General features: G+C 53.2%; 2 protein-coding genes across 4 annotated transcripts; one reads left to right on the forward strand and one right to left on the reverse strand.

Moving 5' to 3' along the window:
- Window positions 1-14,927: 14,927 nt before the first annotated feature.
- TFF3 (trefoil factor 3) lies at window positions 14,928-17,999 on the forward strand. Its single transcript, XM_041734716.1, has 3 exons — window positions 14,928-15,085; window positions 16,423-16,569; window positions 17,823-17,999. Exons 1-3 carry the CDS (start codon window positions 14,938-14,940, stop codon window positions 17,834-17,836), a joined length of 309 nt encoding a protein of 102 aa, XP_041590650.1. The 5' UTR covers window positions 14,928-14,937; the 3' UTR covers window positions 17,837-17,999.
- Window positions 18,000-28,962: 10,963 nt separating this feature from the next.
- ABCG1 (ATP binding cassette subfamily G member 1) lies at window positions 28,963-104,402 on the reverse strand. 3 transcript variants are annotated; one of them, XM_041735230.1, is made up of 15 exons: window positions 104,384-104,402; window positions 83,253-83,496; window positions 54,905-55,022; window positions 53,791-53,923; window positions 50,723-50,773; window positions 46,087-46,232; window positions 45,689-45,812; window positions 44,569-44,683; window positions 41,765-41,949; window positions 41,524-41,625; window positions 40,438-40,606; window positions 39,551-39,651; window positions 39,296-39,454; window positions 38,046-38,164; window positions 28,963-36,882 (listed from the first exon to the last, which is right to left on the reverse strand). In XM_041735230.1, the coding sequence occupies exons 1-15, from the start codon at window positions 104,399-104,401 to the stop codon at window positions 36,654-36,656; spliced, it is 2,013 nt and encodes a 670-aa protein (XP_041591164.1). In that variant the 5' UTR covers window position 104,402; the 3' UTR covers window positions 28,963-36,653. The 3 variants fall into 3 exon arrangements, with proteins under 3 accessions (XP_041591164.1, XP_041591165.1, XP_041591162.1); XM_041735231.1 differs by lacking the exon at window positions 104,384-104,402 and adding an exon at window positions 90,807-90,973 and having other exon boundaries at window positions 41,801-41,949; XM_041735228.1 differs by lacking the exon at window positions 104,384-104,402 and adding an exon at window positions 90,807-90,973.
- Window positions 104,403-138,396: the final 33,994 nt, after the last annotated feature.

The raw sequence follows: 138,396 nt of genomic DNA on the forward strand, positions 1-138,396 counted from the left end.
GGACATGGCCAACATGCACATGAGAAAATGCTCTGCATCACTTGCCATCAGGGAAATACAAATCAAAACCACAATGAGATACCACCTCACACCAGTGAGAATGGGGAAAATTAACAAGGCAGGAAACCACAAATGTTGGAGAGGATGCGGAGAAAAGGGAACCCTCTTACACTGTTGGTGGGAATGTGAACTGGTGCAGCCACTCTGGAAAACTGTGTGGAGGTTCCTCAAAGAGTTAAAAATAGACCTGCCCTACGACCCAGCAATTGCACTGCTGGGGATTTACCCCAAAGATTCAGATGCAGTGAAACGCCGGGACACCTGCACCCCGATGTTTCTATCAGCAACGTCCACAATAGCCAAACTGTGGAAGGAGCCTCAGTGTCGATCGAAAGATGATGGATAAAGAAGCTGTGGTCTATGTATACAATGGAGTATTCCTCAGCCATTAGAAACGACAAATACCCACCATTTGCTTCAACGTGGATGGAACGGGAGGGTATTATGCTGAGTGAAGTAAGTCAATCGGAGAAGGACAAACATTATATGGTCTCATTCATTTGAGGAATATAAAAAATAGTAAAAGGGAATAAAGGGGAAAGGAGAAAAAATGTGTGGGAAATATCAGGGAGGGAGACAGAACATGAAGACTCCTAACTCTGGGAAACGAACTAGGGGTGATGGAAGGGGAGGCGGGCGGGGGGTGATGGGCACTGAGGGGGGCACTTGATGGGATGAGCACTGGGTGTTATTCTCTGTGTTGGCAAATTGAACACCAATAAAAAATAAATTTATATTAAAAAAAAAAAGAATTTCCCTATGAGGCCTCTGGGCATGAAGAATTTCACAGGTTTCCTAGTCTCCTGAGGTGTATTTGAGCTCCCCGTCTCTACCGGAACAACTGTGGTGAGCTGTGCTTTTTCCTAGGGACTTATCCATCTCATCTGGATTTTTAACTTGCACAGAGTCGCATAAAGTTGTGTAGAGCAGCTTCATGTAATTTTAAGTTATATGTTTTAATAGGTTGTTTCCCCTTTGTCAATCCTTATTTTGGACATTGGGAGGTTTCTCTCATTTCCCTCCGTGATTAGGTTAGCTGCTGGTTTGAACTTTTAGGTTTGTTTTGTTTTTTAGAACAGAGATTTTGATTTGCTTAATTATAAGATTTTTCTCTTCACCCCTTCATCAATTGTTTTATTTGGGCTCTCGCTATTACTTACTGGAAATTTAATCCACTTATCCTTGGTATGTATTTAAAGCTATACATTTTACTGCAATCAATATTTTAAACATCCTTCATAAATGCAGAAATATGGTATTTTTATTATCATGATTTTTTAAATTCTGTAATTCTGGTTTGTAGTTTATCTTTTAGCCAAGAGTGTTTACTTTATATTTATTTAAATATCCATGCGCAAAAACCTTTAAAAAATTTCCTGAGTCTCTAGTTCTGTTGCCTTTGATCACAGACTGATGTTGAGGCTTCTACTCTGTGCAACGTCCTCATGTTTTCTTTGTGAGCACGTGTATGATGAAGCTTTGCGGGTCTTTACAGTGGGCACTTAAGAAGTTGTGTTGTCAGGACTTAAAGCCTGAGGTACATGCGTCCCTAAGACCTACCTTACTGATTACATTCCTGGAGTCTCTATTTTCTTACTTATTTTTTGGCTCACGTGACTTGTCTTAGGCCTGGCATGGGGTCCCCAAAATGCATCAGTTCTGTTTTTTATCCATACCTGCCTGCACGACCCATTCTTGCCAGTTTGTAAGCAGAATGAATACCTTTGCCTCGCCTTTTGTTGGTACAAACATGTTTGTAACCGTCATATCCTCATGGTGGTTTGTGGCCTGTAAAGTGTCCTTCTTTGTCCCGTGTAGGTGCTTTGGCCTGAATTCTATTTTGTCTGATTATTAAGAGGGCATCTCCTCCTCACTCGCTGTCCTGCTAGATGAATCGCTTCTCACCATGAGTGTTTTGAGGTTCTACTTTCTTCGCATTATATTGATAAATTCCAACCATTATCATTTTCAAAGATTTTTTTATTTTATTTGAGACAGAGAACACGAGCGGAGGGCAGAGGGAGAGGGAGAAGCAGACTCTCTGCTGAGCGGGGAGCCCGATATTGGGCTGAATCCCAGGACCCAGGGATCATGACCTGAGCTACAGGCAGATGCTCAACTGACTGAGTCACCCAGGCGCCCCTGTAATTTATAATCATGATGGCTATTGGTTAAAAGCAGAGAGTATATGGAATCCCGGTCGAGAAGTACAGCAAGTGAATGAGAGAATAATACAAATAATTACAATGAAAATCCATCTTCGAAAAAAAAAAAAAGGAAAAAAAGAAAATCCATCTTCAGATCTTCAGATCTTCCCCAGATAAGTTATCCAGTCAGTGGACTGACCTCAAAATCTTGTCGTGAGAATCCACATTTCTCCAGAGTAAAAACAATGTTAAAAAGAAGGAAATTACCAGAATATAAACGATTACGTTCTTAATGAAACACTTTTCCGAAGTAAAATATTTGTATATCGGTTCACTTTACCGTATACCCTACAAAGTTACTGCTGATTATTTTTTGTAATTCCTACAAAAGGGTTTTCGGCCTTGCTTTCTCTGAGAACTGTCCACAGACGGAAGGGTTGGGAAGCATTGCTCAATGTCTGCTTTTACACCGCCTACCACTCTTGATCTTCACAATAACTCATGGATTATTTATTAGCTCTAGAATCTGAACTTTTCTGTTGTGTGGTTACATTGTCCTGCAAAACATAACTTGGCGCACCAAGTGTATTGAATTACACTGGAATCCCACGTAGGGTTCCTGTCGGCCTGCTCTCGGTTTGTTTTATCAAGGGTCCAGAAAACTGTGATGGTGAGCAAATGCTCAGCCTCTGCTTCCCATTCATGGAGTAACCACTGGGCACTTACCTGGAGCAATGCAATTTGCTAAAACTAACTTCTGGCCTCGGGGTGCAACATTTGTGTTACAGGGTCCCTCACCCTGAGCCTCAGGCCAGGGTCAACCTGTCTTATTCCCTTCTCTGATCCATCCTGCAGCCACAGATTCCCAAAAGCAGGGACTTCCATCCTCCCACAGGTGGGAGCTGAGCAACAAGCAGCTTCCATCTCAGAAGAGTGGGAAGGTCAGCTGAAGCCAGACATGTGCTCCAGGAACAGTCAGCAGCTCTGGGCATAAAACTCAGGAGTCTGGTTAGTGAGTTAGACCAAACCCCATGGAACTGAGTCATGAAGGACCAAGGATGGCCCCCCAGATCTTCCCAATAGTAACAAAGCAGTCACTGTATGGGTCTCTGTCACCAACTCCCGCTGCTGGCAAGCCAATGGCACGTTACCTGTTGCATTGTGCTGCCCATTGCTGCTTGACTCACACCGTCTTGGAAGGTGTCATGGTCATCCGTCAGGAAACCACAGTTCAGGTGTCCAGGGACACCAAAAAAGCTTGAATCCCAGTCTCTGTCTCTAGACCCATCAGGGCCATCCTCTCTCAGCCTTCCCACCTCACATCAAAGATGAAGATGAAGGACCCAGGCCATGACCACTGTGCTTGGTTCTTGCCATCTGGAAGCCAAGCACCAGGGACCCTTCTGCTCCCTGCGTACCCAACGTGTCTTCCACCACATATTCAAGTCTCAGGATGTGTCACTCTGCTCTGATGTCCTGGAAAGAGGTGCCTTCTTGCTGCATCTTCTTCATATTTGAACAACACATCCCCATTGACTCGATGACATCCCTCCTGCCTTTCACAGCCCAGTACAGAGTATCCTCTTCCTCTATCACCATCTCCATTAGAAGAGAGATGCGCTAAGGCTGATACCCAACGCCCACACATCTTCCCTCCTGCAGCCTGTGTGTGTGTTGGTGACCTCATTTTTGAAGTTAACATATTCATCCACTGGATCCTTCTCAGTGTGCTGAGCCACTGGAGGGCAGTCACTACAGTGGTGCGCAGGTGGCCAGGATCCCACAATGTGGTCTTTGACTTTATAATGCCCCCTCATGACAGCAGTTTTCTTATCAATGGTGACCACGTCATCCTCTTCCTTTATGACCTCCCACAGCACCTGGGCTGAAGCCCGGGCACACAAAGGATGTTTGGTAAATATTGACCGATAGTCCTTTGTTCAATAACTTATCCACTTATAGGAGCTCGACAAATATTAATGCTTTGGTAAAACCTCTCAAGACGTCCAAAACAAGATGTATGTGAACCACATACTAGTGAACCACAGTATTTAGCTTCTTGCCACTTGATATGCAAAACAGGGTCATCATGAGTCTTGAGACCAGGTGGGCACCTTTATAAGTAAGAACTACAGAGAGGCGTTGGCCACCGAGGCCGGCTCTTGCCTATGGGGTTTGCCTTTCTTTGTAGTCTCACACTTTTGCTTTCAATTCCCTGACGGATTTCAGACTTAACAGGGTGCATACATGAAGGCAGGGCCAAAGCATTCTTTGAAACATTGAGGTGATGGTGAGTACCGACAGGGTCACCGTGAGAGGGACACTGGCTTCAAATCCAACAAATGCCCATGTGGCACCTGTAACAAAAACCACCCAGAATCCCTGTGAGCAGCAGCCCTGGGGAAGCGGCTGGTTATGGGGAATCTCTCCCCCGCCCCGCGCAGAGAAACCTCCCACACCCCCATAGACAGGTGCAAGGAAGCATGTGGAAATTCTGGCCCAGGTCGTCTTGTGCATTCTCTTTGCATCTTTGATGCTATGTTTTTTGCTTTTGGCAAATAATGCATCGCTTAAGGATGGGATCTGCTTTCCATTTCTTTTGAGTTCCCTAAAAACTACTGTAGTTGAGCTAAAGTTTCTCTGTGATGTGGTGGGAAGAACCAGGTATGATAGAGGGTTGCATTTTATGAGATGTAAGATACTTTCAATTCTGATCATTCTTATTCTACCTTTTAGCGGAAAAATCTTTTTTTTGAATTTATTATTTTTATTTCTTTTTTTACATTTGTTTTTATTTAAGTTTGATTTACCAACATATAATATAATAATACCCAGTGCTCATCCCATTAGTGAAAAATCTGATAGACCACTTATCCTCCTCTGATGGATTAGTGCTCATTTCTAGAAAGTCAGAATCATGATCTGTTGTTTATTCTGACGGACTTTGAGGTGAAGGATGAGATGGTGCACAGCATGGGGACACTCCCATGGAGCATTTGCGCCGGAGATTAATAGTATGAACCCATGATCGCTTACCTGGCATTTTCCCACCGGGATACCAAGTGGACACTCATGCACGCTCTTCCTCCCCAACCCAGGACATAGGTCTTCATATCTAGCAGATTTGGTAAAGTGACTAATATGGATAAAAAGTTGAGATTGCGCTACAGGAGACCTAGGAATCAAAATCAGAAAATTTGAAATGACTGGAGACTGTATTTGCCATTAAGACAGCCCCTGGATGGAATTCCAGAGAGGTCCCTCCCTCATCCTGGACCAGATCCCGAGTCTGAGAGCTGGCTTCTCTCAGGTTTGGTCACTCTCAGCTTCACAAACCTCATTATGTTATCTGGATTTTTATTTTTATTTTTTTAAAGATTTATCTTTAATTTTTTTTTTACACTGGGTTCAGAGTAAGAGTTTAATAAGGTACTTGAGGGCAGTTAAGATTACATTTCACAGTGTTATGTAGAATTCCGCACCTATGTTAAATCTGATGTACTCAATTTCAGCCAAATTCACCAATAGACTACTGGTGGCTGAGAAAACCTCCATAAAATACTGGTTTATATTTAAAACTCCGGACAAATCCTTCATTGACATCACAGTAACGGGCACCATTCCGAAACAATTATTCTCCCCAGTAATCTTTTTCTTTCAATCATAACATAGAACTCTTACAGTCAATAAACCAACAATCTGAAAGTTTATAACAAGGAAACAAAACAGTATAAATGTCCAGAGCTGCTCATGAATATACAAATTAAAATTTACAAGGTAGGAATTTTAAATAGGAAAAACTCTTTGTCCTAAATGTAATCTAGTCCTTGAATAAAAGTATACATTTTGTAATTATTTTAATGGCAAAATTTTAATGTCATTTCTTTTGTAGTTTAAAATGTGTGACTAAGTAAAATGTGCCTTAACTATCTTTGAATGAAATATTTGAGAAGTTACATGATGGTAAGATCCTGTCCAGTAAACTTGATGGTTTGTACTAACATTTTCTAGCATAGAGCACCTTCGGTTTCACCTAGCACAACCAACCAAAGAAGCAGAGATATTCATGAGAGACTCAGAGAGAGAGAGAGGCAGAGACACAGGCAGAGGGAGAAGCAGGCTCCCTGCGGGGAGCACGATGCAGGGACTCGATCCCAGGACCCCAGGATCACGCCCTGAGCTGAAGGCAGATGCTCAACCACTAAGCCACCCAGGCGTCCCTACACACTACCCAGACTTATCCATGTTGGACTTTCTTTCTATTTGCCTTGATACCTCTCTTTTTATAAAAAGAAATAAAACAGTGAAAGTACCGCTTTTACCCATTCTTTTCCCTCCCTTCTGGAGATAACCGCCATTCTGAAGTCACTATACATTATTCCCATGCATATCCATCAACAGTATGTAATGGTTTTTTGTTGTTGTTTTTTTTTTTTAATAATAGAAGTGATATTATAATATACAGGCTTTGATCTTATATTTTACATTTAACTTCTGAAACGTATTCCTATTGACAAAAATAGGCCTGATTCATTCATTTTAATGTGGAATGCATTGCCCTATTGATAAGTAATTATGTATATTATTTCCAATTTCTTACTATCAAAACAATATGCACTCGTTCCATTTACTAGGTATTGTCCAAAGGCTTGTCCAAGTAGGTGCATTAATTACACTCGGTAACTTTGAGGAAGAGTTCCTCTTTCTCTGTACCCTTGTCAGTATTTTGTGAGGTGGGTACAATCCATGTGATCGAAGTGGTGTGTAAATGTTAGGTGATTGTATCGTTCCCCACTGTGAGTGATGTTGGGCCCCTTTCCATCCTTTACCATGAATTACCTGTATGTGTATTTTAAAAACCATGTTTGTCTTTTTCTCACTGGCTTGTAGAAATTCTTTGTGTCCTTCAAACATTATATGGTCTCATTCATTTGGGGAATATAAAAAATAGGGAAAGGGATTAAAGGGGAAAGGAGAAAAAATGAGTGGGAAATATCAGAAAGGGAGACAGAACATGAGAGACTCCTAACTCTGGGAAACGAACAAGGGGTGGTGGAAGGGGAGGTGGGCGGGGGGTCAGGGTGATTGGGTGACGGACACTGAGGGGGGCACTTGGTGGGATGAGCACTGAGTGTTATGCTATATGTTGGCAAATTGAACTCCAATTAAAAAAAAAAAAGAAATTCTTTGTGTCCTTGATAGTGATCCTTTGTCCATTACATAGGTTTCAAATATCTTTTCCTAGTTTGTGACTTGGCTTTTTTTTTTTTAAAGATTTTATTTATTTATTCGTGAGAGACACAGAGGGAGAGGCAGAGACACAGGCAGAGGAAGAAGCAGGCTCCCTGTGGGGAGCCTGATGGGGGACTCGATTCCAGGACCCCGGGGTCATGCTCTGAACTGAAGGCAGACGCTCAACCTCAGAGCCACCCAGGCATCCCTGTGGCTTGGCTTTTCTTTCTTTCTTTTTTTTTTTTTTAATATTTTATTAATTTATTCATGAGAGACACACAGAGAGAGAGAGAGAGAGAGAGAGAGGCAGGAACACAGACAGAGGGAGAAGCAGGCTCCATGCAAGAAGCCTGATGTGGGACTCGATCCCAGGTCTCCAGGATCACATCCTGGGCCAAAGGCAGGTGCCAAAGAGCTGAGCCCCCCAGGGATCCCCTGGCTTGGCTTTTTATTCATCTGTCATGTCTGGCTAAAGAGATCCCTTGGATTTTAATTGAGTCAGACCTATCGACTGTACCTTCACAATGTGTGCAATTTTAGAAAATCCGAAGAAATCTTCCAAACCACAAAAGTATAGGATACAAAGTCATATAAAAATGAATTGCGTTTTTACGTATTCACAGCAAGCCATTGGAAGTAAAATTATCATCTGTGAATAAGGGAAATTTTACTTCTTCCTCTGTGATCTTTATGCCCTTTTCCCCTCTTGCCTTACTACACCTATTAGAACCACCCTGACAACGATAAATAGAAATGAGGGCAAGCATCCTTGCCTTGTTCCCAGTCTTAAGGGAAGAATGCTCGTGTTTTACCACAAAGAATGGTGTTGGGGTGTTTTTTTTGGTAGATACTCTTTATCAGCTGCTGAAAGTTCCTCTCTATTCCTAATTGTTTGAAAGTCTTCATCATGTGTGAGTATGAACTTGGTTTAATGCTTTCAATGCATTTGTTGAAATGACCGTGGTTTTTTTTTTTTTCCACTTTTTCTGTTAATGTGATGAATTGCATTGATTGATTATCTGATGTTAAACCTTCCTTGTTTTTATTTTATTTTATTTTATTTTATTTTATTTTATTTATTTATTTGACACACAGAGAGAGAGGACAAGCAGAGTGAGCAGGAGGCAGAGGGAGAGGGAGAAGCAGGCTCCTTGCTGAGCAGGGAGCCTGATGCAGGACTCGCTCCCAGGACCCTGAGATCATGACCTGAGCCGAAGGCAGATGCTTCACCGACTGAGCCACCCAGGTGTCCCAAACCTACCTTTTTTTCATTAGACAAACCCTTCTCATCCATGATGTGTTAATGGTTTTGTATGTTCTTGGATTCAGCTTGCCAGTATTTTAAGTATTTCTGAATCTACATTCGTGGTGGTGTTTCATAATTCATAATGTATTTGCCAGGTTTTGGTATTAGATTTATGCTGGCCCCATAAAATGAGCTGGGGAGCAATCCTTCTTCGTTGTCCCCCCCCCCCTTTTTTTCCTTATAGTAGTTGGTGTGAGAGGGGAGCTCTTTGACAGAATTTCAGAAACCACCTGAATGTGAAATTTACTTTGCAGGAAGACTTTTGCTAGTAACTACAAAATTTTCCATAGAAATAGGGATATCTAGATTTTCTATTTCTTCTTCTGTCCATCTGGTAAATTGTATTTTTCAAGGGATTTCTCCATTTCATCTGAGTCATCAGATTTGTGGCTGTAAATATTGGTATTATTCTGCCTATCACCCGATTTTCCTTGCGAATGTCCGTAGGGCTACAACGGTAGCCCATCTTTCATTTCTGATATTGGTAATATGTGTGTTCTTTCACTGTTTTCTTGACGGGTCTAGTTAGAAACATATCGATTGTTTTTTCTTTTTCTCTTTTCAAAGATCCAGTATTGATAATCTTTTCCTTTTTTTTTTTTTCCACTTCTGTTAGTCCTTGTGATACTGTCTCACAGGTCCTAGAAACTTTGTTTTTCACCATTTTCACCATTTCTGTCCTTCCACCATGTGAGTGAGGCAAAGAAGAGAGCTCTTTGGTGGAGCTCTTCTTCTCTTTTGGAAGAGAGCTCTTCCACCTGTGAGCAAGAAGAGAGCTCTCCCCAGAAGGCGACCGCGCTGGCATCGTGATCCTGGCCTTCGAGCCTCCAGAGCTCTGAGAAATAACCGCTGCAGATGAGCCACCCCGTGCATGGTCTGCTGGGACAGCAGCCTGAGCACAGCAGGGGCCAGACACACACGCTCATATCCACTTGCAGGTTTTCCATCACTACACAACACGTATGTCAGAACATGACGGAGCATGACACACTCATGTGTGATCACATGGCTTGTGTTTCCAGAGCTTTGAACACTATCCGTGCCTGTGTTTCATCGGAGTCACACACAGACTGGGGGCCTGGAGGGAGGCCCGTTGGCTTAGGATGATCCCCGTTCACACTTCTGCTCCTGGTGTAATCATTACTAGTGCCCTGTATGCTCTGAGAAGTGTCCCAGTTTGGACAACTCAGGACACGGTCACCTCCCTAATGGGCCTCCCCTGGCCTGGGGGGTGGAGCCTGGCCCAGCTTTGACCAGGATACCGGAGTCTCACCATTCCCCAGAGGCCTATGTTGTCTCAGCCTCCCCTGAGACAAGGAAATTGGAACAAAGGACTCCCTGGGGATGATTTGGGTGACGTATGGGAGTGCAGGGAAGGGTTCTACAAACACTGGGGATTGATTTCACATGACCAGCGATTTGTAGAGACCAGCGATTGAAGGCGCACAGGGAGGGCAAATGTAGGCCTAGGGTGGGGATGGAAGCGTGGGCGTGTGGTTGGCACAGCGGACAGGGCTGGGGGGGCAGGGCCCCGAGCACCAGGCAGAGGCCATGGGAAGCCCGGTCAGGGTGGAAAAGGGGAAGGTCCCCGGGGCCCCAGCTCTCCGGGTCTCTCCCTGGGTGCTTCCCCCCCCCCACCTTTGCAAGAAAACCCAAGTGAAGGTAGCTCTTGGGCTAGATGCGCCTCGTGTGCGCTGGGGCTGCCGTAGCAAAGGCCATCGGACTAGGTGGCTCCCGCAGAGAGAGCTCCTCCCTCACAGTGCGGGGCCACAAAGTCTGAAATGAAGGTGCAAGCTGCGCCCCCCCACCAGGGCGCTGGAGAAGGTCCTTCCTGCCTCTTCCACCTCCCACAGCTGCAGGCAGTCCTGGGGGGCTCCTCGGCTCTTCGCTGCATCTCACCCACCGGGCCCTCCATCATCACATGCCGTCCCCCTGCGTGTCTGTGTTTCTGTCCTTCTGGGGACACCAATCATATTGGACTAAGGGCCACCCCACTCCTGTCTGACCTCATTTTAATTTAAGTACTTACACTTGCAACAACCCAGTTTCAAATAGGCCATGCCCGGTGGTTCCAGGGAGGATATGGATTTTGAGAGGACAGTCTCCACTCCAGCACACTGGGAAGTCACTTGGTGACAATGGCTTGATTCACAGGGAAGAAATCTGAAACCCGAGAGCACAGGGGCTGCCCAGCGCGGCTGGCAGAGGACCATCTTCCGCCTTCCCTGGCTGTCCTCCTGGGACACGGCTCAGCGCAGTGCCAAGGGCCAGCGTGCAACAGGTGCAGGTCGGGGGCATCTCCATGTCCCATGCCCCGTGCCAATGCACTGCCAGAGCCCGGGCTTCCTGTTGGAGCTGGTCCAGCTGCTCAAGAAAGGCCCATCCGGGTCTGCAAGGCGGGGCTGTCAATGAGGGGCCTGGCACCCCCAGGCACATCTGCTCCCTGGCTATTAGCTCTGTTTATTTCTAACTTATCGCTCTTCCTTTGGTGTCCTGGTCACCAGCTCACTCATTCCTGGGAAACTTTCCTGGTTGTCACAGCAGCTGGGGCTGATGCAGCAGCCCCCAAACCCAAAGGAGCTCTGGAGTCGGGCCAGCTATGGTGAAACCACCAGCAGTAGGCTTTGGTCTAGACATCGGCTCCTCCGAAACCCGAAACAGGGGCTGTCACATGCGCCTGTATATAGTAGGACAGGCACTGGCCCAGTGCTGGGGGCGGGAGGCACAAGGCCCGTGATGGGGGTCCTGGGGCTCAGGGCCTGTGTTCTGATTCACCAGGGCCCTCTGTCCTCTACCGTCCCCTCTTCCAGAGTTGGTGGGGGAGCCAACTGCACAGTGCCCCCCAGCTACCCCTCCATTTATCCACACCAAAGACAGGAGCCTCCAGGAAGTGTCTGAAAGCCCCTCTCCAGAAAGCAGGAGGAAGTTCTGTGCAAGAGCACAGAGGGAGGTGCCCACACCCAGGGCAGCTGCAGAACGGCGTGACAGCAGGTCAATAGGAGGTCCCCGGGGGGGTGTGTGATACCAGGGCTAACCTAGGTGTGCCGATTAACCGGGCTGTGTATCTTTTCCCTCCATCTGGCTCTCTGCTGCCTTAAATCACCAAGAGTGACAGTCTCAGGGAGCCGAGAGGCAGCACAGAATATGTGAGCTTGTGTAGGTCACGCCGACTCTTGCGTTTGAGTGTTAGCTGTTCCTGCCCGGAACACCCTCTGCCCCTCACCCACCTGGGAACTCCTCTTCACCCCTCAAGACCCACTTCAGACTGCACTCGCAAAGAGAAGCCTTACTACGCTGCCTCGCGATCCCCATGTCAAGCCTTAGTCTGCCTCACTGGCCTGTGGGCTCTGGGGTCGGGGGGCTCTGCTTGATCCTTAGGGTCCAACATTAGAAGGCTGAGCATTTGCCCTGCATCCACGCTCAGTCCCTCCTTGTGACACAGACATGCCATCGGCCGTGCGCTCTGCGGGTGGGAGGTTGTGCAGCCCCAGCGCTCAGGGCCAGACCACCCGCTGCTCGGAGCTTCCGGGAGAACCGCACCTTCCCTGGGACACCAGCACACACAGCTCAGGGCGGGAAGGATTCGGAGGGGCAGGGTCCCAGGACGGTCCAGACACGTGGCCAGGGAGACTGTGGCAAAGGGAAGGCTTGAGAGGAGGAGTTAGGGGCACACAGGCAGCCACTAGTCAGGGTGGGGCTGGCGACAGACCTTGGGCCTGCAGCTCTGGCCCTGGTTTTCATTCGTTCCTGGAAGATGAGCTCCCCAACCCCCCAGGATCAGCAGCGAGGCTGGAGAAGGCTACAGACCTGTGAGCTCTGGAAGGCACAGTGAGGCCTTGAGACCCCATCCTCTGCCCCTGGTTGGAGAGTTTGCTAGAACAGAGGAGACAAACACACAGGACCTTCCCCCCACAAACACTTCCCCAACGCTCTAGTCCCCACGGGCCAGCTCGGGCCCGCTGGCCGCCGAGAGGTCTGTGCTGTCCCCAGCTGGCAGCCCAGCTCAGGCCCTGCTGCCCCCGGTGCCTCGGCTGCCTGTCCATCAGACCCGAGGGTCCAGGTCACCCGGCAGGTGATGGACGGACGGATGTCCCCAGGTGTCCGGCTCACTCTGCGTGTCCCCCTCATGCAGCCCTGGGAGCGGGGTGTGTGTGACAGGACAGCAGACTGGGGCCCAGGTGGTAAAGTGACTTGGGACCAAACCTCTCAGCTTCCCATCGGAAGTCCCACAGGACCCTGTCTCCTCACGGGGGGCTCTCCAAGGGCAGGGGCTTATCACCTCAGCCCTCCAAGCCCCAGGCTCAGTTGACATCAACTGAGTTCACGGAAGCAAAAGGCCGGGTGGTTTTTCTCTGCGGTCGTGGCTGGGCGCTGGCTGCCGGGGAGGATTTGGGGAGGATTCGGGAAGATTCGGGGAGGATTCAAGGAAGATTCCAGGAGGATTCAGGGAGGATTCGGGGAGGGACAGTGCCCATACGGTTCCTTCTCCCCAGAGGATCTCAAGTGCGGTTGGGTGGAGACTGGGGCACTCCAGCGGCTTCAAACAGCTGTCCCTTCTGAGCCCGATTCTGGGGTGTTTGCACTTTCCTGGGACCTGGCTCAGCTCCATGACCCTGCCGGGCCTGAGGATGTTGTGGGGAGTGGGAAGGCAGAGGTCCATCCAGAAGAGGCTCCCGGGGATTTTCTCTACAATGATCTTTTAATAACGCAGCTCCTGTCTTCTGTGAGCTCGGTGCACGCTCTCCTGCGGGGCGCAAAGCCAGGCCTTAAGACAACACAGGCAGTGCTCTGCCGTCAGCCTGCACTTGTCTTGCAAGAGGGGTGCAAACCAGGTGGAGGGGGTTGGGTCCTCACGGGCTAGGCCTGGGCTGTCACAAGGTGGGACCCAACCCTGTTGCCAATGCGAGCACAGCCAGGCCCCTCAGTCACCGCGTGGAGGACAACTCTGTGGACAAACTGGGGTGCTTCAGGTCCCCCCCAACCCCGCAACCCCACCTGGACGCTGAGGTGACCAGCCAGGTGCACCTGCTTCCAGATCCTAGCTCCGTCTGGTCCATGAGAGGAAGCCCCAACGGGCACCTTATATTGTGAGCCTCAGTTCATTTCTCTGGACCATGAGCATAATTATTCCCATCTCGTCTTGATAGGTTGTGGTAAAATAATTTCCAGGATATGCCCTTCATTTAAAAAAAAAAAGGCGGATGAGCAAATGTGTCTTGTAAGTTCTCATTTGGGTTAAAAATGTGCTTGGAAAAGATAAAGAAAAAGAGAAAAAGAAAACGTGCTTGGATCTGGAGAAAACTTTTCTGGAAAAATACCTAAGAAAGTGTTAAACAGTAAACAGGGCCGCCTGGGTAGCCCAGTGGTTGAGCATCTGCCTTTGGCTCAAGTTGTGATCCCGGGGTCCTGGGATCGAGTCCCGCATCGGGCTCCCCACAGGGAGCCTGCTGCTCCCTCTGCCTGTGTCTCTGCCTCTCTGTGTGTGTCTCTGATGAATAAATAAATAAAATCTTAAAAAAGAAAGAAAGAAGTGTTAAACACAGGTATCTCTAGACGGGGGAGGGCTTTATTTGGTATTGTCTGATTTTTTTCAAAATCCACTGCAAGCATCATCTTGTTATCAAAATATTACAATTTATTAAATTGAATTTCATTAAAATATTGAGTAAGTTTACTGAAGACGTTTATGAAAGCGTACTTAATGATAAAAATAAATCTTGCTGTCAACAATAAAAACAGAAAGGATGGGATTTTTAAGAATTTCGAGGAGGAAACGAGATCCGGGTGCGTGGTGTGCCTGACTCGCCGACGTGCGAGACTTTTCAAGTCCCCAAGGCCGGTCTGGGACTCCGGGCGCTGTGCTCACTGAGGAGGGAGCCTCCTGGACTGCTCCTGCCTGGGCTGCTGGCCACTGTCCGGCCCTGAACTGAGACTTCATCCTCTCCCTGAGGCCGGCCGAGCCTGGACCCACAGCCCTGCTCCCCGGAGAGGAGTGGAACCCAGAGACTGGAGTCTGGCCCCCCCACTGCTTGCTACGGCCGTGGGGTCGGACTGCCTCTCGCCTTCAGGAAGACGAGCTGCTGGGGGCTGTAGGGCCCTGCGCCGGGAGAAGTAGGTGCGGCCAGAGCCAGAGGGAAGGGCCGTCCCCAGACAAACAGAAGCCAGAGGACCTGGGCAAACACAAGGGTATAAATGCGTCTTCTGGGCCGACGCGGCACGATCTCTGAGCGGTCGGGTCCCCAGAGCCCACCCGTGACCATGGAGGCCAGAGTGCTCTGGCTGCTGGTGGTGGTCCTGGTCTTGGGGTCCTCCAGCTTGGCAGTGGCTTACCAGGGCCTGGGTGAGTACTGCTCGGACTTCCTCTCCACTCCGTGGGAAGGAGGGGGCTGGTGGCAGAGTGGGGACAGAGGAGCATGGGCAAGGACAAAGGGCCCAGGCTCGGGGGCCTCGTGGGGGCTCTGGGCAAGGTGACCAAGCCGCCTCGTCCGTTAGTAACTTCCATTCACCGGAACCACACGGTCCCTCTCAGTAGCACCACAAACTGGATCTTGCTGTTTCCATTTTACAGACAAGCAAACTGAGGCTCAGAAAGCGAGTGACTGGTCGTGGGCAGCCCTCCCGGGCAGGGCTGGAACCGGGTCAGAACCCAGGTCTGCCCGGCCTGCTGGCAGCTGCTGCCAACCCTATTGCCCCATCGCCCTCTCGGCCGCAGATTTCTGAATTACCATAGAGGTCTTTATGCGCTGTGCTGGCACGTTTACGGAACAGAAAGACCGGTGGAAGCAGTTTCTTCCAGAACATTTTCGGTACACGCAGGCAGTTTTCACTCAGCGCTGGCACTGTGCCTGCAGGTGGGGGTGGGGGCGTGACTATCCCATCGACCCAAGTTTGAAGAAATTAGGGTGCGGCTCTTATCAGGTGCCAGAGGCAGTGGTTCCCAGCCGGGGTGCCCCCCCGGGTCACCTGGGGAGCCGTGCACCTGCTGTAGCCCGGGATGCCCCCACCACGCCACACCGTCTCGGGGGTCCCAGTGGGAGCGACGTTCGGAGCCACGGGAATGAGAATTTTCCGGGTAGCAGAGATAGGAGAGGATTTCGGGGATCTCCTGCGGTTTCTGTTTTCCTAAGAAAAATCCCGTCAGGCAACGAGGCAAACGTTGCAGAATTGGCGCCAACATAGGCTTGCTTGAGACACAAGAGTTGAGGATGGAAGGATGTGCCGGGAACTGAGTAAATGGGGGACAGGGGCACACAGAAAAGGGGCAAAAAATAGCTCGCATTGTGTCTTCTGTTTGGAGGGTGTATCGCCTATTATACTATTTTTTTAAGGGGGCAGTTTTTTGTTGATCAGTGAAGGGGAACTCTGTTTCTGGGTTCAGGGGCCCCCAGATTTCCAGGGGTTCCTGCCAGCTGGAGGGAACCGCGGCCCCGTGGGCTCCCCGACGGGGCCCTGGGGGCGCACGAGTGCAAGGGGCGCCCTGGCAGAGACCAGAGCCCCCCCGAGGGTGTGAAACCGTCCACGGGTGAGGGTTGTCCTCAAGCAGATGCCGGGGTGGGGCTGGGGTCCTGCGCCTCCACCCCAGATGCTGGGGGAGGCTGCGCGCTCGCAAGATGAAGTCAGCAGACCGACCCAGGCCGGCAAGGGCTCCGGGTGCTGACCGGGTGTCGTTTGGGACAGCGACGAACCTGTGCGAGGTGCCGCCCAAGGACAGGGTGGACTGCGGCTACCCCGAGATCACCTCCGAGCAGTGCGTCAATCGGGGCTGCTGCTTCGACTCCAGCATCCACGGGGTGCCCTGGTGCTTCAAGCCGTTGCAGGACACAGGTAAGCGGCCCCAGGGGGGAGCCCCCAGGTCCCCAGGAAGCCACGCACGCCCGGGCGGGACACCCAGCGCCGCAGCTTGTCCGGCGGTGGAGGCCTCGGTCAGAGGAGTCGTGCCCAGGGCAGTCGGCGGCCCGTGGCAGTCCCAGCTGTCCCTCTGCTGAGAGGTTTGTGCCCAATCTAATAGCAGCTGTTCCGAAAAGATGTTCAAAGTCAAGGCACAACGTCGAGGGAACCAGTTTAAAGACTGTCCTGGAGGGAAATGGAAAATGCCCAGGCCTGGGAGGCCGGGCCAATGCCTGCAGCCGCATTCAGCAAACACACCCCTGCCCTTGTGACGTGGTCCTGGCAGGGCCGACGGTGCAGTAGCGGGCACGGAGCCGGGTGCCCGTCCACACCCCGCCGTCTCCCCCCGCCCCGCCTCCACCGAGGGGCACAGGTGCCCGGTTCTTTTTTTTTTTTAAAGATTTAATTTATTCATGAGAGAGACAGCGAGAGAGAGGCAGAGACATACAGGCTCCCCGCAAGGAGCCTGATGCGGGACTTGATCCCAGACCCCAGTGCCTCAGTGGTGCAGCGGGGGCAGGACACCCCCTGTCCGCCGTGAGCAGGTGTCGGCGCATGCGGGTGGGTGCCGCCCTGGCTCCATCAGCACCCCCCACCCCAACATCTCGGGCGTGAGGCCTGCTATAAGCCACCTGGCAGTCCAAATGCCTTCTAAGGACACAGGCCCCTACTTGGAAGTAGGTCCCTTCCTGGAGTCAGTACCCGCCCTTTGTCCCAGGGTGATAAGGGAGTGGGGCCGCCTTGCAGCCTATGTGAGCCGCCCCCGAATCTACATCGATGATGCCCGCCCCCTGGCCCAGTGCCCGGGGCCTCCTGCCCCTTCCTGGCAAATCCAGGCAGAGGCCCAGATAAGGTTTTGGGACCAGGAAGGGGTTGTCCATTGCCTCTTTGCTGGCTCTCCTCATTGGGGCCCCTCCGTGTGGGGTGGGGGCTGAGGGTCCTACCCCTTCTCCTTCGGGGGCTGGCAGCCGCCCTGCTGAGGCCCATCTCTCCTATCACCTGCCCGAACCCCTAGGTTCCGGTGGGCTCTTCTTTGGAAGGTTGGACACTCAAAACACTTTCCCAGGGACTCGGGGTGAATGCAGCCCCAGGCCCTGACCTTGGAGCCTGTCTTGACCTTGAGAAGCCAGGCACCCGGTGGGTGGAGCCGAGGCAGGTCGTGGGGATGCAAGCCTGTGCTTTGTTTCCAGAATGCAGATTTTGAAGCAACGCCCTCGGCCCCGGACACCCTGGGAAGCGACCTCCCCCACTCCGGGACGCCCCGCCTTGTCCCCTGGCTCATCCCTGCTTCTCTCTCACCCTGCTCCTGGCCAAAGCTAGCTCCTGGGGCCTGATGTCTGAATGAATAAAGATCCCCATACTCAGCACGAGGGCAGTTCCTCCTTCCTGAGACTCGATGCTCTTGTGTTTTATTTCTCCCAAGCGGCTCTCCTTTCTCAGCCTCACCTCCTTTCTCAGCCTCTGCCACCTGGGGGTGGCTGGAGGGGGTAGGAGCACCTCCAGCCCAGGGCCTCCCTCCTGGGGGGACCTCAGAACTGCGAGGTGATCCCTAAATAGCTGCATCGTTTGCGTGAGGCTGTCAGAGGCCTCAGACCAAGCCCTGCGGAGGGAGGCAGGGAGGCCGAGCAGCCTCTTCAGTAGGCCAACCGCCCCCTGCGAATTCCGAAAAGACATTTCAAATGTAAGTCTCAAAAAAAAAAAAAAAAAAAAAAAGAGGATTCACGTCTTCCTTCCTGGAGAGAGCAAACCAATAAAGCCATGTTTCCAACTGGCACTTTTTCCGGATTTATTTGCAAATCAAGTTAAGCACCGGTGACCCCTTGGTGGCCTTCTTTTACTTTTTTTCCTCTGAAAACGGACGCGGCTTTGTGAAGAAATGAGCTAGTCTCACCGTGAGGATTCTGTCTCGGGTTCTCGCGGAGGCCTCACGACCCCCTAGATGCAGGCTGCTGCGCCCGTCGCTGACTTTCTGGGCCGCGTAGCTCCCCACGCACTGGCCTGCAGGGAGTCCCGAGAGCTGCCTGTGCTGCCCGCCTCTTGCGGCCGGAGATTCCCCGCGTGCCCCTCCGAGCCCGAACGAAGCGGGGCTTCTTGGTCGCAGGCCTCCTCCTACCGAAAGCAGGCACCAGCTCCCATCAGAACCACACGCTGCGTTTCTGGAGCCCCTGGGGCCGGGTTCCTGCAGCTGAGCATGTCCCTGGAAGTGAGACATTATTACCCCGACCTTACGGATGAGGAACCGTAAGGAGAAAGACTCGAAAAGGCCCGTGCAATGGGGTCTGCGGTGCGGGGGCCACGGCAGGACGCCCTGGCCTCTGAATCCAAAGCCCTGTGTGTTCCTTCTCATGCCCAGGCCCAGGCAGTGAACGTTTCTGGAAACATCTCAGACCGCTTGGTGCATGCAAAGCGCAGCCTCCTCCCTCCCCTGGGCACGCTACTACCCCGAGCAGCACTCACCTGGACGTGCCCCCCTCTTTCTGCCTCTGTGTCCCTTTCTCCTCACAGACCAAGCCCAGCCTTTGAGGCCAGGCCCGATCTTAGCTGAGGCCGGGAGACTGCGCTGTGCTGTCACCATCCCCCTTGATACCCACCCCGCGCCCTCCCTCCAGGACGGCGGGCTCTGTTGCCCTCCTGCACCTCGGCCTCATCAACGGTGACAGCCCCCCCCCGCCCCGCCACCCTGTACCTCCCAGAATTCCCCTGATCCAGACTCCTCCTTCCACCGTGCTCCCACCTGCCCCAGCAGGGCCACCGGAGGGACAGGGTCCCCCCAGAATCTTCAGCAGGAGGCCCACCTTCCTCCCCCGTCCCTTCCTCAGTTACAGCAATGCTTCCTGCATGCTCCAGATAGGTCACCTTGGCCCTCGCCGCCCTGTGTGAGCTGGGTCAGGTTTCTACCATCAGTGGAAAAGTATCAGGTGGGCAGATGTGTCGCTTGAGGCCCCGGTGGGACAGCATTTTCTCCCCCAGGGCAAGTCCTCATGCCTGGGCCTGGCTGGCACTGTCCCCCAGCTGCTGGTCACCATGCACCGGCCATACCACGTCCTCCCAGTGAGGGGTCCCCTCCCTTGTCTTTCCTCTCCAACAGTCCTGAGTCTGTGTCTGTGCTCCGTGGCTCCCCCGGACCCACTCCCCGTGTCCATAGACGACCGCAGGGCCACCTCCCTGCTTGCGGCTCTCAGCGCGTGTTCCCATGTCCCTGGGCACCCCTGAGTCCTGCCTTCATGGAGGATGACCCAGGCCCATGACCTACAGCTGAGGAACCAGTATCCCAAAGGCCGGGCATCCCAGGGAGCACTCTGGGTGACCAGGAGCTGCTGGGTCCGCTCGCCCTGCGGCTGGCAGGCCCTCAGAGGAGGCTCACCTTCTGGTGACCACGTGGGCCCCTGGAGCCCTGTGGTTGCCAGGCCTGGCCGCACACCTGCTGAGTGGGGGGCGGGGGGTGCCGAGGCCTGGCCAGTGACAGGGACAGCCGCTGACCCCGTGGAGGCCCGAGGGTCCCCAGGCCTCTGCACCCCACCCTTCTTGGATGCAGCCTGCCGCCCAGGAGAGCCACCGAGCCTCCGTCGCCCGTCAGACACCGCTGTCAGTGCCTCACTCGGTGGCCAGATCAGAGCCACCCTTCTCCGCCTGACTGCAGGCACCACCAGCGGGGGGGTGGCCCTGCCCACAACCCCCACCCCCAGGCGATGTCTTCTATCCCATTGTTGGGCGCTCGGGTCTTGAGAGCTCTTCCCAGCCAACTTGGGAAGACCCCAGGCCAGACTCGGAGGGGGAAACAACCTTCACCCCCCAACACAGGGGCCTCCTTCCCATGACCTCCCTGCTCAGGGGAATCGTCTGGGTTGGGGGTGATGCTTAATTGTCTCATCCTGGGACTCAAAGTTCTCTCCCCAGACCTCTCTCTCTGTGGTTCCTGCAGGGAGCACAGGGGGTCCTCCTGCAAGTCCATGCTCCGGGGGTCCCAAGCAGCGTGAATGCTTGCACTCCCCCACCCCAAGCTAGTAGCCTCAAAAATACCTCGAGGAATGAACGTGGATGTTACAGTCATCTGGGGAGCTTCCAAAAGCCTCAGACGCCCGGCAAACCTCAGCCCTCGGGTAGGTTCTGGCTCCGGCCCTGGCCCCGTCCAGCCAGGCAGAGGAGCCGGGCACCTCCACCTGTGCAGTGCAGACACCCAACAGCGGACACAAAGCGGGTGGTCGGGGAGGACGGGGTCTCCAAGTCCAAGAGGCAGATCCTGACCCCGACTTCAAGACTGTGACTCTTCTCCAGCCGGTGTCAAGAGCCAGAGGAGCAAGCAAAACCTGTGGCTCACTTGTCCCCATAAATACCATGGACGTCTGCGGACCCTGCAGGCCACTTAAAAAAAAATACTCCACGAAAACACTGTTTATCCTGATTGCTGAGATTCAGGGACCCCCTTCAATTTCAGGCCTCACCCTAGCCCTGTCCGGAGCCCAAGGTCGGGGGGCTGTGGTGTTCTTGCAAACAAGTCCTGGCCAGACCACTGGTCTTGAAGGAGGGAGACCCCCAGTCACTACCCCAGCCTGGATGACCTGACCCGAACCCAGGGCCCACCAGCCCCTTCTACTGGCTCCCGCCTGGCTTCGTCCCACCCCCTTCTAGATAAGATATATTAAGATACTCAATCTCTCAGCTACCTCTGCCTCCCACCAGCACCCATGTCCTTGAGCATCCCCCGAATCACATGACACACACCCAAGTCCTAGAGTCCGTCCTTTCTAACATCGTCTTACATAGATGCCCCGGGATGCACGGTGTCCCTTGGCTCACCAAGTTCCTGTGGTCTTTGGCAGGAGGGCATCGCCAAGACACAGGATGAAGGCTTGGTGGGCTGATGGGGGCCCAGCGACACATGGTCTTGACCAGTTGTCCTCAGTGGGGCCCTCACGCTGTCGGGGATGTTTGGAAATCTGTGGCATGTTTCCGGGTATCGGATGAGAGGGGGACACTATTGGCATCCAGTGGGCTGAGAGCCACACAGGCAGGGGGCTGCAGGGTGCCAGGGTGACCTATGGACTCCCTGCTGGATGCTCAGGGCAGCCACAGACCTATTTACAATGACTTTGACCCTAGAACCTTCTTCTGCTTCAATCCAAACACCAAGTTGTGGTTTGGGTTTTTGCGAAGTTTGGAGATACCAGGATCTCCCAGGATGCAGCATCATGCGACTCGAGGGAAGGCTTTGCAGAGTTTGGAGCTTCGGCCAAGAAGAATCATCTCAAACACGTCACCACCAGGGACGGGGCCCTCATGGCTTGTGCGTTGTCCGCCGGGGCGGGGGGGGGGGGGGCTGCCTGCCTTCCTAGGGGAGCACTCGCCGAGGGCGGCTCTGTGCGGGGCGAGCCACCCCCGCACCTCCTCCCGCGCCGTCCCAACACGTAGGGTCGCTCCCTCCACCATTACTCTCCCTTCACTTCTCCTAGTTTACAGGGCATGACGCATATTTATTTTTTCAAAACTTTGTGTTTATGCACGTTACGAAGTATTAAGTTACGAAGTATAACCTCCTTTCAGGAGATCCTTGAGTCCTTGATATGAAGAGGTGGCCTCTGCTGGGATGAGCCTCACCTCCCAGGCAGGCCCTTGCCTCCTCTTGCCCAGTCCCCAGCAGGGCAGCCCCAGGAGAACCCTGCCTCCCTGGCCTCTGTTTGTTCCCATCCTTTCTGTCTTAAACCTGGAGCACGGTTTTTGAACTCATAAAATCCCAAAGGCTGGCAAATGTGCTCTCTGGCTCCCCTTGCACAACCTCCCTAAAGCCCCCTCCTCCCCTCCCCAGTTCAGAGGAGGGAGGGTCCCAGGCTCACAGAAGCCGGGATAACATGACCTTGGCTGGCACCGGCCCCATCACTCTGCACCTGTGCTTCCCGCTCAGGGGCTCTGTTCCCTCTTCCCCCAAACAATCCATTTCTCCCCAGTATCCCCGCAGCTGCTGAGGCCCAGTGGGGAAAACCCTGGTGTCATGCGCCCCCGGCCCACCCTGGCGAGCCTGAGCCCACCCAAGCACCCTGCTGGAGGACCCAGAGGCAGGCACCTGGGAAGGTGGGGTCTGAAGCTGGGTCTGTGCCTCCACCCCAACCCCCACCCCACCCCGGCTCCCACCCCAGGGCTGGGATGGAGCCCGGGGAAAGCCCTAAAGCACCGTGGTCCCTCCCTCGTCCCCGTCCTCCTTCTCTCCCCACTAACACCACTACTGTACCTACCACAGGGCTCGTTCCAAGACCGGACCCGGGTGTCAAGGTGCGGGCCCCGAGGACCAGGATCCCCGCAGGTGTCGGCAGCTCTCCCTCACCGCTGCGTTTACAAACCCACCTCCAGTCTCTGTCCCTGAAGGGGACACTTCATGTTTGCCAAATGTCAAAGTTCTTCCTCATTCTCCTTTTCCTGTGTTTGAGCCGAACCCATGCCCTCCATGTCCCAACCCCCAGAGGTGTCCTCTGTGCCAGGGGAAAGAACCAGACTGCGGGGAAGGAGGGTTGTAGGGATGCCCTGCCCCCTACAAACGATAAGAGAGCAGCTGGTGCTCCTTTAAGGAAGGCTCAGTGCTGCGGGGCCACCCTGATCCACACGCTGCACCCCACGGAGCCCCACAGCAGCCCTGCGAGGTATGGATCATAAGTGAGAAGGGGAGGCCCAGCGCCCAAGGTCACAGCAGAGAGGGGGACAGGAGCCCAGAGTCTGGCTCCGGGGTCTGCACGCACTCCCCAGCTCTCAGGCTAGAGGAGGACGTTCTTTCCTGGGTGGGGTGGCCTCTGGGGGAAGCGGGGAAAGAGGCAGGTGGCTCCAGGGCCCTCAGTAAGTAGCCGTGGCTGCTTTGCATCCTCCAGAGACAGCTAGAGGCAGCTCCACCTAACCTGCAGGCTGCAGAAGGTTCTAGAGGGCACCCCAAGTGTCCTGGGAGCCCCCAGGGGAAGCCAGAGGGACAAGATGAGCAGGTGTTTGGGGGAGGCTTGCAGAAGTCCACACCACCCACCCCTGCCGTCTGGGACCCACTGAGAAGCCCCCCTCAGGGCTAGCCAAGAGGACCCACCCCCTGGTGGAAGCCAGGATCCTGGCAAGCCCCCAGCTCACAGGGCTGGATACCCTGGTCCCAATTTACCTGCAGGGGCCTGGGAGGGGGAGGCCTGCAAGTTCAACAATAGAGATCCCAAGGGCAGCAGGAGGGATCTGGAGAGGGACGGGGCTCCCTGCAGCAGGGCAGGGCAGGGCAGGGTGGGTTGGGCTGCAGGGGTGTGGTGTTGGGCTCCCCCCACCCCACCCCCGTACGACCCTCTCATGGTGGTGCCGCCCACGAGGGGCACCGCGGCAGGTGCCCAGCGAGGCGGGTAGAGGCACGACTGACTGAGCACCTGGCAGGGACATCCCGGCAGGTGTCAGACCCCGACTGAGCACCTGGCATTTGCTAACTCTCCGAACGCTCCTCGACGAGGCCACAGAATCGGGGGGGGGATTGGTTACCACCCCCACTTTCGGAGGAGGAAACAGCCACGTAGTATCTCGGTCGGGAATTTGCAGCCGGCAAGGCTGGCCTGTGAGGCCGCGCAGGGCCCTGAGCCCTTCTGGAAGAGCGAGGTTGGGTTAAGGCGCCTGCCACAGCCGGGCCACCCTGTCTGCGTCCCGTGCCCGGGCGCAGCGGACGCCGGAGGGAGTCACCGTACTTGCTGTGTTTCAAATCCAACCTTGTGTAAAGGTCTGGGAATGACCCGCGAGGTTCAAAAGCACGGGCTGAGGGATCCCTGGGTGGCGCAGCAGTTTGGCGCCTGCCTTTGGCCCAGGGCGCGATCCTGGAGACCCGAGATCGAATCCCATGTCGGGCTCCCGGTGCATGGAGCCTGCTTCTCCCTCTGCCTGTGTCTCTGCCTCTCTCTTCTCTGTGTATCTCTGATGAATAATAAAAAAAAAAAATCTAAAAACAAAAACAAAAGCTCGAGCTGAAATGCAGACAAGCTCGGCTCCAGCGATTACTTCTAATTACTCAACTTGCCAGAAGCCGAAAGTCCCCCCAGAGCCCAGCTCTGCCCCCTGTGGTCTGCGGGACCAGCCGCGGGTCTCCAAGGGGATGCAGAGTCTTTCTTGGGATTCAAAAAAAATTTTTTTTTAGATTTTATTTATTTATTCATGAGAGGCAGAGACACAGGCAGAGGGAGAAGCAGGCTCCGTGCAGGGAGCCCGACGCGGGACTCGATCCCAGGTCTCCAGGATCACGCCCTGGGCTGAAGGCGGCGCTAAACCACTGGGCCACCGGGGCTGCCCTTTCTTGGGATTTTTAAACAGTGTTCCTGGCTGGGGACAGCCGAGGTTCATAGAACACGCAAGGGAGCGTTAACCAATTTTAAAACGGGGTGGGGGGGGCGGCTACGAAGTGCGACAGCGTGGACTGGAGACTCTCTGTCCCTTTTCCCCAAACCGCACCGAGAAATCGTATATTATTCTCCCTTTGCCAGGGACGAAGCTGAGAGAAATTTACCCAAGGACACAGCCTTGCTGGGGTGCATTTGTGGGGCCTCGGGCAGCACGAGCCCCCCGTGGCGCCATCGGGCACCCTGCGTCTCAGCTGACCCCGGGGTGGGGAGGCCCAGACGGCACCCACTCCGCTTCCACCCGCTGGTCAGAGCGCCTCTCAAATACGCAGCCATCCGTGGCCCTGAGTGAATCCGCGTGATGAGTGGGGTCCCACGGGACCCAGGATCATCTCGAGGTCGAATAACTTCCTCACTGACGTGCACGGGGTACACGTACGGAGAACCTCCCAGAAGCCACGGAACGAGGACGTTGATTTGCTGCTGCTGCGAAGGGGGGGGGGGGTAAATGCTGGGCTCTCCGCCCCCTGTCGCACCCGCGCTGGGGCCATCAAACCTCATATTCCTTCCTGTGATGTGTGGGTGCCTCCCCACCCCCGTCCCCCACTCTCGAGTCCAGTGGGGCATTAAAAGTGTGGCCCCGACGTTCCTTGTCCGGCTGCGGCTCCTGCGTAGACTGCGTGGCTCTGCCGTCCCCGAATGTGTCGGCTGTTCACGGGGCTTCATCCCTTGTTCGAAGAACCCTTCAACTTTCAAAGGCATAAAGAGGAGGGTTTTTGCTTCACGCTCAGCCCCCAGGGTCCGGCTGGCAAGGGACCCAACGGGGAAGCCTGGGGTGGGGGGGCGAGAGATGAGGGGAGCGGGGAGTGTCAAGACCGCAGGGCGCCTGGCGCCTCGGAGCGCAGCGGAGGGGGGTGGACCCGCCTGGGGCAGCCCCGGGAGCCCCTTAGGCCAGTCCCTTCTGGGGCAAGAGCAGCCCGGCACGGGAGTCGTGCTGGACCCCGAGGGGCAGAGATGGGGTGGGCGGTCAGCCGTGTGGCCTCTGGTTCCGCCAGATTCTGGGGATGGACTTGAGGGTGGGCGCGTGGCTCAGCAGTCGTTCCGGAAACTTCTCCCTCACTGTGTGCTTGCTCTGAGCCCCTTCGGGGGCTGGACATTCTCCCCCTCAGACCTCTGGCCTTCAGGGTTAGAGAGGTGCGGTCATGCTCTGCAAAGAGTCAGGCACCCCCTGATCCTCGATGTCTCTGTCGCCAAACTAAGGACAATGGCCATGGCTTCATCGGAGGGTGTTTAATGGTGGTGCCGGCAAGACGCAGGCTCGGGGAAACCCGGGAGGTCAGAGCCAGCACCGGGGGCTCGGCCCGAAGACTTCGGGGCCGTAGTGGGGGGGGGGGTCCCAACCCTTCTGAGCGGTGGTGATCCTTCTTGTATGTTGTGTGTTGCTTTGGAAAGCGACATGCGCTTTCTGCGGAGGGAAGGCGACACCTGGGTGATTGCATCTGCATGACACGCCCAGAACAGGCACAGCCACGGAGGTTGGGGGGGGGAGGTTAGTGACAGCTGGGGGGCTGGGGGTGGCGGTGGAGGGGAGTCGCTGCTGATGGGCTTGTCTTGGGGCCCCCGAGAATGTTCCGGAACTGGAGAGCGGTAGCAGGTGCAGGATTCTGTGAGACCCTGGAAAGCAGCGAATTGTGCACTTTAACAGGGCACATTTGCACATTAAATGAGCCCCGGGCTTGTCCCCGTCCAGGTGGACACACCTCCGCCTTCTGACGCTTGGGGCCCCAGAATTATGAGCCAGTTCTCGCCGGGCCGCTGCGTTTGCACCTGTTGGCCTGGTCGCTGCAGCCCTTCTCTCCTTGGTTTTGTGGGGTGCTGGAGCTCCCTCCGCCCCTCCTCCGCCCCTCCTCCTCCCCTCTTCCCGCCCCCACCCTGCACTCCTGCCTCCCTGGTGCTCTGTCCTCCAGGAGGGGGAGGTGGCTCAGGCGCCCGCAGGCACAGCCCCAGAGCCCAGCGCCCGCTAGAGGGAGCCCTCGGGCACCCACAGCTACCCTCCCACCCCAGCCTCGGGATGTGCAAGGATCCCTTATCCTTCTGCCACCTGCTCTCAAAGATGACAACCGCATGGGGAGGTCAGGACAAATGGGACCAGTTCCGGGGTGACAATGGGACAGGCCGGGCCGCCGGGTTAGCACCCCCCCCCCCAGGGTGTGGGCCCTGAGTGCAGAGCCTCGCAGCTAGCTGCTGGCACAGCACACGAGCAGAGAGGAGAGGGAACAGCTGGGGGCGTCAGCCGATCCATGGAGCTGAAGGTCCGTCAGGCTGACCGTCCCTCTATTTAGAGGGTTTTATCTCTATTTCTTGTGTCATCGTCTCTCTGTAGCACAAGGCTGCCCACAGGAGCGCTCACTTTGACTGCCAAGGCCACCGCGATGGGGCCAGCGAAGACTAGCACCCGTGGGTGGGGTGGGACCGTCTTGGAAAAATCTTTCCAGACCGCATCACCGAGGCCTGCGGCAGCTTCACGGGGGTTTCCCGTCCCCCGCACACCTGCAGCCCCAAGAGTCACCACGTCCAGGTATGACGGGAGGCCACAGGGCGAGAGACAGAGTGCCGGCCACGTGGGATGGTCCTAAAAGCTCCCCCAGGGGCCCCGTGGCAGTAGGGGGGGAACGCGTGAGGCCTGCAGGTCCCCACCTCCTCTCTATGCACCTGTGGCACATTTTGGATCTCCTTCCCCGTGCATGTATTTCCAGAAGGGCCTCTGTGATTTGAGTTGTACGTTGTAAGGATATTAGTTGTTTTCCACAACTGATATCCGGGCTGGAGGCAGGGGGTGCCGTGGCCTCTCCCTGTGGGTGCGCCACCGCTCTCCGCTGTCGACTCTGGGCACCTCATGTGCCTGGGGTGGGCTGCGGGCAAGATCATCCACTTGGGTATTTTTCGTTAAAATGAGTACGTAGAATTTTTGTGACTTAAAGATCCCAGTAAAGATGACTTTGGAAAAAGTGCGGGAGGAGTGGGGATTTTGGTGCGGGAAGGTGGTGAGTGGTTTGGGAGCGTCGGAGGACAGAGAAGCTCGGGCAGGACGAGGGGACTGGACGTGCACAGCCTCCTCCACACCTACAAAGGTAACCCGGTCCTCCCCTTCACAGCCGTGGCCAGGTGAGGATCCCAGAGTGACACCTGCACCCAGGCCCAGCCTGAACCCCAGCGCTGACCTATGCGGGGCCCTCCGAGATGCTCCTGGGGTCACCCGCCCATCATCTTGTCCCTGGGAGAGACTTCCTCCTCTGGTCGTGGGGGAGGGATTTCCCCGGCCACCTCCTGTGACCATACGGATTCTCCTCCTTAGCACAGCAGTCCCAAAGTGTCTTCTTCCCACGGCGGGAGGGTGCTGAAGGGATCGAGAGCCCTGGCTGCCCTGCCAGGCTGCCGCCTTCGGAGTTCGGCCTCCACCCCTCGCGTCAGGCAAGTGGTCTGGCTGTGGCTCTCCCGCCCTGCCCCGGGAGGGCATTTAAATGAGATGGTCCCTGAAACCACACTTGACCCTGTGCTCCCACAGAACAAGCGGGGGCTGGCACAACACCACTGTCACTCTTTTCGTCCCCACTTAATCCAAATCTGTTATATTGCCGACCGACGGGACTGCTCCATTAAGAGTGAGGCTCTCGGGGCGCCTGGGTGGCTCAGTCGGTTAGGCATCCAGTTCTTGGTTTCAGCTCAGGATGTGATCTTGGGGTCATGGGATCGAGCCCCAGGTCAGGCTCTGGGCACAGCTCAGAGCCTGCTTTGGATTCTCCCCGTCTCCCTTTGCCCTCCTCCCAAATAAATAAAATCTCTTGCTCTCTCTCTCTCTCTCTCAAATAAATAAATAAATAAATAAATAAATAAAATCTTAGAAAAAAAATTAAAAGTGAGTCTCCATCAAACCCCAGGCCAAGTCCTCCCGGCAAATGTGAGACCTGGCTTTACTGGAAAGCAAGGAAGAGCGAGAAACCAGAAGTCTGAAAATAACAACGCTTTATTCGATTTATGTCCCATTTTCGTTAAGTGGCATCTAATTTCAGAAAACAAAGTTCAAGTCTGCAAAAAACGCACATACAAATCTTCTAAGGAGTCAAGTCTACAGAAAATGTACACAACAGGACCACGGCCTGTAAGGTACGGTTCGAAAGCTCACATTCTAGGGTCCGCTCGGGTCTCTGTTCTGGGGAGAGTGGGACAGCTCTTGGAACAGGTACCCGAGAGGGCCGACGTTATTTTTAAATATTTTTAAATATAGGTATGCACGTACGTATATACGTATGTTGTGTTCATCTACGACGGTGCGAACGTCTCGCAGAGTGCAAGCAGCGTATCCCTAAGTGACACAGCAGGATCACTGTGGAGTCATCCACACGGTGTCATAAAAAACGGGGCATCTACAATCACAGATCGGATACGCAGATGCGTGCACGTGGTCGTGCGCTGCTTGAAAATGTTACTTGCATTGACTCTTGCTTTGGAATAACCACGGGGTAACACTAAGGAGCTGCTCATCTAATAAGAGGCGACAACAGTTCACACCAGATTCAGCTCGCACCCACCTGTCTACGCGGGCGATACAAACAAACGAGGGGTAAAAGGGTTGGCCACACGGAGTAACTTCTCAAACATACATGTTCTGCTGAGCAACTTACCTTTCACCCCCCTCTCCAGGGATCGTGAGACTCTAAAAATGGGAAGCCCCCACCGCGTGGCTTTGGTGGCCCGTTTTACTAGCAATTTGGAGGATAGGATCTTTTCTATCATTTTTAATTGGCCCAGAACTTTGAAAAATGAGATGTTTATGATTAAGCCCAGGCAGCCTGTATTCCAAACGTCACAGAGGAGAGAGCCCTGGGGTACACGATGATGGAATTAAAAAAAAAAAAAAAAAGGAAAACTATAAGAACCAAAGAGCTATTGTGACCATCGAGATACTTTCAGAAAAACTGAGACCCGTGGCACTGTTCGGGTTGGGTTGCAGCCTGGGGTCCCCCAGGAACCTATGAGTATAGGGCTCTCGACCTTAACCCTGTGGTCCCCATGACTCACGTCTCCCTTAGGCCTGATTGGTCCAGCAGGAGAGGGCCCCTTCCAGGCCCCCCAGGAGGGGAGGTTGTTTGGGTAACCTGTCCTGCAGAAATGGGCAAGCACTGTTCCTGCAAGCGCCCCATGCTGGGCTAGGACCCACGGCTGAGCTAGGACCTGCTGCCGGGTGGCCCTCTGGGCGAGGGAGGTGGGAGGTAAAGTGCACACCCATGTAGGGGCAGCAAGGCCTTCAGCAGCCTCCGTCCGGGGGAGACAGGTCTGGGGGCCTCCAGAACAGGACCCTGCAAGCCAGCAGGAAGCATCACCCTCAGCGCTCTGACGCCCACCTGCTGGGGCCTCCCTTCAGCATCCCACCCAGCTGGCCCGGCCCTGCGGCACGTGGGGAGCTGCTCCCGCGAGCACAGGTAACAGCAGGAGGCCTACAGTGAACAGAAGGAAAAACCATCTACCTGGACACAAAACCAGGGCCACACTGACATTCTTGTGCAAGGTGTAGGTCAAAGGCCCCCGAAGGTGACCAGCGGGACTCCCTCTTCCCTTTACACTGTCGGCTCCAAAACAGAGGGAAGAGCCACCCTGCTGGGAAAACTTGAGCCGGATGTCATGATTTTGAGTTTTGCTGCTTCTTAGTCATGTGGCCCCAGGGTGCGTGCTGGTCCCAGCGTTCAGTATTCCTGCTTCAAGGCTGAAAGACCAGCTCTGAAACCACAAGCCCCCTGAGCAAGGCACACGTGCCAGTGGCCACATCCTCGGCTTGGGCGGAAAGCCAGGTGGGGGTGGTCGTGGGGTCATGGGGAGCCTCCCGGGGAGCAGGGGCAGATCGGGGAGGCCCAGGCGAGCAGCTGTGGAGGGACCCGGGTGGCTGTGAGTGCTCCTTCCCGCAACCTCAGAAAGCAGAGCCAGCAGGCTCCCCCCTCCCGTCCCCAGGCTGGTGATCAACAAGGACACTTTTATGCCTCTGCTCTTGGCTCTCCAGCTTCACAAGGGTCATTATGCCACCAAAAAGCCCCTAAGCCCTGCTCCCACCCATGGCACTCCTTTGGCCCGGCCAGAACGTGCACCTAGCGGGCAAGGTTGTTTTCTCCTTTTTGACACCAGGGGCCTGTTTTGGAGATGAGGGAGGCTGCAGGGGCCGTGAGCCTGACCCATGCTCACAGGTGTCCCGTATACAGACCAGCTTTATATAAATGCAAAACGGGCTTCCTCAGTTGGCCTCGTGTGCGCGACGAGGCCACAGAAACGTCTGTTGGAGGAATGATTCCAAGTTGGCGCGTTCAGAGGTAAGATACTAAACTGGGCTAAGCTTCATTCAACCATCCTGTTTGTACAAAGGTGAGAAAGAGGAGCCGGAAAAGCGTGCGGTGGTTCTCCGCAAATCCAGCTACGTGTACCAGCAGAAGGGTGGACTCGAGGGCCCTCCCCACGCCGCCCTCCTGCCCCGGAGCCTAGGATGCTACAGGCTGAGCTGGGCTTGCAAGCGCGCGGTGGGCTTTCTTGCCGGCCTCTGGCTGCCGCTGGCCCCAGGGAGGCCCGGGACACGGGCACTGCAGAGGCTGATTACCCCAGAGGAATCTCCCCGACCCGAGAGGCTGAGGACAGAGACCCCGAAGGACTGCGGGGTGAACGTCGGCTGGGCCGAGGGACAGCTGGCTGGTCTGCAGAGGCAGGTAGGTGCAGAAGGAGAAGCAGGGGAGCTGCTGGGCACGCAGCGCCATTACAATTGGGCCCCATATGCGGGGGGGCCTCCGGTTTTGCAGGCCTGTCACTTAGGGAGACTCCTGGGACCATCCGTTCTGGGACTTTGCCCAGCCCGGCCCTCTGCTCTGTGTACCAGAGGTGGGAGGGAAGACCAGTTTGAAGGCCAGGCCGTAAGCACCACCGCCCTTGGACATCCTGGCTCCGGAGAGGCTCAGACGGTGCATAACACAGGCAGCCTTCGGGGTCCTGCCCACATGGGGGCCAAACCTGGGGAAGATGTGCTCTCCCGCTCACAGCCGCCTCTGCAGAGGCCGGGCCAGAGAGGTGGGTTTCTAGAACGTGGGGGCAAGGAGCAAGGGATGTCCCTCTGAGGAATCACCGCCAGCTTCCGTGTCCCCCGAGACCACTCTAAGGCAGAGAGGCCTGGGAGGGGCCGGGAAGGGAAGACTCAGGCCTCAGCACGTGGGGGTCTTGGCAAATTTTTGAGGTTGTGGCCAACATGAAGGGGGCAGGAGGACGTGGGTGGAGAGTCTGAGAGAACAGAGGGAAAGCACACAATTTGAAGACAGTCCCACATAAAACATGAAGGTGTCCGAGAGAGAAAGGGGACTGTGGGGAGGGGGAGCTAGACCAGCACCCGAAGTGATAAAGCAGACCTCTTACTGGGCGTGCCACAGATACATTCAAAATGCAACCTGAAAACCCATTTTGCTGAGTTACATTGAAGCAGAATCATTTTGAATTTGAAGCATTTAACACCGAACACAAGTAAAACGTTTTATATAAAATATTTTATTAGCAGTCTTGCTTTCTTCAAAGCATCTAACTTCACATTCACACACCCTGCACCTCCCCGCCTTGGGCGTTCGGGGACGTGACGAAAGCCTCAGCGGGTTTTAACTACACTCGCAACCATCTGCTCGGCAGGCACAAAGTGAGGGGATTTCTTCTTCTGGGAGTAAAGGGTGACCGAGAATTTAGAGGCGAAGCAAATGCTGCAGAAAAACACTACGAGACCCACACCTGGAGCAAGCCCACACGTGTGTGCACGCGTGCACACACGCACACACCGCAGCCCGCCCCAGCCCGAGCGAGTCCTCAGGCACGCTGCGTTAAGAAGCCAAGACCCGGGGCAGCCCGGGTAGCTCAGCGGTTTAGCACTGCCTTCAGCCCAGGGCATGATCCTGGAGACCTGGGATCGAGTCCCACGTCGGGCTCCCTGCATGGGGCCTGCTTCTCCCTCTGCCTGTGTCTCTGCCTCTCTCTCTGCATCTCTCTGTGTCTCTCATGGATAAATAAATAAAATCTTTAAAAAAAAAAAAAAAAAGAAGCCAAGACCAGGCAAGGGCAGAGGGAAGCACCTCTCTGCAAGACGGGAGTCAGTCAGCCTCCAGGCCGGTAGGGACACCCCCTGCCAGGTGACTGGGGGCTAGGGGCATGGGCCACCCTCCCACCTCAGCCTTCTGCTTGGTGACAGCAAGTCCGTGATGAGTAGCCACTAAGCTAGTATTGCACTCTATGCTTTACAACATATTTTCATGTGTATTTGGACGTTACAAACAGGAGGCAATAAGGCAAAGCGGAAAAAAAAAAGGCTCTGGGGTCAGACCGTGGCTGAAATTCCAGCTGCGCTCTTCCCTGGGGTGGGACCTGGGACCTCACCTGCCCTCCCGCAGCCCTGGGTTCTGCACCCCTAGAATGAGTACATCCCCTCCTGCCTGCGGCACTGGAGGCCAGGCCACATCTGGGTTCCCTCCTCTGGGTCCCCGGGGCCTGGGACAGCACCATGCATGTGCGGAGCGTCAACCACCGGGTTTGCAGAGTGAGCGGATGAGCAAAGGACCTGGGTGGCCCTGGATGCAGGGCCCAGGACATCTGACGGGGAAACACCACACCTGTCCCTGACCTCACCTGTCCTGGTAGCGCCCTTCTCAGGGTGGGGCCATGGCCTCTCTGTGGGGCTTTAGGAGGAGCTTTTACCTAAAAGCTTCAGTTCTGTTTGCTGGCCCGGAAGGCCCCTCACCCAAGACGACTTTGGCAGATTCCAGCATCTTCTATGTAAGATGTTTCCCTGGGTTGCTTCCCACGGCACCCACGCAGGACCCTTTGAAGAGCTGACCTCTCTGGCTCATACTCAGCGAGGGCAGGAGCAAGGGTGGCAAAACGTGCTCTGAGTGTGGACGCAGGCGGCAGGTCCCAGAGCCCCGGCCCTGCGGCTGGAGCAGGAGCAGGACTGGGAGCAGTGGCCGGCGTCCCGGCTGCCCCCCCCTCTTCTCTCCCGACAAACTTCACTTAAAAGTGATGTCCTTCGGCCTCACTCCCGCCTCCGCTAACAAACACGGGAGAGGCTGCTCGTCGTTCATGCAAGATTTCATTCTTCCTTCTAAACCAAGAACCGCCAGCAGGGATGAAAGGAATATGTTGGGGCGTCACGTTCAGAAACCCGGCGGGCGGCCTGCTTTCCGTCCCTGTGCATGAAAGACAGCGCGCGGCCACCTACCTCTTCGCCACGGCGATTTAAAACAACAAATCAGAAGGGTGTCTGGACGTCACCCTAGGCCACTGGAATGAGATGTTTTATCTGACTCCCTGGGGATGCAAACCACACACCTTTGCATCAGTGCCGCCACCGCCGAGGGTTTGTAAGAGAAGGTGACAGCAAGGGGCACTTGCCCATGAAGAGGGAAGAGGGGGCATCCCAGAGCTGACACAGCCTCGCTCCACACCTGAGCACCTGGACCATCTTTCTAAGCAAATCCTCCTGCCTGGCGACAGGGGCATACTCGCCACACACCAGTCAGCGCCCTTCAAAGGCCACCCTGTTACTTCGCATATGTGTTTCCCTTGAAGCAGCCGACAGCCTCACGTCCCCGCTTAGTTCATCTATTAAAAGGGACGAACGCGATTTATCAACCGTGGAAAATTGAAATGCGAGAGGCACGAACTCCTAGGGAAATGATTCCTTCTGAGGGCGCAGGTAGAGTTGGAAACCAGATCTGCCATCTCGAGCCATCTCACTGTTTGCTTCTGAAATGGCTGAGACGGGACACGGCGGGCTCGGTGCGGGGGGCGAGCTGCCTGTTGGCGGGGATGGTGGCGCGGCTCCAGGCTCTTCCCTCCTTGCAGCCCACGGACCTGCAGCCCACGGGCCCACCCAGAGGGATGGAGGTCCTGACCACACCTGCTGTGACGCGGAGGGTGGTCGCCACCGTCCCCCTGCGTCCCCCTCCCCATTTCACCAGGCTGTTCCTAGACGGGTCTCCCTACCTGTGACATCTTGCAAGCAAATCTATCGTGCAATTAAATGAAAGCTCTTTATACCCCCTAAGTTAGATCGGGGGTAGATGACTTAATCTGGAAGGTAATGCCGCATTTGCGCAGAACACTGAAACTCAAAAGTTACATTTTAATATGCGCGAGCGTGTTCACCATAGAGGATCGAAGGGTGAAGGAGGGATCGCTAAGCATTTGCCAGTCAGATCTGGATGTGAGTAAAATTCGAACTCTTTCCCTTCTCTTAAAGTGGAAAATTGGAGCTTTGGGAACAAAACCAAGGAGTCGAAGAGCCTCGTAGAGCTGAAAGCGAGCTGTTCAGAGGAGACGGAGACTCAGAGAGGAGACAAGCGCGCCCAGGAAACAGTCCATCGCCAGGAGACCCCAGCCCCCCGGGGGGTGAGTTTCCAAGCGGGAAGCAGCTGTTCCCTCCTTGGCCTTCCCTACCTCTCCCTACGGTCGCCTCTGACAGCTGGCAGGCACACAGGCGCCAGTCAGCAAGCCAGGGGCCGCCGACCTCGCGGCTGCACCTGCCACCGCTGCCCCGAAGGGATTTTGCTTCTGTGATTCCATCACCGGGAAGAAGGAGCTTCTGGTCTATGACATCGACATGAGCGCAGCGCCAACGAGGAGGAGATGTCACGGACACAGGAGCCGGGAGGTGGCACCGCCCAGGACCCTGCGCCCTGTCTGACCAAGCCGCGGGCACCGGGGCCATGCAGTCTATGCTGGTTGCTCCTGAGGCCTCAGATGCCTTCCACCTGCCTCCCCCACCGCAGTGGGCTCCCTCCCCCCACCCCCGCACCCCTGCCGCCCTCCGTGGGCCGCTCCCGGCTTTGCCGCCCACTCAGCTTCCCAGCTCCCGCGGAGGTAGTTGATGTGATACGCGAGCAGAGGGACAGGTGTGTAAAAAAATCAACACGGCTAATCTTCTAGACATTTTTTAGCAAAATTCAGGTGTTCAGAAAGTTAGGAAGAAATAAACGATATATTTTTGCTTAAAATAAGCGGCACGGGGCGGGTGCAGGGGGCAGAAAAGGCTTTGGGAAGGCTGGCCGATGGCACCCTCCAGCTTTCTGTACTTTCGGAAACGCGTGCAGCCCCAGAGCCCCCTCTCTGCTGGGGACCCCGCCTGCGTCTGTCACAAGTCCTGCCTGAACACGAGACCAGCTCCGCGGCTTAGTTACACCCCTCGTATCTCTAAGCAAAGTGTGTTATTTACCCTGAATAATTTCCTTTAACAGGTACTAAAAAGATACAGTTTCTTAAAATGAATGAGAGTTATCGGCTTTTGGCTTGGAAAATGACTTCTCCCCGGAGAAGGAGGCAAACCGTTAGGAGGCCAGGCCGCCACCGGCGTGGGCCTTCCTCCCCGGCCGCCCGGCCTCCGCTCTGCCGCCGGCCCCCGCCTGCCTGGCCGCCGCGGCGTTCAATTCTGCAACGAGGACACGGCATCTTTCTACACCTTCTTCCCAGGTGAAGCCGGAAAGGGAGATGGAGACAGGACCCCAGCCGGCTGGGCGCGGACGGGCAGCACGACACCCGCGGACGGAGCGCGCGGCCGGGGGCTGGGTGGCAGGGGTCCCTGTGGCTCTACAAGTGGCCCTGGGCCGCGATGTCTATGTTCATGTCTCCTGGCACTCGGGTGTTTTACCTCTCCGCCCGGATTTTGTATCTCAGGACGAAATAGGCGATGAGGCGCAGGGAGATGAAGAAAATCCCCAGAACGATGAAGTCCAGGTAGAGCTTGGCATCCTCCACGTCCAGCTCCCTCAGGATGGCTTCCGACTTCTGGAAGTGGCACGTCTCATCGATGCCACAGTGCAGGTCCTCTCGATCCAGGCCGTAGATGGACAGGATGACCCCTTCGAAGCCGTACCTGCGGAGGAAGGCACCGGGCGTGAGCAAGGCCCTCCCGGCGGCCAGCGGACCCTGCGCCCTCGCACCGGCCTCCATCTGCCGAGGGAAACGGGGTCCCCCGCCTTGCCTCCCCAAGACCTGTCTTCACGGAAACACTTCCCAGACTCCCAACAGCCTCTCAAGACAAGCGCATCCAATGGCCTGGCTAAGGTTTTCCCAATTTTTGTTTCCTCCAGAGCCTCTACCCACCAAGCCAAACTGAACAACAAATAGAAGGTATTTGTTCAGGGGGGAAATGAATCGGAAAGAAAACTCTTTGATCCTCTGATAGAACATATTTATTTTTTTTAAACAGATATAATAAAGGGCCTGAGAGCCTTCAAAGGACTCCGGAGCATTTAAATAAAACCCTTCTGCGCCATCCCATGTCTCATTCTGCTCCAGCCCTACAGTGTCAGAACAAAAACACCAATTTTGAGAAGAAAGACATGGGTGTCTGATTTTCTGGCCCTTGGAACGCGCACGGATTGTTGAAACTCTGTACGAGTGCTTTGTTTTGATCTTGTTTTCCTGAACAATACATCTGGGTCTGAGCTGACATTCTAGAAAAAGGAAGCTTGTTCCTAACTTTGGATTTTATGTGTCACATGGGTCGGCTACAGCTGGGAGCGAAGAGCTCTTGAAGACAGGCGCTGCCCAGTGAGGCCGGCGTGCCAGGACCTGGGGCCGAGAGGATGCGCTGAGGCCCCGAGGGGCCCGGATGGTCTTGTTCAAGGATATTAGGATGTTTAAAGCACGACTGGGTTTCCACTGGATTTATAGTCAGAACCTTGGTGGGAGCACCAGTCACTCCAGAGAGGAATGAGGTTCGTGAGATGGGAACACGCCCCCCCCCCCATGCAGCCCTCCACAACATGCAGAATGTGGGGGTTCACTGCAGTTTCTTCCAGGCACAAACCACTAGTATTTATTCTATGCTTGGGTGCATGTGTGTGCATGTGAGCATGTGTGCATGTGGGTGTTCGTGAGGGTGGGGACACTCCAGACTTAGGAAAAAATGAAAAGCACCAATGGTCCTGGACTCATGATGCAAGCCGCACACTGGTATTCAGCTGGTGGCTAAGAAGTGGCTTCTTTCCCTTCCCTCCTGTCCACATAGAGCTCCCGAGCCACGAACGCTACCTGACGTAGGAGATATATGACATCCACTGCAGGTAAGTCGGGATGGTGTCGAAGCTGACGAAGAACCCCGAGAAGAGGAGGACGGGGATGGCCGTCACGGGTCCCACGAACGTTGCCACCTGGGGGGACACACACGGGACTTGCTCAGGGGCAGCAAGCGGGAAGTCCAGCCCGGTTTCCTCACGTGGCCCCCGGAGGCTGTATCCCACGTGTCTGGGGAGAGTCCCCAGCAGCTGGGAACAGGCCAGGGCTGCAGGCGGGTCACCCCAGGCCAGGACGCAGCCTGTCCCCGTGCAGGGGGGCGGGGGGATGTTGTGCTCAGAGGTCCCCAGCATAGGGGACGGAAGGTGAAGAGAGAGAGCGCCTCTCACAGGAGGCAGGGACCAAGATGCCCGGATATGAGGCTGCAGCGCAGCCTCTGGAGGGGCGGACAGTCAGGTGCTGTCACCATGTCCAAGGGAGGAAGGGGCCATGAACACCATCCCCCGGGTGCTCAGAGAGGCAGGCAGGGCTGCGCACTTTCCATGGCGATCAGATGGACACCTCGCTGCGCCTATCCACAGGTGAAGGGACTGCCCGGAGGCTAAGCAGTCACTGGTAGAGGGCTCTGGAGACGGAAACGGGGAGTCCATCATACCCAGCGGCTGGGGAGGGGTGTGTGTGTTGGAAGGCCTGGGGTGCACACCAGCTCTGTGGCTTTGCTTTCGGAGGACAGAACTGACCTAAGCACCCCGAGGTGCAGAAGCTGCAAAAGCACACAGGTTTGGCAGGCTGGGGGCAGGACACGTGAAGCCCCAGGGCAGCGTAGGGGCACGGTCTGCATTTGGGGGGCCAAGGGATGGCGGAGTGGATCCCCCAGAGGCAACAAGACATAGGCATCGAGAGCTTGGACTCCCAGCCAGTGGCATGATCCCGACCAGGTCATGCTGCCTCTCTGGGCCTCAGTCTCCCCCACTATGAAATGGGGATAGCACCACGCCGGGCTGGTGGGTGTGCCTGGGGGGTCAGTGAATTAAGATGTGGAAATCCCTGGGAAAGCATGTGGTGGGCAGGAGGTGCCACCCACGGGCACTGTCAGTGCACCAACCCCGACTAGCCACGACAACACGATTCCTTCCCAGGGGATGGATCTGGTGAAGCCAATCTGGGAAGTCGGGGCAGAGCTAGGAGGAGGCGTTTTAGGGAGGAGGGGCCCCGGCGACCCTCGGGTAGAGAAGGACACCCTCCCGTGCTGTGTCCTCAGCTGGTACCTGCAGGGACGTGGAGGCAGCTCCGATCAGCAGCCCCAGGGACTGCGCCACCAGGGACGTCATGGTGCCCAGCGCGGCGAACAGGACAAACCTCACGGCGTCAGACGGCTGTGACGTCATCCAGTACACGATGCTGCAGTAGGCCACGGGGAACATGATCTGGAAACACAGGGTCCGTCAGCCCTCGTGGAAATGCGTGTTTCCCACCCCGTCTACGGGGAACGGTGGAGAATTCGTGCCCCTTTGCTAACACACCTGGAAGGGCACGTCGGCCATGGTCTTGGCTAGGTAGTAGGCCTTCAGGCTGTACCAGTAATTCAGGTGTTCCCGAAGAAATACTCCCATCTCCAGGGGAACTAGGAGACAGAAAGAGGGAGAAGGGGTCAGGCGGACACACCCAGGGAGCCGGATATTTGCCCAGGACACCTCGGGCTGAGCTGAGAACGCGGTGTGACCTGCAGAGCGTGCAGCACTCGGGAGATTGAGCTAAAACACAGGAGATGATCTACCAGCCGGGTGACACCGCCGACCATTCTTGTGACCCAAAGAGTCGCCAAGCGGAAAATCAGTGGAGAACGCCGACATGGGTACTGGGCATTGTTTCAGCGACTCGCACAACTATTTCCTGCCAACCTCAACACTAACCAGTGTGATTCCTTCCATGGGCAAGAGCCCCCAAGCCGGTCCTGAGAATTCAGGGCCATTTAGGGTGGCAGCACCGGGGGAGTTTAATGCTGGAGTTCACTGTCAGCCGGAAGTGAGCAAGGGCAGAGTGCTCTGCAAACAATCTGGAACCCCATGGACATCCATCTAGAAACAGCTTTATCCACTCGCAAATTCGGCCACGGCAGGCTGGCTTACTAAGCCAATGAGGTGACATTTAAACAACAAGACGCGAGGGATTTCTGATTAGAAAACCTTCGGCCTTCCGCAATGCTCGCAGGTCTTCCGTTAGTGATTAATTCCTTTAGCTTAGACATGGGATGCATTTTCTCATCTAAGAGAAAACATGACAGTACCTGTCCACAAAGAAAATGATGTTTCGAGAAACCAAGACGTTATGTGTCAGAAAGCTCATCTATTGGCTGAGCCAGGACCTCAGTGCCCCGTTGGTGGGAGGGTGTGCAGGGCCAGGCACTCACACGTGAGAACGGTGGGCATGAGGGCCGCAAACATGAGGAAGAGCATGGAGAAGAAGAGGAAGCCGGAGTTACTCAAGACCTTCTTGGCCTCGTTCCCAATCCCCAGGTACAGCAGGCCGATGAGGAGGCCGATGCCAATGTGAGACGTGATCCGCAGGTGCGTCAGGACCTGGGGGCACACACAGGTTCTCGCTGATGTGCGTTGGGGTCGGGCAAAGACTGCGGGGCCGAGGCCTTCCGAGGCATCGGTCCCCGATTTCTCCTCCCGAAGAATAAACCCCAACCCTAAGCCAACTCTCTCTCTCTCACACACACACACATGCACACACACACACACACACGCACACATGCACACAGCAGTTTACTGCTGTTCAAACAGAAGCAATTGGCATCCTCTGTTCAATCCCCTTCACAAATGGCACGACGGGCAGTCTGCCTTCAGGGGAGGGAGCAGGTGAAACAGTGCTGGGGGGGCGGGGGGATGGATACATCCTGGCCCCTCCTCGGATGGCTCTGGCCCAGCCAGCCTCAAGCCCTCCAACTTTCAAAGTAGGTCCCAGAGGCCCCACTGGGCACACTCAGCCCTTCCTGGCAGGTAGCCTGCCAGGTTGTCCGCTGTGACGGGTGGATGTGATCACAGCTCCTGGTCACTGGCCACCTCCTGCTCGACCACGCTCTGGGCCCCTGGGCCCTCAGAGCCTCCCGGAGTGACGAGCACACTCCCACTTGGGCTTGGCCAGAGGAATGCAAGCACAGGAGACGTTTGCCGCCTCCAGCAGGAGGTTTTACAGGCTGGCCCCTGCCATGTTCCAGGAAAGGAGCTGTGTCTCCATGCTGGGTCCCAGGATGAGACGTGTGGGGCAGGGCCACAAGCCACAGCTGCCAACACACAGCACCAGTGCAACGTATGTATTTACTGTCATAGCCACCGGCGCCTGGGGAGTGTTTGTTGAGCAGCATCGAGGACGGAAGGCTGACCGATGCAAATGCAGGGAAAACAGCCTGAAAGTTCCGTCGGGATGAGTAAACCAGAAAGTGATCCCACAGCTTCCTTTGCCATGAAAAAGTGCTTGCAAACAGCCTTACCGAATCCCTCATGATACTGAGGAAAGTCCTTTTGAAGAGGATGCAGAACTGGGTGAGGCAGCTGGCCGAGAAGCTGTGGCAGCCCTCCATGGAGGTGGAGTCCTGCGGGCGCACACGGGAAGGGGCGAGGTGAGCCGCCAGCCCTGGCCGCATCTCCCCTTGGCTAAGAGAAAGCCCCCATGCAGCAGGGTGCAAGATGCAGCATGCAGCTGTCCCGCGGGGGGCCGGGGGTTTGCATTACCTTTCTCAACCCCTGCAATCGTTTTGTCTGCTTTACCTCTTCAGAGGGCCGGTGCCAAAGAAAAGGGTTCACCTCGGCATCCCCCCCAGGCTCTCTCCTGTGCTCAGAGTCACACATGCCCTCCCGGACGGCTCTCACCAGGCGGCTGTTCTGGTCGCCGTATTCGCCGGATGCGACCTCCATGACTGCGGGAGACACAGACGGGTGAGCCCCGGGCTCCAGGGAGGAGCCCCCTGTGTTGCTAACGTGAACCCGGGCCTTGTTCATTTGGCGACAACACAGCCTCGAGCCTCGCGGGAGTACTTTTAGCGGGTTATGGGGATGTCGCATGATAGGATAAGATCATTCCACCACCAATATTTCTTCAGCTCTAGGGCCCCCAGGGAGGGCATTTATCACATCAGGATCCTAGAAATGCAAATTCAGACGGAGACGCCAGGGAGCCCGAGAGGTAACCAGCTCATGCGTCTACTAACTTATTCACCCACTGATGTTTCTTGGGTGCCTGCCTCAGGCATTCAAGCCCCGGGACTGGAGCCAGGAGATGCGTGGAAGGGGGCTTGCGTGTCACTACAGGGCTCAGGTGGGAGGGACGGGAGCAGTGACCGTCCTTCAGCACCACGGACAGCCCTTCAGGCCCACCAGCCTGCTTGGGCCCCTCGGCCCCCTCCTGGTCCCCGAGGACTGTGTCCTCCACTGCCCCTGCCCCTCACTCCCACGGCCTCTCTGTGGCCCCTGGTTCCACACCCCACACGAGGGCTGCTCCTTCCCACTCGTGACCTGCGGTCTCCCATGCTGCCTTCCCATGGCCCCTTCCCTCACTGACGTCCTTGAGGAAGCCCAAAGTCCCCGGCCTTCATCTTTTGGCCCCCAGTCCTCTGGCCACACCAGCTATCTGCCTTCCCTGAGCCTGAACCAAGGCAGCCAAGCCCTCTTAGATCCTATCATAAACCAGGACATGTTGCCACAAGAGAATGTCATCATCAGTGACGCCACATGAACCCAGCACGGCCGGCTCACGTCGCCACTCACACTCGCCATGCTCCAGATTGCCACTCTCCCCTCCTTCCATCCTCTCTCTGGTGACGCAGAGGGAAGAGAAGCTGCCAGAAGAGAACGCTCTCACCTTCCCGAGACCTTTCCCACAGTCCCATGTGCCCAATTTCCTACCCCCTAGGTTCTCTCCTCTTTGCAGATGCTGGACCTCCCCACTCTGCCCCTGCTCCGTGGCCCCTGTCCCCACCTGCCTTCTCTCTCGGGGAACAGGGGTGTGATGGTCATGGGCACCGGCCACTACCTTCACAACACACTGAAGCCTCCATTCAGGTGAAGCTCCCCTGCCCCTCAGCCCCTTCCATCACAGCCCACTTCTCAGAAGACAGAAGCTTGGCCTGGGAACCATGTCTCATGGAACACAATTTGGGGGATGACGTTGTAGAGATATGGAATCCTAGCAGTGCTGTGGGGGAAAACATCTGGATGGGAAAGGCTGACAGCTGGGACAGAGAAGGAGGGTCACCAGGTTGAGAACATCCTTCCTCACACACCAAATTCACATTCACCTGGAACCTCAGAATGTGGCTTTATTTGGAAAGTGCTCTTTGCAGATGTAATTGGTTATGGATCTTGAGATGAAATCATCCTGGATTTAGGGTGAGCCCTGAGTCTCATGACTGGTGTCCTTATAAGAGTAGGAGAGGACACCCAGAGACACAAAGAAAAAAGCCATATGAGGACAAAAGCAGAGTATGGAGTGACCCAACCACAAGCCCAGGAACGCTGGGGCCTGCAGGAGCTGCAAGAGGCAGGAGGACTCTCCTTTGAGCCTTCTGAGCCAGCATAGCCCTGCCCACACCTTGACTTTCAGCCCAGAACTGCAAGAGGATGAGTTTCTGCTTTTCAGGCCACCCAGTCTGTGGGGCTTCCTTGCAAAAGCCATGGGCAGGATATACCTGCAAAGACTAGACCCCAACACAGGGACCAAGGTGGGGGAACGGGACTGAGTAGGGGGTGTCAAGCACTTGGCGGTCTAGTAAATATGAGTCTCGGGAGAAAAGGAAGGCAAGAGGGATGCCAGGCTCTGTGGCTTGCAGGGTGGGATGGTGGGGGAAGAATTGGTTTTGGAGATGTGGCCTGGAGAGGCTGTGGGGTTTGCTGACAGACGTGTGGGGTATGGTGTGCAGGAAGGGTGCTGGGCCCAGAGACCCAGTAGGGGAAATGTGATGACCGGCAGGGGCGTCATGGCCCTGGAGCGCATGGCTGAGAGGAGAAGCCAGGGGAGGCACCTGGAAGCAACGCCAGCGTGCAGGCTCCTACATCTCAAGGCCCGAGACACGGCACACTTGGCTGCCAAGCTCGGGACCAAGCTCAGGAGAAGGAACTCGGACCATCAGATTGGTCTCTTGGTCTCTGGACTCTGAGCATCACCTTTTTGTTATGTTTGGTAGAAATCTAAATCAGCATTTTAACAACTTGGTGAATCAATGTAAAAGGGTCGTTTTTTAAATTTTTAAATGTTATTTATTTTCAGAAATAACTTCGTTTAAATCAGAAACCTAACACAGCACAGCATTAGGAAAACCAGCTCCTAACAAGAGCATCCTTGTTCTAGTTCCCAGATATCTTCTCTGGAGGAAGGAAAACCTCTTCACTGTTCTTAAAAGCTCCACCACAGGACAGCGGTCGAACCATGTGTGGAATATGAAAGGAATTTCTGATTTGGGGGCTTCAGGTAAAAGTAGAAACCCACTGAGTGTGGACAGAGCTCCCTTCTTTCCCCTCCAGCTGGTCAAGGCTCTACTTACCAAAATCAGCTGGGTTGTGATAGGTTGGGCAGTTCAGACCTAAATCCCTCAAGTACGGTACAAGATTTGAGACTTTTCCCCGGTACACACATTGTCCTTGACTAAGGACATAAAGCTGGAAAAAAAGAGAGAGGGAGAACATCGACCTTGTCCCACCTTGTACAGCAACAGGAGCCGTCAATCCATATACCCCTCGATCCACTGCCCATTCAACCTCCATCCATCCATCCATCCACCATCTTTCCACCCACCCATCCATCCACCCTCTCACTTATCCACCCATCCACTACCCATTCAACCTTCTATCCAACTACCTATCTACTCATTAATCTATCCATCTACCCATCCATCCATCACCCATTCCAGCTTCCATCCATCCATCCACCCACCCACCCGTTTACCCATTCAGCCTTCCATCCACCCATCCATCCATCCATCCATCCACCCATTCATCCATCCACCCACCTACTTATCTACCCATTCATCTACCACCCACTCAACTATCCATCTACCCATCCTACATCCATCTACTTATCTACCCACTCACCCACCCACTCATCCATCAGCCAATTTCTCTCACTTTCAGGAGAGCTTTCCATTACGTCCCCAAAATGTGAAAGTTCAACGGGAACTTTAAGTCAGGGAAGATATCAAATGGACAGGCATTGCTTTATTATATTGCTTTTCTTCCCCCTCACACTAACCACCTGCTAGGAAAGATTTTGAAACTATACACATTTCATCCCTGGGCCTGTGTGTGTGTGTGTGTGTGTTTTGCTTACAATATCAAAACCTAAGATTTATAATAAAAGAAATGATGTTGCACACATAGGATAATCTATCATTTAATTCTGTAAAACAGGTGTCCCCCATTGTTACAAGGGCAGGGAAAATGAAGCTTTAGCAATGTCTGACCCTGTGGCCGGATACCAGCCCCAGAGGGAGAACACTGGCCAGCTCTTTCTACCCACTACCGCCCTGCCGCCTTAGCTGCTTATGACTCTAAAGTCTTCTGAAACATAATATTTAAGGCCACTCAGAAATGAAGACACCCCTGGGAACTTACAAGAAGCTGTGAGTCCCTGGGATTTGGTGTCACTTGGGCTGTCACCACACGTACCTGGTCAAAGAGTTCGAAGAGCTTGGCGCTGGGCTGGTGGATGGTGCAGATGATGGACCTCCCTCCTTGAGCCAGTCCTTTCATCAGGGAGACAACCTGGAAGCAGGACGCGCTGTCCAGGCCACTGCAAGGCAAGGGGCACCGTGAGACGCCTGTGGGACCCCCCCCCAAACTTTAGCCCACATTCAAAGCACAGGGAGGAGGTCTATCCTGCAGCCTGAGCCGTCTTGTCTTCTAGAGTCAGACAGGGAGAGAGGGAGGGGAGTCAGGTGGGACAAGGGATAGGACAAAAAGGGGCAGGCAGAGCTTGTGCCTCCCCCTCCTGGGGCGACTCAAGGGGCCCCTATAAGAACCCTGGCGGAGAGCGCAGGGCTCTTCCCTCCACTGCCCTTGAGTACCTGGTGGGCTCATCGAAGAACATGACGGGAGGGTTGTTCACCAGCTCCAGGGCGATGGCCAGGCGCTTCCGCTGGCCGCCAGAGAGGCTTCCGGTCCGCGTGTTGGCGCAAGACAACAAGCCCAGAGCCGTCAGGATCTCCTTGACCTGCAGGAGCAGCAGAGCCAGAGTGGCCGTCAGGGACTGCCTGCCACACCTCACCACCTCCAGGCTCACGCGGAAACACCTGCCGCCGCCCCCAACCTGCTCGTGGACACACGTGGATGGGATTGCATATCAGGGCCCTTCGCAGGCTGCCCGCTGCCAAGTGGGCAGGTGTCTTTCCAAGTCCGAGGTCCTGGTTTGGGCCCCGGGGGCTGGGAAGGGGCGCTGGAGTCCCAGGTCAGCCTGCTGCTGGTGACGCTCCAGGCTTCCTCCCTTGTAAGCCCCGCTCAAGGCCAGGGTTCTCGGAAGGCGCTCGATCGCCAAGTGTAGAGTGGCGGGATTGACAGACACACAGACAGGATGATCAAGCATCTTCTTTTTTTTTTTTAAGATTTTATTTATTCATGAGAGACACACGGAGAGAGGCAGAGACAACAGGCAGTGGGAGAAGCAGGCTCCCTGTGGGGAGCCCGGCGCAGGACTCGATCCCAGGACCTCGGGGTCACACCTGAGCCGGAGGAAGACGCTCAACCACTGAGCCATCAGGCTTCTGGCAGCACAAAGGGGAGGGCCATCGTGGTGGTGCAATGGGAGACGCAGTGAAAACAGCCAGCGCAGCGCTTGGCACGGAGGCAGCAGTGTGATCCATGCAGCTACTGAGGGCCCGGGAGCTCCTGCACACACACACCACACAGGCCTCTCGGGAAGAAGGAAAGCCGCCCCGTTGGCACCTGTCATGGCAGAGCCAGGTCTCTGAGGTGGCAGCAAGGCCAGGAAAGGGCTTGAAGCAGTCACTGCCTGCACAGGCCCTGCCGATGCCTGTCCCCACCCCGGGCACCGGGATACAAACAGTCCGCTGTGACTAAGCTTCCGTGTCCGCTCCAGATTATCGGCCTCGTATCGACTCGGGGAGCAGAAAGTCAGCAGACTGGAGCGCAGCGGTCAGGTGTCTTCCTGGAGGCAGCCCTCGGGGCGCTGGGGGTGGGTGGCCACCCGCCCTGCCTCCACCCCAGGCTCACCTCCCAGGGCCGGCCCTCCTGGAGGTCCCACGAGAACGTGCCCAGTCCCCATCTCGGCCTCTGGTGGCGGACCCCAGGCCAGTGGCTTCTCTGGGGAGATGAGGTCATCCAAGAGGAGAAGGAGCTCACAGGGAAGAAAATTTCCACTCCAGCTCTTGAGTTACTGACGTATGGTCGGGACAAAATGCAGCCCCGGTGACAGGATGAGCCAGGACACTACTCCGCAGGCCAGGAGTCGGGTCAGATGGACCCAGGTCCGAATCCACTAGGCATCTTTCTTATTGATCTGTAAACCCAACGCCCTGCCCTTCTAGAATGCACTGCATTTGAGGGATCCCAACCGGGAAAGAAGGTCAGAGAGGTTGCCCGGGAAGGGCCATCAAGGCGGGGCAGGTGCGGAGGGCTCTTGGCACACCTTCCCTCCCCTGCTGACAGCATCTGTTGGTCTTCCCAGAACCACCAAGCTTGCGCGGAACCACAGGCCGAATCCCAGGTTCTTCTGGAACCACAGGCCGAACTTGCAGAATGAGGGGTTGCTCCGCTCACTTCAGGCTTGCCTTTGGGGCCCCCCGTGGCTCAGCACAGCACATGCCCGCTCCTCTCCACCATCTGTCCTCGCAGGGCCCCTCTTTGTGGCTGGGGGTGCCCCACCCCACATGCCCTCGGCCCCCATGGACAGGATGCAGGAGGTGGAGGCAAATGTCGGCACCAGCCCTTCTGCTGCCCCGTCCAGCCCATTTCTCCAATGTTCTCTCAAGAGTGATGCTCCGCAGGTTGGTTCTGTTTTAAAACTAGTCAGAAAGAACAACGTCCCAGCCCTGGGAGATGTCGCTCCTAAGCAAGCCCCTTGCTGGGGACCCTCAAGGGTGGAGGCCGCTTTTCTGGGAACCGAGGCAGGCTGTGGACCACATTCCATTACCTACTAGAACATTCCATTCTATTGTTTCCATGAGACACAAACAACCGCAGCCTGGGTTGGAGGGAAATGAGTCAGGGCAGGCACTCGGCCGCTGTTTCATCCTTGAAATAACCGCTCAATCCTGCGGATGCTTTCTTGGGGGAGGCAGGACCTACGCTTGGCTGAGGACCGGAATGGGGGCTTCCGGACAGCGTGCGCAGGACCCAAGACCAGCACTAAGCCCCACAGGGAGGGCTCACCGCCTTCTCCACCCAGCAGGGGACGAATCTGAAGAGGGAGGCAAGGCTCCGGCTCCTTCGGGAGGACTCGGCCACACAGACGGCAGTGAAGCCCTCGCTGACTTGACGTCGTTGCTCCTGTAGAGCCAGCTGAGATCGGCATGCGGCTGTCCTCACGTCCTTGACTTAGGCCAGGCATACGGAGGACGTGCACACAGGCATGGCTGGCCGGGAGACGCCTCCTCGCCCTACCGAGAAGGCCGCCTTGCCCCATCCCTTCTGCTATAGCAGGAGGAGTGGGCCGCCGTGGGGCTCCCCCAAGACCCTGAGCGGCGACGGGGGCCCCATGATGTAACAGGCAAAGCTGGCGCAGGGGATGAAAGGCCTGGCTGCCTGTGTCTGTCACTACAGCACCTGTTGCCCTCCGAGCCCTTCAGTGAGAGCTACGTCTGTGTTCCCCTTCCACGTGGAAAGGACGGTCCACGCGGGTCACGCTGCAGGAAAATCACCCCATGTCTGTTCTGCGGGGTCATTATCTAAGCTTCACTGCGCCCCGGAAGGCAGGTGCAGCCTGGCCTCTCAGCCCTTGCTATGGCCGGAGGTCCAGAGCGCTGCGGACAGCGGCCCGAGGTTACCCAGCGGGTCCCAGGGGCCAGGCCTGGTGGGGTTCCCCTGTGGACCTCGCTCCGCTTCTCTGTGTCAGCAAGACCCTTGGCCTGCCTCGTGCACTCAGCACCGAATTGTGCAGCTGGGAGTGGGACCCTAACTCAGCCCCCATTGCTACGAGGGGTGTTCCCGTTGCTGTTGTGGCTGCTTCCTCCCAACCCCACCCCCACCCCAGCCCTACCACCCCGGGTCAAGGTGGCTGCTTGGGAGGGACTAGGGTCCTGCAGGCTTTCCCCACTTGACCTGCACCAACGTCACAGCCCCCTCCCACCTTCCAAAAGGGACTCAGCATGCATGACCCCCACATTTGCACGTCTACATTCTGGGTTCTAGCAATCATTTCGTTCCTCTGGAGTCAGAATAAAAGCTCCCCAGGAAGCACCCCCAACAGCTCAGGGGTCGTGTGTCCTTCTCCCGCCTGCATGGGAGGCTGACTCTGGGCTCCCGGGCTGATCCTGAGGGTTCCAAAGGGTGCAGGCTGGGCCGGGGGCCATGGGGTGAGGTGGGGGGCGGAGAGGATGAGCCCCAGTGATGCCCGGCATTGTTTTCATGACACATTTATGTAACGTTAACTACTATGCACCACCCAAAAGGAACAGGCACGGTAAATAGAATTGCTGTTAAAATATTTCCCGGGACGCCCGGGTGGCTCAGTGGTGAGCGTCTGCCTTTGGCTTAGGGCGTGATCCTAGGGTCCTGGGATCGAGTCCCGCATTGGGCTCCCTGCATGGAGCCTGCTTCTCCCTCTCCCTGTGCCTCTGCCTCTCTCTCTGCATCTCTCATGAATAAATAAAGTCTTTTTTTAAAAAAAAAACTTCCTGTGTCTGATGCATCACTCTGGTTTACAGCAAATGTGAAGCCAAGGTGCACCACCAGTGCTCGCCCTGCAGATCCTACCCATTACGCTGCTGGACCATTGTCTTCCAAGAAGACAAGATAGTATTGCATAAGTGCGATTTCGCCCAATTTTACTCTTCCATGGAAACCCCACCAGCGCCAGGCTAGCCCTGCAGCGGAGGAGGGAAGCTGAGTTTCCCCCAGATGATGTGTAAACATAAACTGGTCACACCTGCTGAGTGGGGCTTCCCGGCTCCCAGGGGCTCCCAGGGACTGCTTCCCTGGCACCCTCCCTGGGCCCTGGGCTTTGGGGGAGCGGTGAAAGGGGGATGAAGAGGATTAGAAGGTCTCTGGCATCCTGGAAACTTGAAACTTGTTTATTTGATTTTTTTTTTAAGGCCGCTTAATAACGGGTAAGAACCTAATTTCTTCTTGTGAGTGCGTGTGGGTGGAGGCTGGTTATTTTTAAGCGAATGACTAACCATGTTCGTTGTGTTTTATAAAAAAGCAATGGAGTATAAAGCATGTTGAGCACCAGAAGGGGCAGGCGCTTGCTCTAATGTTGAGGCTGGTGTGCTCTGGCCACCTAAGCTTTCCTGCCGTGTCCTTGCTGGTTGGTGGCCTCACCGAGATCTGGACGTCTCGTGGCAAGGAGGCCACTCCTGGACCCCCAGCTGCCAGGCCGGAGCACACACCGAGATGTCACCGTCCCCACACCCAACACTAGGTGACAAACCAGCAAACAGAACCAGTGCCAAGAAGTCCCTCCCCACACGTTTGCCAAATGGATTACGTGAACTTTCTGGACTGTCTGTGGCCCAGGCACACACTTACCATCTCCCTCCTGCCCTCATCCTTCTCTTGGAGCTTCAGATGTGCAGATACCTGCAGGGGGAGGAATCAGAACAGATGGCAAGCCTCACTCTCACGGAGGGGAGCCCGGAAACCCTTGGCGCCCACCCCCCTTGGTTTAACAAACGGAGGGCCCAGGAGAGCACTGCACAGCTGGGAAGCTTCCTGTTATCTCCGAGGGCTCCCCTGCTGCGCCCGCCACAGACGGGAGGTGTGGGCAACTGACAGGCCAAGGGGCTCCGGGCTCAGGGGCCTGAAGGTCCCTGTTGTATGTCTAGGAAGCTCACGGGCCATCTGTCAAACCACCGACAGATTAAAATGCTCCGCAGTGGAGGGTTTACACCACACAAATAGGCCAGTGCTAAATATAAGGATTCCAGCTTTGTTGCTGTTTTGTTTTGGGTGAGATCCTGAGGAGCCGTCAGCACTCAGTACTGTTACCGGCTAACCAGACGCTTAGGTGGTCAGGGACAGAGTCCCCCACAGGGAAACAGGGAGCAGGGCAGTGAAGACAGGACCACACTAGCATCCTGATTGACAGCTTAGACAGGACCACAAGAGCCTCCTGTCTAGCAGCCTCTGCAAGAGTGACATTTGCAAAACATCCTAAAACGACACAATTAACCGTAAAACATTGGCCCCTGTCACGAGTTGGGGCAGCTAGTCTCCAGCCGTTAGCCTAACACACCAGCAACACGTGAACCATAACCCACCAGGTAGACAGGTGTGTGACCGAAGTCCCGATCGGCGCACCTCAGCGGCCAACCCACAGGGGCCACACTCAGGATGCTTCAGAGAGTTCCCCGAAAGAGCTCGTAAAAACCCCTAGATTTAAATGCCAAAACAGCCACCCTCCTGGGCCCCTCCCTCTCTGGGAACTTTGTCCTATCACCCAATAAACCTCACTTTGCTGCCCACCACCCTTCATCTGGTCTACGTCCTCATTCTTCAATATGGCACGACCAAGAACCCAGGCAGTAAAGGGCCCCAAACCCTGTGGCAGCATCAGCCCTGGTCCTGCCCTGTCCGGTTGTGTGGGTGACCTTGGCGCACATGGAGACTCTGTTTCCTCATGGGCACACTTCCCCAGCTGGTGAGCTGGGGAAGAGGCCCGGCCTGGGTGGCTCTCGGGGCAACACCCAAGGTCACTTGACCATCCACCTTGTGGTCATGAGGATCAGAGGCAGCACGTGGAAAAGCACAGCCATCCTGACACGGGACTGGGGTCGGGGGCAGGTGCCCAGTGTCATCCCTACGCCTGTGGCAGGACCTTCAGAAGTAAAAAACAAAAAAGCAAACAAACAAAAAAATGACTTCCTCAAGTGAGGGATGATTTTCAAGGGTTTCGTAAAAATTCTCAAAGTCAGAATCTAATTTAATTTCACTCTGAAAAGGAATTTGACAGCGGAGCCTGGTGACAGGTTGGGGACAGTCACTGGTCTTGTCTGCACAAGAAAGCAGTGATGGGGCTGGAAGTCATCGGTCAAGGAACCCGATGAGTAGTTCAACAAGCGGCCCAGAAGCTGAACTCTGGTCACCCAAGAGGAAGGAGAAGTAGCAACTGAAGAATTCACCAAGCTCGAATTTTCTAAATTTGCTGTTCTATTGGCAACTCCTCCTAAGCTCCCGGTGCCCCCGTCAGAATGGCTGTTGGGAGGCAGGATAAGCTCCCAGGGGCTCCGAGTGCAGGTGCCAGGCCCGGCGGAGAGCTCTCCCCGTACAGGACACTCGGTACCAGGGAGGACGTGAATGAGGACACCCCGCGGAGCAGGTCAAGGGGGCAGATGGCATATCCGACATCTTACGCTGCTTCCCTTTGCCCAGATAAGAACCCCTTGGGGTTGGCCTTCAGATGAAACGCCAGGCAGCTACTCTCCATCTCCAGGCCCGCAGAGAGGAAGCTTTGCCCCCTCCGAGTCGGAAGCACAGGGCAAGACCTCGCTTGGCAGGAAAACCAAGGCAAACACCCGCTCATCGACCAGAGGGAGCAGCTGAGAACGCTCCCCGGTGTGCCCCCGGGGGCCTGGAGGCCGGGCGCCGTCTTCTGCAGCGGGCCAGGGGAGGGCAGAGAAGCAAGCAGCCCCAAGCACAAAAACGTGTGGGCTGCTCCAGACCCCGTCGTGCAGGCGCCCGGGGCTCACTGCCTAACCCTGGGAGGTGCCCTTTCCCCTGTGCTTTGCATATTTGGTGACTGCGTGGGCCTTTGTGCATACCGGGCCCGGGATGCAGGGTGTGCAGCCAATGCTGGTTCCACTCCCCACCGACCCCAGCCGGCAGGGGGTGCCGAAGACCAGACCCTCGGGGCCCTAACCCAGGCGCCAGACGAAGGGTGGTGGGCAGCAAAGTGAGGTTTATTGGGTGATAGAACAAAGTTCCCAGAGAGGGAGGGGCCCAGGAGGGTGGCTGTTTTGGCGTTTAAATCTAGGGGTTTTTACGAGCTCTTTCGGGGAACTCTCTGAATGTGGCCCCTGTGGGTTGGCCGCTGAGGTGCGCCGATCGGGACTTCGGTCACACACCTGTCTACCTGGTGGGTTATGGTTCACGTGTTGCTGGTGTGTTAGGCTAACGGCTGGAGACTAGCTGCCCCAACTCGTGACAGGGGCCAATGTTTTACGGTTAATTGTGTCGTTTCAGGATGTTTTGCAAATGTCACTCTTGCAGAGGCTGCTAGACAGGAGGCTCTTGTGGTCCTGTCTAAGCTGTCAGTCAGGATGCTAGTGTGGTCCTGTCTTCACTCAGGCCCAAAGCCACAAATAAGCGAGGACAGCTGATGGCCCACAGCAGAAGGGCTGCGGCCACCTCGAAGGAGTCGCCCACACAAGGTCTCACACACTTGACCACGATTTTGCCATCCAGAGTCTATGAGAACTCAGGGTCTTGGGAGTTTGTTGTCGATGACGCTGTCCTAACAGCGTGCCTGGCGTCGGAGCCCCACCTGACTGTGCTCGGGTGACCCGCAGCGCCCCCAGCCCCACGCCGGGCACTGGTCGGTCGCATGCGGGCGGAAGGGAGGCCTGCCCGGGGCGGGCACGGGCCAGCGGGAGGCTCACCATCATGGCCTCCTGCACCGTGAGGTGCGGCAGCAGCATGTCGTCCTGCATGATGTAACAGGACACTTTCCGGAAGCAGCGCAGGTCCCGGGGAAGGCCGTTGATGAGCACGGCCCCCTTCATGCCGGTCTCCCTGCAAAGCCAAGAGAGCGCATGGTCAGTGCCTCCTCCGGGGCCTCGGGGAGGGAGGAGGCCCCTCCCAGCATCTTCCCAGATGAACCCATTATCGATTATCGATTATGGCAGGGACGTCAAGGGACAGGAAGGGATGGGGACCCAGAACAGCACCGGGGCTCCCAGAAAGGAGCTGTGTGGAGAGCGTGCTCAGGATGGAACCAGTAAGGAACAAGTGCTAGTAAGCGAAGATATGCGTGGGTGTTCCCACCTGGCAGCGCGTCACTCAGCCCGGGGTGTCCCCCTAAGGACCTGCCTCCAGCCCGGGGTGTCCCCCTAAGGACCTGCCTCCTGGACGTCACGGAGTGCAGAAACACCAAGGGGCTGTGGAGACCAGTGAACTAACAGCTGGTTTCCCACTTCATCCCGGCCAGTGCTGCAACCTTGGGCTCTTTCCTCCTGGGGATGGGCTGGGATCCCCCGGCTGCCGTGGGGCCCAGGTGTGGGGCCCGGGCACCTGCAGGCAGCGGTCGGCAGCCCCAGGCTGCCCCAGGCAGGACATCAAGGGCTAACACAGGCCCAGGCTGGAGCCCGTGAGCCCTAGGCCCCACCTGATGCTGGTCTTCATTTTTTTTTTTTTTCATTTTTTTTTTTTAATCTTTTGGGGTTTTTTTGAGAGAGAGAGCAGGAGTGGGGAGGATGGCTAGAGGGAGAGAGAGAGAACCTCCAAACTCCCCGCAGAGCAGAGAACCTGACACGCTCGATCTCAGGACCCTGAGATCATGATCTGAACCGAAGCCAAGAGTTGGGTTCTCAACTGACTGAGCCACCTGGAGCCTCCATCCTAAGCCTCTTACTGCTCAACCCTGAAGGCCTCACCAGTGTCTGTATGGAACCTTCAGAAGTGACAGGACAGAGGGAGGTGGCCTCACTTTTTCTGAATGGTGCCCCAGGCCAACAATGGGGCAAGAACCCCATTCTCCGCGGCAGGTGTACTCACCTGTATCCAGCCAGGATGTTCATGAGCGTGGACTTCCCAGCCCCGGACGGCCCCATGATGGCCACCAGCTCCCCGCTGTTGAACTTCCCGGAAATCCCTTTCAGGAGGGTCTTGTATCCTGCAGAAAGCACATCACGTTCATTCCCGGCCTTTGCATGCTCCGTGGGCTGGGCCGCACACCGTAGGGGCAAACCCACCCTTGATGATACAACCAACAGCCAAAACTTCTCATGTGGGGCATAAAATGCTGAGCTCTGGGTGAGAACGTCGGCCCCCCCACGTGTCTTCGCGTCCTGCCTCGACTGCATCTCCCAGGTTCCATCAGCAGCACCAGCACGCGTGTGCCTCTGCAGGGTGCACAAGGCGCTTGCACGCACGTTTTCTGGCCTACAAGGAATCCCCCTCATCGTGGGATGAGGAACCAGGTGTCTGGAAGTGGAGGGGGGGGCCGCTAGGACCCCACAACCAGTGTGAACAGATCTTAACCCGCGGCCACCCACTGGCCACGCTGACGGTGAAGCAAATGTCTTCCTTAATTGCATGATTATCATTTCACTTACTTATAACGTAAATACATCTAAATACACGTAAAATGTATTCAGAAATCATTATCTTGTCATTAAGTAAAACAGCATTAATTAATTAATAATGAGGAGTTTATCATTTTGCAGCCACACCAGGTCGCTTCGGAGTTCCTGCCAAGTCTCCATCCGGGAGTTTCATGAAAGGAAAACACCCCCCGTGGCGCGCAGAGCCACGTTCGTCTTTCAGGTGGACCGTTCCACGTGCTGCGAACGACGGAATAGAAGCGACCGGACTCCCAGGGGAAGACGCCCCATCTGCACACATTTTCTCCCTTCCTGAGAAACATCCTCAGAGCAGACCCTTCAACGATCACAACCACGCAAATGAAGCTTCTTACCTCCCGCAGCCAGTGGTTAGAGGGGCCCGAGAGGCACTCTGCGGACCCCTGGCTCTGGCCTTCCTCCCCGGGGGGCTGGCTGCATGCTCCCGGCACCCCCAAACCTGCAGGGCCCTGGGGCGTTCTTGCCGGGCCGTCGATGCGTCTCTCACAGATGGGCCGCCTCCACGCCCCACCTGTCACCAGGCGCCACCTCGATTGGGACAGGGAGTCCCTGAGGATGCATTTCATCAGACAGAGAGCAGCGGAAGCAAAAGGCAGGAAGCCTGTGGCCCTGCGATCTGCCTCATTATGGAGAGCGGAGCGCAGCCGTCGCCTGGGGAGGGCTGACTGTCACCGGGTGGGAAGGGGCAGAGGAGCAAAGCACGCACGAGGTCTGGGGGAGGAGCTCACGTTCCTACCCCTGGGACGAGGGTGACTTAGGTCAGCAAACATGCACCAGAGCCCAGGGAGACCAGTGCATGGGGGGTTGGGACCCTAAACGACAGCATCTGGGTCTGCCCCGTGGGGGACAGACACATGGGCAAGTTAGGGAATGGCAGGGGCTTCTTTGCAAGCTCAAGCTCCCGGCGCGAGGGCCGTCGTCAGGGCCCTCGGGACCCGCATGACATCACCGAGGGAGCGCTAACGCTGGGCGGGCATCCGTTTGCTCCTGGCCTCCTGGAGGCTCAGGTCAGGATCCGGGGTTGCTCCTGAGCAAACCCTCCCTCAGGCTGTTCTCCTGAGAACCAGGAACTGCCTGAGGACGTGGGTGGGTCCCTGGGATGACCACAAGATGACCACTGGCCACCTGGAGGCCGAGGGTAGTCCGCTGGCCTGGGGTGGCCCTGCACCCCCGGGTTCTGAGAGGCTGTTTCCTCTCTGGGCAGCGCCTCGGGGCATCCCCTGACAGCACCTGGGCTGTCCCCTGGTGTTGGGGTGCACACGGCTCCTCACACAGGCTGCGATGCCCAGGGCCAGCACACCAGGGTGTGCATCAGGCATCTGGGAGTGGTGGGGGCATCGAGCCCTTTCAAGGGGGATGGTAGGCCCCCGGGGGCTGTAGAGCCAGCAGCCAGGACTGTGCATCTGCCCATGAACCCCCGTGCTGGCCGCACGGAAGCACCATGAGGTCCGGCGAGGCTTGTGAGGCTCAAGACTCGTGTCCCAGGGAGGGACGCGGGCTCCCAGCATAACCTGAAAGGACAGGTGGCACGCGGTGGGCTGGCCAGGGCGGGGAGGGGGGACCTCCCATGCGGGGCCTGTGTGGGGTCGGGCAGCGGACAGAGAAGGCCCAAGACCCGGCTCGGGGCTGTGCCTTCTAATATCAGAGGCCTGTTTTTCTTTAGAAACAGCAAACATGCATTTGGGATAGAAGGATCACAAAAGTGACCGCGGAAACAAGTCACCTGTCTGTCCCACTTCTGGACCTGGAGAGGTCCAAGTGCATACTCGGCAGTGGGGCGCTGGGTGTGGGGCTGGGGGACCCGGACCCGTTACGGTGGGTTTCATGGGTGTCCCACACGTGCACGATGCCCTGTTTATGTAACAAAATTGTCCTTGGCAGCAGAGCCCTGCGCTTGTCCCGTTCTAGAAATTCGAAAGGGAGGTGCGGCGTCCCAACCCCCCGCCCTACTTCCCGCTCATGAGCTCGCCCAGCCCAGTTGGTGGCATCGCGGAGGGGCTGCCTCTTTCCTCCTTCGGGTGCCCTGGGCGCGTGTTCACATGGGTGCTTGTCCTGCTCCTGCCGGTCGGGGTGGTGATGCTCCTGGGGGCGGGGGTGGGGGGTCCCAAGCACGGAAACCACAGGGAGGCAGGGCCCTGCAAGCCCCGTCAGCAGCCCTGGGGGGTGCAGGCAGCCGTCTCTACAACAGCCAGGTCAGAAGCCAAATCAGAACCCAGACAAGAGAGGGGAGGAGAGACAGACAGAGAGGACAGTGCCCCAGGTCACTTCATCATGGGGTGGAACCTGCTCAGACACTGAGTCCTCCCATCTCAGAGGATGTTGGCAGGCTCTGTCGCTGCGACCCAGGTTAGCCAACAGTGCTTTAGGGACACAAAGTGTCTGTCACCACCTACAAGGTTCAGGGGACACACAGCAGCCTAACTTCAGTTGAGTGGCAACGGCGGTGGGGGATGGGAGGGGAGTATAGAGGGAGGCAGGGATGGAGGGATGGGGTGAGGGGATGGGAGGGAGGGAGGCAAGGATGGAGGTGTGGGTCTGGAGAGGGAGGGAGGAAGGAGATCTAAGGTGGAGGGGGTGGGAGGGAGGGACTAGCGGGTTTGCGCTCTACCTCTCCAGTGAACAAAATACCAGCCCCCAAAGATGTCCCATCCTAATCCTTAGACTCTGTAGACTCTGTGTTACCTTGCAGACGGGATTAAGTTAAGGATCTTGAGAGGGAGGCACAATCCTGGATTATCCAGCGGGGCTCAATCACAGGGGTCTCTCTAAGGGAAAGAGGGTGGGCAGGCGGGGCAGAGGCGGCACAGGGATGCAGAGGTGGGGCTCAGGGATGCAGAGGTGGGGGGCACAGGGATGCAGAGGTGGGGGTGCAGGGATGCAGAGGCGGGGGCACAGGGATGCAGAGGTGGGGGGCACAGGGATGCAGAGGTGGGGGGCACAGGGATGCAGAGGCGGGGGCACAGGGATGCAGAGGTGGGGGGCACAGGGATGCAGAGGTGGGGGCGCAGAGGTGGGGGGCACAGGGATGCAGAGGTGGGGGCACAGGGATGCAGATGTGGGGGGGCTCAGGGATGCAGAGGTGGGGGGCACAGGGATGCAGAGGTGGGGGCGCAGGGATGCAGAGGTGGGGGGTGCAGGGATGGAGAGGTGGGGGCCCAGGGATGCAGAGGTGGGGGAGAGAGAGAAATCCGGGGATGCGGCAGGAGCCAGAGGCGAGGAGTGCAGGCACTGGAAGCTGGGAAAGGCCAGGAAAAGAGTCTTCCTTGAAGCCTCCAGAAGGAACGCAGCCGTGACTTGGGACTCCTGACACCCCAAACTTGAAGACAATCTGGGTGTGTTGTCTGGAGCCCCCCAGTCTGTAGCACGGACACCCCTACACTCAGCCCGGCCCTGCTCACCCCAGCTCGCGCCCCACCCGTGCCGGGGTGCTCCCTGGGGGGCCAGGTCCCTGGACGACGGGGGTGGGGGGGATGACGGGGCTCCCCTCGTCGGTGCTGTGATGGAAACGCCAGCGAGCCTCGGCGAGGGGCAGCTTGGCGGCCGGCCTGCAGGGGGAGAAGGAAGCCCCGGGCTGTTCTAGAAGAGACGACCGCGGCCGTCTGGCGACTCTCCCGGAGGAAGCCATTCTGACTCTCGTGGGTAGTCCGCGCGGCACAAAGCCTGGTTAGCGCACGTCCCCGGCGTAGACTCTTCGCAGCGAGGTCAAAGGAGCAGATTAGACGCTGCGCCATTAGATGCAAACAGGAAAACGAGGAGAGAGCAGAGCGAGGCGCCAGGAGGCAGCCCAGGGCCTCATCCCGCTGCGCTCACCGCTGGGCAGCGGCCGCGGACAGGCCGCCCACTATTCTGGCCTCAGTTTCCCCAGGACGAAACCTCCCTCCGGCCCCAGAATCCTCTGGATGGGAGTCGCACGCAGCTTTCTTCCGCTGCACCACCGATGGCAGCTGAGGTTCGCGCGCAGTTCCCGCTGAAGCGGCCCCGGGGTCCCGAGGCAGGGGACCCCCTGTGCACCCGCCATGCGCCCCAGGGTGGGGGTGGGGTGTCTGCTACTGCGCCAGACCCAGGTCACCATGGTGCAGGGCCTGACGCAGCATCTTCCCTCAAGCTGAGCGGGGGTCTCATTTCACACAGACATTCTCGGCCCCAAGCAAATTAAGGTGCCAGGTCATTAAGCAGATGACTATTTTGAAATAAACGTGATTTTACTCTATTTCCTGGGGTGACGTTTTGCGCAGCTGTCCCACGGGATCCTAGAGCTGGGGGCACGTTTTCCCGCTCTGCGAGGCAGGACTCGGGGAGCCCTGGTGCACGGCCCCTCGGGCCACACGCCACGCGATCCCCCATCACGCGGAACGGCGCTCCGGGGACACTTGGTCTTCTCTGCCACGAGGCAGAAAGGCGGTCAGAAGCTCCCACCCCCCTGACGAAGACCAGCGCCGAGTCCGAGAACACGAAAAGGACCCCGATCAGAAGATTGTGTGAGCTGGTGACACCGAGACGCTCCAGATCCTTCTCGATGTTTGGAAATAAGGAACAGCATGTCAGTGGAGAGGTGCGGGGCGGGGCACGGAGCGGTCATGTGGCTCCCGTGGCTCAGGTGTGGGTCCCGTGTTCCGATTGCTCCCGTCACCCCCAAAGCGTCAATGTGCCCCGTGCACGCCGATGCTGTGCATTTTTATCTGGTCTGCACGGAGCCGGTTTCGCCCGTGGGCGGCCTCAGTACGAAGCTCTAGTCTCAAGAACTCCTTGGGTAGCACGGTGGCCGGGGCCTGGCGCCCCCTCGGCGGGGACGCACCTCTGGACCTGGCACATTTCATGGCCGGTTTAATCACATCCTAAAGTATATGCAAGTCTCCTTTGCCCTGAATTTAAACCCATTCCCATGAGGCCAGTGTCAGAGCGGTGGAGCGCCCCGCCGGGTAGTGCTGACTACAGGCGCTGGTGGCCCCGGGTGACCCGCATGACCTGGGTGACGGGAAGTGGTGTCAGAGTTAGCATCCCCTCGGGGTTCTCCGGGATGCTGACCTGCCCTGCCGTCCGTCCTCTGTGGACTCACGTCCAGCAGCTGAAGACCCCATTGGCCCGGAGGGGGAGACCCTGTCCTGCCAGCAACACTGTCAGCATCTTTCCGTGTAGCTGCCACGGGCCATTTGGGGGCTAAGCCCTCCGCACGTCACCGAGTCTGCCTCGGTGGCCACAGCAGCCCTGGGAGGGAGGTCCTGGCACAGGCCGAGGGACTCACCCAGGACACCCAGGGAGGAAGCGTCCATGTCCACACCCGGGCCAGGTCAGGGCCAGCCCATCCCCCAGGGTTGCTACCTCTCCGGAGGGGCAGGGGGCACCCGGGCGCCCAGGTCCCTGCCAGCGCACCTTGGGGGCCGCGGCACATGGGCCAGAGGACAAACTTGCCGTATGACCCAAGTTCTCAAAGACTGACTGTGATCCTTCCCTCAAATCCTCTGCAGAATCAGTCAGGCTACGGACGCAGCACGCAAGGAGGAGACCAGTGGGAAGCACCGTTTCTGTGACGCTGAAGAGCAGGAATTGGGGGAACGTGGAGGCTTTTAGGTGAAAGCGGGGCCACCCCCTCCCCAAAGCGGGGAGGAGCTCGAGCCGCGATTAGAAGGAAAGCACAGCACAGGACAAACAGGAACAGAGGTCAGAGTCCCTGAGGGTCCCCCTGGATCTCCTGTGAGACCCCGGCGCCGGGTGGGGGGCACAGGGGCTCACGCAGCAATTCTGACCCCGGCTCAACTTCCTGGGCCCTCTCTACCATCCCCATAATTCCCATCGGCAAGAGCCCTCACGGCGAGGACCTGCCACACACGCTGGGCACGCACCCTGCAGGCACGTGCACCATACACACACATACCATGTACATGCACACCATGCATGCACACACCGCATACACACACCACGCATGCACGCACAGTGTACACACACACACCATGCATGCACGCACCATGTACACACACACCGTGCATGCACACACCATACACACACGCACACACCATGCATGCACACACCGTGTACACACACACCATGCATGCACACACTGCGTATACACACACCATGCATACACACGCCTTGTACACACATGCACACACCATGCATGCACACACTGTGTACATACACGCACACACCATGCATGCACACACTGTGTACATACACGCACACACCATGCATGCACACACCGTGTACACACACACCATGCATGCACACACTGCGTATACACACACCATGCATACACACGCCTTGTACACACATGCACACACCATGCATGCACACACTGTGTACATACACGCACACACCATGCATGCACACACCATGTACATACAGCACACACCATGCATGAACACACCGTGTGCACACATGCATACACCATGCACACACGCACCATGTACACACACACACACCATGCATGCATGCACCATGTACATACAGCACACACCATGCATGAACACACCATGTACACACACACACACACACTATCCATTCATGCATCATGTACTCACGTGTGCACACCACACATACACATGCCCCAAGGCCCACCACACACACACACACATGCACACGCACATCCCACCACGTACACACTGCACACTCACACACTCCGCACCCACGCCAGCCAGTTAATTAGACCGCTGGCAGCACGGCAGCCCTGCCCCAGCGCGGGGACTAAAAACATAGCTGGGAGTCATTTACATCTGCCTGTCAGGCCTGAAGCAGTTTTTGTCACCATGTTATTTTTATACTTCTAAAAGCAGAACTGGTCTTTTTCACACGCTTCTAAACCTGGCTAGAACAATGAAGAAAAAAAACCCTTCTGATTATTCAAATGATGCCAAAAGTGCCAGTAACGGTGCCAAATAATCTCCAAGTGTCACATCATGCTCCGCTGAAAACACAGCAGTACCTGGTTTCTGCACCCACTTCTCTCTGGAGGACGATGTTTGTAGGATAAGCCTTGCTGCACACCTCCCTCCTCCTCCTCCCCTTCCCCCTCCCTCCTCCCCTCCCCTCTCTCCCTCCTCCCCCTCCCCTCTCCCTCCTCCCCCTCCGCTTCCTCTCCCTCTTCTCCTTCCCTCCTCTCCTTCCCTCTTCCCCTCCCTCTCCCTCCCCTTTCCTCTCCCTCCTCCCCCCTCTCCTCTCTCCCTCCCTCTTCCTCTCCCTCCCCCTTCCTCTCCCTCCCCTTCCCTCCTCCTCTCTCCCTTCCCCTTCCTTTCCCACCCCGTCCCCTCCTCCCCTTCTCCACCTCTCTCCCCCTTCTCCCCACAACTACTCTTGGCCCCAGAGCTAAAAGCACCTCTTCTTGAAAACTGACTCTCACTCTCCAGACCCCTTCCTCTTCCACCTCCAAGAGTAACCTCAAGGCAAAAAGGACAAAAGTCCATATTCCTACACATCCGGCCACATCGTTTCTACCCTACCTGCTTCTTCCCTCAATCCCAAGGGCCTTCACATCCACGACTCAGTTTTCCTTATTAAGTGGCAAAGCCACACCCACAGGTCAGACCTCTTTCCCCTTTTCTGTGCACCTTTGGAAACACTAAGGGGGCTTTTGAGTTGAGAGCAGGAGCAGGGGCCGGGTCAGGGCAGCTGGGCTTAGTAATAGGAACAAGGGAGACGAGCAAGAGCCCCTCATAAAATGAGGACGTGACCACGTGTCCCTAAACCATGCAAGCGGCACGTCACCCCCTCTGCCACCCCCGTGAGTGCTGGGGCAGCAGGTCCAGTTCCACTTCAGAACAGCACTGCGACCTGTGTTCCACTGGACTAGGACCATCTAACACCAACACCGGACTCACAACCGTCTCGCGAGCGATAGCAGCCAAAGCTTGCAGAGGCCTGGCCCCTGGGTGCAACTTGAATGGGCTCCAAGGGTCGCCAGGCCACAGTTCAGGATGCCTCTCCACCCTTTCTTCCTTAGGGCCTCTCTGCGTCATCATCTGGGTTCTGTGGTCTCCCTCACAGTCCACGTCTGTCCGTCTGCCACCCCAGCCCCTGGCCCTCCGGGTGCCCCCTCTTCCCTCTCCCCGTCTTCTCGTTCTTTCTGCCTGCTTGGGCCTAAGTATTTGAAACTGCGATGCCAGCAAATTCCATGGGAGACGGTGCTCAGTGTCCCGCAAGCACCCCGGGGGATCACATGCCATCACCCTCCGCACTCCCCCGGTCTCCTGCCCCATCGGTAAGGCGGGCGGCAAACCCATCCTCTTGAAACATTCCTGCACAACACAGGGTCCCGGCCGGCCCCTCAAAGCCAAGTTACTCTGCAGCCTCAGAGGAAGCAGAGCATCTGGGGCCACTCGGCAGAGTCGCTAAAATGCCGGTTCCCTGTCCTGCCCTGGAAGCCCGTCATGGCACCAAGGGTGTTGGACCGGGTCTCTACAGCTTTATAGCACCCACATTCTCTGCTGACAGGCCCCACTTCTGACCCCAGCGTCTCCCACGGGAGTAGCGACTGGCCCTTGACTCAGGGCAGACTGGATGCACTCCCTGGGGACCAGCCTCCCCAAGGCTGGGACCCGGACTTTAGATGCCCCAACCGCATCCTGAGGCCCCTGCTCCATACATCCCTGTGTGACGCTGCTGCACGCGGGCATGCAGGGACTGTGGGAGACGGAGCGTCACGGGGCAGCCCACCGTGAATTACTCAGGATGGGGAACGTAATTACGAAAATCACTCAGATGGGGAAAGAAGCAAACTCATGCAAAGTTCTTCCTTGCACGGCCCCACCAAATAGCGGATTCCCAGCCTCTGAACCTCGCTGGCTGCCACCACCACCCGCCTCGGATGACATGGGGAAGAGGGCTTCCCTCCAAATGACTTCCCAGGCCCTTCCCCAAAGTGGGTTAAGACCCAAGTGATGAACCTCAAAGCCCTGAAGAAAGGCCCTCTCGAGGCCCATGAAGGGGCTGCGGTGGTGAGGACGGTGCTCACGGCAATGGCCCTTGCTTACACGGGCCTGCTGGGCCCCACACCCTGCTACCCTCCCACCCGTACTAACTTACCTGATTCCCACACCACCCGGCATGGGACGTGCTTTAAAGCCCCCATTTCATGGATGAGAAAATTGAGCCGGGGAGAGCTAAATGACTTGCCCTGGGCTCCGCAGCCAGCAGAGGGGAAGCCAGAGCTTAAACCACACAAGCACGCAGCCTGGTCCAGAGTCCACCCAGGATGCAACCCTCACTCCCCAACTCAGATGGCACATTTGTGAGGTGCTGGGAGGATAGAGAAATAAATACACGTGCACCCACCTCCCAGCTGAGGAAACAAGCACAGCGCCAGCCATACCCCCGGCCTGCCACTCTCTGTGGGGCCACATCCACCCCGCTACCCCGAGATCTAAACACTGTGGGAGCTCAGGGGGCTGTCCAGGTGGCTCCGACCCCTTTCTTTTCTGGGGATGTGGCCTCATTACACATCTGTCCTCCACCCCTGCTTCTTCACCTGGTACAGACGCCCACCCCGCTGTGCTCCCGCTTCCCAGAACCCTTCCTGTGCATCACTCCTGCCTCCCACGACCCCCTGCTCTGGGTCAATGTAAACTCCCCCAGGACCATGCTTTATTTACTTTTTTCCTCCTCAAGACTTAGCAAAAATAGTTTGCTCATAACAGATCATTAATAAGAAATTTGTTCAGTGATGAGTAGATGCTTTATCCCCCCATCATGAAAGTGGGGGGGGGGGGATTCACACATTCTCTACCCTGAAAATTAGTCAGATGGGGAAAAAAACAAACTCATCGAGAAGCAGAAAAAGTGTTGGCCAGAAATTGTTTCTTAAGTGTATAACACTTCACATTTCTTCCCATGGACATTCCTGTCTAATTTGAGGTAGAACAGGGTTTTCCTCGTGTAGTTTAAATATACATATATATTTTTAGATTTTATTCATTTATGCATGAGAGACACAGAGAGAGAGAGAGGCACAGAGACACAGGCAGAGGGAGAAGCAGGCTCCATGCAGGGAGCCCGACAACCTTGTGTAGTTTAAAAGTCATGGTCAAGGGACACCTGAGTGGCTCAGTGGTTGAGCATCTGCCTTTGGCTCAGGGCGTGACCGCAGGGTCCTGGGATCGAGTCCCGCATCAGGTTCCCCGCAGGGAGGCTGCTTCTCCCTCTGCCTGTGTCTCTCATGAACAGATAATTAATATTTTTTTTAAAAAAATCATGGTCAAGTTCCCCATCTTGCAATCCTAGACTTTTGCTTATTTATTATTTGAAAAAAAAATTTTTTTTTTTCTTATCCTAAGCTCGTTACATGAGGCTTTGGTGCTGAAAGTAGAGTCAATGATGTCTCACTTTCTCACTCAGAACAAAAGAAATGAAGGCATGAGATATAAATACAGATGTGGCAGGGATAGTGTTTGATCTCAAAGGCTGATTTATCTTTAATCAAGCTGTGCCAGCCCAGGCCTTGGTTTTCTAGAAGACTGGATTCCGCGAATCTTCACAGATTCTTCCCCTGGCTTAAGAAGAAACACATACAAACACAACCATCTATGGACGTGTTACACACACCAGCACGAATGCCACCGCGTGCCACTGGGTCTTGAAATGACATCTCTTACTTTCTGTAAGGCAAAATTACAAAAAAGAAACTGAAAAAAAACCTCATGAGACAGTTCATTCCTTTACATCAGGGAGTTTACGCCGTGAGTGACCATCTTCTCCTGACCCCACAGCTCTGTGTATGCTTTTTTGCAGGGAACTGAGGTTACTTTATGAAAATATTCATTAGCGGGTAATTCATTAGCGCGGCTTTATTGTTTTGCCAGTATCAAGAGTGAAAACAGTCTCAAGAGCAATAAATCCTTTTAAAAGCTATTTTATATCTATTGAAGGCTCCTAAGGAACTGCCTTATACTACAGACTCTGTAAAAATCTCCTGTATTTAGTCCTTTGAAGTGCGTGGATGGCCAGTCACACCTCAAAGCTGACACCTGCAATGCCTTCAGGTGTCAGAGTCCTTGTGAATGGAGCAGTGACCTATCCCCACCCCCCTCACCTCCAGTCTGCTGCCTCCCCAGCCTGCCTGGGGCTCTGTGGGGTCTCCTGCCAGGACCACCATTCCTGACCAACTTCCAGAATGTTCCCAGGGAGAAAAGGTGTGGCCATGGATCCCTCCCCCCTTGTGATGTGCATCTGAGTTCCACCAGGACACTTGCCATGGGGGTGAGCCCAGGAACAGGTAGGAAAACGCTTGAATTATCTGGTTTTCCCCACATGTTGGCCCACCTGGCCTGGCCTCATCCCAGCCTTGAGCTGCTCCCTCTTCTCTGCCTCTAGTGAGGCCTCCATCCACCTGCCGGCCACGTGGGCCGCTCCATGCCTCCCCCACAGCCTTTGTTTGGGCTCTGTCATCTGCCCTGACCTCCTCCGGTGCCCTGGTTGGCCTCTCGTCTGTGCCATGTTGCGGGAGACAAGGCAAGCCCCACTGTCCATGAGAGAGCTCTCGTAGGCAGAATGGGGAAACAAACTGGAGTTAAGTTCTGTCCTCCCCTCTTGGTAATCCCTTTATCTACACAGAATGCCTAGAGGCAGCTGGAGAAGACCACAACTTCCCACTCCCTTCTAATCCTTAGGATTTTAAAACCCCAATGCAACAGCTTCTTTATAAGTCAAGCTTATCCACAAGCCAACGGAAAGGCTCAAGTTTTCACGTAAATCCCATTTCCTTTGGTTCTTCCATCTACGAAAAGTCTTCCGAAAGTCTTTGGGTCCTAAAGGTTTGCTCCATCCTACATACTCTGGCATAAAGCACAGGGTGTCCAAAGCACGGGGTGTCCAGAATGGACTAGAGGAGGCTCCAGAGGCAGCCCTGGGGACGCAGGTTCAACAAATACAGCTCCTAGGACAAGTCCCACTTGCATCTGGAGGGGGGGAGCTGGACCAAAGATTGGGGAGACCCAGGACCCCGCCGGGCACGGGTCTTCTCACTTGGAAGTCACTGCAGTTGGGAAGTGAGGGAACTCACACTCGTTTCAACTCGTCCCTCCTGCTGACTCTCCCCAAATCAACCACCCTCTCTGAACCTCCAGGGCTGCCAGGAGGCCTGGGGTTTTCTCTGGCTACCGTCTCCCTGTGTGCAACGGTGCTTCCCCGGTGCTAAAGGTCATGGCCAGCTCTCTGCAAGTTTTTTCCAACGGAGATACTTTGGTTGCGGCATCAACTATTCTGTGGCAGGGAAGCAGCTGCCATGCAAACAGCCCCTGCCCTTCAGCACAGAGGCAAGAAGCCTTGGGATCGCCCAGCTCATGCTCCAACCATTAGGACCACTTCTGTGCTCCAAGGATAATTTTTAAAATTCATGAATTACAATCCTGCGATTCAGAATCGCCATCTGTGAGACGAGGAAGATGCTCAGGTTCTTTGCCAAAAAGGGAGCGGGGATTGCAGAGTAAGGCAGCAGTCTATGGGGAATGCAGTTCAGACGAGAACAAGGTTTGGAGGGCTTGTAGATGCGCCGATTTATTGGCAAAGCAATGACGGTGGCAGCCGTGTTTCTTCTCGGGTCCCTAGAGCTGGTGCGGAGGATTTTGGAAATGTGACCTTATTCTGATCGAGTATTACCAAATACTGACAAATGGCTCAGGTAGCCTGGTGTTGGAGCCCTGCAAGGGGTGGGGGGCAAGGAGCCGCTTGGGGTCCCATGGCCCATCCTGTAGACCCACCAACCCCCCATATCTACTCTGGCCTCGTTTCTCCCAAGCAGGCCAAGCTCAGGCTCCAGCCGCTGCAAACGATTTTTCTGCTCACAGGGATGTTTTAGCCAGAAGAGAACAAATTTTTCCACCGGGTGTTATACTATATGTTGGCAAATTGAATTTAAATTTTGAAAAATATGCAAAAAAATAAAAAATAAAATAAAATCCAAAAAAAAAAAAAAGGCATTTTTTTCCATGAGTCAAGGATAAAGCAGATTTACAGACAAAGAAAGAGAACGGGCAGGTTGGAAGCGTGCTCCTCTGGGCTCTCCCACCGCCTCGGGCCAGGGCCTGAGGTCCTGCGGCAGACCCAGGTCCCAGGTCCCTTCGCGTGGCCCTCTTCCCAGATTTCACGGTGGAATTGGCCCCGTGGAGAAATCCAACAGTGATAGAGATCGAAACAGCCTTATCTGGGGGCTTGAACAGATTTTACAAATAAGCAGGACAAAACTCTTCTTTATCTCACACAGCGAGCACGTGTGCACTTGCGCACTTGCACGGGTGCGCACACGGTATCTAAACTATCATTCTCTGGATCAGATGGAGATAAAAACACAGCGTGCATTCTCTTAAATAGGAAAAATAAAAATTGCTGAATCCAGGCATTCCTGCCCTGTCACCCGGCATCCAGAAGCCTGCTGTGCCTGCAGAGATGTCTGGGAGGACGGTGAGTTTTACTCCCCAGTGGAAGGGAGGGGACGGACAGGCTCCCTCAGGCCACATGGGGCTCAGAAGCCTGGGCACCTACACCTGCACACCTCCCACCCTCCTTGGTCCCCAGGGAGGCCGAGCGGGTGCTCTGGAGCTGCTGAGATCCTGACAGCCCCTGAGCCTGGCCCCCTCGGCCTCCCCGACCCCCTCGGGCCTCCAGCGGAAGTGTGGCCAAGGCCATTCCCTGTGCCCGCCTCACAGGTCAGTGTGGCTCTCCAGCGGCAAACGGCTCCTCTGTGTTTTAATTCAACGATTCTCAAAGTGAGGTCCCTGGGTCAGCAGTTATCGGCGTCACCCACATTCACGGGACATGTCGGTTCTCGCCTGCCACCACGTTGCATCATTCTCTCCGGATGGGGATGGGCCACCTGCGTTCCCTGAGCCTGGGGACACTCTGGTGCTCACTCAGGTTTGGGGCCCCTGCTCCGACGGCCTCACGTCACATCAGCTCCTGGAGACGTGAACAAACACAGGCTGCCCCGTCCGTCAGCTCTGGGCTGTGGGCCGTGTGGATAACAAAAGAGCTAGAGAAACCCCAGATGGGGGCATTCTTCATAAAAAGAAAAATAAAGATTTTAATGGCCAAAAAGGAAAAGAAAAAAAGAGCTGGGGAAAAGGAAGAAGCCCGGAACGGTCGGTGTTCTCACAGCACCCCCCACACCCCGTTTACGTGCATCCTTAGTTCCCCCGCCCGGTCCTGGGAGGCAGACATCCATGCTCTTACCCACCACACACCCTGCCTCTTGCACTGCAGCTTTTAAAAAGCCAACATGCCCTAATGGAAACCCAGAAAGTCAAAATAGAGTAGTAAGACCAGCACACGCTTTGATCATTTTGCTTAAAAGGAAATGCACCCGCGTCTGCCTCCACACTGGCCCCGTGTTTCTTAGAAATTCATCTCATCCTTCTGGGCTTCCAACCACAGGTGAGCCAGGGAAACCCGTAACCGAGCACCACGGGGCATTCTTAATGCAGCGGGATTTCCTAAGAAACAGGGCACCGTGACGGAAGCCCTACAGATTTTCAAAGCCCCACCAGAAACACAGGCCGACACGTCCTCCCTCTTCGGGTAACAAACAAGCTCACTGAGGTGAGAACGAAGAATGTCCAGGTTGCACCCTGAAAACAGGGCTTTAGGGCACAGGTGTGGGGGAGGTGAACATTTGGATGTAGAGAGCTGGCGAAACATGGCCATGGCCGTGGGCCTGGGCGGTCGCAGGATCTGCTTACGTGATGAAGGGTGAAGAGGAGGAGCGTGGGGGTCAGCCAGGCTGGCCTTGATGCCGGGGTCTCAGTGGTCCCCGCCGGAGCGTCGAGGGAATGTGGACTCGGTGCCCCACATGGTATTGGGGACATGGCAAGGCAGATCCTGCCACCACCCTCCTGTTGTACCCACACCGGGTGCCTCGCCGCCCAAGGGGGGGTACATGGTGCTCCCAGCCTCCCTCTGAGACAAGACCTACACCCTGTGACCCCGCTGTCCCTCGTGGCTCCCCTCCCCTCTCCCGAGCTCGCGGGTGTGACATGTCATGTACCGTGACCACGAACCAGTTCTCCTGCTCTTATTTTAAAGCCTAAGATTTTACCCCAAACTTACTTTTAGAATGATAACCAAATGGCTTTGATCCATCCTACGGATTCTAGGCTACTATGATTATTTTATTATATCACATAAAAAACCATTTATAAGGCAGCCTGGGTGGCTCAGTGGTTTACTGCTGCCTTTGGCCCAGGGCATGATCCTGGGGACCCAGGATCGAGTCCTACATCAGGCTCCCTGCGTGGAGCCTGCTTCTCCCTCTGCCTATCTACCTGCCTCTCTCTCTCTCTCTCTCTGTGTGTCTCTTATGAATAAATAAATAAAATCCTAAATAAGAAAATTTGTAAAGATCGTAGCTACTATTTATTGAACATTGCATGTTTGCAGGGGGCGCCTGAGGGGACTCAACCAGTCACGCATCCGACTCGGTTTCAGCTCAGGTCACAATCTCAGGGTCATGGGATCGAGCCCAGTGTGGGGCTCCGTGCTCAGCGGGGAGTCTGCTTGGGATTCTCTCTCCCCTCCCCCCCAGTAAAAAAAAAATCTTAAAAAAAAAAACAAAACACTGCATGTTGGGCACAGCGCTTCCTATACATAAAGTTATTGGCTCCAATGACATGGACATGACGATGGTGGTGGTAATGACGGCCTTTTACAGAGAAGCCAAGTAAGTCGCCCAGCTGCCCAGGCGGTAGGGAGCAGAGCCCGGCCTCAGACACACACTTGCTTATTCTGGAGTCTGCATTCCCAAGCCCGTCCTCCTCCACAGAGTGCGTGTGGCTAGAAGGTGCTGGATCTGCAGTCCTTTTATTAAAAGAAAGAGAAAGAGAATGAAAGAAGATTCTAACTAAGCCCCGTGTATAATTCAATTCATCTTAACCTTCGCCTGTTCCACATTCCCTTGTGACTCAAAGGAAAGAATATGCTTTTTTTTTTCTTTTTTACAAAACCAACGTGACAGGATTTCACATTTAATATCTACAAATCCAAGAACATGATCCACATGCTGGTGATGTAACCGCCACGCTGAGACCCTGGCCCATCACCAGCCTGAGAGGCCGCCGGCCCGCCACGGCTGCCTGTGCGCGAGCAGTGGGCACGACGTCCTTAATTTGCAGTCATGAAAACCTAGCCACAGACTAACACGCACAGCGCCTGATAGCATCTCACACTCTCCTAAGATAACCCACATGAACCTCACCCCTGAGCCAAATTCTGAAGTGTAATGTTGCTGGGAACATGGTTCCTACGGTGGAAATTTCCATCCAGTCACTACAGTGTAGACGCTTTGATGTCAACAGTCTCAGCGAGGCAACCCGCATCAGCCGGCGAGCTGGAAGTTCTCCCCCCCACCCCAGAAATAGTGGAACCTCTGCCTATCTCATCCATGGAAGCGCACAAGCCTAATTAAACAAGCTATTTATCCACATCCCTGAAATGGTGGGGTCAGTCCTGATAGTAACGATGAGCGGGAAGCCCGGGACACCTTAGAGAGGGAACAGTATAAATTCCCTGGGAGCACAACTCCGGGATGCTTGTCAACCGTCTTCCTTGGACAGGGCAGAGTCTAGGGCGTCGGGACACGAGATCGTGGGTCCCCGGGGAAGGGAGGGCTCTCTGTGCTGCCAGGCCAGGGGACCTCGCCGCTCCAAGCCACAAGAGAACGGTAAGGAGAGCTTCCCGTGTGGATGCTGGGAAGACAACACGCTGGTATCCCTGTTCCCATGTCTGAGTAACGTCCTCCAGGAAGCCAAGAACGCGAAAGCCAGCACCCGGGCAAAGCCTGACCCACAGCATGAAATGCACTCTGCCCTACTGGGTGCCGCTCCTGGCGTGGGGCGAGCCTCAGCCACCCCCTACTCCAACCTCCTGAGGATGGTACGCCCCTCAGCCCATTCTGCAGATGTGCAAACTGAGGCCCAGAGCCACAGGCTCATAAGGGGTGGAGCCAGGGTCCAAGGGCAGGCTTCCCGCCCCAGAATCCAGACTTACCACCACCGAGTCCTCCACCACCTGCCAGCCTCCCCATCTGGGATGCTATTGGGTGAGGCCCTGGGCCTGGGCTGACCCAAGGAAACGACTGGCAGCCCCTCCTCCAGGGTGGGTCGGCCAGAGGTGGCTCATGGGCTCCACACGGCAAGGGAAGATCCAAGTTTTCCATCTCCTCGAGGCTCCTGCCTTCCAGAGATCTCTTCCAGGGTGAACGCATGCTCCTCTACAGTGACCTAGGCCTTTTTGCCCTTCCATTCATTCAATTGGCAGTGGGTGCCCAGTGTGCCGGGCCCCGGGCAGGACCACAGGGATAAGGGGTAACGACATAGCTCCTGTCCAGAAGCTGAGAAAAAGAAAACCACAGAGCCATGCGCTGAGTGCCAGACCACGGGGGCAGATGGGTATGGAGACGCGAGCCGCAGAGGTAAGGATGGGTGAAGAAGGAACGCCTTCATGCCCCGGGGTCCTGGCAGGGCGCACGGTGCAGGAAAAGACCACGCAAACACCGTGAGCAGTTCTGCGCCTGCAGGGTGGCTTCAGAGGAAAGAGGCTGGAGACAAGCAGGAGGGGGCCCAGGGAGAGCCCTTTCGGGGCCCAGCCAATACCCAAATCGAGAAGCACAGAACATTCCTACGAAGAGAGAAAGAGACAAGATGATGGCGATCGTCCTCCTCTCCGAGCCAGATAGAGATGAGAGGCCCGAAAAGTTGGGGATGTGCGCAGGGCACGTGGCACATTCCCAACAACTTGAGGGAAGCGGGATCAGACGCCCGTGGTTAGAAGGCTCACTGCTGGCACCACTGAAGACGTAACCACTTTCTGGACCGTCCGCTATGCAGGTCTCAGAAAGAGGAAACCCGCAAGCTGCCTCTGCAAGGACAATGGGGGTTCTGATGTGTGGGCTCCCCGCCTTCCAAGCAGACGTTTGTGTACGGTGTGATCTTACGTCCCCACACGCGCTGCTCCTGTTCGTAATAACGGCACATCCCAGTAATCATGAATGTGCACCTTGCTTCTGTTTGCAAATCCTCAAGAAGAGGGGAAACTAGAGGGTAATGAAACTTCCCCACCACCGCCTCTTACTTCCGTATTCCGTCTTCAGCTCAGAGAACCTCGGAGACTTGGCAACTCTGGAGGCCTCTATGCAAGTTTACAAAAATGTCAACGCCAGTGTCACAAAACCAAACAGGCGACCTGGTAAAACCCAAGACTGTGAAGAAAATCGTGAATCCTTGGCCTCCTCCCATTGGGTCGGGAACCCAAAAGGTTGACTAAAGCATCAAGTGATGGTGTTTAATGGTTCATAACACACGGAAATGAAGCCCGAAGGAACCAGAGCAGCCCGCGTCTGGAGGAGGCCCCGGTCCCCTGGGAGGGTGAAGCCTGGCACCCAGTTCCACCGGGGCGTTCCCAGGTCCACCTGTGGAATTAGGTCTATCATCACATTTGTAGGGTCACCAAAAAGCGTGCACTAGATGCCCCAGAATACACACGGCCACTTGGGCTATTTTCTCCTTGCCTCAGTGACACGCCGGGGATGGAAGTGACTCAGCAGGGCAGCAGCCGCCTGGCAGCCTGGCCCTCGGGATTCCAGCCGGCTTACTGCATCCCCGCTGCTTCGGATTCCTGAGGGGGAATTCCAGGATTCCAAAGGCCGCCCTGGTCATTTCTAAACGCTGACTGACCTAGGGAGGGCGCCAGGGTGTCAGGGTGTCAGGGCTGGGGCTGGGTGCTTCCTCGCCCAACCTGCTGGGCCCCACCCTGAGCACTTCACCCCGCAGGTGAGCCTCAAACAAAAGGAGCCCGAGAACCTTTTATAGGGATTCAGAAGTCTGTTGTCTCCAAGGGGACGACCTCCTGGCGCCACCTTCCACTTTAAATAGAAGTCTGGAAAATTCGTGAGCCCTGGCCAGGCTGATAAAAGCTACAAGGGCGTAGACAGGACGCAGGGACGCCCGCGGGTTCCCTGTGGATGGCCTTCCTGAAGGTCCCTGTGCTGTCCCCACTCCGGAGAAGCCTCCCGGTTAGGCTTAGCCGGGCACCAAAATCATAATCATCGGGTAAAGATTCTCTGCATTCACCAGGTGCATTTTGGTGCATTTTGGCTCCGGAGTAAAATCAGGCTCCCGGGCAGGAGCGCGCGCTGCCCGGGTGCAGGGGGAGCCAGCCCCGGGGTCCCGGGAGCACCAGCCGCCGGGCCGGGGTGGGGTGCAGGGCGCCCCAGGGCCGCAGCATCCCACCCGCGCCCCCTCCGCCCGCGCTTAGCAACAGCGCCCGGCGCGCAGCCAATCGCGCGGCGCCGCCGAGGTTACCCGCGAGCGTTGACCGCGAGTAACCCCGGCGCGGGCGGCGGCGGCGGCGGCGGCGGGGCGGCCACTGCGCACGCGCGGCGGCGCGCACCTGCCCAGCCCGCATCCGCGCGCGCCCCGCGCCTGTTAGGGACCCGGGCCGCGCTGCTCTAGCGGCCGTGCAGAATTCAGGGCTCCCGAGGAGCACGAAAACCCTCGGGGCAGCCTGCACCCAACCCGTTTCCAGATCTGCAGGTGGGAGCAGGTGCCTCCGGGCCTCCTGGAGGGGACCTGGCCCCCCGGGGGCGAGGGGTGCAGGCCCAGCACCGCCCGGGAGAGGGCTGGGTTTTCACTCCGTATTTAAAGCCGGCTGCAGAGCCTCTGCTAGGCCCTTGGCCAGAACCTTGCTTCCCCGAGAACGTGCAGGTGAAAATTGGCCAGAATGAGTCCGTTCAGTGCCAGTGGAGGGCAGGGGCCCTGAGTACCCCCATTCTGGACGGTGAGGGCAGGCAGAGGTGCTCAGCACACCCCCCAGCCAGGTGGGCCCCACCGAGATCCTACACAGGACAGAGAAAGAAATTGCCCCCGCCCCATTCCCAGCCTAGCCCATGTAGGAAATCTGGGAGCCCCCTCCCCAGGGAGGCGGGAAGGCCTTCCCTGGCACCTCAGCTGCCCCCAGGGTTGTGTATGTCACAGGCAAAGAACGCTTAACAGGGCCTAGGACATGACAAAAGGAGGTGAGTTCTCAGCGGGGCGTGTTGGCAGGCAGGTAGTTAAGACTTGAGGTTTAAGCAGGGAATCCAACATCTGCCTCCCTGGAAACCTCCTTTACTTCCTGGGTGAGATGTCCCAACTGATAGGTCCCTGTGACGCTGCCCCCCCCCCCCCGCCCGCCCGGTGATCCCCTCAGGATGCTGTGAGCTAAAGCCAACAGCGTTTGCTTAGTGGTTATTTTATATTAAAAAAATAAACACTTCTCTCCCCCCCCCAAAAAAAAGTGGGAGGGCAGAAATAATAACTGAGAAATCCCATAAAACTCCTGCTAAAAAGATTCAGTTTCAAAAAAAAAAAAAAAGATTCAGTTTCAACATGGGCTACTGAGCTACGAAGGCGAGGGGCTTTTCGTAGGAGCATACCAGCTTGCCTTATGACAATAAAAGAAACAGGAAGACGGCCTCACATTCTCCTCGGCTGTGAGGCTCCACTCATCAGTTTAGGAGCAAGAGCTCCTGCTCTGCTCACTGCCCTGCCCGCAGCGCCACTGCCGAGCTGCCCACGCCCAGAGCAAGACAGGAGCCTCATTTCCTCCAGGGGCCACATGCTTCAGTTCCTGCCTTCTCAGGTCGCCCTTGGTCTTGATGCATTGGTTATTTTTTTTGTGCTTGGTTAGGCTTTTCTGTTCCCAAATCGTGAGCTCATTTCAAGACCAAAAGTGTGCGTGTTCTGCAAAGTTCCAAAAAGCAGAACTTGGATCAACAGATGAATGCAAATGTGGGTTCCAGCTCAATTGCAGACAGATGCCTTTTCTAAGAATTACGTTGTGCAAGCAAGGACCCGGCCACCCCGGGGGGGATGGCAGCCCCTGGATGCTGCAAGTGTTCAGACGGAGGCCGGCCGCCCAGTGGTGGGGATGCAACCAGAAGAGTTGCTCCACCGGTGGGAGGTCAGACGAAAGGAGTTTTGAGGCCCCTCTGGGCCTCCAAGATTCGGACTCTAAATATAGGTCTCAGTTGGACATAATAAGTCCTGAAGTCACTCTGGTGTGTCTTGATTTTGACATGGAACGCCACTTGCCCCACAGAGGACCAGGTGGCTGGCAACACAGCTGAAGAGTGAGAAGTGAAGCTAATGGCCGGGGCCAGCCCAGCTCACTGCAGGCCCGTCAGCCCCCGCCCTCCACTCAGAGGGCTCCTCTTGATGCCTTTTCTCATACTGTGAGCAAAACGCTCAGTATTAGATATATTTTATCTGAAGGTAAGCTTTCCTACAGAGGTTTTGGAAGCCCGTCAGCACGGATTTGATAGGGAACGCACCTCCACTCTACAAAGCCCCGGATGGGACAGGTCAGATTTACTCTCACCACGTGGTTCCCTTTGTTCCTTCAATAAGCAAATCTGTTGATTCCAGAACTGAACTCAGAAGAGCAGGTGTATGGTTACTAAACATTGTTTTCTGCCAGTTTATAAACAACAGAAATGGTTTCGTGTTCAGCGCAATGTCACCTTGGGTGATTTCTTTGCCCTGGCAGATCAGGTTCTGGTTTACAACAGAGGACGTTAGTTCAGGAATGTGAAGTTCTCAAGATACGAGCGTATTTGGGGTGTTAGAGGGAGGCAGGAGGGCACCCACCCGGCAGGTGAAAACATGGGTGGCAAGAATGTCTTCAGAAAGTGAGACAAGGACACCAGCACCCCGCTGAGCAGAGCACAGCCCGGCAAAGTCTCATGGAAGAGACCAGATGGCTCAAGAACAAGCAGACTCTTTGGGAAAATGACAAAAGGTTAGCGTGCCCGAATAAAGAACCTGCACAAGGGAAGGTGACCGGGTGGCCAGATATGGAAACCTCAAGGAGAAAAGGAAGCCTCAAGGCCAGTGTTGGCTGGCCTTGTCTGCAGGGGCCATCAGTCCCTTTGCATTGTGCACCCCTGATTCCAGGTCCCAGCTGAGGATGCTTTGGCTTCCCTGCAGGGTGCTCAAAGGGAGAGGATGTGTTGGCTGGAGAAGGGGAGCATCCAGACGCCTGGACGTTAAACGTTCTCCTTGTAAACGGGCAAGCCCTCTGGTTCGGGCATGGTCCCTACACATTCATCTGTCATGATTCTGCGTGAGAGCCGGCCCATCCTCAACACGATTTCAAAGCCTCTTTCAAAGCCTATGAAACAGAGGATCAAAACTGTTCCAGAAGACCTCATCACCAAAGGACCTGAGTGGGTGGCCTGCCTGCCTGCCCCAGGGAGCCAGCGAGTACTGAGGACCTAAGAACTGGCCCCAGAGGGGAAGGGAAGAGCTCTCGGGTGTCTGGGCTCACCTCGGCAACAGAGGGCCATGGGGCTTCCTTTGTAAACGCCCCAGCCTCGAGCGAGGAGCCCTGGTGAGCAAGGCTTCGGTTCACCACACTGCACTAGAGGACTATTATGGCCTCAAATAAAGACAAAAGGCAGAGTATTAGGGCACCTTGGTGGCTCAGCGGTTGAGCGTCTGCCTTTGGCTCAGTTCAAGATCCCGGGGTCCTGAGATCAAGTCCCGCATTGGGCTCCCCACAGGGAGCCTGCTTCTCCCACTGCTGTGTCTCTGCCTCTCTCTTTCTCGAGTCTCTCATGAATTAAAAACAAAACAAAAACAAAGTCAGAGTATCAAAAACATGCCCAAAAGAAAATCCACCCTCGCTTGATGGTTCCCAAGAAGCACAGAAGTCATGCATTCATGCTGGGGAATATAAACCCTTTTGCACCTGAGCAGCCCACCCCTCCTGCAAACCCACAGCTGCCGTGGGATCCCCACGGTCCTCCTCTCGAGGCCTTGCCTCCCCATCCCTGCTTCTGTGGGCTACAGCGAGCCAGCCAGTCCTTGGTTGGAATCCAGTCTTCCCTTAATGGAATTCCTGAAAGGGATTTATTCGTGGCACATTCCACTCATTTCAGCCAGCCTGTCGTTGCAGGCCCTGGGAGGTAGCTTTGGAAATTAAGAGAAAGCAAACTTTAATTTGAGAAGTGCATTTTTGGAGCTTAGGTACAAACCAGGACAGATAATCTGATGTGGGTCCGCCCAGAAAGTTTTAATTCCTTCCTGCTGTTTAGCAAGGCCGAGGCTGGGAGGGAGGGTTTCAGAGGAGGCCATGCTATTCCATTCCATCGGAGTCACCATGCTGAGACAAGTGCCGGGCTGAAGGTGGTCAAGAAAACTCTCTAAAGCCGCAGATATGATTACTTTCGTTCTCAACCTGCACTTTGTCACCAGGTAATCATGGAGGTGTATCTAATTTCTCAGAATCGTGTCACCTGTTTGTGTGACAGCATGCCATACACATCAGCTCACCTCCCTGGTGAAGAGACAGGACAGCTGGAGCCTCTCCCAAGGCCTAGGAGATCCTTTATGGGTCCTCATGTATGGCAAAGGGGACCGACATCCCCACTGATCAGTGGAAAGGGAACTATATTGGCGTTAAGTGGCAAGGCAGGGCAGCCTGGGTGGCCCAGCGGTTTAGCACTGCCCTCGGCCCAGGGTGTGGTCCTGGGGTCCCGGGATCGAGTCCTGCATCGGGCTCCCTGCATGGAGCCTGCTCCTCCCTCTGCCTGTGTCTCTGCCTCTCTCTCTTTGACTCTCATGAATAAATAAATAAAATCTTAAAAAGTGTGGGCGGGGGGCAAGACAGCACCTCATGGTTTCGTCAAATGGGATGCAGCACATCAGGCCACCTTGGGACCAGGAGTTCACCAGATGCCTCATTGGGTCTCGGCCTCAAATCGTACAGACCTGCTTTCCATTGCCATCTTCTGTGCTCCTGGACCCGGCCCTGTCTCTGAACCTCCGTAGCCCACGAGGAGAAAGGGGAGAATTGGCCCCGGACACTGCCTTCCTTCTACAAATGGAAACTCCCCTGGTGTCTTTGGGGAGCAGCATTACCCGGTACCCCAAGTACTCCTCTTGTTCATTGTGACGGGTCACATCCTGATGAGAGGCGCCTGTGTGAGCCAGGAAGTGCTATTAACTGTGACATGCCATGTCCCACACAACACCCCCCCCCCCCGCCCCCACTCGGGTGGCCTGTTCACCTAAGAATTTCATGATGTGGATTCTGTTCTTCATTGGGTCCTAAATACTCCCCACACTTCTTTACAGGAACCAAAGCCACTTTCAAAGTAAGTCAGCCTGAGGGTGAATGAGGACCTCCGGACCGCACAGTCCCGACACATCCCCGACACAGTGGCGTGTGTGACGGTGGGTGCCCACGTCCACGCTCCTCCAAATCAGTTGTCCCACCAACTGGTGCTACGCGAGTGAATTCCTTGGGGGAGAGTAATTACTGCATCAGAAGCCGGCGAGATTATCCTTGGGGTGTACCCTGTTCTCCCGAGAACACTTCCTTTCACAATTATGTTCTCTACTAGGAATCTATTACATGATCTAGTTTTTCCTCCAAAGACATCATTAATCATATGGTGAAAACGTTACTACAATTGAAAATGTAGAGGTGTTTGTTAAACGCCGTGTTCGACGCTTGGCAATCTCACGCTCAAGGATTTTAAAGAACCAGCGCCTGACAGCTTACGATCGATGTCACTGATTCACCTGCCGCCTCTCTTCCAAGGATGAGGATGCTGTCTTGCTTTAAAACGATCACGTAGGAGTTTAGGATATAGTCTAATCCCACCCCAAGCTTTGCTACGGCATTCCGTGTCGAGTCGTGTCCCAGCACACGGGGCGTCCTGGCCCAGGTGATGGCTGCAGGCAGCTCAACACGGAGCGCTGAATTTTAAACAATTAACAACAGTCCGCAAGGGCGCCTGGTGTTGCTTAAGAGTCTGACTTGGTTTTGGCTCAGGTCGTGATCTGAGGGTCATGAGATCGAGCCCCACGTTGACTTTTCAGCTTAGCTTACTCATGGCTTGGGGCTGAGGCAATCGGCAGCAATCAGAGGCAGAAGCAGGAAAGGCAGGATCCCACACTGAGGGCAAAGGAGAGGGACCCCAGGAAGGAGGGGGCTCGCCGATGAGGATGTGGAGAACTGGGTGGGAAAGGTACAGGCAGATTCAGGGGTACCAGCCCAGGGATCTGCCGAGGGCAGCCTTGATGCCTGGTTCCAGATCTAATGCCTACTTTTCTTTTTCTTTTTCTTTTTTTTTTTTTAAAGATTTTACCCATTTATTCATGAGAGACACAGAGAGAGAGGCAGAGACACAGGCAGAGGGAGAAGCAGGCTCCATGCAGGGAGCCCGATGTGGGACTTCATCCCGGGACTCCAAGATCACGCCCCGGGCCAGAGGCAGGCACTAAATTGCTGAGCCACCCAGGGATCCCCTAATGCCTACTTTTATGATTTGTCCTGGGGGGGTCTCTTAGTTGGGGAGATAGTGTCCCCAAGTTCTGAGCCCACTTAGGGCTCAAAAGCCTGTTGGTGATGACGCAGCGAGTGCTCACTTCCCTCGTTCTGGAAGCTCTGGGTTTCCCTGGCTGCAGCTTGCAGCCTAATGGGGCAGCCAACCCGCCAAGCCGCAGCAGTGAGGCGCCGTGGGCACCACGCCTGGAGGAGCAGCCCTGCTTCCACATGGCTACACTGGGGCACCCCTGAGGCCCTGCACCAGGCAAGGCCCTGGGCACCCGGGCGGGCTACACAGTGAGAAACTGCCTCAGGTTCCTGGGCAAGCCCCTTAACCACTCAGTTTCCTTTCTGTTCAACAAGTATTTCCCACCCTAAATTTATGGGGACTGGAAAGCCATCTAAGTTCTGGGTGGTAAGGTATGCCAAAAACAAAGGAAATGATGCTGCGCACAGTGGGGCGCTGGGCTGGGGGAGCGGAAACAGGTGCCTCCGAGGGGGGCGGGGGAGGAAGCCTGACAGAAGCCAGCAACTGGGACACACCAGACTGATCATGCCCATCTTCGCTCCTGGCCCTAACCATCTCTGACTCACCCACAGGTCCCTTGGGGCACACTTCCTGCCCCTCCCCTCCGGAGCCCACACAGGTTACTGTAGGGCAAGTGTCTGTCTGGAGGCCACCTGGGCGGAGCTTCTGAGGAGGCCGCTGGGAATGGGCAGTGGGGGCCCCTCCCTCACTAATTAAGGAGCCATCACCACTGGCTAACGTGGACAATTAGGGTGACTGGTCCTAACACGTGGAGAATACAGGACTAACGAGCCCCTTACCTAAACAGGAAATGCTGTTTGAACACTGCAGACATTGAACACTTGCTGTGTTGGCTGACAAACCAAGGTTCTGCCACAGTTTGCACAGGTTTGCAGGTCTGCACCACAAGCCACCTTCACAAGACACCCATCCAAGCATCGTGACGTTTCCGCGGCCACACATAACAGACGTACCGAAATCGACCTCTGCCACTCACAGGTTTGCCACAGTTTGTCTCTATAGACCAATCAAGCCAAGACAACAAGACCCTCCTGGGGGTCGGCGAGTTTTCCCCTAAAGTTGTTGTTGTTTCCCCAGTAAGAAGGAAAAGGTTGTAACCCTGTGTTGAAATCTCAATGGGCTCACAGGAATGGACCCAACGGTGAGCCTGCCATAGACTTTCTTTCCAACACTGGCTGGCAAACTCTGATAATGTTAAGTATCAAATAGCAATGTACAGTCGGCCAGTGATAAGGCTCAGGATGGGTTCCTAGTTGTACAAACAGATACAAAGTCATCCAACGACCAGCGTGGCGTGTGGGGTCCCAGGGGCCAGTCAGTCAAGGGTCCAACACCGTGGTCACAAGGAAGCCCAGAGTGTCCACACCAACAATCTCAACGGTTTGGCTTCAAGGAAATAGCGAGGAAAGACAGGAAAATGAAAGCCAGAAAAGTCTTGGTGGATCTTCCTCAAAAAGAAGGAAGGGTTGACTGTGGACTTCGGTTGAGAGTCCTAAAATACAACAATCTAGTGGTACCTGAGTCCCTGTCATTGTTCCAGATTCCTCACAGATTTCCACGTCATTGTAAACGGCTCATTAGAAGCCACGGGCTCTTGTTCCTGGATGACGTGGGGCATGTCCTCTCCCAACTGGCCCCCCCACCCGCCTGAACGAGGGGTGCGGGGTGAGCCCACGGTGCACAGTGACATGCGGAATAAGTTCCACGGGAAGAAATAGGTCAGGCTGGAAAAAGAAACACCAACCCAGGGAAGCATTAACTCTACACACGTTGAAAATCTAGAGCTAGCACCGGAGCACCTAGATCACTAAGAAAACTCAAAATCCCTCACTGGTCACCGAATCTCCTTAACGTGCAACAAGCTGCGGCACACTCCAGAGCCTCCGAGTCCCCCTCTCTCTCTTCTATTTTTATTTCTGTGGCTCAGTTGACAACAGTTTATTTATAGCCCCACCCGTACCCCTATAATATAGATGACTGGTTGCCAACGAGGCCACTCTAGGTCACCACCAGCTACCTTGGACCACTTCAGACTTGGAAGGGAGCCACCTGCCTTCCTTTTGCCTCCCAAACAGTAAGAAATAGTCCCCTCCCGAAAGGCTCACGTGAAGGGCTTCCAGCGAGGGAGGCCAAGCACCCATGGGAAACCAGCACCCAAGGACACTGGCCGGCCTTTGTGATCGTATCAGAATTGAAGAGCCACCATAAATCTAGAGTCTTCTAATCCAGACTGTTTGTATTAGAAGTGAAGAGAAGTCAGGGCATCAAGCCTTTAAAGAACTTGGTCACAGCAGCTGACCACGACGATGAAATAGGAAAACTCCCCGTCTCCCCACTTCCAGACCCCGATGGTCCCAGACGATCGACCCATGGACAGGGGGCCTCCCTCGCAGGCTCCGCCCAGCCCCAGCACACACAGCAGCCCCCCTACCTTTCTTCCTCCACCAGGGTCCTTCGGGGACTGAGTAGGAGAGGTCCTTGAACTCAATGTTCACGGCCGCCCTGCGGGGCAGGGACGAGAAGCGCTGGGCCTCTGTGAGGTTGTTATCCACCTTTTTCAGGTGTCCATTCAGCAGATCCGTCTCAGTAGCTTCCATGTTGCCGGAGACCACCTCATCCACGGAGACACACACGGACTTGGGCTCCGTCATCGCTGTGGAGTAGCTGCTGGCATTCTAGAAAAATCGGGGAGGAAGCACCAAGAAAGCTTAGGAGCCCCACGAAGGGAAGGGCACCAGGGACTGGCTGTCGGGCTGCGGGTCATCTATTATCCGTGGCAACACTTGTTGCCTTACTGAGGGGTGCTTACCCGGAGGGATTTGTCATCTCTAGCCATCTCCCTGCTTCTTCTATTAAAAAAAAATATATGCTTAAGATAGGATATTAAACTGTTCTACCAAAGTCTCACTTTGGAATCACAAAATCGACTCACAAAACTATAAAAAACAAATCCCTTGACTCAAAGAGTCAAACACCGGCCACTGTAAAAGACCTATTTACAGCAAGTACACTCATTAAAAGACCCAGTGAAGACGCACGGGGTCTCTAAGAAATGCATAATTGAAGGAGGTTTACTTAAAAATGAGCTGTTTTAGTGCCTTCCTGTGGAAGCTCATAAACATTTCCCAAGAGCCATGACTCCACTAGAACTGCTGGGTTTCGTGGGAGTCAGCCTTGCGTCCTCTTTGTGAATTTTCCAATTCACTTCCAACTCTCTCTCTCTCACTGTCTCTTTATAATAGCCCCGGAAAGCTGGGAAGTTTGATTTTTTTTTTTCTCTCTCTCTCTGTAAGATACAGATGGAGACACAGACAGTCTAGGGAGCTTGCTCCGAGCCCTACAACCAGGTGAGGGGCCAAACTGATCCAAACTGAGTCCTCAAGAGAAGAGCTGTTCCTCTCCCTGCAACACCAAGAGGACCTGATATTTTGTAGCTACACTGGCTTATGAAGCTTCCACTGGGAGTCCACCGAACTGTCATACAGATACGCCAAGAACCAAAAGTATTTACACAAAGAAAGGAATATCTAATGGTTTGGCAACGCAGAACGGATCAATGTGCTTCAGGTACCTCTAAAACGCAGAAGAATCCTGGGGTGGACAAATTTTATGCTGTGCTTTTCCTGGCTGTCTCTTGAATCCAAAGAGAACATTCCACGGTGCCAAAAGTGTGGGCCTTTGGCACCTCTCCTCCATACAGTGGAGGACCGCCTGCCTGATTGCGAGAGCCCATCGATAACCATCTCTGATGATGCGGGCCCTTCTCCCTGCCATGGGACTGGAGAGACACACTGCCACGTCATCATTTGTTCTGAGGCGGAACAACCATACTGTTATTTTTCCATAGGTTTGCTAGGTGTTCCTTTAGCGTTGATAGCTTCTTGATCGGGATCCCTGGGTGGTGCAGCGGTTTGGCGCCTGCCTTTGGCCCAGGGCGCGATCCTGGAGACCCGGGATCGAATCCCACATCGGGCTCCCGGTGCATGGAGCCTGCTTCTCCCTCTGCCTATGTCTCTGCCCCTCTCTCTCTCTCTCTCTCTCTGTGACTATCATAAATAAAAATTAAAAAAAAAAAAAAGATAGCTTCTTGATCACTAGTATGTCCAATCAAAAACCCAAAACAGGGATCCCTGGGTGGCGCAGCGGTTTGGCGCCTGCCTTTGGCCCAGGGCGCGATCCTGGAGACCCGGGATCGAATCCCACATCAGGCTCCCGGTGCATGGAGCCTGCTTCTCCCTCCGCCTGTGTCTCTGCCTCTCTCTCTCTCTCTGTGACTATCATAAATAAATAAAAATTAAAAATTAAAAAAAAAAAAACCCAAAACAAAACCAGAAAGTGGATCATCCATAAATATACCCACAAACCCTAGCAATTCTAGTGGCCCCAACCCAGGCTCTTTTGCCCTCTCTGGGGTCCATGACTGTACCACTGAAGAGCTGGGTTTTTTTCCATCAAGGTATTGAAAGGCTCAAAAACCTCAGAGGACTGGGGCACCTGAGTAGCTCCGTTGGTTGAGTGACAGACTCTTGATTTCAGCTCAGATCATGATATCAGGGTGGTGGGATCGAGCCCCACATAGGACCCCACAGTTGGTGGGGAGTCTGCTTGAGATTCCCGCCCCCCCCTCTGCCTCTGCCCCCCACCTCACAATAATAAATATTTTTTAAAAATCTTAGAGGGCTTGGCAGCCCAGGTGGCTCAGAGGTTTAGCGCCGCCTTCAGTCCAGGGCCTGATCCTGGAGACCCGGGATGGAGTCCCACATCGGGCTCCCTGCAGGGAGCCTGCTTCTCCCTCTGCCTGTGGCCCTGCCTCTCTCTCTCTCTCTCATGAATAAATAAATAAGGTCTTTTAAAAAATAAAATAAAATATTGAAGGTTTTGAATATTTGAAGCATACACAGGGCAAGGAGAGATGTGGATTTCTAGTTCTCCTGATGTTTGAAAATGTTGCTTTGCTGCTTCAGTAAAAGACAAACACACACAGTCCTCCCAGGCATCTCCTACCTCTGAAAAGCTTAACCAAATCAAAACTGAGCTCACTGACTATAACATTCTGTGGATAAAAATTAAAGTGCAAAGTAAAACTGAGAAAATTAAGCTTGGTTTGCTGCTGGCACCGAGCATGTGAAACATTTCACATGCAAACATAAGTAGGTTCCTACATTCCCGATGCAGAGGCAGGGAAGGCTTGTGTCTGTCTGGCCATGGACGACCCCGAGCCTTGGCGTGAGAATGGGCCTCTCCGGATCCCCGGAGGGACTGCGGGACCCCGCCTCTGCCGTGGGCTTGCCCAGTGCCTTCTGTGGCTGGCGCCTCTCGAAGGAACAATGGCACAGCCTGCCCTAGCTCGGCGCACTCTTGGCTTTGGCCGCTGGGAAGACATGTGCGGCGCCACTGCAGCACCTACGGCGGCACCAAGCGCCACCCCTTTGCCCACCCATCCTGAGCTGCTGGGATACCTGCTGCTGTTCCATTTTCTCAGCCGACTTTGACACCGTAGGTGCGCCGGGGGTTAGTGGGGAAGACAGTGAGCTCCGGGCCTGGTCCCCAAAGCCCATTCTCCCTCCAGCTGCCACTTCCCTGGGAAGGCTAAATGTCGGGTTCCAGACCCACATCCTGCGGGCAGACTCGCCTCTAACCCTGGGGCTCCCCAGGGACCGTGTGTTCAGCCGGGAGCAGGAGCATCCCGCAGCTCCTCTCCCGCCTGGCATCCGGGCTGCCACGGCGCATCCAGACCGCACCCTCTCCCTGGCACCCACCACAGGGGTCACCCCCGAGGAAGGCCAGGGACCAGTGGCAGCTCTCCTCTGGATGAAACCCACAGGGATATAAGGGACGAACAGCCAGGACTCCACTCACGGGCCGACTGACGCAGATGCCCAGCCCGTGTCAGGATGCGGGTCTGACTTCCCCTCTCGACTCCAAGCTTATCTCTTCTCCTGCTCACTCGCTCACTCAGGAATGAGAGCCCCCAGCAAAGCCCCGGGGCTCGGCAGGCAGCCAGGCCGTGGCCTCAGCAAGCTCCCAGTCAAGGTTGGGCCCCAGGCAAGAATGCGGGCAGTCACAATGCCCCGAGGCAAGAGCTAGACCCACACCTCTCCAGACAATCAGAGGCACATCCAAAGCAACACGGACCCTGGGGTGTGGTGCAAGGCGGGGGTTGGGGGGCACTCAGCACAAAGTTTTTCTGAGGAAATCAAGTCTCTACTAAGACTCGCCAGGTGGGGCAGGAGGGGGGTGCTGGCTCACTCTGCAGGCGGCCTGCAAGGGAGAGGAAGACCTGAAGATCCGAGACAAATTCAGAGGCTGGAGCTCCAATTCCGGGGTGGCGAGGAAGGGAGGATCAGATGAAACTGGAGACGCACACGGGGTCTGCGCGTGAAGCGCTTGCAAACCCCGTGAAGGGTTTTGCACTTTATCTGAAATGGGGGTAACGGACCAGAAAGTGTCACCAAAAGCCATTTCCTTCAGCAGCCTGCATATAGGAGGGTGACAGTGGCCTTCCCCGGCCAGTGGCCGTGCAAGTGGACAGGCCAATGGGACAAAGCTGGGTGACAAAACTCATCTGGGACAGAGAGAGGGGAAGGAGAGAGGGGCAGACTGAAGTATTAAATGTTGCCTCCTGCCTGCAGGACAAGTGGTCATAAACAACAGAGGCTATTGATTCAGCGATTACGTGTGCCCAGTAAACTCCAGGCTGCAGCCAGGATGCCTCTTACTATCTCTGCACCAAAGGGGGGGATCACCGTCTCCCCCTCATCCAGAGTTGGGCTCTGAGGCACAGAGGCTGCCTCCTGCCCAAGACCCCGCGGTTAATGAGTAGCCAAGCCAAGGCAGCTCTGTTGTGGCTTCCGCTCTGCGCCCCGTTGTCCCAACCAGTGTCCTTAACAGCACTCCAGCGTTGCTTAGCTCTCTCGAGGCAGGTTGTAAGTGACCTTGGGTCATCCCGGCCCCTGCCCATGGGAGGAAAACCCACAAGAAACTGAGGAAACCATATAATCCTGCCCCCACAAAAAAACTTGACACCCAAGCGGTGCATGCCATCACCCACCTTTCTTCCACGGGCGTCCAATGACCTTGCCCAATTAATAAAATCATGAAACGCTGTATGATGGGAGGCAGTGGCTGTCATTCTGAAATAGACCAGCTCTCTGGAAACATCCTCAGATGAGAGCGGCCGGCAATGTAGGTTACAGCTAGCTTGTCCTTAGCCTCCTGAGCTCATTAAAAATGAAACAAATACATCTTCCCTCCCCATTTGTTCCCTTTCGTTGTATGCTTCTCTATCCTGTCCAAGCATTGTCTTTGACCTCTCCATCTACACTCAATTTGTGCTGCATAATAAATGATAAATAATAGTAAGTCCATTCTTGGGTGTTGAATGCCGAAGGGACCCTATTTGGATTGTTGCCACCTGCCATACCTGAGAATATTTTCTCGGGTGCTGATTTCAACTGAAATGCAAACATACAGAGATGCCGGCTTAAGCTGGGGAGGGTCTCTAACAGTCCCCCAGGCCACTGTGAGGTTGGTTCAGGCTATTTACCTAGGGACACACAGTGAGAGAGGAGAGAGAAACGTCTTCCCACAGCCCATGGGGAAGGGAGGAAAAGGAAGAGGGAGGCGCAGGCACCAGGCATTGGCACAAACTTCTCTCTCAATTCTCTCCCCCATGTGTCACTGCCGGGCTTGGTGCCCACCTAGACCGGTGGACCCTTTGATCGGAGGGCAGGTCCCTCCCGGGTACCCTGGACAGATAAGGGGAAAACACTAGCCAAGAGTCCTTGAGGTCACTGCCCTGGGGAAAACAATCCAAATGTCACACCCTTAACTAAGCAAAAGGCAGGTGCCACTTGTGTGGTCACTGAGACTGTTGACCTCACCATCACCACACCCCACTTCAAACAGCCCCAAATACGACCATCCCATTGGGCCCTCGTGCCTGTCCCTCCCAGCCCTGCTCAGGGACAGGTGCGTTGCCCATCCTCCAAGTCAGCTTCTCCAGATTCACACCTGGCAGTCAGTCCCAGGTGGGACCCCAGAGCAGGGGGCGAGGAAAGAGCTCAGGATCCTGGGGCTCTCTCAAGGGCTCTTTGTTTACGACTTGGGTAGAATTTTTTAAATTAAAAAAAAAAAGTACAAGATTTTCTGGGAGGAGCATGATTTTTCAAACAAAACAATGTTCCCTGAAAAAAAAAAAAAAAAAAAAGGAGCCCAGCCATTGGTGTCTCCACATGAGTACAGAACACTAACGAGTGCTGGGTCTGTATCAAACTACGACCTAAAAATTTTTTAAAATCCTGACGTACAAACATCTACACTTTAAAACATTCTGATTCGTTATTTTCTCACATGTACAAGCCCCTTTTGCAGCTTTGAAAGGACTTGGGGAGTCACCTGGCATCTAAAAGATCTGAAGCATTCCTTACTGACAGCTAACAATACTAATCTCCTGAGTTTTCCGTTATCAGCATAATTTAGGAATCCCAAAGAGATGGACAAACGTAAAAGGAAGAATTGCCAAGTGTTACCCAAACATTCAATCAGATCAAAGCAAATGTCACGAGGAGGGGCTGCCTTTTCTGTGTCCATTTCCCCTCTTACGTGAGAAGCCAAGTAATGAAGGCAGGGCACTGGCGGAGAGTGGACCTGGTCATCGAGGCCCCCTGCCACCGGCCCCTGCTCCACCAACCTCCTAAACATGTCTGCGGCCCCATTCTATCGGTTTACACAAAATCATTATATAATGAGCTGGCGACGCTCGGTATGTGTTCTACAGTAACCTGTTTGGAGGCATAGGATGCAGTCGTGAGACAGAGCATGCGCAGACAGCCAGCTATGCTTTTTTTTTTTTTTTTCCTTGGGCTCAAGGCAAGAGGTAACTGTCGGTCAAATCCTGCTGAGCCCTGCTGACTTCAAACACAGGATGCTAAAAATGAAATAAGGCAAGGGGGTGGGGGTGAAACCCCTGTGCGTGCTGTGCACTGTGGGCTTACAGCCTATGGAGACTAATTAGCAGGATAGTAAATCCATAGACAGAGGATAGAGAGGGATGGATAGGGAGGGCGAGGTGGGTTGGAATAGGGAACACTTTCCATTTGTACTTTAGATGACCTGAAATCTAGCCTGTAAGTACCTAACTGCAATGTCGCTGTGCTAGGCCTAAGAATGAAAGGCCCTCGGATGGACTGGTCCATGGTTAGCTTGTTGTTTGTTTGGGGTTTTCCCCCCGCCCCTAATATGAGTTTATGGAGCTCTTACAAAAGAGCGAGGGGAGACTTTGGACCACCCCTGGGAATAGCACTTGATTCACTGTCTAGCACTGACTCTAGCGGCACCCGGGGGTCCCCCTACGGGGCTGGCGCCCTCGGGAACGGGAAATCTGCGTCCCTGTCCCCACCCTGGTGTCTGTCCGGGGTGCGGAGAAGGTGGCCTGCAGGCGCCCGGGCTCGCCCCCGGGCTGCCTCCCGGGAATCCGCCGCCCCCTCCCGAGCAGGTCCCGGGAGCGCATCAGCGCATCTCGGGTCCCGGGGAGCAGCTCCCTCCTTTGTTCCCCCAGACCCTGCCCGGCGCTCCGGAGGGGGCGCGAGAAGTGCAGGCTCCCCGAGCCCCGGCGCGCACCGGCAGGGAGGGAGGACCCCCGCCCCCCACCCCTCCACCCCTTCCTGGGGCCCAGGCTGCCACCGCCCCCAGTGCGCCCGCTCGGGAGCCCAGGCCCCAGGCCCCTGCCCGGAGGGGCCGAGGCGGGGCCACCGGTGCGCTCGTGGGGCTGCTGGCCCCTCGGATGGCCCCGCGGCCCCGGCGGGTGCAAGGAGCATCCCGGGGCGCCAGGTGGCCGGGGCGGGGACGGGGGGGCAGGGGGGCCGGGCCTCTCCCCGGGGACCCAGGGACGGCTCTGGGGGGGGGGGGGTGCGGGTCTTTGTGCGCTGCTCGCTCCGCTGGAAAACTGAAGCGAGCCCCGGGGGCGAAGGATGCGCTCACTCACCAAGGCGGTGCCGACCGAGAAAGCGGCCATCAGACAGGCCATGCCCCGGGGGCGGCGGGCTCGGGCAGCGCACGGCGGGCACGGGCGGCGGCGGCGGGCACGGGCGGCGGGCACGAGGCTGCGCTCGCTCCAGGCTGGGCCGCTGCGCCGCGCTCGGGCTCGGGCTCGGGCTCGGGCTCCGGCTCCCGCTCCGGCTCCGGCTCCGGCTGCAGCTGGGGCTCCGGCCCCGCCCCGCCCCTGGCCACGCCCACATCCCCGCCCAGGCCACGCCCACGGCCCCGCCCCCGCCCCGTGATTGGCCGGCGCGCGGGGCGGGGCGGGGCCGGCAGGTGCGCGTGCTCTTGTTTTGCTCCCGCGGAGGGCGGCTGCCCGGCCCCGCGAGTCCCGCAGCCCCCGCCTCCCTCCCTCCCGAGCCCGCGGCCTGGCAGGTGCCGCGCCCCCCGCCCCGCCCCAGCCCCGGAGCCCCCGCGGCCAGAAGCTCGAGCAGGACCGGCCAGCGGCCCTGGGCGCCCGCCGGACATCGGGGCCTCCCTCCGGGACCGCAGCCTCCCAGCCAGCACGGCTGTGTGCATGGGGCCAAGGGAGGCTGGAAGGGAACAGCGTCTTGCCTTTTCTTTTCTCCTTATTGGGCACCTTTCTAGGGGCGTGAGGACTCAACACGACGTGGGCTCTCCAACACCCCCCTAGTCCAGCTCCGTACCTGGGGTGACCTCCCCCCACACACACTGAGACCGTGCAAACACTCATTCCTACACCACTGTTGTGGCCAGTTGCAGGACTACGTGCTGGGTGACAAAAAGGCCCCGTCCCACCCCAATTAAAAAAAGAAAAGGGGATCCCTGGGTGGCGCAGCGGTTTAGCGCCTGCCTTTGGCCCAGGGCACCATCCTGGAGACCCGGGATCGAATCCCACGTCGGGCTCCTGGTGCATGGAGCCTGCTTCTCCCTCTGCCTATGTCTCTGCCTCTCTCTCTCTCTCTCTCTCTCTCTGTGTGTGTGACTATCATAAATAAATAAAAATTAAAAAAAAAAAAAAGAAAAGAAAGGGCTCATTTCCGGTGCCTGGCTCAGTCCCCGGCCCACCGCCATGTTCAGGTACCTGCATAAAGACTGGCCCTTCAGACACCCTCTCATCTGGCCCCAGACTGGAATATCAGATGGCCTGGCTTCTGCTAATGCCCTTATTATATAGAAGTGGGACTATTTCCCGGTAATCATGGTGACAAGACTTCCTTACTCCCAACTCAGAGGCTAATGCTTTTTGTTCAGCGGTTTGCATGTTGGGACGCAGGTAGGAATGCGTCTCTCCTCACCTCCAGCACACCTGGCTCACCCCTCCCGCCTGACCTCAAATGAGCGAAGCCCCTGTCTTGCTGCTCACCTAGAAAGAAGGCACAGGTTGCAGGCAGGCAGGTGGACTTCACACGCAGAGGTCTGACAACCACAACCAAATTCTCCTCCCAAGTCAAAGGAGGGGAAGGGGGTAGGATGTAGAGTTCAGAAGGAGGACAACCTGGCTTTTATCTGAATAGTTTTGCATGAAGCTCAATGCATTACCTTTATTCTATCTTTGCTAAGAGGAAGGAAATATGACCACTGTATTTTCAGGTGTCACTCTGCACGCCCGGCCTATCAGGCTGTGTGGTGCCGTAAATGTACTGAACAGAAAAGCCGAGAAACTCCAAATGTTCTGGGAAGGGCATTCAAATCCGCAAACTTCTTGGGGGAGAGATGAGGCCAAAAAGCAGAGACAGGGCTGGCCCTGCAGCCCACCACCTGCTCCAGGGACAGACAGGACATAAAGCAGGAACGGAAGGACGTGGAACACAGCAGCGGAGGGTTTTTCCATGAATGTCAGGCTGGACGCTATCCAGTTATGTGGCCAGGGCAAGCGATGTGACATCATAGTCCTGTTGCGCTGGCCTCCATTCTCTGTCCACTATCCACTCTCCTCACTCGTAGGGATGTGTGCACAATTTCCCCCCTGGAAACCTCCCTACTCTACCCCCTCCCTGTTCTATATCATGTAATTTATAACAATGGTTGCTCAGGAGCTAGAGGTGTAAGGCGATGGTTGCTGGGCTTCTGGGGACAGCCAAGGGGACAGTGTGTAGAGCCCGAGTATGAAGCCAGAGAGGGAAGACAGTGGGAGAGTGGATCCTTGTTGGCACAGCTTGGGCTGCTGGCTTTTCCATTACAGGAGCTGAGAGAGTCCTCGCGTGCACATCTGTACACTGGCTAATAAGACTCTCAGCCACATGGGAAATGGTGCATGTCAAGCACTTTCCACCATGCGTGGCACCCAGCAAGCAAGCCATTCCCCATCCTTACTGGTATTGTCCCTCTTGGGCCAGATTAAGGAATGAACAGTAGACGAAGCCAGATCTATGACATTCGTGTCAGGACTCTTGGTTGTAAGTAACAGAAACCCACCCCTGACCGGCTTATGCTAAAGGTAATGAGGCATTGTCTTAGGTAGCAGAAGAGGTCAGGGTGTGCTGGTTTCAAGCCTGTCAAGGCCAAGGACCCATACTCTACCCTTGGCTTTTGGTCTCTAGCTCTTTCCTTGCCTCTACTTTCCATCTGCTGGCTTCTCCTCGGTGAGGCTGTCTCTGCAAGGCCCCCCACTGTCTCCAGGCTTGCATCTTATCAGCCAGCAGCTAGTCACTGTCCCCAGGGGTGGGGATGAGGGTGGGGTGGGAGGTGCCAAACACTGATTAGTGGGGCCAAATAGGCCAATGGGAAAAGCAGCCCCAGGGGAACTACGCAGAAAGATAGGGCCGTGGGTGCTTCACAAGGCCGTTTTGGGGCACTTTGAACACAAGTGTGTGTGCCAAGCAGGTAAATACAAGAGGGCTCACGCAGGACTGTCCAGTACAGATCCCAAACCCAATAGGGATTTCTGCTCATAAGACATCAAGTCACAGAGCCAGGCAGTCCTCCTCCCCAAGTAGGCCTTGACTTATTCAACCAAGGTGCCATATTTCTCTCTAGGCCTTCGCTTCTCTGGGCCAGACATCCCTGCCCATCCCCAAAACTTGCTTCCTAGACCATGCCCCTTCTTCCTGCTTACCTTTCTCTGCATGGGTTCCATTTACTCGGTGTCCCTTGTGAAATTTGGGGCATACCATTGACCATCTATTCAAGACACTCCCTCCTCTTGCTGAGGATCCAGCGTCCCCAGGCTCCACTCAGACTGCTGGTAAGGACAAGCTTCCCTGCCACAGAACTGGCTACCTGGTATCCTAGGGACAAGCAGGTGAGTGGCCCCACCACCAGGGACTGAATTCAGTTTCCTCATAATTCTGTCATTTCAGTCACCTGCTTTGCACATTATCCCCCAAATTCCTTTTTAAGGACCATTCAATTTATCTCTGCCAAACATCCAGCTACTGAGCTGGGACATGGTGGGGAGACGGGGGCACTCTGAGCACTCGGTCTCTGGTGCAGAGGTTCTGCTCTTGGCATCCAGTGAAGGGGGGTGCAAGGGGGGGTGCGGGTAGGTCAGACATCGAGATGGGCTCACCTGAGGGCCTGGGGACTGACGCGAGTGAACTCCTGCGGGGAGCCGGTGGCAAGGGGGTGAGCCTGGCTCGGCATGGTGAATTGTCCCACCCCTGCAGCTCCCAAACACAAGATCCCTCCAAGAGAAACCTTCAGGGACATCCTGTGGCTTCCCAGCCCCCTGCTGCCAGCCGGCGAGGAAGAAATCCAATGAATATATTCTTTATTAATACAGTCTTCTTCATATTTTGGTGATTCGGCTTTCAACAATTATGACCTTGAGCCTTCTTTGATTACACGGTGCCCAGCTCTGAATCAACCTAAGTGGCCCCCATTGGCTGACCTGCTGCTGCTCAACAGCAGAGCTACACGGGCCTGAACTTCATTTTCCAGGACCTACGACTTTGGCCCCACGCTCAGCACACACTCAGAGATCGCCTGCTCCGGGGGCGCCTGCAGTCCGTCTGTTGAGGACCCGAGTCTTGCTTTTGGCTCAGGTCAGGATCTCAGGGTCCTGGGTTGGAGCCTGGAGTTGGGCTCTGCCCTCAGTGGGGGTCTGCTTGGGATTCTGACTCCTTCTCTGTCCTCCATCTCTCTCTCTCATATAAATAAATAAATCTTTTTTAAAAAAATTGCCTGCTCTGCTAGGAGCTGATCTCTGCATTGGAACACGGGGTGGGGGTGATGGAGCACAAAACGGAGAAAATCCTGCCCTGAAGAGTCGTCAGACGGGGGATCCCTGGGTGGCACAGCAGTTTAGCGCCTGCCTTTGGCCCAGGGCACGATCCTGGAGACCCGGGATTGAGTCCTGCGTCGGGCTCCCGGTGCATGGAGCCTGCTTCTCCCTCTGCCTATGTCTCTGCCTCTGTGTGTGTGTGTGTGTGTGTGTGACTATCATAAATAAATTTAAAAAATTAAAAAAAAAAAAAAAGAGTCGTCAGACGGTAATGAGGAGAGATGGGACAGCTGAGGTTCTTGTCTAGCCTGGGTATGTTTTTAACTTGTTCTGTGAGCTTAACATACTCTGGGGCCATTCCTTACCTGAAGCTATAGGAGCTCCCACCGTGTGGTTTAGGGGAGAGGCAAAGTGGGGACACATGGGCCTCCTGGTCTCCGGGAGCCATGTCCCTTCTGGAGCCCACCCTCCAGGCTAGTTCCAGCGTGGGAGAGGAACCCCCAGTGTAGGAAAGTGCCGGCCCTGCCCATATCCCACCAGTGGAACATCCCCTCATTGGACATCTCACCATGTCATGGAGAACAAAAAACTAAAGAAGGCGGTCTCCCTGCCCCATCCCCAGCTCCTCTTCAAGGGCTGCACTGTGCCACCGTGTGAGGCTTTGTGAGATGTCTTGCCCCAAAGCCTCCAGGAAACTCGATTTGGGAGGGCATGGTGTAGGGAGGTGTTTGCTCAGTTGCGTGATTGCTTTTTACAACCCAAAGCTCCGGCTCTGAAGGTAAATGTTTTCAAACCAATAAAAGCAAAAGGCTCATGCTGCAACAGCCAGTGGGGAAGGGGGCTCATCCCTTCTCTTGGCAGACTGTGGTGGGAGATGTGATGGGGCCTCCTGGAGCTGGGTCAGCGGGGATGAATCCCACCCCTGTTGTACCCCCACCGCATTGAGACCTCCCTCTGCTCATGGCCCCTGACTTGTTGGCTTCTCTGATCCTTTCCCTGTCATGTTAACAGAGAAGTTAGGGCCATTGGACCTTTTCTACCTCGTTTACATAAAAGCCAATGCCTGCACTTTAAAAAAGGAAGAGACAGAAAAGAATGAGAGAGAGAAAAAGAAGAATTTGGGCGAGTGAGAGAGAAGGCAGGATGGCTGGGGAGGGGAAGGGAGAAAGAAAGACTATTAGGAGGTAGGAGCAAGTGCAGAGGAAAACCATGCCCCTGCCCACAAGGGCTGGGACGGGACGGGGCAGCAGACGCAAACAGCACATCCGGGAGGGTGGCTGCCTAAGACCGGACCAAGAACCAAATGGGAACTGCCTGTTTCATTTTAGAGTTAAAACACTCCCAGGCTAGATAAGAACCTCAGCTGGCCTGCTGCTCCTCATTATTATCTGATGACTCTTTAGGGCAGGCTCATTCATTTTAAAGAAACATAATTTTCACCTCCATGATTTGCTGGATTCCCTCCCGCCTCCTGTCATGTCCTGCTCCAATGTCCAGATGTCCCCACCTTGCACCCTCTGGCACAGATCCAAAGGGAGCCCCTCCCTCCTCACCACCCCTCCCCAGGAAATGGGGGCAGGGGATGGGCCCCAGGTGCACGTGGGGTGGAGGTAGGAAGAGGGAGAGCGCCTGGGAGGTGGGAAGATGGAAAGATGAGGTTAATGAGGGAGACTTTTGGGAACAGAAAAATGCAAGCAAATATCCATAAGCTAAGTTAGGAAGAAGTAAGCATTGCAGACTATTCCTGTTTTCTTCCATTAGCACAGAACAGAGAGTGGCAGGAAAGTTCTAGGAAACAATTTCCACAAATGAAGAAAGAGGGAGTAACATCTGGCAATGAAATGACCTTCAAAGCTGAAGATCAGGACAGAGGTCTCCAAGACAGACACCGGACAATTGCTGGAGGCCTCCTCCTACGCAGAAATAAAAGCCTCCCACCGCCCCCAGTCAAGTGCCCAGCTGGGAAACATCTGGTAGCCCGTGGGGTGCACCCCACTTTTCCTCTGCAGACCTGCTCTCCCCTAACTGCATGTAAGCAATCCTAGAATGCACCCCCCACCTGGCATCAGCCAGAACATTCCATCCCTAAGGTCACTGTGTTTGCTTTGTAAAGGATTGACCAGCCCGGCGCGGGGGGGGGGGCCGGGGGGGGGAAGGGGGGGTTCATAAGAGTTCTCCCTGGGACTTGCCAGGGCCCTGAGAAGGAGAGGGTTTCTTACTTTATGGGGGTTGACATCCCCATACAGTGGCCATCTTCTCTGCCTGCAGGGTGTGGCCAGCTGGGAAGGGGAACCACGGAGGCACAGAGGCTGCAAGACATGGTGGGAGGCACTGGGCACCTAGAACACATTCACGCCTCTGGATGCCCCTGTGACTGCAGCCACAAAGTGATAGTCGTGCTCACCTCAGGATCGTTGGGAGGGTTACATGAGTCAAATTTTTGATAATCACATCTGACTCATAGTGTGTGTCTTACCCATAAATATTGGTCATCCTCATTATGAGAACCAGGACTCTCCCTCTGACCCTGAACCAGCATAAAGTAGGTTTCAGTTCACTTGCAGCCTAAAAGTCCTGATTAAGACAAACAAGCTATTTAAAGTCCGGGGGCCCGTAAGCTAGTTTATGGGGGAAATCCTTACAAATAGTTTCTAGGTCAACCTCACAATCCTGTATTGCCTTAGTTCCTGTTCACTTGGGCACTTGACTTTTCTCCTCCAGGAGACCATAAATCCCAAAGTCTCTTTGTCGTCAACATCATTCTTGGCATAGCATCTAGTCAGAGTAGGTGCTTGATAAAAATCATGAGTTACGTTGAACAGCCTCCAGTGTTTTGGAAAGTACTGTAACGTGCATTATCCCATGGGATGCTCGGGATGCCCCTGCAGGCTAGGAGGGCAGATGCCATCACTGGAGCACAGATGAATCTGACACCCCACCCCCAGGTACAGGGCAGGCCACATTTTACTTTCCTTAGCAGTCAAATAATCTGCTTATGGTCCCCAGAAGGCAATGCCTCCATGCCATGCCAACTTGGGCACAGATCTACCCTTTTAGCTCCAAAGACCACAGCTCAAGTCCTGTATGCTCAGTGCCTTTTGCCTCCCTGGGACACCTGAGCTCTCCTGTGATTTAGAGACCCTACCCCACCCCCTCCCCAGGCCTGAAATGTTCTTCCTGCCTCCAGAAGAACAGGATCTCTCTCCTCCAGGTCCCCAACCCCCTTCTGCTACCTCCTAGGAAGACCTGGGCAATCACTTATTTGAACTTGGGCTTTTGAAAGCAAAAATTTGGTTGGGGGGTGATTATCTTCTGCATGCCTGGAAACTTCTGGGCAGGGCCCTGCAACTCAAAAGTCCCCAAGGCAAAATAAAAACAATTTAATTAAAAGAAAAAAAAAAAAAACTTGGCTACTTTTTAAGGGAGGGAAGGGAAAATTAGCTAAAGCAAGGAAATTAGCCTCAGAAATTATCTCAGTAAATGATCCTGCCACTGGGAAATAAGGAGATTGAGGTTGCATGAGGTTTGAAAAGCCCCAGGACTCCTGCTGAGTACTTCTTGCACTTGAGCATCATGGCTCTTTCAAATAGGGACAGAGAGCTGAAGAAGCTCACATTCAATCTGCTAAAAATCGCAGGCAGGCTAGTGGAGACATGGAGCAGATATACTTTTCTCTATTCCCCTTACCTAGGCACAACTAAAAACTCTGAACTATACAAAGCACATGAGGAGACCCTGACAGGTGCAGAGCATGAAGCAGATGGCCCAAGATGGAACCTTGGGACCCAAAGAACAACACTGTAGTGAGATCCCTCGGTTTTGTTTTTGCCTCATATATCCCAGACTTTCATTTGAAGAAACCAACAACCTAGAAATGCTCAAGGGCACAAACAAAACAAGCCCCGATGAAAGGCTACTCACTGTAGCCAAAAGAACAGTAAAAGGGCACCCTAGAAATATAGAAATTTTTTAGATGATTGCTCTACTCCAGTCTAATACCAGATAATAAATTATGGTCCCACACCCACCTACACCAATAAAGATGAGTTGGGAACTAGGTTTCCACCCTCCTCAGGCTCTAATGAAGCATCCAAAATGCCTCCATCCTGAGTCAAAATGGTGTCAGAGAATGGCATATACAGAGGCAGGAACCAGGCAGTAATGAGAAGTCACTCCTTTCCTCACTGGGATGGAGGCAGAAGAGATCCAGTAGACTCAGGACTTTTACCACCACACAGTGTTAACAAAGACACTACACTCCCCCCAAGTCATGCCAGTGGAGATCATGTCAGGAGCAATAATGAGGTCTCCTGCCTCCTTCAGCCAGGGAGGTGTGGGTGGTGGCCAAGTGGGGAGCCAGAACTCCAACCCTTCCAGCAGTAATGAGGAGCTCCTCCCTTGGATGTCAACAAAGACTGAGCAGGGAACCTGGACTTCTACCCTCACCTGGCAGTAATGAGACAGTGCCCACCCACTTCTTCTACCTGAGTGATGTCAGAGAAAGCCAACTAAAACAGAAAGTTTAATAAGATCCAAAGTCTTATAACATAATACCAAAAATATTTAGGTTTCAATCAAAAGTCTTTCATTATCAAAGAACGAAGATTCACAATTCAAATGAAAAAAAGCAATCAGTAGATGCTAACCCTAAGATGACAAAATGTTACAATTACTAAGAAAGTTTTAAAAGCAGACATCATCAAAATGTTTCAGTGAGAAATTATGAACTTACATGAAATAAGTGAAAAGATAGAAAGTCTTAGTAAAGAAATAAAATAAATTTAAAAAATAAAATAGGAATTTTAGAACTGAAAAATAGGATATCCAAAATGAAAAACTCAGCAGATGGGCTCAACAGCAGAATGAAGAGGAGAAAGGAAAGAATCAATGAATTGGACAACAGAACAACAGAATTACCCAGTCTGGACAACAGAGAGAAAATAAGCTGTATGAAAAATGAGCAGAAGCCAAGGAACATATTAGACTATAACAGAAGATCTAACGGAAGATCGATAGATTCAGAAGGATGGTTGGAGGTTGAAAATTCTCAGAGGGATGCATGAGTGGCTAAGTCAGTTGAATATCCAACTCTTCATTTTGTTTCAGACTATGATCTAGGGGTCGTGAGATCAAGCCCCTGAAACAGGCTCCACACTCAGTTGCAGAGTCTGCTTGAGATTCTCTCTCTCCCTCCCCCTCTGCTCTTCCCCCAACTCATGCACAGTCTCTCTATTAAAAAATAAAATCTTAAAAGAAGATGCTCAAAGAAATAGTAGCTACAAACTTTCCAAATTTGGCAAAAGACAGAAACCTCCATATTCAAAAGATTCAAGAAGTTGAGTAATTCAAAATAGGGTAAATCCAAAGAAATCTACAATAAGACACCCCATAGTCAAACTCCTTATACTAAAGGCAAAAGAGAGATCCTGAAGGCAGTAAAAGATACAAGACATGTCACCTGGAAAGAAAAAAACAATTCAAATTACAGTATATTTCTCATCAAAAACAATAGTGGTCAGAAGGAATTGGCTCAACATTTTTCACTTGCTGAAAGTAAAGATCAACCCAGATTCTTACATTCAGAAAAGATATCCAGGAATGGAAGGGAAACCAAGACAAACTTAAGAAAATTTGTTACCAGTAGACATACTTTAAAAGAATGGCTGAAGGAAGTCCTCTAAAACATAAAGGAAATGGCAAAAGAAGAAAATTTTATAAAGCAAAAAAGGGAAAGAACACTGTAAGTAAAAATCTGAGTAATTTAAATAAACTTTTCCTCCTCTCTTGAGTTTTTCAAAATGCATTTGATAGGCAAAGCAAAAATTGTAATATTGTCTGATGTGCTTTTAAATGTGTGTGGAGTAAATAATTAAGACAATTATACTATAAATAGAGGAGGGTAAATAGTTATAAAGGGAAGTAAATTTCCTACATTGCACTCCGACTTGTAAAACTATGACAAGACTGATGTCATGTATATGTAATGTAATACCTAGATAAAACACTAAAAAAGCAATATGAAGAGATACTCTCAAAAACATTATAGAGAGTCAAAAAGCAATTCTAAAACTATGTTCAGGGTCACCTGGGTGGCTCAGCAGTTGAGCATCTGCCTTCGGCTCAGGTCGTGATCCCAGGGTCCTGGGATCGAGTCCGTCATAGGGCTCCCTACAGGGAGCCTGCTTCTCCCCCCTGTCCTCCCCTCTGCTTCTCTCTCTGTGTGTATCTCTCATGAATAAATAAATAAAATAAAATCTTTTAAAAAATAAAAATATGTTCAAATGACTCCTAGGAATGCAGGAACAAGACAACAGGGAAATGAAAACCCAAGAATATGGAAAATAAAAAATAAAATACACTCTTAAGCCCAACATGTCAATACTTACATTAAATGTAAATGAACCAAATAACAGAACTATAAACTATGTGAAGCAAAACTTGATAGAACTGACAAGAGAAATAGATAAATTCACCATTTTAGTTGGAGACTTTATCCCTTCACTCAACAACTGCTAGAACAACTAGACAGAAAACTTTGCAAGGATGTAGAACCCAGCAGCACCACTGACTACTGACCAACAGGATCCAATTAGTATTTATGAACATTCCACTCCAGCCAACGACAGGAGAATACACATTCTTCTCAAACGTTCACGGAACATGTACTAACATAGATCATATCCTGAGCCATAAAACAAACCTCAACAAATTTAAAAGAACTGAGATAATGCAGAGTGTGTTCCCTGACCCAAAAGGAATCAAACTATAAAAAGATAATAGGAAAATCTCCAAACGATGCATTTCTAAATAATCCATAAGTCCAAGAGGGGATCTTAATGGCAAACAAAACACAGTTAACTGAATTAAAATGAAAGTACACATGTCAAAGTACACATGTGAGAGCCACATCAATGTGGAGCAGAAATTTATAATATCAAAAGCATATAAAGTGAAAATGAGGAAAAGTCTCAAATCCATAATCTAAACTCCCACCTCAAGAATGTAGAAAAAGAAAAGCAAAATAAACCAAAATTAAGGAAATAATAAAGATAAGAGCAGAGGTCAATGAAATTAAAAATGGAAGAATAAAGAAACTCAATGAAACACAAAGCTGGACTGATCATTTAGAGATGATGGATAAAATTGAAAAATCTCCAGCAAGTCTGACAAAGAAAAGACGTGGAAGACACAAAGTACCAATATTAGAGATGGAGCAGGAGATGTCATTACAGATCCCATGGACATCCAAAGGACAATAAGCCAACACTACAAACAACTCTGCGCATCTAAATTTGACAATTTAGATGAAATGAACAAATTCTTCAAAAAGCACATACTACAACAACTCACTGAATATAAAATAGGTTATTTGAATAGCTCTATAACTATGAAGGAAACTGAATTCATCATTTTAAAACTCAGGAAGGAGGAAGGAAGGGAGGGAGGGACGGAGAGAGGGAGGAAAAGAACTATCCAGGCCCAGACAGCTTCGCTGGATAATTCTACCAAATGTTTAAAGAATTCACATCATCTCTTTACAATCTCCTCCAGAAATAGAAAAGGAAGGAATAACTTCCCAATTCATTTTATTTAACTAGTATTACTCTGTTATCAAAGATAATATTTTAAAAACTACAGATCAAAATCCCTCATAAATATAGATGCAAAAACCACTAACAAAATATTAGCAAATAGAATTTATAAACGTTGGAAGTAGTCACTGTCTGTTGTACAAGCATTTGTGGACATGTAAAATAAAAGTCACAGATAATGCTTCTGTTTAAAAAAAAAAGAATTCAGCAATATACATTTAAAATGACACACTATGGACACCTGGGTGGCTCAGTTGTATAAGCATCTGCCTTCAGCTCAAATCATGATCTCAGGGTCCTGGGATCGAGCCCCGCATCAGGCTCCCTGTTCAGCGCGAAGTCTGCTTCTCCCTCTACCACTGCCCCTCCCTCTGCTTGTGTTCTCTCTTTCTCCCTCTCAAATAAATACAAAAAATCTTTTAAACATTAAAAAAAATGATACACTAAGTCCAAGTGGAGTTTATCTCAAGCATGCAAGTCTGGTTCAATATTTGCACATCCATGTAGTACACCATATTAACAGACTAAAGAAGAAAAATCACACGATTGTGCCAATTGATATGGACAAAGAATTTGACAAAATCGAATATCTATTCATGTTTAAAAAAAAACTCAGAAAAATAGAAATAAAGGGCAATTTGCTCAACTTCCAGCAATTATACTCCTGGACATTTGTCCCAAAGAAATTAAAACTCACATTCAGATAAAAATTAGCACACAAACGTTCACAGCAGTTTTGTCTGTGATTAGCTAAAACCTACCAACAACCCGGATGTCCATTGATAGGTAAATAGTTAAACTATGGCCCCGTCTACACTATGGGACACTACTCAGCAATACAAAGAAATTAACTACTCAACAGCCAACAACCTCTGGATAGGTCGCCAGAGAATTCTGAGAAAAGCCAATCTGAAGAGGTTGGACATTGTACAATCCCATTTATGTGACATTCTTGAAACGATAATATCACAAAAATGGGGACAGATTTGTGATTGTCAGGGGTTAAGGAGGGGACAGAGTGGAAAGAATGAGAACGGGGCTACCCACGGGTGGCATGAGGGAGTCTTGTGTGGACTGTATCAGTGTCAACGTCCTGGATATGATGTTGTACTACAGTGTCACAAGATGTGACCAAGGGGGGAGCTAGGTAAAAGGCACACAGGATCTCCCTGTGTTCTTTCTTACAACTCCACGAGAACACATAATTATCTCAAAATTCAAAGGTTAATTTTTTTAAGTCACAGGACAGTCCTGAGTGAGGCCACTCTGGATGAGGTGGCCTCAGACCACCTGTGACAGCAAATAGACAGCACATGGACTATGGGGAATGAGAGGCAAGTGGCAGACTTTGGGGGATGAATAAGGAGAGGACATGGAACCGGAGAGTACCAGGTCACTTGGGACCACACAAAGGGCTGTGGGACAAGGAAGCATTTGTGGCCGTTCTTTGTCAACTGAGAACTTGAGAAGGTGAGGATGGATGGGACGATGCTCTTCCTCCTTACTAGAACTCTTGTGTGTGTGTGCTCAAGCACCCAGGCCCCTGCAGGATGGTGATGGATGGGAGGCCGGCCCCACCCTTAGCCATCTGTGCTGCTGGGCTGCTCCTCACCTCTCAAAGCCTCAATCTTCAACAGTAAAATGGGGATACCAAGAGTACCGTGGTGACGGTTGAATAAGATGGGGTAGTACCATGTGGGGAGCCCAGAAGACGGGAAAGCAGAGGCCTGTGTGCATTGAACATTGTCTTCCCAACCCTGAGGCCACTACCTTCCCTGACCCTCCCCCACTGTTGCTAGTGCTCACCATCTTCCCAAATGGCATCCTCTTCTTTTCCTCCTGTGATGAACCGCTGTGCATGGGACGTCCTACAAGGAAAAATGGATGGATAAATGTACAAAGGAGGGCTCCCAGCCCAGAGTGACAACAGCCCAATAGTAAATGTTAAGGCGTCAATATGGAGGCCAAAAGATTAAAACTTCTAATGATAAGATAAACAAGTCCTGGGCAGTGTGACATAGAGCATGGCGCACATTACCATATCGTGTATCTGAAAATTGCTAAGAGAATAGCTGAAAAGTTCTCATCCCAAGGGGGAAAAAACTTATAACTATGTGAGAGGAGGAGTGTTAACCAAGCTTATTGTGGTGATCATTTTGCAGTATAAACAATATCCAATCATATTGTGCAGCTGGGGACTAGCGCAATGTTATATGCCAATTCTTTCTCAGAAAAACTAGGGAAGTAACTAAGTCATCTTACTTTTCAGTGAGAGGCAACCCATGCACCTTTACAGATTGCTTGTTTCCCTCGCTGGTCTATGGCCCGGAGGACAGAGGGAGACTCTGGCTCACTCTCCCCGAGCCCCAACTTCCAGCAGATGCCTCCTCCTACTTGGCTCTCCAACATTTGCTCACTGCTTACATGACAAATTATTGCCTGTGCCTATACTAACCCACACGACTTGGTTTCTTGGACCTACACCTAGTTAGTTACATTTACTCCAGACATCAATATTTTTTTTTTTACTAAAAAGCACTTTGTGAGTGACTTACCCCCAAGCTGAGGTGTAAACACGTCCCAAGGAGCCCTTCTGCTGTGAAACGGACCCATCTGCGGTGAGGTGCACGTATTGTGAATAATGGGAAGCAGCCCCTTCCTTATGTAGGATAGAATTTCAATTTTCATCACTACAGACATGTGAAAACCCCCAAACCACAAACAATGATTTCAGTTTCTGCTCTATACACATACAGGGCGAATTGGGTGAAGGTAGAAGTAATGCAATCACATGTGTAAAAAACACGGCCGGTGTCGCTGCTCCCGCAGCCAACAGGAAGCATGTGAGGTTACTAAAGGTCGGTCTGCTCCCTCCGTGGTTACTGTCACAAAATAGCACCCACTACCTCTCTGTCCACAGATGGGCCTAGCGTGAAATCTACTGATTTCCCCACTTTGGGTCAGATGATAGATTTCACGTTGGCCAACATCGTGGAATTTATTTTTTATTAAAAACAAGGATAGTAAAGACTAAAAAAAAAAAAAAAATCAAAAAAAAAAAACCATCTAGGTCTCTAGGGTAATAGTTAAGGATAAATGGAGTACTTCCTGGTGGAAAGCCTAGAATAACATAAATAGCGTCACGTCGGGATCGCTCAGGCCAATGATCGTTGCTGCAAAGTGGGGGGCAAAGTGGGCTTGTGGCACGTCTGAGGCCTCACCGTGTTAGGGGAAGTCAGCCATCACCTAATAACAAAAACTGAGAGCTTGGGAGGCCATGGTGGGGTCCAGACTATGCTTTGAACTTTATAGCCATCAGATCATTTAACCCTCATCCCAACTCCGCTATTATTATCCACAATGGGGAAGTAGGGCCCAGAGAGGTTATGTAACCTGCCTGAGGTCACACAACAAGAAATTATCCAGTCTCAGTTCCAAAACAGTCAAGTCTGGCTCCAGAGATTGCAATCTTTTTTTTTTTCTCCCCTGTAAGAGGGATTTTTTTTTTCTTTTTTAAAGTAAAGCACAAAACCGTTAACATAAGGCTTGGTGAACCCTACATATCCACACGCTTGTATATTCACCACCCAGATGGCCATCTACGACCTTCCCACCTAGAACATTTCCACCATGTCAAGCGTTCCTTGGGCCCAATCCCAATCAATCCCCATCTCCAAAGATAAGCACTACTCTGGCTTCGATCACCGCAGATTAGCCTAGTTTATTCTTGATGCTCGTGTAATCGGGCTACAGTGTACATACGTCTCCGTGTCCGGGTTCTTCCACTGCTCAGCATCATGCTCCTGAAACTCATCATGCTGTTGTGTGGACCCACACTCCCTCCCTCTGCAGTTTATTTTTCCTTTCTGCTACTGATGGGCCCGTGCCCTGTGGAGGTTTTTCAGCCGCTATCAGGAAAGCTGCTGTTAGCTCCTGCTCCGGACTCCAGGTGGACACGCACACTCATTTCCCTCGAGGATACCCCCAGCAGGGAAATCTCTGGGTCTTGGGATAAGAATGTTTAACTTTAGTAAATACTACCAATCAACCAGCTTTCCAAATTTCTCCCAGTTCATATTCTCAACACTCCTGTTGTTTCATGCACTTGCCCCCACTTGGCATTCTCAGTTTTTTGTTTTTTGTTTTTTAAAATGTGGCCACCTTGATAGGTGTGTGGTCATTGTACCACCAAGGTTTTCATCTGCTTTTCCGTGCTGACTAATGTCTGTTCAGTTTCCCCTTCATTTTAAAATCTCATTGTTTTTAGTATTGCTCTGTAGGATTTCTTGAGATATCCTAGGTTCTGTTCTCCATCACGTGGATACACCACAAATGTGTTCTCCAAGTCTGCAGCTTACCATCTTTTTAAAAAAGATTTATTTATAAATAATAGGAGAGAGAGAGAGCATGTAGCAGGGAGGGGCGGAGGGAGAGGGAGAGAGAGAGAATCTCAAGCAGACTCTCCAGCGAGTGTGGAGCCTGACGTGGGGCGCGATATCATGACCCTGAGATCATGAGCTGAGCCAAAACCAAGAGTCTGCAGCATAATTCACGACACCACCCAGGAGCCCTTGCAGCTTGCCGTTCTTAATATTTTTTTTTTTTTTACGATAGGAGTTCCTTATTTAAAAAAAAATTCAATTTATCGATATCTTCCTTTATGGTTATGGGTTAGGTTTTTTTTTTTTCTTATGTGTCTTCTCTAAGAAATCTCTGCCTACCACAAGAATATGAAAATAATTTGTGTTTTCTTCTAGAAGCACCATTGCTTTGGTGTTCACGTCTATGTTTATGATCCATCTTTAATTAATTTCTACGTGAAAGGCAGAGGTAGGGATCCCTGGGTGGTGCAGCGGTTTGGCGCCTGCCTTTGACCCAGGGCGTGATCCTGGAGATCCAGGATCGAATCCCACGTCAGGCTCCCGGTGCATGGAGCCTGTTTCTCCCTCTGCCTGTGTCTCTGCCTCTCTCTCTCTCTCTCTCTGTGACTATCATAAATAAATAAAAATTAAAAAAAAAAAAAAGGAAAGGCAGAGGTCAAGGTGCACGTTTCCATATGCTCGCTCAATTGCTCCAATGCCAATTTCCTGAAAACATCATCCTCTCTCCATCAAATTGCATCAGTTCTTTGATACAGTCAAGCAGTCATAGTTGGGAGAAAGAGGCATTTCTAGACTATTCTGTTCCATAGGTCTGTGTGTCTGTCCTTATATCATTACCTCACCACCTCCATTACTGCAGTTTTAAAAGAAGTCCCCAAATATGACAGTGTTCTAGATCCTTTGTGTTTCCTTTTTTAAAAAATAATTTAGTTGTTCATGAGAGACACAGAGAGGCAGAGACACAGGCAGAGGCAGAAGTAGGCTCCTCATAGGGAGCCCAATGTGGGACTCGATCCCAGGACTCCAGGATCACGCCCTGGGCCAAAGGCAGATGCTCAACCACTGAGCCACCCAGGTACCCCAGATCCTTTATATTTCCACATACATTTTGGAATCCACTTGTCAATAGTCATCAAACAGGGGGAGAGGTAAAGGAAGAAAGCAAACCTATAAGAGTTTTGACAGGGATCACGTTGATCTACAGATCCCTTTGAGAGCAGACATCTTCCAACCCTGAGTCTCCTCACCCACGTCTGTGGACTATGGCTCCATCCAATAAACATTTCTACAATGTAAAAATTCTACATGGAGACTTTGTATCTTGCAACTTTGGTAAAATCACTTATTTCTGCCTCATTCTATTATTTCCTTCTTTCTGCTTGCTTTTGGTTTAATTTGCTCTTCTTTTGAGAAGTTCTCAAGGTGGAAAATTAGGTTATTGATCTGGAGATCTTCTTTTTTAATATCGACACATATGGTTATAAACTTCCTTCTAGGCATGATTTTCTCTGCACCTGCGAATTTGGGTATGCTGCATTTTTAATTTTTATTCACAGCAAAGTATGTTCTAATTTCCCTTGAGATTTCTTTCTTGAAGTATTGGTTATTTAGGAGCATGTTGCTTAATTTCCACATGTTAGTGAATTTCCTAAAATCATCTATGATGGATAATAGTTTATAGATCGATTTATAGATAGTTTTGCCTTGATGTGCTTACATTGGATTTTATTATTATTATTATTATTATTCATCCTGGTTGGATTCAGTTTCTTGAACCTGTGGGTTACTACCTTTCATAAGATTTGGAAAATATTTGGCTATTATTTCTTCAAATACCACTTCTCTCCCACCTTCCCTCTCCTGTCTGTCCTCCTCTTTTTCCAGGACTCCAGCTATACCTGTGTCACGATTGATCATGTCCTTCCTATGTGTCTTACACTTTATTCCGTGTTTATATTTTTTTTCTTTCCTTCTCTGTGATTCACTTTGGATATTTTCTATTGATCTGTCTTCAGATTTATTTTCTTGTGTTCTGCTGTATCTAATCCACTGTTACAGCCTTCTGAAATATCCTCACTTAAAATATTTATTTGTGCATCCAGAACGTCCACTTGATTATTTTTTGTAGATTCCAATCCCCCTGTGAAATGTCCCTTCTTTGCATCAATTTTCTCTCTCTTTTACTCTATTTCCCACATATTTGTCATGGTTATTTTGAAGTCACAGACTGCTAATGCTTTTCTGAGTTATTCTCTGACCTCTACACATGCAAGCCATTTCCACAGAGGAGATGCAATGAAGCCTGGTTCCTGATTTCTGTGGCTCTTGGAGCTGCATTACTTCTCACCTACAGCTTGTGGCTGTTGGGGGTGGTTTATTTTAGGGTGCTCACTGCACTCCCAGGAACCGGTCCGGAGACAAATGTTGCAATCCACACTTAGTAATAACACCAATGCAATAAGCCAAACTATGTCATCACTGGAAATCAGGCGGCATCTGTCCCTTCCATGAACAACACTCAATTGTCTAGGCAACACCAAGCCTACAGATAAAAATCACTTCCACCATTTTCCTTGAATTGGGCCATCTGTATTGAAGATGGCCAATTCCTGCATATACAGCCCACAATTTGAGTAAAATGTTCCCAAACCAGGTTTCCCAGTAGAATCTTCTGGGAGATGGGCTCTTTAAAAATATCAACACCTCCTTTCACCCCAGATCATGAATCAGTACCACTGGGAGAGCAGGGAAAGGGGTCCAGGGCCATGCCTCAGAGTTGCTGCTGGGCCATCTCCAGTGGCCCAGGATGAGGGCCAGGTGGCCTCCACTTCTTTTATGAACCTTGGCTACCACCCGACCCACACTCCTGGGAGCTTTGCATTCCGGCTGGAAGTAACCGATCCTCTTTCCTAACTTGGCCTGCTGGCCTGAGTCTGTCCAGCTACCCTCCCTCTATGCCCATCTCATGGGGTGGTGTGGTCTGAGGTCACTATGGGACAAGACTGTGGCATAGTGACGGTGGGGTTTTCCTGATTAAGAAAATGAGAAGTAGAGCATAAGCCCAAGTCAACTGCCTTATTAGCTCTTCCAAAAAAGTCCTGGCATATTTTCTTGATATGCCAAAGGTCAAATGGGTTTGAGAAGAACAGGCACCAAAACAACAATAAAATAGGAAGTTGAGGGCAGAGCCTTTTGTCCCCAACATAGGAAGAAGGGTCCTAAGATGTTCCCAGTCAACAGCAGCAGCTTCCTTTTATATAAAATATAAATATATATAAAATATATATATATTTTTAATTTATCTATTCATGAGAGACACAGAGAGAGTGGCAGAGACTCAGGCAGAGGGAGAAACCTACTCCCTGCAGGGAGCTCCATATGGGACTGGATCCCAGGACCCCGATATCATGACCTGAGCCAAAGGCAGATGCTCAACCAGTGAGCCTCCCAGGTGTCCCAACAGGAGCAGATTCTTATAACCACCTCTCTCTGCTAAATGATTTCAGAATGTGAACACTGGAAAAGCCCCTAAGAATATCTCACATATTGGGATTGAAAAACATACCTATACAATTTGATATAAGTCACAAGGATGTTGGTAAAACCTCATATCTGCTCACATGGCAGGGACGGTCCCAACGGCCATGGGAAAGGCTGTTTGTGCAACTCCAGAGCCAAGAGGAGACAAAAGCAGACCAAGCAAGGTGCCTCCCCAAGGTCAGAGGACTTGGAAGGCAGGATGAATGGCTGTGGGTCTGCACGAGAGCTCCTCCTCTGGTCACCATCAGACGTGGACAGGTGTTCTGTCCCAGTCAGGTCTCTGGGCTAAGCTGAGTAGGTGGGTTTTACAAGCTGGCGTTGAGCATGGAGCAGCTTGTGGACAGGGCCACAGAAACATCAAATGTCTAAAACCCATGAGAACCAGCCTTGACCGCTGAGTGTCTGAGAAATTTCCATCAGGGCAGCAGCAGAGCCCAAGGACAATGAGGGAGCACAGTGCCGCTCCACTCCAGCCTTGTCTCCTGAGACTGCTCTTTAGGCCACACTGACCCAGAACGCGACCACGCGCCACTGTTACCAAGACATCAACTTCCAAAGGCTTTGCTTTTGAATCATAGAAGTCCCAACTTAAAGATTTTGACTCTACAGTAAACAACCAATGTTGGCAAGGATGGGGAGAAAGGGGAACCTTCTTATGCTGCTGGTGGGAGTGCAAGCTGCTGCAGCCACTCTGGAAAAAAGTATGAAGCTTCCTCAAGAAGTTGAAAATAGAGCTACCCTATGACCCAGCAATTGCACTACTGGGTATTCACCCCAAAGATGCAAATGTAGTGATCCGAAAGGATACCTGGGTGGCTCAGTGGTTGAGCATCTGCCTTCTGCTCAGGTTGTAATCCTGAGATCGGGGTTCTGGGATCGAGGCCTGCATTGGGCTCCCCATGGGGAGCCTGCTTCTCCCTCTGGCTATGTCTCTGCCTCTCTGTGTGTCTCTCATGAATAAATAAAACCTTGAAAAAGCTTTCATGACCCGAAAGGGCACCTGCACCCCAATGTTCATAGCAGCAATGTCTACAATAGCCAAACTATGGAAAGAGCCCAGATGTCCGTTGACAGATGAATGGATAAACAAGATGTGGTCTATATATACACAATGGAATTTCAGCTTTCAAAAAACGAAATCTTGCCACTTGCAATGACATGGAAGGAACTAGAAGGTATTATGTTAAGTGAAATAAGTCAGAGAAAGACAATTATCATACGATCTCACTCATGCAGCATTTAAGGAACAAAATAGAGGACCATAGGGGAAGGGAAGGAAAAGTAAAACAAGACAAAATCAGAAAGGGAGACAAACCCTAAAGACTCTTAACTCTTGGAAACAAAATGAGAGTCATCAGAGGGGAGGGAGGTGGGGGGATGCGGTAACATGAAGGAGGGCATGATGGAGGGCACGTGATGTCATGAGCACTGGGTGTTACATACAGTGGTGTATGACGAATCACTAAACTCTACCTCTGAAACCAATGATACATTATATGTTAATTGAATTTAAATAAAATTGAATTAAATCTTTAAAAAGAGATGTTGGACTCTGGACCTCTTTACAAAATGCTGGTGGAGCACTGTAGAAAGGACTTCTTGTGCTCGGCACCTAATCAGCCCTGCACCCCGCGGAGTGCGGGACACAGAGCGCATGGTGGCAGTGTCACCCCTCCACCACGGCCCGGCCCCAGTCCATGGTGGGGGGGTAGGGGGACGCGACACATCCGGAGTGTTGGCAGCCCCTGCACAGGGCGGGCCAGCGCTTTGTCCCGCTTATTGTTCAGAATTTAGAATGCATTTTCCCATAGACACAGGGGTTAGGTTCCCAGGCCAGGCCATAAAAGCCCATTTTTGTTTCACTTGTAGATACGCTGCATTACTGCAATTCTTCACCTCACTAAATTGTGGAACTCAGTATAGAGAGCTCTACAACACTGTTTGTCGGGAAATATCCCAATTCAGCCTTCAGCCTCCAGGACGTGGGGCTTTGGGCTGGGTCTTCCTTCCTGCAGAAGACCAATCTTCAGGGACACCTGGGACCAGGTTGGGGCCAGTGTGTAGACCACCATCCCAGAGGTGGCAACGCCAGGGCCCCGGAGGCAAAGCAGGGAAGTGGTGGGAGGAGCTGAGTCCCAGGCGGACACAGGGATTCGTAATAAAGGTATCAGACTTCCTGAAAGTGGAGCCCTGAGTCTGTGCTGGTTTGTGGGTCTCCCTCACAATCAAGGACACATGAGGTAAACCAGGCCAGAGCTCCCGGTCAGGACAAAGACTCTAACCTGGAGCTGGGCAGTGAGGATTCATCTTGCAGCCCAAGTTGAATCTGCCAGGATGGACGTCATTGCTTTAATCCCTGTGGGGCCAAGTCTGGACTCAACAGGACCCAGCACCCCGATTGATTAGTGGTGTCTGCCAAGGGAAGGGGCAGGGATAGTCTGTAGGTGTTTAGCCAACCCTGGCTATGCCCTCATTGGGAAAGTCAGGCCCTGCCATATTTTTAGCATTCCCCCAAGGAAAGACATGGTCTTCTATGCAATAAGACACTTAGATAGTTTTCAGAAGTCCCTAATAGAAGCATTCCTTGTCAAGGATCCTACAGTTGGGCACATAAATCTGAAAATGCTATGTGCCCGATGATGTCCATGCAGTGTGGGGGAAAAAAGCGATCATGTTCTTGGGGAAAAGGCGTTCTTATACATAAAATTTATGCTGCCTGGATAGCTGAAACCACTACCACTGAAAGGTCCCCATTTCTTGCTTCAACGTCCAGAAGAACATACCTACATAATACACTTATAGTCACTGGGCCCTGTACCTGACCCATTATTATAATTTTATCTTACCATACTTTGTGTGTCTTCATAATTGTACATCAGTGTATCGGGAGAAGTAAAATGGCACCTTATTGATTGATTTACAATCTAATGTGAAGGTGCTTTCTCTCTAAAATGCTATGATTCTATTATTATTATTATTATTATTATTATTATTATTATTATGTAAAAATGTTCTTCACCCCCAACTACCCCCTCAAACCCTGTGTTGCAATGGGCACCACTCTGGGGTGCAGCTAGGTGCTCCAGGGTTCAAGGGAGGTGCACCAGGAACCCTGTACAAGGAGGGTATCTTTATGTAGCAGAGAGGGCAAAACTCCTGACACCTGCTGAAAAGTTCGCTGCACACCGCTGGCTCGGAACCAAGACAGGGGGCTGTGGACCTACGGGTAGTCACATGACCTACAGCCCAGGTCCCCGGCCAAGCTTGAGCGGGGCTGCAGCCTTGGGTGGGAAGAGCTGCTTAGTTCCCCAACCCTGCCCTGTGGAGTTCAGGTGTCCCCTAAAATCCACCCCAAACCTTTCAGGCTCTTTAAATTCAAAAGCTGTCTTGTTGTTAACATAGTGAACTCAACCTGCATGAAGCAACTGTATGTAGGATGTCCTTTTGAGAGGAGGGATGAAAGATGGATGGATGGATGGATGGATGGATGGATGGTGGATAGATTTATATGGTAGATAGATAGTGGAAGATTAGATAGACAGATAGACAGATAGATAGACAGATAGATGATAGAGATTTTAAACAAGTGAACACCCAGTCTAGGCCTTCTTGGTGGTCTGTATTTGACCTCTCCTCTTTGGTCTGTGAAGCCACAGTCCCCGGCTGCAGGTTTGCTCCACATTCCAGAGCCATCTCCCTGCTTCCCCACAGCTGCCTGGCTGTCATGGCCTCAGCTGTGACATTTCGTCATGGAAAATGCCCTGATGGCTCCATTTGTCGTTGCTAAGGCTCCTGTAGCCCCTCTCCACCCAGAGAGGACAAGGGGACGCCAGTCAGGCCCCTGCGCCCTCTGTAGTCTGCGGCCGCAGACCATGGCCGGCCGGGCAGGTGGCCTCCGGGAGTATCGTCGCGGGGGCATTTACTCTGGCTGCCTCTCGGCTGAGCAGCTGCCAGTGTGGAACAGACCTGGAGGTGTTGGTCCTGCCAGCAGAGGACGGGTGTGCCTTCCTGGCAGCTGGTACCAGCCTTCCCTTCCGCCATCACTGGGCTGCAGAGTTAAGTAAAATAAAAATACGGCCTTCTGATCAGCCACTTAAGCCAGCGTGTTTATCACTCCTAATCTGTTTTGTACACCGAATTTTAGTATTTCACACTTTATCCCAAGGAGAAGATGTCTCTAACTGTTGCCATCATTATGAAAACAACAACGGCCTTTGATCAAGTGTCTACCGCATGCCTGGCTCCTTGCTCAGCTGTTTATGTACTTTGTGTACCTTCCTCGTTAGGACAACTGAGAGGTGGAGGTATTATTTCTGGTGACCAGTTGTCCTGGTTTTCCCAGGACTGGAAGCAACAATGACAGGAGTCCCTGGGATGTGGGACTTTTGGTGCTAAAACCGGATGAGTTGGTCACCCTATATTACCCCCACTTTGCAGATGAGGTGACTGAGGCCCAGAGTTTATCCAGAGCGCACTGTGAGGGAGGCGGCCGGATCCCAACCCCACTGGTTCCGAGTCCAGGCCCTGGGCTCCAGGCCATTCCACCAGGGCTTCCTCTGAGTGATCTTTTTTATCCAGAACTATCAAAACATCTTTCTTAATTCCAGTCACAAACCGAGAGTGTGCTGAGAATGTCTCTTTCCAAGCCTTAAATTAATCCTGAAGACATAAGGAACAGAAAGTGGGACAGGCTCGTCAGGACATCAGCTGTACCGGGCAGTCCCTCCGGGGACACACTTGCACGTCGCTGCCCCCACCTCGGACGCTTCCACACCTCAGTCTGGTTCCTACGCCCCCTCACCCCCCACCTCTCCCCTCCATGTGGATGAGCCCCCTTCTGCTCAAAACCCAGCACCTCCCTCTGAAGATAGAAACAGGTTTGTAGATGGTTCTTAAAGCCAGATGGAGGATACACGATGGTCTGTCATACTACTCTCTCTGCTATTATGCTTAGAAGTTTTTATATTAAAATGGAAAGAGGAGACACCTGGGTGACACCGTCGGTGAAGCATCTGCCTTCAGCTCAGGTCATGATCTCAGGGTCCTGGGATCGAGCCCCAAGTCAGGGTCCCTGCTCAGTGGACAATCTGCTTCTTCCTCTCCCTCTGTCCCTCCCTGCTTGCTCACTCTCAACCTCTTTCTCAAATTAATAAATAAAATCTATTTTTAAAAAAAGTAAAGAGAGAAAAAAGAGAAATAACAGGAGGGTATTAGTCAAAGAATACATATTAATATCAGACAAAATAACATTTAAAGCAAAAGTGTGAGCAGTAAATCCAGAGTCCAGTGCTCACGCTAAGGCTCTGCTCACAGGACAACGGAAGCCTCACGGTGCACAGGGCCCAGGGCCCCCGTCCTGAGTTCCCATTCTCACTCTTGATGTCTTCCCGGGGGGCTGTCGATCCCAGGCCTCTCTGCCCTGCCCTGCCTTCTAGAGTTCCAGAAAAGCCTTCGGACACTGAGAGGCAAGCACTGGTAGTTGGAAGTTGGACAAAAATCCCAAAACGTTAAGCCCCGAGGGACCTGGATGAGCACGAACAGCATCCGCCACATGAGAGAACTCAGGTATTTCTCAGGTGCGAGCAGAACATTTATAAAAGTTTCCCCTACGTCTGGGGCACAAGGCGAGTCTTAAAAAAAACTCAAGTTTGGTTTCATCCACATCATATTTCTTTGTCCATTCTTGGGTGACTAATTAGCCACAAGGATAATGTGGGGGAAGGAGACGTGTGTGGGAATTCATAGGTACACTTCTTTTTTTTTTTTTTTTTTTTCATAGGTACACTTCTAACTAACCTGTGGGCCGAAGAAAGAAACTATGTTGGAATTAGAAAATACGTAGTGAAATAGCCGTATTAAACCGGCTACATCTTAAATCTTCAGGGAGGCAGGGATGCCTGCGGGATGCAGTCAGTTGAGCCTCCGACTCTTGATTTTGGCTCAGATCCTGATCTCAGGTCGTGGGATTGAGCCCCTCATTGGGCTCCATGCTCAGTTGGGAGTCTGCTTGGGATTCTCTCTCTCTCTCTCTCCCTCTGCCCCTCCACCCTCAACCCCGGCTTATACTTACTGGCATGCTCTCTTACAATAAATAAATAGGTCGGTAGGTTGACAGACAGGTAGATAAGTAGAATAAATAAATAAATAAATAAATAAATAAATAAATAAATAATTTTTAAAAATCTTGAGGGATGCAGATACAGTGTTTCTCGTGAAGATGTTTAAAACCCTAAAAGCTTCGATTAGAAAAGAGGAGAGGCTAAGATAATAATGAACTAGATTTCCAAATGTAAGAAGTCAGGAAAAGAATGAGCAAATAAGCCCAAAGAAAATGGAAGGAAGTCATAAATGCCAAACAGACATTAATAAATTAGAAAACTAATTGCACCAGATGTCTTGTCTGCAGCTCAGATCCACCGGCTTCTGTCCCATGCCAGCTGTGGCCGCGGCAAACAGGTGCGTGCAGCTTCGGCTCCCTTCCGGCCGATGGCCCTCACCTCAAGCTTGCCCAGCCCCACATCTCTCACATCCTGCTCCCTCACTTCTCCGATGCCTTGGCAGGAGGTTGCCAGCAGGACCCTACTTGCCGCTCAGCCCTGAGTCACCCAGAAGCGCAGGAGGCGATGCCTCATGGAGTAACTTCACCTGTCAGGAGGCGGGAGCCCCAACCTTCCTTCCTTGGACAAAGAAGTCTGGAAAGTTCTATGCCTTTCCCAATAGGTCAAGCCCAGCTGCTTACAGCAGCGGCCAACATCTGGTGTCTGAAAGATTGAAAATGTGCATTCTTTCAAGTGCACATGGCACTACGTTAATCAACCACAAGAGAAGGGTTTTTTCCCAAAAAGTTTCAACACATTTTAAAAATTGCCATTATCCAGAGCACATTCATAGACCTCAGTGCAATTAAACTACAAATCAACAACACAAACACTTCAAAAGTATGTTGAGAAAATGTAAACACTCTGCTAAATGACTCTGGAGTGAGGAAACCACAATAGAAATCATGAGGCGCTGGCCCCCCCGAATGGCTGGCTGGTGAGAACACAAGATTCTGTAACAGCTAAACGCCACCCCCAGAAGCAACGACAAAAATCAACAAACCTAAAAGTGAGTTCTCTGTAAAAGCTCAGAAAATAGACAAATCTCTAGCTTGCACGATACAGAAGAGAGGGGGCGGGCGGGGGGAGGGAGAGAAGGAGGCAACAAGTTATGACTAATAAGAATGAAAAATGGGACCTAATTACAGCAAGAGTTGAAAACACACTGGGGCGCCTGGGTGGCTCAGTGGTTGAGTGTCTGCCTTGGGTTCAGGGTGTGATCCTGGGATTGAGTCCTGGGATTGAGACCCGCATTGGGCTCCCTGCAGGAAGCCTGCTTCTCCCTCTGCTTATGTCTTTTATGATTAAATAAATAAAATTTTTTTTGAAAAAAAAAGAAAGAAAAGAAAACACATTAAAGAGATACTATGAATAACTTTATCCTATGAGTCTGGAAACAGCAGTGAAATGGGTGATCTTTCGAGAGGTGAAAATCACCAAAATTGAATCAAGAAGAGAACAAAAGCTCAAATAAACCCTTCACCCTTACCAAATGGAATCCAAATAGTATCCAAAATTCCCCCATCTCCCTTTGCATCCCCGGCTGATTTTCAGGTGAATTTTACCAAACCTTCATGAATTTCATCACTTTCATCTTATACAAGTGTTTCAAAGAACAGAGAAAGAGAGTATGTTATACAATTTGTTGTGAGACGCCAGCAGAGGTTTGACAAGAAAACTGGATTGGGAAGATACGCATGCGCAACTCAACCCCAAAGACGTAATATCTAGACAATGTAAAGAATTCTTACAAGTTAAAAGCACACAAAAAAATCTGTCACTTAAGATGTGCAGAGTGGATGAATAGGAAATTCACAGAAGAAACTCAAGCATCTAAAAAGCACGTGAAAAGGTGCCCAAATTTGTCAGTAAGCGTAGAGCTGGAAATGAGAGCCGCGACCTCCCTGTGGACTGGTGAATCCTTAAAGTCTATCCATAACGAGTGTCCCCAAGCATGTGGAGGAGCAAGACTTCTTGTACTTCAGTGAGGGGCATAAAAACGGCACAACTGCTTTGGAGGGCAATTCGGCAGCATTTGGTGAATTTGAAAATTATTATTCTTACTCTTTACAATGTGATTCTTTCAAAGCTGAAGGCAAGGAGGGGTGCAGTCCCGGTTACCTGGTCAGTGCACGGCAGTGCTTGGCTCTGTCCATCAGGCACCTGCCTCTCAAATCTAAAGAGAATCATCACGTACGGTGATTCATCTCTAGTGGCATTTGAACATTTTAATAAATCAAGATTTTTTTTTTCACTTGGATGATTGCCTTAAAAAAAAAAAAAAGAAAAAGAAAAATTTCCAAAGTGTTTAATCCAAATAGAAGATGTAACCATCAAATGTCAGCTCCTTGAATGTGTCGATATAAGTGATGTCAAAATTGCCAGTAGAGGGAAAAAAACAGTGGGTGTATTTTTAGCTTTAATCCTAACATGAGCCATCCAGTGCAATCATGTGAAAATGTTTCCAAGAACATTTTAGCCACTTAAAAATGGCCTAAAAATGGTTTTCTAAAAAGAAACCAAGGGTATTTTGCTGGAGGGGATCCATGTTTCTAAGAAGTTGAATTGGATTTTGAGTGAATGGCCTCATGAAAGAGACTGCTCTTGGGACTCATTCGTCTCCAGCCCTGCGCACATATACTGAGCTTCTAAGTCAGACTTTTCAGCTACAAGGAACGTGGGGGATCGTCATGCGAAGCTCCTTATTTTACAGATGAAGAGCATCATCTGGCATTTCTCCTGTTTCACTGTGAATTCCTAAGGAGACCTTGGTGTGTCTTCCCAGATACCTGGTGATCTTTCTTGCTTTGGGGGGAACATAGCAACCCGCCTGGCGGGAAGGCATGAGTAAACCTGAGCTCTTCTAGGAGATGCACTGATACCCCAGTGTTGGGTTTTGTACAACAGATCTTGAACCTTAAGGCAGGTGCCCCTCCAAGGTTCCAGAAAGAAATGTGAAAGCTGTTCCATACCCCACCACCACTACCACCACCAAGTGCAACTGAGTGGCTCCGAGAACTGCAGGTATGTAAGAGCAGCCTCATGGGTGGGGGACGATGAACAATCATCTGTTGGGGCACTGTGCAGAGCCGGGGAGAACACGGAAGGAGACATAATTGAAAACACTAAAATAATTCTTCAGTTGATTCAAAAGCATTTACTGAACATCTGCTATGATGTAAGTCATCATGTGAGGTAGACCCTGGAGGAGTCCCGAGCTGTAGGACGCTCGGTCCCCGAACTCAATCTTCACCACTTACGTTCCGTGAATGCATGAATGCACACACGAACACATACACACATGCCCACATGCGCCCAAAACATTACACATCTTTAACAAATATATGATCAAGCGTCAATGATTTGTAGAAGCCCAAAGAGAGCTCACTTCCTGTGAGATAGAGCAGCTGGATGACTTCTGGAAAGAGGCGGAAGTGTGTCAGGTGTGTATCGGAGTTAAATTCACCAGCATTAATGATATGCCCATCACGTGCAGGGAAGAAGCCACAGAGTGCTATTGCCAAATGACCCACGATGGGGTCCCTAGCTTTGAGGACCCAGAGCATTTCTTCACTGCTTTATAAAGCCAACTTCAACCCTGCCCTTTGAGGTCATTTCTCACGATAATCCCTCAGATTAAAATATCTACACGGCAGCTCAGAGAAGGCACAGGGATTGGGAGGCTTCCGAGGCATGCAGGTGGCCAGGGGTGAAGGCGTGCAAGCAAATGCCAGAAGGCCGCCAGGAAAATACACGGACATTGTTGGGCACATTGCCGGGGAGAGCAAGAGTATCCATGGAACCTCCCCTGCAGAAGGCAATCCCGGCAGGTTGAGGCTCTGTGCGCCTGGGATTTCAAGTAGCCAAGGACGGCAGGTGCAAAAGCACAAATTGCAAAGACATTCCTGTGCTAAAAGCTCCCAGCTCAGCGATGTTGCTCAACCTCCGAATTCTTGAAATTGAGGTTGAAGTGCATTGCCAGGCCAAATGGGCCATAGGTGAAGAAGTGAACCCAGAAAGCTAAATACAGTGAAAGCGCTGGCAACACATACAGCAGGCGCCAAGGTCTGAGAATGAAACACGATGTACTGACATCCAGCCTTGCTCCAGAAGGGGTCGGTGGCCTGTCGGGCTTAAAGGCAATGGAAGAGACAGTCTAAGGAAAGACAGGGTCCAGTCGTGCTGGCGTTGGTGGGTCCAGCAGCTCCCTTCCTGCCTTTCTTCAGTTGACTAACTCCACGTGGAAACCAGCTCCCTTGGCCCAAGAGGGGCCACCACCTTGCCACCTTGTCCACCACGATCCAGCCCTGACCAATCAGCCCATTACCTCCCAGCCACAGGGATTGGCTTGGAATGTGCTTATGTGACTTGAGCTGAGCCAGTCAGAGTCCTCCCTGGCCTTGGCCCCCCCGGACCCCGTGGGAAAGCTGTCTGTGTCTCCTGGCCACGAGCCAGGCCCTCCTGGAGAGAGAGCATCCCTGTGGGTTGGCATTGGCACAGTCCTGCTGGGGGCCGCCTCTCCACCTGGAGCCCCCCATCCTGCGGACCAGTAAGCGACCTGGTTTGCTCAGGGTGGTTTGGGGTGGTTGCAGCTCAGAAAGACTCTTGACTAATACAGCCTTTTATGATGATGGTTTTTAAAGTGGCATTTTTAGGAAATTACAGCTAATAATTGCCCAAAATAGAAATAGAACCAGCTGTTAATTGAGGCCATTGAGAGAGAAATGATCTACATTTTAGAGGTACAGATGAACCTTTGTGTTTATGTATTAATCCCCAAACTCTCCCTCTCCCTCCCCCCTCCCTTCCTCCTTTTCGCTCCCTCCCTTTTCCTCCCTCCCTCCATTTCCCTTTCTCCTCCTCCTTCCCTCCCTGCATTTCTCTCTCTCCCTCTCTGTCTCTTGGTCTCTGTCTCTATCACACACACACACACACACACACACACACACACCTTTCATAGAGTGTCAAGAGATGAAATCAATTTTCCCAGGTGCTAGGATGTTGTTAAGTACTAGAGAGTAGTAATTTACCAAATGGCACCATATCATTTTGGAGGGGATAATGGAACTTCTAAAACAGCACCTGGCTCACTTTCTGGGAGCAGTTTTTTAATTGATTGAACCGGGCTGGCTAGTTCCAGAAAATTCTAAGCTCCAGCCATAGACTGCCATTTTTTTTTTAAGATTTTATTTATTTATTCATGAAATACCCAGAGAGAGAGAGAAAGAGAGAGAGAAAGAGAGAGAGAGAGAGGCAGAGGGAGAAGCAGGCTCCATGCAGGGAGCCTGATGTGGGACTCAGTCCCGGGACTCCAGGACCACACCCTGGGGGATGGCAGGTGCCAAACCACTGAACCACCCAGGGATCCCCTAGACTGCCATTTTAAATGCAAAGGAGATATGTGCACTGACTTGTGTGGTGGAACTGCTGGGGGTCTAGATGACAGTCTGGAAAGTTCTTCTGGAGCTCCCTAGTGGGCCACACAGAATGTCTCCTGAGGGAAAAGCCCTACCCCTGAGGCCCCTTGGGTTAGGGGGTGGTCTGGATTCACTGACCTCTCTGTGTAGTGTCTACAGGTTAAAGGTCCCTATGCCCAGACAACCACACCCAGCAGCCCTCCACACTGACCAGGACCCAAGTCGACTCAGCCAGTCACCACTGCTATAGCTCATCAGGCCACTGTCCAGGTGCCAGGAGGTGCCAACCACTTCCCAAAGCAGCCCCTTATCACCCCACCCACTCCCCTGGCCACCACAGAGAGACACTGGCTTAGGAGTCACGAGATCCCATAATCCAGGACAATTCTGACACGGCAGCTGTGGGACCTTGGACAAGTCACTGAGCCTCTCTGGATCACAACTTCTGGTGTATAAGTGAATGGATTGGACTCAGTCAGTGTTTCCAACTCTCCAAGGCCCAGGGTTGGAGCTGGGTGGTGGGGCTGGAGGGGAGCAAGCAGAGCTACAAGCGTCCCATCCCCTCTGCAACCAGGCAGTTTCCATTCCATTTGAATCACTGAATAGTGGGGTCCTTGGCAAAAAAAAAAAAAAAAGGTATGATATCCACCTTAGTCCATTATCCTCAAAGGCCTTTCTAGTTGCAGGATGAAATGAACAGGGAAACCAATGGCTAATCCATAAATGCATCAGAAAGACAAAGCTAAGCCTGGAGAGAATTGGTGGGCATTTGGGGGGAGCAGCCCCATACCTCCCTTTGACCACAAAACCCTGACGGCCTGATACCAGAGAAGTAATCAGTGCAAAGTACCTTCCTCATCCATATTGCTAAGTAAATAAAATGTGAAACAAGAAGATTGTTGAACTTAAGTTTATTTTTACATGTAAAAGAAAATTCTTTAGTTTTTTCAAAAAACTACGTCCGTATTAAAGATCCCTCTTTGAAATAAGTTCTCTCCTATCATAGAAGGCTAAACCTAGCTGGAAGGGGGAAATATTATTTTTGGTTTTCTATTTATTAATGTAGAATTTTTTTAAAAGCACATTGTGAACATTTTTATGATCCTCTCAACATTTCAAGGATTAGAAAATGAGAGAAGGTCAGCAAAGCAGAGTAAAATCCATAATGCTCTGATTGTTCTGAATTCAAAATGCTGGAAGAGAAATATTTTCACATCCACATTTTCAGAAGGACTCACTGTTGCCCATTGTGAGGGGGCTTTAACTATTCCTGAGCCGCTCAACCCCTGTAGCAAGCATTCAGTATCGAAATTCGCAGCTGTGGGCATGCAATGTCCACACCCCAGGTGATGAATACCATCTACATAATCAAGCAGTTGATGCTCTGGTGCAGCTGCAGAGAAGCCTTGGCGTTTGATGAAGCCGTCCGTGGCCTCTGTTTCCCCAGTGAGATCAGGAGCAGTCAGGTCCCGACTCAAGCAAGCAGGCTCGAGGCTCGGGCCACTTTCCAGGCGAGCCAGAGCACGATCCAGAGTGGCCCACTCCATTCTCAGACCCCACCCAGGGTCACATTTGTTCATAACATAAGCACATCTGAGGCCTCCAGACACAATGAGGTACCCAGTGGGGCCGCGCCCGGCAGCTCCTGGAAGGTGGCCAAAGTCAGATTCCACTCCAAGTCCTGATCTGTGACCTTTTAAGTTCACTTCTCTTTGAGAACTCTGTTTCCCACTTCTCGCCTGCCAGGTTTGACTGGGAGGCTGATGGTGACAGCAGGGCTGAAGGAGACGAAATGCATATAAAAGTACTTAGGAGCCAGTGTGTTTGTGGTGTGCCCGCTGGAGTACATTCCACCTGTGCCTAGGATCCGCATCTCAGCCGTCTGGGCATCCCTCACTGAGTAAGTCCATCAGGAAATCAGTGAGTCCTACAACGTTTGTTGGAAGCCCCAGGCACTGTGCTGAGGCTGCTAGATGAATAGATACTGTTTCTGCTCTCAAGGACCCCATTGTCTAATGTGTGAGAAAGACAAATAAATAATAACAGCATGAAAATGCTGCAATCCCAGTACAGACGAGAGGAAGAAGCAATGCACTTGCTGTGTTTTTCTGGCAGTTGATGTTAATGATACTTTTATCTGAAAAATGATTTGTCCATTAAATTGTGGTTTTAAAAGGCCTGCTTTAAAAAAATATGATCACCATGTACTGTGAGATTCCTAACACATGTGAAAGTGGAATGTGTGGCAACAGTACCACACTGGACAGGATGGGAAAACAAAAGGACACAGTCACACTCTTGAGGTGGAGTGGCATGGTGTTATTGACGGTAGACTGTGGCACATGAGAGATGCCGTAGAGCAGCTGAGTAACAAAGCAATAAAGAACTGCTAGTAAGTGCTCAAAGTGGAGCTATCCAAAGTGGAGATGCTAAAGCACTAAAAAGTACTCGATTTAAAATGTGTATTTAGGGGCACCTGGGTGGCTCGTTGGCTGAGCACCTGCCTTTAGCTCAGGGCGTGATCCCGGGGTCCTGAGATCGAGTCCCGCATCCAGCTCCCCGCAGGGAGCCTGCTTCTCCCTCTGCCTGTGTCTCTGCCTCTCGGTGTCTCTCATGAATAAATAAATAAAATCCCTTAAAAAAAATAAAATGTGCATTTATGTATATCTACCACCACAACAATAAAAATACTCAATTCTCAGTTGATTAAAATATGGGATGAAAAAATGGAAAAAAGGAACAAGATGATAGATGTAAACCCAACCATATCCCCAAACCGTTGTAATTATAAATGGACCAAACACTCCAATTAAAAGGCAGAGATGATCAAGGTGAACCAAAAAGCAGAACCTAAATGTATGTTTTCTACAAGAAACCTGTTTTTTTTTTTGTTTGTTTGTTTGTTTGTTTTAAGAAACCTGTTTTAAATGTAGAGACACAGACTGATTAAAAGGCAAAAGAATGGGAGAAGATACACATGCAGGTACCAGGCATGAGAGTTGCTGGGCTGGGCACGTAAATACCAGACAAAGCAGACTTCAGAATAAGGAATATCACCCAGGATGAAGAGAAAGATTTCAGAATTATAAGCGAATAAGTGAATAAGTTCATCATATAACAGTCCTAAATGTGTACACACCTACTTACAGAGCTCCAAAAATGCATAAAGGAAAAGCTGACAGATCTAAAAGGAGAAACAGACCAATCATCCATTTCAGTTGGAGATTTCAATGTTCCTCTCTCAGTAAAATTAGGAACAGTATCATCTTTCCCCAGGAACACAGTATCAGCCAACTTGCCTGATTTACAGCTGTGGATACGCCAGTTGACAACCGCAGAACACATTCTTGCCAAGTACAGGCGGGACATTCACCAAGGAGACCATGTGCCAGGCCATAAAACCAAGTGGTGACAAATGTAAACCGGTTCGGAGTATGTAACGTCTGTTCTTTGAGCATGAAAGAATTAAACTAGAAATCAGTTACCAGGCAAGTATGTGGAAAATCTCCTAAACATTTGGAAATTAAGTAACACGCTTTTAGATAACCCAAGGGCCAAAGAAGAAATCACAAAGGAAATGAGAAAATACTTTGAACTGAATGAAAATGAAATCACAACATATCAGCATTTGTGGGATGCCGCTACAGTAGTGCTGAAAAGGATAAGTATGGCATTCAGTACTCCGCTGCCCAAGAGAGAAATACAGGCCTCAAGTCAACGATCTCATTTTGCAAGTTCAGAAACTAGAAAGACAACAGAGAATCAAGTCCAGATTAAGGGGGGAAGGAAATAACAGGTGGAAATCAATGAAATGGAAAAATAGAAAAAGAACAGAAAATTCAATAAAAGTGAAACTAAGTTCTTTGACAAGATTGATGTACTTGATGAATTTTTCGGATGGAAACTCAGAACTTAAAAATGACAAAAAGCATAAATCAAAATTAGTAAATTATAAAGAGGACATGACTATAGATACTATAAAAATCAGAAAAATAACAGAATATTATGAGCAGCTTATATGCCAACACCTTTGACAAATTACTTGAAATAAACAAATGTCTTAAAAATGCAAATTATAACAAAGCACACCCAAGATTGAATAATAACCTGAATATCCCTGTATCTATTAAAGAAATTGAAGTTGTAGTTAAAAACATTCCTCAGAGGAGGCGCCTGGGTGGCTCAGTTGGTTAAACATCTGACTCTTGATTTTGGCTCAGGTCATGATCTCAGGGTCATGAGATAGAGCCTTGTTTTGGGCTCTGCGCTCTGCAGGGAGTCTGCTCAAGGTTTTCTCTCTCTCTCTCTCTCTCTTTCAAATAAATAAATAAAATCTTAAACAACAACAACAAAAACATTTCTCAAAGAAAACTCTGATCCCAGATGGCTTCATCGGAGAATTCTACTAAACACTTTAGGAAGAAATCATGTTGATCCTATGGAAACTTTTCCCCCAAACCCTAGCAGTCTTTTTTTTTTTTTGTAGCATTGACAAAATGATTATAAAACTTTGTAAGGCAATGCAAAGGACTAAGCACAGCCAGTTTTTATTGAAAATGAATGAAATTAGAGGAGGACTCATGATATTCGATTTTAAGATTTACTAGAAAGCCTTGTAGGTTGATGTCAAGACAGATTTGTAGGTTCATTCATGGAACAGAATAGAGAATCTGGCAATATCCTCATATATATAGTCCATCAGTTTCCCACAAAGATCCTACCAACGGTAATTCAATGGGGGAATAGGGTAATCTTCCTATCAAGTGGTGCTGTAACAACAGGATGCCCATATAAGAGGAAAAATGAACCTCAAACCTCACCTCACATCATATTCATTGAGCCTATATTTAAAATAGATGCATTTTTGGCAATGTAAATTATACCTCAATAAAGATAAATTTTTGTTCAGATTTGATTTATTTATTTGAGAGAGAGAGCAAGCCAGGGGAAGGAAGTGGGGAGAAAGAAAGAGAGAGAACCTCAAGCAGACTCCTTGCCGAGTGTGGAGCCTGACGCGAGGAGATTTGATCTCACAACCCTGAGATCATGACCTGAGCCGAAACCAAGAGTCAAATACTCAACCAACTGAGCCACCTAGGTGCCCCAAAGTTAAATTTCTAAATAGCTATTTCTTTGTAACTGATTGTGCCAGGGTCAAAAAATATCCACAATACGGAATCCTTCATCTTATAATGTTCATCTGTGAACAAATAAATGTTGAAACACAAATCTTTACTTGGCAAAAATCCATCTAATTGTTTTACCTGACAAAGGAAGATAGGCAAATGTCTAAAGGGCACAATAAAGAATGTTTAACATCATTAGTAATCGGGAAACCCCAAATAAATCACCCGATATCATTGCACACCCACCGGAGGGGCTAAAATCAAAAAGAATGGCAACACCAGTTGTTAGTAAAGACATGCATGGTACAGCTGGAGTCTCATACCCTGGGAGGGAATGGTGCAACCACTTTGGAGAAAGATCTAGCAGGTCATACACCGCCCCCCAACCCCCGCCCCAGGTATGAGCTGGTCTTCCACTCATAGGTACTTACCGAAGAGAAGCAAGAGCATCAGAAGGATTGTACAGGCGACAGCAGCTTTCTCCACACACCAGCCAAATGCTAGAATCAGCTTTGGGAGAACACCATGAGGAGAATAACAGCGGAATAATACGCTTGGGTAGAAAGGCCAGCAGCACCGTGACACGGAACAGTGTGACCCTCAAAGTGTTCCGCGGTGTGAATGGACCCTCACCCACAAGACTATGTGGCATGCAAGTATTATATGGAAGTCGAGAAGTAGCAGAACTAAACTTTCGCGACCAAAAGTCAGAACTGTGGCTGTCCCAGTGGGGTCATAGGGCCTGGGAAAGGTCATGGGAACTTTCTCTGTCCTGATAGAGGTTTGGATTAGACTTAAATTTTATACATCTTGCTGTTGGTAAACTTTATACATTTTACCTACAGAGAAACCCACCAGCTGGTAACGAACGCTGATTAATGCTATTATTATCAGCGAGTTGGAGCATTGAAAGAGTGAAATGCGCTCATGTCTACAACTTGAAAAATGCATCCAAAAGCAGTGTGGATTGATGCATGGGTAGAGGGATGGGCATAGATGGGTGATAAAGCAATTTTAGAAAAATGTTAATGTTGGGACGCATGGGTGGCTCGTGGTTTAATGCCTCTCTTCGGCCCAGGGCGTGATCCTGGAGTCCTGAGATCGAGTCCCACATTGGAGGACTGTGTCTCTGCCTCTCTCTCTCATCTCTGTGTCTCTCATGGATAAATAAAATATTTAAAAAAAGAAAGAAAAATGTTAATGTTAGAATCTAGGGCAGGGGCTGGTTAAACTTTTCTTGTAAAGGGACAAATAGTAAATATTTTAGACTTTGCAGGCTATACGGTCTCTGTCCATTCACTGACCTTGACCATTGGTGCAAGAAACCAGCCTAGACCACCTGCACCTCAGTACAGGGGGTCTGTATCTACAGATGCTGAAATCTGAATTTCATATAATCTTCATGTGTCACAAAATACTTCTCTTCTTTTGATTGTTTTCCAACCACTGAAAAACATAAAAAAAAACAGGCAGTGGGTGCATTGAGCCCATGATCTCTGCTTGGCTGTTCTCTAATGTGGTGGGGGGAGGGCCTAGGAGCATTCACTGCACAGTTCTTTTAACTTCCTGGTATACATTTGGCCTTGGGCCACATGGACGTGAACTGCACAGACCCCTTAGATACAGATTTTTTTAAAAAAAATGTATTTTCCCTTCATTATGATTTCCTTAATAATAGTTTCTTTTCTGTAGCTGACTGTACTGTGAAAATACAGCATATGGGGCACCTGGGTGGCTCAGCAGTGGAGCGTCTGCCTCCAGCTCAGGTCGTGATCCCAGGGTCCTGGGATCGAGTCCCACATCAGGCTCCCTGTAGGGAGCCTGCTTCTCCCTCTGCCTGTGTCTATACTTCTCTCTCTGTGTCTCTCATGAATAAATAAATAAATCTTTAAAAAAAATACAGCATATAGAACATACGACATAACACATAACATAGGTGTTAATTGACTGTTTAGGTTATTGGCAAGGCTTGCAGTCAACACTAGGCTCTTAGTAGTTAAGTTTTGGGGGGTCTCTACATGGAATTTTGACCGTGTGGGGGGTTGGCGTCCCCAACCCTTGCTTTGTTCAAGGGTCAACTGTATTTGAAAACTTTTCATGGTAAAATATTGGAGAAAATACCAAAAAAGTCAACAAATAAACCATAAGTTACTTTCTTAAACGCTTCCTGCTAATACTGTGACCCTGCATACACGTCATCCCCTCTCTTATAACTCCTATAACTTTTGCTCTGTACGTGTTGAAACATATCGGGTTCATAAGTATTCATAGTTGCGATGAGTTGCTATAAAGTGCATTCTTTATTATTCTAACGAGCCCTTCGGGTTCTTGCTCCATGTCTTTGCACCTAAACTCTGCCTCCCTGGACGATAACTACCGGTGCCATTGCCCGTCCTTTGGATTTCCAACCTTTCCCAGTCCCATGGGATCAGGGGTGCCTCCTAGACAGGGTACAGGACTGGGGTTTCAGGTGTTACCTATGTCCGGTTTAATGTATATGACCTCACATGCACTTGACCTTAGCTCCCTTGGATTTCTGTAGGTTGCTCTCTCTCTCTGTAACAAGATAATGTGCATCCAGATGTGGCTTCCAGGTAATCGCTCATCCAGCCCCGTGAGCTCTGCTCCCCAGAACCAACATGGGCTTGAGGGGGGAGCTCCCCACGCCTGTGCACCGGCCTTGCCTGCCCTGACCATTCCAGACACCCTCCCTTGGCCCTGTGCTCTATCAGTGCCTTTTCTAAAGTTGGCCACTGTGGGACCTTCTCTCCAACCCCAACCATGCCTTCCATGGCCCTTCCCCTTGTCTCTTGGCACGCGGTCTCCTGTGTGGCCTCCCCTCATCTGGGGGAGACTACATGCTTCCGTCCTCATTGCTCTAGTTTGCACAATTCCTCGAGGCAAAGAAGAGTGCTGACTTAGGCCACTGTTTTTAAACCGGGAGGCTTACGGTGCACTTTCAAAGTGGATCCGCTCTCATTGCCATTCACGTTTTCACTGCACTGTTTTCTGGGTGAGAGCAGAACCAGAGATCATCCTTACTAAGAGAAAAATCTAAGACCATTCTCTCGTGTCGCCGCTCGGGGTATTAAAACAAGAGAGTGTGCAGGTTCAATGTAACGGGGTCGATGAGTAAGTCCAATTTCCCATCATGAAGGAAATGGGAGGAAAGACGATTTCTCAGCACAGCTAAGGGAAACGAACACCAGAGCCTGCAGGCGAAGAGTTATATAAAATAAATCTTCACAGTTTTAGTGGAATCTCGCAGGGAAGCTGCTTGCCGGTCGTGACTCAGTTTCATGACAGCAAGACACAGACCACGCGTTGGTTTGATTTTAAGTAGGATCCCAGGGAACGGCAGCTCTGTTTGTCCTCAGAGTCACACGCTCTCAGCACTCTGAGCTTGTCTACACAGCACGAGGTGGGGTCCACCCCAGGACGTTCCCAAGCACAGATGTGTCCACCAGCTCTCCACGCCAAGGTTGTCATCTGAGTGTCATTGGAAGGTGTGACCTCCGGCTCCACCTGCCGTTCTGTGCAACACTGAAGCGAGCTCTGCGGGGTCAGATTAGTCTGTTTCCTCCTCCCCCTTCCTCTGGCCGCAGCTCCCCGACTTCGGAGGGCTGTCCTCGACCGCTGGCCATGGCGCACAGGCTCAGGGGACCGTCAACCAAGGAGCTCCTCCTCCTTGGCCAAGGGTGAGGCTTGGACACAAGCCTGGTCAATGGTCTCACCTAGGACCCCGATCCGGGTGATGTTGGGGTGGGGACAACTCCTCCCAGGAGCAGTTACCCAGACCCCCGGAGCTGCCTGGAACCTGCCCTTCCTAACTTTGTTCTTGGCTGTCCCACCCGCGTGTGTCTCCCTAACGTGTCTTCCCATCCAGATCCATGCTCTGTTGCTTGCAACCACAAACATCTGACTAACCAAGCTGGTGGCTAGCTCCATGCTAGTCCTCGAGGCCCGCCACAGACATGAGGAGTGGCCGTCAGGAGTCCTCCCAGGTGAGTCCTCCTACGTGAGTCTGCAGGTGGGCAGCCAGGTCTTCCTGAGGGTAAAAAATGGCTTTAGAAGCCAAGGACAGGGATGCCTGGATGGCTCAGTGGTTGAGCATCTGCCTTTGGCTCAGGTCATGATCCTGGGGTCCTGGGAATGAGTCCCACATCGGGGTCCCCACAGGGAGCTTGCTTCTCCCTCTGCCTGTGTCTCTGCCTCTCTCTCTGTGTCTCTCATGAATAAATGAATAAAAATCTTAAAAAAAAAAATAGAAGCCAAGGACAAGGGCATCAGGAGCATGGCCACCAGGGGGAGAGGGAGTGCAGGAGAGGGGCTGGGAGGGCCCAGGTTCCAACCAACACCGCCAAGCCCGGGAGTCCTGCACGGTGCACCCTGGCAGGGGGCAGAGAGAGCTCTCATCTCTCCAAACGGCTTCTCTCAGCTGCACGTGAACCTACAACGATCTCAAAATCAAACACGTGTGAGACGGCAGACGGTCCTCAGGCCCCACCCTGAACTGCTCATCACACTGCACGGCCCGGGCTCTGAGCTCGCGGCGCCACCCCCGCTGCCCCCGAAGTGGGCACTTTCTACTCCACGCGGCGCGGCCCTCTCTCCGCTGTTTTCCTCCTTCACCCGTGTGCTGTCCCCCTAGGAGCTGGCAGTGGCCGCGCCCTGCTGACCCCACGCACCCGGGATTGCCCCCACCCGTCTCTTCGGCATCTGCTCCCTCCGTTCAACCAGCGGCATCCTCAGCCGCGGGGCTGGCCGGCTTCCGCTGCGGGCTCCCTGGGGACAAGGCCCTCTCTGCCTCGCGGCCCTGTCGCCCGCTCACTCCGAGCCCATCTGCACCTGCTCCCCCGTGCTCAGCCCCAGGTCTCTCCTGCCCCTCGCCCCCCTCACCTCATCCCTCCTCACCTGGGGCCTCCTCCAGAACACGAACAGGGAGCAGAGCCTCCTCAAGGGGTCGTTGGAGGGAGGGGGTCACAGCAGCTGGTGCCTGCAAAATCTGGAGGGCTCAGGTCTCCAAGTGTTGGTGCAAAGGGCAGGGAGGGGGCGGCGCATCCCCGTCGTGGCCACTGGGGAGGCTGTGTGTGCCCCGTGTGTCCCTGTGTATCAGTATGCGTGTGTCCCTGTGTGTGCACGTGTGTCTGTGTGTGCACACATGTCCCTGTGTGTGTGCCATGTGTGTCTGTGTGCATGTGCCCCTGTGTATGTCTGTGTGAGTCCCTATGTGTGTCCCTACGTGTGTGCCTGTATGTGTCCTTGTGTGTATGTGTGTGTGTGTCCATGTGTGTGCCTGGGTGTGTGTCTGTGTGTCTGTATGTCCATGTGTGTACCAGCTGGGGTAGACGGACAGACCACCCAGGCAGCCTTTGCTGGCGCCTCGCCACCCCCTGGAAGCCCACCGCTCCTCTGACTGGAAGCACTTGATGGCGAAGCCATGGAAAACTCTGGCGATGTTTCCAGCGGGAGCTGCTCCAAGAACCCTCCCCGGCCCTGCCAACCGCCCCGAATTTCTGCAGCTTGTAGGAGCCACGCCCGGAGCCGCAGGGGGGTGGGGGGAGGGATCCAGGTAAGTCACGCTGCGGGGGATCCAGGTAAGTCCCCCACGGGGGAGAGCCCTGGCCCCGGGCCGCCGTGTCTGTCCTCCTACGTCGCGGGTCCTTGTGCGGCTGGGCCATCTCCCTGCCTCTGCTTCCTCCCTGCCCAAGGCCAGAACATTCCCCCGGGGGGTTCTGGCAGTTTCCGCTGACTCACGGGGTCAGTCCGGTGGGGACAGGCGACAGCCCCCGCGGGTGAGGGCGGAGGGCCGGCGTTCCGCAGCCTTGGGCAGGCGAGGACCTTGCAGGTGGCACCAGGGATTTGAAGGCCACCGTCAGGCTGTATTTTGTGGTGGCCTCAGGGCATGGATCGGAGAGGCTGTCCTGGTGCGGACGTCCACCAGGTACAAACCTCGGTCTCCCCTCTGTAAAGTGGGGTGACCCCGCGGGCCGCCCACAGGGACATGCATGTAAGGGAAGCACCTAGCCCCGCATCTGGCCTGAGGGTGGCACCAGCACTGCCGTCACTGACGACCACCTGACCTGGCATCTCCTCTGGGTCCCATCTGGTCCCCCCCCCCGCCACCCACAGCCCCAGCATGACCCCGGGCCGGGCTGCCCTGCCTCCCATGAGCGCCTCCCACCATCTGCCCTGCAGCCCCCTGAGGGTGGAGGAAGGCGGTCGGGCGGACACCTCCACACCTGGGCTGACAGCCAGGGGCGCCCCTGGGAGCTGCGTCCCTAGGAACTGCCTCGCCCTCGTGCCTGTGTATCCTTGAGCACAGCTGGCAGGATCTCAGTGGCCAGGGTCCCCCCGGGGGAGGCAGCTAATCCTCCCTAGGTCCTGGGCGCCCTGTCGCCTGCGGAGCCACATAACGAAACCCCATGTCAGGGACGGCAGGCACTGAAGGAGGTGGCTGGTGTCGTCCCCCCAGATGCCCCAGCCCCCGCCAGGCCCCCAGAAGACCCGCCTGCTGGGAGCCCAGGCTGTCTTAAGAACTGTGTCTACAGCCTGGCCTTCCCTCCTGTTCCTTCTGTCCCGGGTGAGACAGGACGGCCTCCTGAGCCGGGAACAGGCCCAGCTCCCCACGTGAGGATCTACCGGTTCTGCGCAGTGACGTCTCCTGAGCACCTGCGTGTAGGGCTTGCCCCGGGCTCTGTGGCTAGCAGTGAGGACACGCAACCCCCCGAGGCCAGGACAGCCTCCCGGGGAGCGTGGCTCCTGGGCTACGCCCAAGGGACCAGCAGGATCTGCTGGGCGATGCTCGGGAGGGGTGGGGTGGGTCACGGCACACGGAACAAACAGCACGTGTTCAAGCAAGGAAGCTTCTGGAAAGCATGAGTGGTTGAGAGGGTGAGCCCACAGCGCACAGGTGCTGGGAGGGGAGGCCGAGGGAGGGGAGCAGCAGTGTGCTGGCGAGGGTTTCACAACCAGCCCTCTGCAAAAACAAACAAACAGAAAAACCAACCGTCTGTTGGTGTGAAGCGAGCGTAGCACGCGGTTTGCACATGATAATAACAAAGACGGTACTTTGTACTGTGAATTCCATGGAGCCAATGAGTTGACATGGGACGCATTTGAGCGTTTTGCCAAGTCCTGGCACTGGTAGCCAACCTAGGGTTGCGGTTCAACTGCGATTTGGCGATCTTTTGTGCTTTTCGCCCCGCAGCCGCGACAAGCAAGTCCATCTGCACGATTCATAATTCCTGCGTCGCTTTCTTAAGACTAAAATAGTCAACACAATACGTCAGGCCGGCCCCGACAGGACGTGTCTTCTCATGGCCGTGGTCCTCATCGTCCAGGTGTGGCCGGTTGCAGGCTGCCGCCGTGACGTCACTAAACGCATGATGGGGACAAGACGGGCGGTGAGGCCCGTGTCAGGATTTCTGCCACTGGGGTCCAAGAGTCGCAAATAACCACAGGACGCAGGTGACGGTAACTAGTAATGAAATAATCACAGAGCGATGAGTTCCGAGCATTGGTTATCTTTGCTTTAATATATTTGATGGGCGGCCCCGGTGGCGCAGCGGTTTAGCGCCGCCTTCAGCCCACGGCGTGATCCTGGGACCCAGGATCGAGTCGCACGTCGGCTCCCTGCATGGAGCCTGCTTCTCCCTCTGCCTGTGTCTCTGCTTCTCTCTCTCTCTCTGTCTCATGAATAAATAAACAAAATCTTTAAATATATATATATATATTTGTACATTTGACTAATACCGGCTGACCCTGGGCTCCCAAAGCCAGAACGAGCCAGCGCTGGGGCAGCCTGCAGGGGGACGTGGACCTCGCGGGCAGGGATGGCCAGGCCAAGGTATGTGCGAAGGGCGGGCACAGAGGGCACGGACGTGAATGTGCTCCCCCAACGCGCCGAACGCATTCCCAGGCCCCAATCCCAGACCCTGTGAATGAACATATCATCCTATATGGCAAGGGGATTGAGGCAACAGATGGAACCGAGCTGTTAATCGGCTGGCCTTAAAATAGGGAGATTATTCCGGATTATCCAGGGACGGCCCATCGGAGTCACCAGGACCCTTTGGGGTGGCAGAGGGAGGGAGCTCGGAGCGATGGGAGCACGGAGACGGCCCCGCCCATCTGCCTTTGGGGTGATGGAAGGGCCAGGAGCCAGGAAGCGGGGTGGCTTCTGGAAGCTGGAGGTCTCCCCTAGAGCCTCCGGGGGAGCCGGCCCCCCGCACTGCCACCGACGCCTCCATTCAGCCCCATGAGCCCTGTGTCAGCCTTCCAGCCTCCAGAAGCCGGAGGTGGTCAGTTCGTGTTGTCGCACAAAGTTCACGGGGAAGCGTCACAGCTGCCGCAGGAGCCGAGTGCACACACCTGCTGTGTTTCCACGCCCTCTCCTTGCACCACTGTGAACGGCCGTGGGGGGCGACCAGCGCGGGGGGCGGGGACCCTGGGCAGTCACCAAGCTTCACTCAGGAGGAAGGAGGGCAGCAGTATTGATCTCATCGGGTCTCTATGAGGATTAATTCAGATCCTGAATGCGAAGGGCTTAGGCCGGTGCCCCCCGCGTGACCACCCCTGACCACGGCAGCGACGGGAAGCCGAGGAGGGCCGGGTCCTCATCCGAGCAGCTTCTCTGGGGGGTCTGGGGTTCTCTTTTCCCAGAAGCAGCCGCGGGCAGAACGTGAACCCACGTGCTCAGGACAAGGGCCGCTGTGCATTGTCCCCCACAGATGCAGCTGCAGCACATGCCGATTCCCGACGCCGCGTGGCCCCGGGCCAGCACGGCCAGTGGTGCTTTTGTTTGCCTTTGTCCCTTGGTGCCTTGGGAGAGAGCCATCTTCGCGCTGTGTCCTTCAGGCAGATCAGAATATGCCTCTTTTCTCAGGCACAGCTGGGCTGGGGGAGCAGGCCCCTGGCCCCCCGACTCCGGAGCGTGGGGTGTCTCACCTGAGGGCAGGGAGGCAGGGAGGCGGGCAGGTGCCGCCAGAGGCCGGGACGTGGACGAGCGGGCGGCTTTTCTCCCAAAGCAGCTGCTTGCAAGAGGGGAACGGGTCAGGCTCCAGGACCACTCCCTGTCGCAGAGGTTCCCCTGGCGCCCCAGGGCTCAGCAGAACTAGGCCTCCACTGTCTCATCCTGGATGAGCCACAGGTCCCCGAGCCCTTCCAGATTTAAGGGTGTTGGTCCCCAAGTCTGGAAAAATCCACAAGATGGACTCATTGCCTGGGGAGCAGAGCAAGAGCACGGTGAGGAGCGAGGGTGCCATTGGGGTGCCAGCCCCCCCCTTTCTGCTGGGGCCCCCAGCCGTCCTCCTCCTGCCATGGCCTGGGGTCCCCTGCTGCTATCTCTCCCTGTCCCCTCAGCATCCCAGATTGGGCCCTGGGGCGAGGACAAACCTTGAGACCTGGGCTTACAAGCCTTACAAGGGGCTGAAGACCTGCGCCTAGGGAGGGTTGGGCTGCGTGATGGCTCCCGTGGAAGCCAGGCCCTGGTGGCCAAGGACCCGGTGGCGCCACCAGAGCACTGCACTGTGTGCCACTGAGGACAGGGTGTGAGGTGCACTCACGGGACCCCACGCAGCGCCCAAGTCCTCCAGGATCACGGTGACACTGGTGGCTGCTCGTGTCTCCAGCCCTGCCGAGGGCACAGAAGCTCGGTGCTGGAGAGAAGAGATGGGGTCCCTGTCGCCCCTCCATGGAGAAGGTGATGTCCCCTGCTGCGGGACCGGAGTCACAGGCAGTGGGGGAGGCCTGAAGCTGCCACCTCTCAGGGGGCCCTGTGTGCGTGGGGGCCGTGGGGGGAGGCAGTCCAGGGGCTCCAAGGCTCCAGGGTCAGGGGGCCAGGGAGGGTCTGGCCCAGCAGAGGGGCGGCCTTCGGGGGAGCCCGGCCTATGGCAGGAGGAGGGCGAGCTGAAGCTTTGTGAAAACAGGCACGAGAGATGAGGCTACCTCCGGGTTACTGAGTCAGAGCCCCCGCCGCGGGGCCTGGGAACCCGCAGGATGGACCCCCACTCCCAGGTGCTGGCGCTTGCAGGACTGTGGGAAGCCTTCTGGGGTCAGGGTGTGCTCTGAGCTCAGAGGTGTGACGGCGCATTGCAGCCGCCTTACAGGCGACTGAGGCCGGCCCCAAGGAGCCCCTGGACACCCGCCCAGACCCAGACCCAGACCCAGACCCCGCGAAGTCTTCCTGCCCAGGGTCTGCTGGGCACTGAGGTGCTTGTGAGCAGGCTTCACAGCAGCAGGGGACACCGCTGCCCTGGGATTTCTCTCCAGGCCTGTCGCCCTCAGGCCCGCCCTCGTCCCAGCCCCCCACCCCACCCCATGACCAGCAGAGGGCTGGTCCACCACCAGGAGCACCCACCAGTCTGGCCCCGGTGCATTTGCATCCAGCCTCCGGATGCCCTCACCTCCCGTCTCGGCCTCGTGTGTCCATCAGAGGCCACAGAACCTTCTGGATTCCAGTGAACGAGGAGGGAAGAGCCACAGGAAGAAAGCTACGGGGTCTTTTCTGGATTTTCTAAATGTTCTATTATGGTTTTCACCAAACACTTCCAATGCTACCCACCCCAGCGGAGCCCAGAGCAGCAATGCGTGCACGCAGGGCCCCGAACCCTGGGACAAGCCCCTGGCCGCGCCCTGACCACCTCTCCTCCCAGGATGCGGGATACGAGGTCTCTGGACCCCTAGGGGTGAGGAGGCTCCTCCCAGCCCCCCGTCCTGGTGCCTGTCCCATAGCTTCTCTGCAGCCCCCTCCCCCCAAGTTGGAAAACTCCAACTTGCCTCTTTTTCCCTCACATCTGATTATAGATACGGCCCCACGCTTGGAGTAGCTCCACGGGAGGGTCTCTTGCCCGAACTCTCATGGATGCCACGTGGCGGGATCTATTCATAACACTCACAGGTGGTTGTAAACACAGCTCCAAACCTGAGATTGTGTTGTCGGTGGTTTGAGGATCATTTTGTTTTTTTTTTTTTTTTAAGATTTTATTCATTTATTCATGAGAGACACAGAGAGAGAGAGAGAGAGAGGGAGGCAGAGACACAGGCAGAGGGAGAAGCAGGCCCCACGCAGGGAGCCTGACGCGGGACTCGATCCTGGGTCTTCAGGATCACACCCTGGGCCGAAGGCAGGTGCTAAACCGCTGAGCCACCCAGGGATCCCGAGGATCATTTTCCACTAAAAACTCCACAAGCTCATTATGTTTTGTCTCACTCTTGGTTCCTTGGGGTTTTGCTTGGGGTTTTGTTTCTCTCTCT

This window comes from Vulpes lagopus, chromosome 20 (genome assembly GCF_018345385.1).
Source record: "Vulpes lagopus strain Blue_001 chromosome 20, ASM1834538v1, whole genome shotgun sequence".
NCBI lineage: Eukaryota > Metazoa > Chordata > Mammalia > Carnivora > Canidae > Vulpes > Vulpes lagopus.

What these genes read in the sequence shown, in the direction of transcription:
- ABCG1 (XM_041735228.1), bottom strand. Translation starts at nt 90,848, where the DNA reads ATGGCCTGTCTGATGGCCGCTTTCTCGGTCGGCACCGCCTTG. An exon ending in AACATCCTGGCTGGATACAG is followed by an intron (nt 53,924 to 54,904) that starts GTGAGTACACCT and finishes TTGGCTTTGCAG; the next exon opens with GGAGACCGGCATGAAGGGGG. An exon ending in TCACAACCCAGCTGATTTTG is followed by an intron (nt 41,950 to 44,568) that starts GTAAGTAGAGCC and finishes TGTCTCCCGCAG; the next exon opens with TCATGGAGGTCGCATCCGGC.
- TFF3 (XM_041734716.1), top strand. Translation starts at nt 14,938, where the DNA reads ATGCGTCTTCTGGGCCGACGCGGCACGATCTCTGAGCGGTCGGGTCCC. An exon ending in AGTGGCTTACCAGGGCCTGG is followed by an intron (nt 15,086 to 16,422) that starts GTGAGTACTGCT and finishes CGTTTGGGACAG; the next exon opens with CGACGAACCTGTGCGAGGTG.